General features: G+C 37.7%; 2 protein-coding genes across 3 annotated transcripts; one reads left to right on the top strand and one right to left on the bottom strand.

The window, feature by feature from the left end:
• Positions 1-1539: 1539 nt before the first annotated feature.
• On the top strand, positions 1540-60440 carry LOC124306163 (uncharacterized). Of its 2 annotated transcripts, none has more exons than XM_046766466.1 (16): positions 1540-1877; positions 24299-24476; positions 33601-33717; positions 34273-34546; positions 40197-40258; positions 41442-41593; positions 42089-42282; positions 42844-42896; positions 43434-43568; positions 44281-44319; positions 45097-45290; positions 46539-46764; positions 52959-53088; positions 54682-54989; positions 56525-56723; positions 57494-60440. In XM_046766466.1, the coding sequence occupies exons 1-16, from the start codon at positions 1814-1816 to the stop codon at positions 57656-57658; spliced, it is 2490 nt and encodes an 829-aa protein (XP_046622422.1). In that variant the 5' UTR covers positions 1540-1813; the 3' UTR covers positions 57659-60440. The 2 variants fall into 2 exon arrangements, with proteins under 2 accessions (XP_046622422.1, XP_046622421.1); XM_046766465.1 differs by lacking the exon at positions 46539-46764 and adding an exon at positions 47850-48075 and having other exon boundaries at positions 1547-1877.
• Positions 60441-78401: 17961 nt separating this feature from the next.
• LOC124305584 (uncharacterized) lies at positions 78402-80058 on the bottom strand. The gene is made up of 3 exons (XM_046765163.1): positions 79962-80058; positions 79266-79547; positions 78402-78554 (listed from the first exon to the last, which is right to left on the bottom strand). The coding sequence occupies exons 1-3, from the start codon at positions 80049-80051 to the stop codon at positions 78402-78404; spliced, it is 525 nt and encodes a 174-aa protein (XP_046621119.1). The 5' UTR covers positions 80052-80058.
• Positions 80059-121896: the final 41838 nt, after the last annotated feature.

The raw sequence follows: 121896 nt of genomic DNA, 5'->3' as shown, positions 1-121896 counted from the left end.
GCTACGAATCTCATTCTCATTTTGTAATCAGAACTATATTTTTTCGGTTGCGGTAAAAAACGAAAATAGTTCAAGACTGCACTGTAACCACAAGTGGAATTTTTCTGACGTTGTACACAGTAATATTCCAGTCAACAATTCATTTACAGCGAGCATATTATGCAAAAATAGATTGAACACCCAGGTAGCGACAATAATTCCGGGTTGTGAAAGATTAATCAGATACGTGGAAATCGGCTTTGTCCGTCTGGTCAAGAGTGAGTTTACAAGAACGGCCTTGCCTTAGGAATGAAGTGAGTGTTATGGACCGTACAGAAAGTAGATAAAACTCACAGGCTGAAGTCGGCAGCCATTTTAAAAAAAAATTGAAATTTGTCATCGATACTTTTTATTAATTCGATGACGAGATATTCGCACGTCGAGTATTCATCGGATTATTATATTTGTAAGTTGCGAAAACGTTTTCGAAATAAAACAGAAGTTACTGGGAGTATGAGAAAAAGTTTGAATATTGATGTTTCCTTTGAGACTTCACTCTATAATTTTTTATTTTATTTACAAGACTATTTTCAACAAATATACTGAAATACCTTTTTTATCGTGTTGGCGTCGTCAATTTTTTAATTTTACAACATCTCACTGATACTCATTATGATTAACGAACGTTAACATCGAATTGACTACTTACTGAAAAAAGGAAAACCTGTTTCAACGACTCGTCGAAAATAGTCTTATGAGTAAAATGAGTAGACCGAGATTGAACAAGTCTATTAGATATTCAATCACTTGTAAGTAATTCGAAACAATGCACCGCAGTCTAATTTATTGTTTGAAATTTCGGTAATTTTTATTTTGTGCTTTTGCAGCAATCTTCTTGACCTACGAGTACAGTAACTTGATCAACACTCCGAGATGAAAAAGTCTCAATTCCTTACGAATAATTCTCCTCAAATTAATACAGTCAATTTTTTCTACCGCGTAATAATTGAGTATTTGAATGAAATTTTTTTACTTCACATTCTTGTAGATTGGAAAAAAATATTTCGACGGATTTTTTATTTTTTCGATTGAATCAAAATTGCCATTAATATAACAGATTGAAAACTATAACATTGTGACGTCACCCATGTTAAGATATATCTATATATATTAAAATCAGTGTAATTCAATCACCTATAACATGAAAAATTATCATTTTTAACGAAAAAAAGTACGTCCTCATTATTTTGGCTTGCACTGGATTATGGACCCCTAAAAATGGAAAAGAAAATTTAATTCAAATACTCAATTATCCAAACATGCTGGTTAACTCTGCGCGGCTACACTTGGATAGTTAAACGCATTCGGCAGCTGGCAGCCGGAGTTTCTAGGTAGAACGCTTGCCCGCGTCTTGTTTTATTTGCGCTACAATAATATTCGTTAGAAAGGTGCACCATGCCGCAGCTCGCTGTTAGGAAGCCTACGGTCCGATTCGAGGAGTTGACGACGGCCTCCATCCCGAGGCCCCCGTCTGGGTGCCTCGGAGAAACACGCCTTGCGTTTTCCGTGACCAGTTTAGTCGCCTTTCTCCTCTTGCGGCAGTAGCTTAAGTCCGAATCGGCAGTCGATGCGGTTCCTTCGCGCCGGATTGAACATCACAAGCAGCAGGAGCAGCAGCGGTAGCAGAAACGGCGGGAAATTTGAACCGCGTTCCTAAAACCCGGACGCCGCGCGAATTTTATCGCGTCGCGAAGTGTTCCGCGTTCCAGTGATACGTACATTTACTTCTTTTGGTTTCTTCGTATTCTAAGGATTCTTTCGAAACTTCGACACCATGCTGCTGTTCAACGGCGTTCTGATCTACTGCTTATTGGCTACGACATTCGTTTCCAGAACCGGTGAGTCTAATCGCAACGTGCTTTCACGTGTTCCACACTCGGTGATCGTGCCTCACTTGTTTCCCTTTTCGCGGTCCAGTCCAACGAATGAAAAGTATCACTACGCAATCTTCAATCTGCACATTATGCACGTCAATTTTTACCCTCGTACCCGATTTCCCGACTAATTTATTCGGAGTTTCACCTTGACGATGCAATAGCTACTCGGCAGACTCTCTGAGGATACTGTGTAATTCTAGGTCAAATTTGACGGTTTAACCGTGATGAGAATCGTTTCAGACTGATCATTAGCGTTTGTAAGGTGAAGGCATCGAAGAATGCTTCAATCCGATGTGCACAAATTCCAGTTGAAGACCATGAAGATGCTGTAATAAGTGTTATCAAATGGTATTTTGGCTTGCTTCCGTTCCGTATTCTTCACTCTCTCTGGTACTTGCAGAATTTATACACCTTATGCTGTGTGCTGCTGAGAAGTATCAACTCACACGGAGAATATCAGACCTAGGAATTACGTGTTTTGTTGGAACTTCGAAGGTTGTTTCTTAGGCCCATAATATGGGGCTTCTGACGCGCGGTTTTATCTACTGGCCTTTTCTTTGCGCGATTTACAACAGATCAGTTTACCTAAAATTCACATTTTATACCATAATAATATATTCGCTCACACTTGAATCTATAACGAAGGCAAAAATACGCAACGGGTTGCATTTGCCATAGCATTCTACTCATCAAGTTGCTGATATTATCAATTTTACCCAGAGTGAAGAGAGGCCAATGAGGTGAAGCTACATATCACAGGCTTCATATCTTACGGTTAGGCCAAGGAAACGTTCAGTCCTAAGAGTTTGAGCAGAATCCATGATCCAGATACCCTTCTTTTCAGTCTCAATTTTTATATTCAACATGAGACGCTCGATTGATTTATATAGATTCGTCTACTGTTGTCGTCTGCACTAGTAATAGAGTAATTACCCTACGCAAAAAGAGTGGTTGGAATACTATTACGGATCGGAGGAGTCGCTGATGTCTTCGTGTACAAACACTTCATCAGATCAGCCTGAAATTCTTACACTGGTCACGTAGTGATACGCAAGTTACTTTTGACGAACAAAGAAAGTAAGTTGAGTTTGGTTATAGGTGGCGAATGCTTTTTGTTAAGAACGCTTTTTTTTAAACATTCAATCAATTCAGTCTTTGAAGTTTTTGAAAGGTTTTTGCCAAAAACTGTTCATCAATATTTCTGAATCCATCAATTGCTCACGGTTAATGAATAAAAATCCATTACCTCCTAACCAAATTCCTTATTCACTTTGTGAGTGATAAAGTATCTTTATGACTCCACATCGAGTTAGAACTATTTCTTCTAAACTAGATTCTTATCAATGTCGTTGGGCATCGAAAACATATTATAAGCTGACGTGATTTCCAAAAGATTTTCAAGGATATATCTTTTCATTCTAGTTTTACCCCAGTTGGTTCCGAAACGTTGCGATAAAGAATGAATTTTGCTTTTCAACATCTTTCACACGGTTCGTGCGGCGTGCATAAAATTAGCCTGTCAGTAAAACAAGCTTGACTTTTGAACGTCTTTGACATATGAACTTTAGACATTTCGTTTTGTCTGACGCGTCTACAACCTTGCATAAATATTGTACAGTAATGTTCATTAATATCTTGGGCTTCCGGCTAACTTGTTTGCGGTCCGAAATAAAACGCGAGTTCGATTCTATAAGAATTATGTGACAATGACTCCCAAACTCCGACGTTGGCTGCATCGCCGGTCATTGTCACGTAAATCGTATATAATCGAATTCGCATTTTGTTTCGGGCCGAAAACAAGGTAGCCGGAAAGGGAAGGCATTAATGAACATTATTGTACAGTACAGATCTTTCTGTGAACCCAATGAATACAATGTTTAATATTTCTTACACGAGAACAAATGAAATCTTAAAAATTACAATTATGGTTTCTTTGAATAAATTATGCATTTCGCACCACGGAGATAGTGACGATTTAAGCCGACATAACGTGACCTAACCAACGTGTAGATATCATTTCGAGAAAGTTACGCAGCGTTGACGTAGTGATATACATCACGTCCGGCGTTGCATAAGCTGGATCAGATAATGAGAACCGAAGTGGCCAGGTACCTGGGCGTTCCATCTCCCGTTTTTTGTTTTCTTCAACCTCCCGTGGCGCGAAATTTGAATCGGTTTAGTGCACGCGAGATTGAAAAACTGAAAACCTTCGCTCCCGATAATCACAATCTAGCGTAATAACGTTCAAAGTGAATCGTTCGAGTAGACGCTAAGTTTATCTGTCACAACAAAACCAATAAATGAAACGGTGAAACTTATTAGTCCGAGTAACCGACTGCGCATGCGAAAAATAATCTGTACTTTCGTCTGCTAGGCAGGGCAGCCAACCTACACGAAACGGGTCACGTGATGTAAAACTCTCCCGCGTTAAGTGGAGAATTGACATTATTGCGATGACTCGTAGCTGTCGGTAAATTGACAATGAAAGTTTGCCAAATCTTCTCGAATCACTACATCGACTAAGTGACATCAGCTCAACTGAAAAAAATTCGCATCGCTTACTCAACCTCCGTGAGCCGAGTTTCACTGTTGAAGTTTAAAATAGGCTAGCCTGAATGAAAATTGGATAAATCTTGCGCATGCGCAGACGGACATTCAACTTGATAAGTCTTACCGTTTTCCCTCGGTATTTTATATATTACATCTACGTTCAGTTTCACTTCCATCGTTGTGTATAATAGTGTGTACACGATCGGCACGTGATCAATTATACCAGAATCACTGTGCCGTCGTCACCGCTATACCAACACTTTTGCTTTTTGCTCGAGATGTTGACTTGCTGCCGCGACAGGTTGTGTCGTTGTTGAAACGCTCGCACGCATTCCGTATCAGCACATGATTGAAACACTCCAGGCCAGATCGCATAACGGGTCCCGCGGTAGATCGAAGATTTTGCGATTACGTCAACTCGAAATAAGCTCTCTTACACCGTTTGACTTTAAATCACCGTAGCAGATTCAAATCTCCCCGGCTGACAAACGCGTTTGGGTGATGATTATAATTACAGCACGTCATAATTTTTATGCAAAATTATTATTCAATATAGGCTGTGCAAAAAATTAAGTAAATTTCTTAATATATCGTAACGTATAATTATTAATAATCTATCGAAGAATCCTAACTCATTTTTAATTTTCCTCTAAGTGTGTCAAGAATTATCTGAGAATTTTGTGTTTCTACGTCACATGAAGTAAGATAGAAACAAGGATAGAAATACTTAGAAAAAATATTCCATTATAAATCGTCGATTATTTTCAGATTAAGGAAGATTGAGAAAAAAATTGGAACACTTTCAATGATGTTTGAAGAACTTTTAGAATACTTTTGAAAATCTCGAATGCGTATATTATAGTGGTCAAAAAACTTGATGACCTATAATAATTTTTAACTTTGAAAATTCATAATAAATGGACTGTTCATTAAGTCTTCATGTCCATACACATTTTAATTTTAATTTTCCTCTTCGACATCGTTTATGCAGATGAAGAAGAAAATTCATGGATACCTTTCCTTGTTACGCAAAATTTAGTCTAATTTTGAAACACCAATGAAATTTCCTGAGTCTATTTTAACCACGATCAACAATACAGTTTCATGCAGATATGGCTTTTCAAAAATATTTCCTGATTTATAAATTGACAAAAAATATATATATATACATATATATAGGTACGTACAATTAAAGAAACGATACCGAAATTTTAGCGAGTTTTTTTAGAACCTTTTGAACACTTGAACTGTCAACACCGCAATATATGTAACGCTAAACTGAGTCATTAGAGAATTTGGCCAAGTAAAGTTACAGCATTCGAGTTTTAACACAGTTGTGAAATTCCCTTCAAGACAGCGAAAGTTTTTCTTTGCCTGAATGTGTAAACACTTGATAGTTTGCAGCTGGGTGAACCAGTTTTTTTTTTTTTTTTTTTTTTTGTTTCACATCATTTTTTCTTCCAAATCCATGTGTGTATTCACGGTTATACAACAAATGTATCGAAAGTGTAATAACGTATCTCTACGTACATAATAAATATATCATAAATCAATTTATCAAACAGTTCCGCTACCTTTTTTTTTTTTGTTTTTACATTACATACAGTTTTTCACTACACTTGTATCTTTTTAGTCTTTTAACGATAGTCAAGTTGGTGAAAATTGTACGGGTACAATTTTATTTGCACTTTCGGCTTTCGGTGCCAAGATCCCAAAGTTTTATCGAAAGTTCATTTTCAAACTCGAAGATTGCATAACACGCAGTAGATTCTCTCGATTTCGTCTGGCATTAATTGCGGCGAGAAAAAAAAAATAAACAAATAAATAAATAAATATGGAATTAAAAAAGACACCTTCTTTTTAGAATTTACTGCAACATAAACTTGCGTCGTTACATATGCAACTTATGCGCTTGTATGCCAGTCGGGCTGGGCTGATCGCCGACAATCGGTGAATGTTATTGCCCGTTGCGATCTAGGCGGCCGGTTTTGTCCCAGGCCTGTTCACTCAGCCTTGGCTCGCCTTTCCATATAAAACCGATCAAGTAGGCACGGCTCCAATTACCGCAATCTCCAAATTGACCCTTATTCCAATGCAAACCTGATCCTCGTAGACTCTGCAAGAGGGTTGTGCATCACGCCTATACATGACACTACGTGTACATAGGTGACATATTTACACCTAACACCTGTGTACAATTTACGTATATATATTTTCACACACACACACATACACACACATGTATATATAATAATCTCGTGTACATACGGACATGCGTAATAAGTCGCGCAGTCATTTCGCAACCGAGTAATTCATCGTGAGAATACATATCTTGTTACGTGTAACATATACACAAGCACGAGTATTATACATACGTATGTATGTGTATGAATGAGTATAGTTGTGACAATAACAATTAGTTGAATAACAATAATTGAGGCACAATTGTTGTATGGGTGGTTAGACCGCAGAGTTGAGTCGAGTTATAACTATGTAATATCACAGAAGGAAAAAAACACAAGTCTGCGTTAAAGTTCGTAATTAAATTCTCTAAACAATTGCGTAGGTGTGTACGTATATATATAGATAGATGGTTAGATGATACACAAGCATAATGATTTGAAGATGTAATTTCGGGCGAAACTTATACTCGATTTGAGAAATAATTGTGGAGAATTAAAAGAGTAGTATTCGGGGTGACCGCTAGGTGGTGCATGATTCTCGAAAATCCAGTCAATCCTTGATGGATATGACACAAGACTTGTGATTCACATTACATGTGTTAAATTATTCCTCAAATTGTCGATTCTTTGGCTATCCGATCATTTCGGCACGATTTGGAAGGTTGAATCCGGACACAACGTATGAGAGAATTTTATAACAACAAAAAATAACCTTGCTAAAGAAATGAGAACAGAAGAAATAATAGTTCTGGCGGAATTTTATTCAAAGGCGATGAAAAAATATCGCACCATATTGGGTTTCACATTGTGTGGTGGAGAATAAGTAGCTTGAAACGTGACGGAATACGGTTAAACACACCCTTCATTTATATCCTTCGAATGTGAAGTGTAGGTTGGCGCAAGTATACGTTAATAATGCGATGTATGTGTGGAATCGTGTTTAAGTAAAGGCGTACAATTCCCACCGATCTAGTGACCTTATGACCAGTTTGAAATGGAAAAAAATAACCAACGCTGCAACTGCAGAGAGAGAATGTATGTAGTAAAACAATGCAATGCAAGCGATCATACTCCTGCGATTACGTATATTTAATATTTACCCATACGTTTAAGTATTATATACACGACCGCACCATGATACATAGTGTTTGAAAATTAAAGCTGTGTATCGCATAATGGATCTATCGTAAACATCGATTAAGCGTTTCATGACAATTTCTATGAATCGTTCTTCTGAATAGTCCGTTAGTAATTGGTTTTTCCAATCAGCCGTTTTCCGATTATTTCGTCAAAAGGGTATTTCAATTATTTGCTTTTTCGATCAGTCGATTCATCGCACATCCCCGTTGTTCCTAAGGATATCTACCAACAGACTGCTGAAAGCATGGGTGAATTTTGGAAATTCGTATTTCCACCGAATAAAAAGTTCATTTTGATACAGGTTCGTTTTATTCAAAAGTAACGATATCAAGCCTTATGTCCAAGTGTTTTTGACATTAGAATCAATCAATAGAAAGCATCTTTATTGACAATAACGTCAGCTACTTCGTCTGGTGGCCTGTTTTGCGGTGGTCACAATACGTCAAAAACGTCTGGATAGATTTAAAAATATCTTGAAATTAAAAAAAAATATTTATAACTTTAAATCTAGAGACAGTCATCTTGGATAGTTAAGCTTCTCGGTATCAATTTCCATTTACAATTAAATTGTCATGTTCTTTTGTAAATTGAATGAAATATTCGGTAATTCCGAATTAAAAATCGAATTTCAACTTCAAACAACTTTTATGAATAAGTGAAAAAACAAAATAAACTCGAATTGTGGAAAAGGGGATAGACTGTCTAAGAATACTGTCTCCAATTTCGCAGTAAATTAGTTCAATCGTTTTAAATATATGTATCTTAGGCACTGCAAGACATGTCACAGAGCAAAATGGTTGATGTTATTGTCAATAAACAATAACTGTGCTTCCTTTGAATTTATCCGCATAAAAAAAAATATCTGAACGAAGTTCGATCCACATACTTCCGAAGGAAACAAACCCCAGTCGAATCAAACAATTCTTCATCCGGTTTAAAATTCCTGAAATTCTCCCAAATTGTTAGTCGTTCATTCGTATATGCCTCGCAAAATAGCCAACAGACTATACATTTATCAGTCCTTTCCGTATCCTGCAACGCTGAATCTCGATAAACTTGCGTACATAATAAGGGCATGGACAGTTAGTACTCCCCTCCACTTGTTATTCGTAAGATTTAGACCAAAGCGAAACCACAACAATGGGAAAAATGCTAAGAAGATAAAAAAATTTTCGTTGCATTCTTGATTCCACAGAGATCGGCACAAATACTGTAGTACCAACTACTTCAGTGATAATATAAAATATTCTATAATATCTTTAATGGAAATCATTGTTATGTGTTGGCTAAAATTTGGTCCAAGCCACGAATAATTCGTCCGTGAAACAGTAGAGTATCCATACCGTAGGCATAACCCGTAGACGATCGTTGCGGTAACATATATTGGGCGATTGAAAGTATCGTTCGATAATGAATTATAGCCTGTCTCCGCCCACCTCACACTTTTCGAGTATTTAATGCCAAACGTGAATTAATCGCCGACTGTCCCAATGCAGGCGCAAATTGGCGCCTCGCGCATGCGCGCGAATCAACAACTCATCGGCAAAAAGCCTTCAGCAGCAGACAGTAAATTGACAATCGAATTTATTCGCGATGTATCGAAATGCGCGGAACGCCGAAGAAACAACTGCGCGGGCGAACCACGTGACTGTTTAGAACGGTCCGAAACTACGTCTGGAAATCTGATGGCGGCCTTGAATCCGTTAGGTTTAGTCGAATACAGTTACTTATATTATACAGCTCGAATATTGTGGGTGTATAATATAATAAGTAACCGTCGCGCCGTTGATCGTTGTTTTTATTTTTTTTTCTTTTTCTTATCAATCTTCTTCCATTTTGATTAATTCTTTAGTCTTTTATATCTCGACTGTTTCTGTAATTTTTTTTCTTTGTTTCTTTCGCAGACGGCAAATTAATTTCATCACGTTCTTCTCGCCAAACTGAAAAACCATTTTAAATTAGATCACAGCCATTGTGATCCTTACGGTGTTTTTCAATCGCCGACATCTACGCTTTCAAAATACGTTACAAACTGTCGAACCCTGACAACGTAACCTCGAAATAATTTGTAGGTGTACCGGATATCCTCTGATAAGAAGCATACTCGATACTGCATTCTTTCCGCTTTCCATTGCAATAAATAAAAAAAGAAAATAAATAAATAAATAAACAAAAATAAAAAAAAAATGCCTTAACCAAATCAAAGGTCACGGTGCTTGCATCTTTTTCGAGGTTATAATATCAACCGCTCCGCTAGTACGGACAGTGTTTTGAAAGTTTAGATGTCTGAGCTGGAAAACCACAAAAGCACGGTTCTCAAAATCGACTAAAGAGGAAGCAAAAAGTGAACTCGTACACTTGATAGCTATTAGCTTGTGCTTCCGCCGAATATGTGAGCTGCGCTTATTATCCCTGGGCGAGACCCTGCAAGTGTCCGATATTATGCAAGCCGCCGCGCTCTAGTTTTCGAGCTCCGGTATGCCGGCTCACTTTCACTCATTCAGTGGGCCCCCGACAACTCTTTTATACACGCTGCTCTCTCCCTCGTCTCTCTCTCTCTCTCTCTCTCTTTCTGTCTTATTCGTATGACTTTCACTTCTCTCGGTTTCATAAAACCGTTTGTTTTTCTCTTCCTTACGTCCTTTGAGCGCGTGCATGCGCCGGCTTTTAACCTGGAGTGTAAATTGGTCCTCGGATGTATTATGAAAATATATTATGAGATATTTAATTATTGTGGGTAAAACAGCTGTTTGCATCGATTAATTCAGCCTAGGATTTGACGCAAAATTCCAATTTTTTTTTTTTTTTTTTGTCCTAAACGTCAGGGGTAAAGTTAAATATTACAATAACTTCCTCCCCCGTTAACGATTTTTGTTGATTACACGAAATTTTACAACAAACTTGGAACTTTTGTTTGAAATATGAAATCTATCTAACTGACACTAAAATAACGTGCTTTTGATATCTATTTTTTTCGGTCCTTGTCACTGTTGTAATAAATAAATCAGTATCACCATAGATTCCCGAAAACTTGCAATGCAAAATAATTTTGTGGATCTAAAGCCCGTTGAAGAGAAAAAAAACCTAAACTAACAAAAAACAATCTCATTTTCAGATTGTGACGCCAAGTTTTGTTTATTCATTTCAATTTATTTCGTAAGAGAAAAAACCATCGTTCTATAACGAAATATTATGCTTGAATTTCGTTGACTACAAGAAAAAAGTTGTGAATTTTTTTTTACCCTTTTTGGAGGAATTGTTGTCAAATCTTTGAATGTTTTTTTTCCATATTGTTATTATTTTCATACATCAGATCATACTAGCAAAGATCTTTCCAAATTGAATAATGCAACTGAAGTTTTTTATTAATTGAATTCGCGGTTCTTAATATAATCTTACGCACTAAGAAACGATTATGTTTATGATATCCGGGCCAATAAACTTGCGTTTCACTCTTTAAACTCTGATCAAATCATTTTTCTTTTTATAATGATTTTTTTAAAATTACTATTCAGCGTATTGCAGACAAAGAGAAAGGATTTATCGAGTCTGTAGAATATTTTTCGCATTGACGAAAATGTAATTTGAGTCAACAAAAATTGGCCAGAACCTAGTTCGTTATCAAATCGGAACTAAATTTATTCGAATTGGCAAAAAATTTCTGTCGCGATATTCAATTTTCACTTCTGGCAAATTCTACAATTCTTATTTTTATTTTTTTTTTTTGACTTGCAGCGAATCGAGTAGAATTGATAGAAGCTGATCGATCGGTTGCGAATCAAGACGCGATAGTCACGCTCGCATAATTCCGCGTCGCGAATCCGGATTCGATGCATGAATAGAATGATAGGAAAATCAACGTAAGCAATTCCCACATCTTTCCTGTCGGCAAACGTGATCGGGAATTACAGCCACTCCCTACCGCTATCGACACACCGATTATACGGACTTGTTTTGTTCCTTTTTCACACCCCGAGGCTAATTGTCCTCGCGTATTAAATCTCTGACTATTGCACGCAGTTTGAACGGATTTAAAACTGACTTATATGTACGTGTATATTCGCTAAATTACCCACATAATACATATATTGCGCCGCATGGCATAATACAATATGTATTACATATATGTATAATATGTATATTTAGAATGTTATGTAATTTAACTGCTCTGCTTGCATAAATTAAAGTCGGTTCTGCAGGGTAATGATGTGAAATATTGTATACACTTTATGGATTAGAATTTCATAGATTACTATTTTTAGTATTATTATTATTATTTTTTTTTTGCGCTTTCAGTATTCAAAAGTTTTGAAATAAATGTGAAAATGTAAATTCCTGCGAAAAAATCTGCAGAGTGGAACAATCTGAGTAAAACAATCAAATCTGCGGCTTGATTATGCTTGTGTTTTTTTTTTTAAATACGAATCTCGTATCTCATCATAATTTAAAAAAGCTAAAAAAATCTTAGATGTTGAATAAAAACCGACGAATTCTTACAATAACTTGAGATGAAAATCGTGCTACTAATTGTAATTCTGCAGATATAGAAGCTTCAAGTTTGGAGCTGAAATTATTCATAGAGAACCGAACATTTTGATATCCGTCTGGGATGGTAAAGTATCAATAAAATTTATCCATTAGTTTTACTCAGGAATTTATTCATCGGTTTCTTGTTAAATAAATGAAACGATTCGTTCGGAGGATGAATTTTATTCAAATTTTCCCCAAAGTTCCATAATAACAGTAATTCAAAATCGAGTTAAAGTAAATGAGCGTTTTTTATTTCCTTTCCGGTAGTTTCCAAAATTTTAGAAACTCGATTAATTTCATCTACGAAGTAACGAGAATAATGAAAGTGACGTTAAATGTAAAAACAAAAAAAACTCGGTACATTAAAGCATATAATTTCACAAAAGATACGTATTATATTATACATATATATTAAAAAGTGAAGGTGTCAAATAAAGTGAAAAAATAGGTAAATATAATATAAATTCGTATCATCTGACAAACGGTGACAGGTACTAGGAATCTCGCTGGGAACTGTTTTGAATTATAAAACGAGAAAAAAAAAATTAGTAGGTATGCAAATTGAAAGATAACTCGACCGCCAGAAGTTCGGTACAACATACGACTCGCCCCAGGCGTTGGAATTGTCGTCCTTGGGATATTGTTGTACCAGGAAGTTGCTGGTGAAGTGAATTCTTTATTAAAAAAAAAAAAAAAAAAAAAAAAAAATACACGAGTATAATTAGTTATGTGCGGATCATTACACGATTCGTGGGCGAAATTTTCAACAGCGTCAAGAGCCGAATTGCCGAAAGTTACGTGACGGAGAGCGATATATTGGGATATATTTTGGTATCGGCATCTTTTTTAAGAAAAAAAGAGAAAAAGTAAAGTTAACAATAAAGCTGAAGACATTTTGAAGCGAGATGCCGATCCTACGATCGGTAAAACCTGCGAGAGATATTCTGTCTGCTGTTTTTAGAATTGGAGAATAAGGTCAATTCCATAGGTCAGCGCTTATCCCGAAGAATAATTAAAACGTGATGCGAATCCGTGTTTTCCTAATTTGACGAGTTTCGATGCCTCGAAATATTTCAATTACGTCATCTGCGAACCGGAATATCTTGTGAATCGTGTTGACTACAGTGATTACAGAGGAAGACAGGCTCGCATAATCGGTTATCACTACAAATTAAGGTAAAGAATGTCGCACAGAAATGAAAAAAGAATTCGTCAGATATGAAAGTTCAAATCACAGATTACGAACCAGAGAGAGAAATGAAATAAACAAAAAAAAAAATAAAAAATAAAAAAATACACGATGCGCAGAATTTGATACAGAAAATGTCAGATCAAGTTTCCAAGAACATGACATAGTATGACTAAAAAATATTTTTTCTTTTGAATACAACATCTGTTCTGTTCTCTTTTTTTTTTTTAAGAATCGGAACGAAATGAAAAATACCCACTAATTAATGCGTGATAATAATAAAAACTTATGGTAATTACGATTATTGCTAATCTGATCATCTTTATAATCAAATATTAGCTGATTATATATATATATTATTTATATAGATTCTTTTTCTGACCTTTTCCATAATTTCAGATACAGAATATCACTCGTTACTCGAGAGAATTTAAGCACGGAATTCGATGCAAAACCACGTATAACCGCAACTTTCTAGCTGATACTCGTATTCTTTAATTACGTAATAATAAATGTATTTTATGTTATAAATTCCTGGCAGGTGAAAAGATTTTGTCGCAGATTTTTTTGGGCAAAAAAATCCTCTAAGATTCTAGTAACTCGGTAAAACTGACTTGATTGGTTTCCTTTATTAGAATCGATTTTTGAGTTATTCAAACACTTCTAGATATTCAATGAAGATTTTGTACCCCATTTTCAGACATTGAAAACTTCATGAAAATTTTAGAAGGATATGTTTTTTTTTTTTTTTTTTTGTTTTACCGTCGCGTCATTAAGAATTTTTTCTAAAAATTCGGCGTGCAAAGTCTCTGTAATACTTTTAATCGCCTACTTGCTTTATACAATGAAATTTGGACTGCAATTCAACTCCAAAATTCAACTTCAATTTCGATCTTCAATTGTTAAAATATCTGAAAACTTCCTGCTAAATCTTTGTGAAAGCTTTGAAAGTATCCGATTTGCGTGAAAGTAGTAAAAAAAAAAAAAACATTGAAGATAGAATTGAGTAGAAATTTTTGCAAAAATAATTGAAAATTTTTATTAACCACGCGTAATGAGTTGAAAATATTCAATTTCGGGAATAAAAATAATCTGAAATCTCATAGGCGAAAATTTACGTATACTTGGCATCACCGCGAATTGAAAAAAAAAAAAAAAATGAATAACAATTTCGAGGCATTGGCACGTTCGAATTTTGCGTGAAATGCGTTCGAGGGTTGCATGCAAGTCACGTTCGGCATATGTCGAGTTTACCTTGAAATCATTGCGTGCACCGCGGATTTTACGGTTACACATATTACACAAAACGATCCGAATGTTCTATTTCCCAACAATATTGGCATCAGTAGACAAGAAACAATTCGAAATCATGTGAACGTTGTTATAATCAAATATCGCCCAACCTTGATTGGAGTGCAATAAATCAATCGTCCACCAATTTGTTTCAGATGAATTTTTCGATATCGGATTGAAGCGGACACGCGCGTTTTGTTTATATACGCCCATAATTTTGTTCGGCTACTTTTTTCCCTTGGGAAAAAAACGACCGATCAGCGAATAAATAAGAAACTCCTTAACCGTGCCGTTTGACAAAAAACGGCGAAACTAATGCCGCAACTTTTGCACTCATTGGGCTAAAAATCGCCTGGCGTAAGTTTCAAATCTGTTGAGGTTATAGACATGATATCTCGAATCTGCAGTGTTGATGGTGTCGGGCTTCGTGCCGTTTTTTTCTTCGTGCTTTTTGCCGCGAGCAGCTCAACGAATTGGACAACATCAACTCGCTTGTCTTCGAAACTCCAGACAGATATATATATATATATATATATATATAGAGAGAGAGAGAGAGAGAGAAGTTCACGTGGTTTACGAAATGCTTCGCGTGCCTGTCACAGCAACCCAGATAATTAACTGGCGTACTTTTAGCGAAAACAGAATTTTTAACCGGGAATTCAAAAATGCACTCTGATTCCGAAGACCGAGTCCATTTTACGCAATCACTTGGAGACGCGTCAACTGCAAGGCTGTGGACATTTTATTTTTTCTTCAAAAAAAGCAATGAACAGTCGCATTTCTCACCGCTGAAAAAAAAGATTTCATTTTTAGTAGTCATAGTTTAAATTGTAGTAAAATCGGTATCGTTGTAGTAACGGTTTAATTCTGTTCGAATCACTAGGAAATATGGCGCAGGTAAGTTATTTAGCGTCGATAGTGAATTTTCCGAACATTTCAACTAGGTCTGTTTGGTTAATTGGCTACATTTTTTCAGTTAAAAAATGCCTCTGGAACAGTTTGTTCTGGCAACAGCATTAAGTCATCGCAATAGTTACAAGAAAATATCATGTAGTTGCGGTTGGAAAACTAATTTTTATTTTTTAACCAGTTATAGTAATCAGTGAAAATAGTTAGACTTCGCAGTAACCACGGGTTGAAATTTTTCTCGGCACGTAGGTTGCGCTTCTTTTCCACTTTCAGTTACGGTGAGGCACCAGTAGAACAACTTCCAGTAAAATGTCACATGCCAATACAACATCATCTGGGTATTTATACAGTTGGATGTTTCAACCGATGTTGATTCGAAAAACTAGATGCCCAATAATGTTCATTTCTTGTAGCACAAGCTCGCTGTTTGAACATAATATCATCACACTTGACGTTGAATCGAATATCGACATGACGTATCAACTGATTACATACAAACATGCCTCTGCGTTTTTCTTCTTGATATTGAGAACAGGTTCTGTGCCAATGGAATGTTGTCGTGATGTTGAATCTTGTGAAGTGGTAGTTTCTAGTTGTAGCGGATTGAATATATTATCTATTTTGAAGACTTTCGAAGTGTTTTCTAGTTTTTTAAAGTAGTTTAAAGTCAGTTTTGAACCATTTAAAGTGTATTCAAGTGTTTCAAAGTTGTTTGAAATGGTTCAAAGTCGTTCCAAAATTAGTTTGAAGTTCTTGGAAGCATATTCATGTCTAGAAGTTTGCTTCAAGCCATTTGAAGCCATTTCGAGGTTATTCGAACTGTATTCCAGTGTTTGGAAGTTTTTTTTTAAAGTGGTTTAAAGATGTTTTTAAACTGTTTCAAGTAAATTCCAAATTTTCTGGAGTAGTTTAATGTCGTTTCAAACTTATTGTCAAAACATATTAAAGTATTCCAAAGTTTTTTCAAGATGTTTCAAGTCATGTTGAAGTTAAATAAAGTACATTAAAGTCCTACGGAGTTCTTTGAATTGGTTTAATGTAATTTTAAACTCGTTCGGAGTAAGTCTAAGCCTTTAAAAGTTTTTCTAAACCTCGTTAAAGGATTTTTTCAAGCCGTCCTTGGTAAGTCGATTTGTAAAGTCCTTCGTAAACTATCGAAGACCTTATTAATCTTTTGATAATACAAAAATTCAATTGAACTTCATTTGATCTGATCAAAAAGTCTCTTAATTCAAAGCATTGACCCGTGAAGACACAAGAACTCGATCACCGTCGGTCTAAATATTTCTTCACATCGCGACATTGGACGCGTTATGCGTTCGCACACGTCACCGTCACGATGACAAGTATCACATTAATCCACATCACAAAAACACTCAACATTCTATTATTCAGCCCTATCGGCTCATACTCAGTAAGTATAGAGAGAAAGTAATAACAGGGTCAAAACAAGGCGCCTAATTGCCGATCTATTTAGGCATAGCCTTATCGCCACGCCCATTTTTGCCTATTCATATGGCACATCGTATATTATACGTGCAGTAACGCAAAGTAATTGGGAAATAACACCGACAATATATAATATCCTTTCATTTCAATCGTAGATATAAGTGTACAAGTATTTCGCCGATCCGTTCGCCTTGGTTCCCAAGCCTCGAGACCGATCTCGAGTCCGGGCTCTTTTACTTTCACGGTTGTCAGTCGCTGCACCCAGAGTACACATGTAACAATATAATAATATAGTTAACGTACATACACGCATACCTATACACACAATATCCGAGTAAAGGAGTGTCAGTCAGAATTGTCTTTTATTAAACACAAGACTCTGCGTGTGATCCGAATATGGCGATCCGCGAAGGTCGAATTCGAACCTATTCCCGCAGTATTGTAAAATTGGAGCGGTGTACACGATACTTTTTCTATTTTTTTTATTTATTTTTATTTCTTGCGAGCCTTAACGCGAGTCCGGGTGTGCGAATAGCGAACGCCGTTATCATAGGTTCTCACTTATTTCGACGTTGGTACATGGGTGTAACTACCAGCTGGAATCCGGGACTCCGGTGACCATGAAAATGAGGTTTTTGCCACCGCGGTGGCGGTTCGACTTTTGCTTCTCGTTTTCACCTCGGACGTAGCCAATCTCGCACATGGGCTGCAATTTATATCCCACACTCGTTACCTGATCTTTAGAGCAACCCACGCCCTCCGTAAACTCGCGTTAATGGAGATAAGATCGCTGGTTCTCCGCGCGTTCCGAACAGCGTAGGTACTCTGCAATTTGTATACCGCCGACTTATTGCAGGCATCCCGGATCTTTCCGAGATCGTAATCGTAATGTCATAATTTTCTTTTTTTTTCTGGGTTTTGCTTCTTGAACGGCAAATTTTTTTCAAAGGATTTACCTTATTTAAGGGAAATGAGTACTCGAATCAAGAAAAAACATTTTGTTGGAGTCCATTCGCTTCAATCTAGTATCCCTTATTTGTTTGAGATACGATGACTTCAAATCAACAGTTTCAATTCAGTTAGTTTGACGGGATATTTTAGTCAAGCGAATTCCTCGATTCAACAAAAGCTTTTTTTGTCGCGATCGAGTCAAGTATTGATTCGAGTGAACCTTTTGACGTATTTCCGAAATTGAATCAAGCAAGTATCATTTCATTTGAATTTTTATGTATTGTCACTCCGTGACGCATTATTGTTGACGGAAAAAAATAGGTACCCCAAGTAAACAAAGCGCATGACTCCAGCCGACAATAAAATTTACATGAATTGAATGCCGTACTTTGTTGATGAACACTTCATGCTTTGAAACAAGTAGAGAACATATCTGTCGTAAACATTGGTACATAAGTACTATAAACCGCCACTAGGCGGCGAACTCTCTCGCTAAGGAAACAGCGTAACAAATAGTTATAAAGCTGGGTAGGCAGGTGAAGCCAGTTACGGACAACGTAATATAAATTTGACGTAAGACCTATTACAAACCAAGAAAGCATAAATACCAAGTTTCGAGTCTTAGAAATTGATACTGACGTCGAATAAATGGAAAATGTACAACGAAAAGTTTTCGAATTTTACTCATCAAACATCGAGTAAATCCCGCGAAATTTCGAGTTAACATAAATGATATCTTTCGACGAATACATTTGGACGCTTGGATAATTCTAATGTTTCAGTCAATGCAAAAGATTTTTGTAACGACAAATTTCATTACCTGCTTCAACCATTGAACTCTCTTGACTCAACGAAATATGAGTTGAAACAAGTTTAATTTGCTTTGATAGAAAAATTTCGCATATTTGAAAGAAAACGATTGACGTGCGTTCAATCAATTTTTTTTGTCATTTCGATATTTGGAGAGATTTACGTCAGCGTCGAAATCGACCAGAGCATCTTCTTAAATAATTTATCTAGTTTTCTTCTTCACAATCCAGTGATTCGACGCTTGGTAAAAAACGTTGCGTTGGCCAATTCAGAGAAACACATTATTCGTCTACATATGTATAAATGTGTCTGCAGAAATGAGATTAATGCGCGTTATTCGGGTTACACGGTATTATTTTAATTCACGTATTTTTTCTTGGGTAAAGAAATTCGCCGAACTTTATGATTTATTCTTTCTTTGCTGTTCTTTTCGCGGTGTGATTTTGCAACAATGAATTATGACCTGGTAGGTTTAATTGGCTCTAATCATCCGGTGACGAGAACTCCACTGCAGTGCACCATGGCTGCTCAGAGTGTTGCGAAGAGACTTAGTTAGTTGGAGAACCGTGTGAAATTAAACGACGAAATTTCACAACTGCCTTAACCAAATTTACCTAGCATTCAACCCGCGATGCTAATCTTGTTTTACTTTCCATTTCCCACTGCAGCTGTTGTTGCTCTTATGTATGTATATTGTACCGATGTACATGTAAGGCACCTACATCTGTAATTTTATGCCTCGACTTGGTTTCCGTTTGTTTTCACGCATTTCTGCAGGTATTTCATTGACGAGGGATTTCCCATAAGCACAATGGCCAGATAACGGAATAGCGTGGTTATCGCGATATCGAATCTTCGAAGATGGGGAAACTGCATTTGTTGCAGAATTCAGGATTCAAATATAGAATAAATTCAAAATATAGAAAGGTAAAAATGTATAAAACCAAAATACAGAAGCTCCGGGAGGTTTCGTAGAAATTTGAAATTTGTAGTAAACGAAATTATAGAATCATTGGAATAAACCTAGAAATATGCAAGAAGACAGATATTCAATTGAAAATGTACGGGGAGCAAAAATATGAAATCGTCAGATTAATGCACGAATGCAGACAAATGTAAAAATTCGAGCAAGAAAGTATAAAAAGTCGTGAGTTATCGAATCGTTGGAACAAATGCAGAAATACAGAAAAAGTAATTCTGACGATGCTATGAATTTAGTATTCTATGTTATGTTTTCATCTCAATTTTCATATTCTTGACCATTTCTGCCGATTCTGTAATTCTGGCCTTCTACGTGCTAATCTCTCCACATTTTGATATTTGTTTTTTTTTTATTTAGATGTTTTATTACCAAACGGTTCCGAATGAATTCGAAAATCTAAAGTCGCGAGGTGAACCGTTATTTAAACCAAGGTTAAGGCCGCTGGAAATTTGAACAATTATATCGTCCTCAAGTAGAGTTTTGAATTTATTTACACGATACTTTTCACTTTTGGTGTAAAAAATTAATTTGCCACAGGGTTCATAATTATGCGATACTTTAGAGAGAAAAAAAAAAAAAAAAATTGCAAGCCGATTTACAAGTATTGCAGAGTTTCGTAACTTTTGTACTTTTGTATTCTTGCAACGTGACGCGGTGAAAAATTTACTCGGTAAAAAAGTAAAATTAAATTCAATCAAACTTCTGAAAATCGGACAAATTTTCAAAATTTTCACTTGTATTTGAGTCTAAGAATTATGTTTTGAAACGTACTAAATTCTTTGTAGAAGTAAAGTTGAATCACTTTTAACGTGTCAAAACGCTGTTTCCTTTGCGTTTTGTGAAATGAAACAAAATTTTTATCACTAATTCAAACGAACATACAATTTTCGCCTCTGGTTAACAGAAGCGATTTGAGATGTGACGTTAATTTTTTTATAGCAGAAACATTTTTCCTCCGAGTGATAATTTCCTACCTCGAGTTCCTGGATCAGTTTACGTATCGGGAAAATTATGCACTCGTTAAGTGAGCCTGCGAGACGGGTTTTTTTTTTCATGAATATTTACCGCCCCTCGAAGGAGATTTTCAGGTCGGAAACACGGCGCGCGCGCGTTTCAAACTTCATTCAACTTTCTAAAAGCAGATTCACGATGATAAATCTGACGTGTAAATTATACAGTCACTAACACGCGTTAGAATCCTCGCCGAGGCTTATAATCTCGACGTTTATACATCTGTACATATATATATATATATATGTGTGTGTGCGTATGTATCTGGAGGCGTATCGCGATGATTAGCTTTAAAAGACTTCTTGTCGCCTGTTTTTATTTTCTTCTCGTTTTTTTCCTCGTTTGTTCGTATACTCGCAGGGAAAGGTCGTTTGCCTCGTATTATAATTACGCAAGGGGGCGCCTAATTCTTCGGTGTTATTACAAATATAAGGTTAAATTGTCTGACCTCATAACTCGAATTCTTGCGTAAAAATTATCGTATTATGTAGCGGGTTTCTCGAGTCTTGACCCCGTTTTTAACCTATTCTGTAGGATTTAAAACAAGTTCGCGTCAAACGTTTTTTTTTTTTTTTTTACTTGTCTTTTGTCCCGTTGTAATTTTTTAAATTCTTGCGATTAATTCTTTTGAGAGACTAAATTTTTTTCCAGCGGAGAAATTCGACCTGGTTGTCTTTTGAATTTCGTCGCACACGCAAAAATACATTTCGCGATACGAAAAATAATTTCGACCGATTGATATGCGTTTTAATTTATCAACAAGGTTCCGTTATCGCAAAATTTTTATTTACAGTAAAAATCGCAATCACAGTGACGTTTAAAATCTTTTGCGAGAACTGAGATCGATATTCTAATAACACGATATTAAAGTTATCCTTTTTGTACAATTGGAGAAGAAATTCGATAATTTTTATATATCTAAACAATCTTTAAGCAAATTTGGAAAAATAAAATTGCAAAGAGACACTCTTGAAGAAAAACAAACGCTTTCACTGCTATGTAAAAAAAAAAAAAAACAAGGAATAAAAAGAAATGACGAAGAAATTGATAAATAACTGGAACTATGAAATTCGTGTTCAGTTGAAAACAAAAAATTGAGCATTTTCCGAACGGATGGTCTCAGGAATCTGAAGTAAAGGCTAGAAACTATTTTCAACTATTATTGCCAGCTTTGAAAATTTGAAAGATATTGGTGCAGTTGAAGAAAATGAGCGGCTAAATTGACGGAGAATAATTCATACATTGATTCCGGCGATTCTGCAACGCCCGGAATGATTAATGTTTATGGCTTCATCTTCGGGACACCGATACGCATGTTCGCATTTACCGGTGCTTAATTCTCTTTCCGCGATAACTTTCGACGACACCTCACAGACACACGCTGACTCAACATTTTTACAGCCTCACGCTGCTGGGCTCGTTCCGGTTTGTAATTGAGAAAGTGTAATGTCAAACTCGGCTTGGCCGAAATTGTGTCAAAGCTCGTAATAACAGTTATCGGTGTATCGAAACCGGCGTATTTTTCAACATTTGCTGATACATGAACTGCCGTTTTTGATACTCGTCCTTGTGAAAGTTTGAAAATCGTTAAATGATAACGATGCAAATAGAAAGTAGGGATGAAAAGAAAAGAAACCGTTCGAAAAATCTCCAACAATATTATTTTCACCAAACACGGTGAGGACGGATGAAACAAACTTTTTACTATCCGATAAAATATAATCCCAGCAAATTCGTACGCAACAAAAATTGAATTGTGAAAAATTTGAGAAGAGGTTTTACAATTGCAACGATCGAAATGATTGAATTCTGTTGTTTGCAATCCGACTTTGATGTTTTTAGGCTCGTTTTTACACGGTAAGACCGATTTGTCCTTAAATCGCAAGGGACATTTAACTCTTCAGACGAATCTTACATGGTATATAATGTACACACGTGATACATAGCGATCATCCGATCTTTTCTATGCCTTGGCATTGCGTCACGAGAAGGATCAGGGATCGTCCGCTTGTAGTTGGAATCAATTTTCTAATTCCCAGCTATAATCACGCTTCTATTACGAAACAAACGACACGCGGGGTCGGAGATTTGAACTTTAACGAAGGAGTTTCTATAATCTCCGAAAGATATTACGGAATTGAACATTTTTACCGTATTCGATGAAATCTATAACCAGGTATATTGTACGCTCGTGACGACAAAAAAAGATTCGTGTTATTGGGTCACCTCGTTCAACTTTTCATTTTAACGCCCTTGGGCAGAAAAGAAATTCACTAGTCTAAAGTGAATCTTATTTTTGTCGGATTGCAACACTATTTGTGTATAATGTATGTGATATTCAAAGAATGATGGAGTGGTAAAAGAAGAAAAAAAAATATGGAAAACCACAAACAAAACGTGACGTTTGATGTAAATATTCATCGATTTTTTTCATCACGATTGAATTATCGAATTCCTGTAAAGATCGATAGAATATTTTAATAATTCTCGACAGAATAATGGGCAGTAATTTCCAAAAATGGAATGACGATGTAAATTTGTTCTTGTTTCTGGAACTTGAGATGTATACCTTCAGCGTATTGAAGAAATTCGGTCGTTCGTCTATTCTTGATTCCTCAGCACCTCATATTCGACGACATTTTTCGTTGAATCGGTGATATTGATTCGATTTCTTTTCGTTTGTTTTTTTAAAACAAAGGCAGCTTAACGCTGTTTGAGAATTTTTGAATGGCTCCAAAATGGGCGACGAAGTGGTAAAAAAATTTGTCTTCCTTAAAAACTACTTTCCACAATTTTCAATTTTCCGACGTAATACTTCGAGTCTTGATCAAACAAAATTCTTTGACCAAATCGGATTGCTACAATTACAAGAAACGAGTTTGGAGAATTCAGTTTTGTGTGTGTTTCTAGGTTCTTGAATTTTCATATGCAGTTTTAAGAAAACGTTGAACTATTGCAAAAAGTTAAGCTCGACAAAACTGTCAGTTTTAATTCGGGTTGGGGTAAAAGTGTAAAAAACTATTCGTAGAATTTTTAAATTCAGAAGGCAGTCGAAATACAGACAAATCAAAATGTATATGTGTCAATGGTAGAAAACGAAAGTGATAAAATCTTCAAAATTCTAACAATTTTGATGTTTTTTATGATTTTTTATTTTGGCTGTCTTCACTTCGACTTTTCCACGTTTTGACTGTTTTATATATTTTGACTCTTTCATGCCTCTGAAAATTCAATGAAACAGATTTTCACCTCTGAAAATTCGATATTACGTGACCCTTCGATTTTTTTTTTTTTTTTTTTTTTACCCACTCAACCCTCCCAATTTAGACAAATCAATTCAGAGTGTTTCAACGGCAACTGATCCGGGAAATTTTTCTGCTTCTAGAATCCCAGCGAACATCGCAAAGAAGGAACTCTCGGCAAAGCCGCACTGAAGGAGGCCTCGACTTTGAGTGTCCAGAGGAGTTCGGTTACTATCCTCATCCCCACGACTGTACTCAATACTACGTCTGCGTTTTTGGCGGTGCACTTCTGGAATCGTGTACCGGTGGATTAATGTACAGGTGAGGGATACGTGTTCTAAAACCAAATTCTAAAAGTTCCGAATCTCAATATTATTTCGAGGTCTCATCTCTCATTCTCAAACGTTAGATTAATACAGAAATACGGAACAATAATAAAGAAATTGAATGGATTTTTATTTATTTATTTTTTTTTGTTTCTGTTCATTTTTCGATTTTACATTTTAGTAGCTTGGGGGAGAATAAATCGGTAGTTGGATTTATTTTTTCTGTCCCAAGCAAAGCCAGAGGACATTGTTTTTATTATCTGCGGAGTTCAATTGCATGTTATCATAACTTTTGTACAACTGTCGTTTCGAGTAAACGGAAATGAAAAATGCGACGTGATTCTTTCAAAACGTTTTATGATTATACGCGTGCATATAAAAAGGAGGAATTTTTAACTCATTGAACTTCGACATTACTGAATATACTTTTTTCTTGACAACTTTACTTTTTGATTAATTAATCTTACCATTTGAATTAATCTCGTTTAAACTCTTTCAAGTGATAATAACACGTGCTTCTGGTTTTTCATGCAACCGTTTTTGAGCTATGAGCATTTAAACATTTCATTACAGTTTTAAATACCTCATAAAAATACTTTCGTTTTTGGTTACGAATATTTTAAGACGATCCCATAATGGATCTGTCGTTTTTTTTTTTTTTTTTGTTTCATATATGCAGTATTTTAAAAGTCTTTTGTGGGTAAATGCCAATTTGCAAGACCTTTGAAAAACTTTGAAAGAATTTGCAAATAGCATTATCGATCTTGTGAGAAATGTGTTAAAATTCCACAAAAGGTCAATTTGACGTTTTTACTATTTTTAACCCTGCATCTGAAAAATTTGATCAAAAATCTCTTTCATTCACTGCATATAATTTTGATTGTATTTGTCGCAGAGCCATAATTTTTCCAGAATAATCCTTTCAAATTTTCAAATCATCGACCAAACATTTCAAACAGCATCTGAAATTTCGAACATGCTAAAAACGAAACGGAAGTAAAAATGACTCCGGCGTGAAATCAATTTTATGAAAATTTCGGAACAAAGTATTGAAAGTTCCAACGAGTTTGTAACCAACTCCAGTTCATCAATCAAGTTTAATTGATCAAACACATTCATATTCAAAACTCGAGTGGCTTGGGGGAAAGAAAAATATGAATGGAAAATAAAAACTCAATGGAAAGGTCAATTCGCGGTAGATTTTGACACGGAATTGTTTTTGTCATTGCTTCCAGCATATGATAATAACTTATGCCGTTTAAAAGTCCCAAATACCGAGACTAACACGCTTCAATACCTGAAGTCACGGAGTAGTAGGAAGGAGACAACACTCGAGCAGCATTTGGCTCAAAAGCTGGCCCAGTTTTTTGGGCAACGTAAGAAGAATTGTCAAGGTGCGATTTAAGCGCCTCTGGCGGTGTAAGCCCGTATAGCGCACTCACCCCCTTCCCCATATGACCTTACGATTCGCCGTTTGCAAACCTTTTCCTCGGATTTAATGTCGGTGGAGATTAGAAAAGCAATCACTCGGTTTTTACTATTTTTCAGTCACTTCAGACGTGTATTTTACAAATTTACGGAGTATGTTTATAAAACGAAGGCTTATAGGTTACGATTGCTGCCCTTTCTTTTACATTTTATAGCGAAAATTTCACTTTTTTCCGTAGGAGGCGCTCAAATCGCATTTAGACAATTCCTCTTCCGTTACCTCAAAACTGGGGACAAGTTTTATCGCCGAGTGTTGTCTCCTTTCTACTATTTCGTGCCTGAAAAACTAACGGATCACGTGGTGGGTGACAAGAAACAGATTTAGTCACGTGGTAAAGCGTGGGAAAGTTCAAACGCATGTGCCTCGTGAGCAAAATTACGATGTATGTACTTGCTTGAAGAAATGCACTGATAAATATATATTCTCTACTCTCTTCCAAAAACAACAAAACCCCACAAGTCACATATATTTCAACTCGATATTTGGCTCTGAATTTTGTCACTCGGGGATTCTTCGGGTCGCTGATCACGAATCTGAAGTCACAATTCGGTAATTTCTAAATCCAAGATGGCGGATCCAAGATGGTGGATCCAATATGGCGGATCCAATATGGCGGATGTAAAATCGATAAAACTATGAAAATTCGATGATTCCGGCCGAAACCTGTTACTCGAGGTTTTTTTTTTTTGGAATCATACGAAGTAAAAAAAATCTTTATTGGAGTTGTAAATAAACTCTGATAAGGATAAGGAGATGGCAATTTTTTCGGTGGGACGTTGAGCGTTTCACTGTGACTGAAAGGGTTGAACTATTCAAGCGCTGGTTTCGATTTCGTTTGCTCATAATCGATTCAGGCCGAGGACGCCAGTCAGGCATCCAGTTAGTATAGAGATTAGTGGAAATTGTTGTATGCAATTGTATACAGCTTGGATTCGTAAGGTTGGTCAACTCGAAGTATGTTTTTGAAATTTACACAGGTGTGACCTCTGACGCGAATTTTTATTAACGACTTGGTGTTTCGTTTGTTAGACATATTACTTTTAATCTGTTAGGATAGCGTATGTTAAATATGAAAAAAAAACTCATCTTTCTTATTTTTGCACGGAATGTCCTATGCGCATTAAATATAAAAAAAAAGGAACACAGAACACAGAGAAGGAAAAAAAGGACTGATGAATTATACTGTGGATAAAATTACGTCGGGTAAGTCATCCAAAGTGAAAAAACTAACCGTTACCAGTTTTGCATTTTGCGTAACTTCGCGCCTCGGTATTAATAAAAAGAAACTTGTATATAAATGGCGTAACTTGTCGGGAATGGCACTGTCTTATTTCAACGGAAAAAATGCTTCTTTCACTTTCGGTGAAGTTTCGTTGAACGTTGGAATTTTTGGTTACTCATCGGAAACACTCATGGCCGCTGTCAAATTCAATTTCCGTTCTAACGTTCGTCTTCTGAACTTTTACAATGCTTTTAAAATCAAATTCCCTTTGTTCCATTTTTGGTTGTGCATCTTTTTTTCTTTTTTTTACCGTTCTCTTTTTACACATGTCGAATTGAATAACATACGCATAAATTTCTCGTCAGTTACGGTGATTTTATAATATTAAACGCCAAACAGTGAAAGAGAATCTTGTGAACCAAGGTCTCTGAAAAAAACACGATTTGTGCAAATGGAAACACAGGCATTTCAATTTATTACATCCGAGAGTGATTCGCCGAATTCATATTCTACACCTTCGGATAAATCAATTAATTAAACAAATTGCACAGACTACAATGTGTATAAATGCGCAGTTTTTTTTTTCTTGTCTCTTTCTTGAATTCCTCTTCAGTCGGTGAATAATTTTATATGAGAATGAGCCAATCGTTGCAGTTGCGTCATCGTGAGGTAACGGATTTTTGTGACGATTGGGGAGAATGGGTACCTATATGTGTGTGTGTGTGTGTATATATATATATATATATGTATATGCGTTAACACGCAGAATCTTTTTTGAGCAGGCATAAACAGCTTCAACGTGTGTCGAATTCAAGATTCATAGGCACGCCTTATACTGAACTTATTATCATGCGAACTGACTTCCTGTTTTAACCCTTTCAGAACTAAATCAAATCTGGTGGTGAAAAATTTCTTTTTCCAACGTATTTCGATTCCGTATCGTTCAACTAATATATCTGATATTTTTCAGAATTTTTTTAAACCTATATAAAATTTTGTACGCATGTCCGTTACAGTGGAATCGTAATATTTTTTGCTTTTCTTAAGTTTACCAATTTACGTTAATAGGAGCCGGCCTAATATATTTTTTTCGATAACATATGAAACTGTCCTAGAGACATACGTACTTATTTATCGGTTGAAAAATTTATTTTAAATAGCCTATAAAATTAGAAGTAAGAACGAAAGTCTGACGAGTGAACAAACGGTTGAACAAAATAACGTTCTAAATTCAGAAGGAAAGTCGAATTTAAACCTCGAACGACCGCCATTTTGTTGAAAAAACAAAATTGAAAATTGCTTCTCTTTTGTGCCCAGAAATCTGTTGCGGCAGAATTCGCCGACTAACAATTTCAATTCTTGGAATTCGAAAAATCGGTCGAATGGATAATCAAAATGAGTAAGTTTTTCACGGTCGATATTTTTTTCTCAAATTTTTTCGAACGATATTATTCTACAAATCATTTTCATAGTTAACCATAGTATATTTACTATGTAATAATTCTTTTCTTTCATCAGTTTCTGATACTCTTCGGTTCATCTATTTTATAGTATTTGATCGATAAAATATAACATGTTTGAACTAATGAAAAAATTGACCTTCGCATTAAAATAATTCCATACATTGCAAGCCTGTTGAATATTTTTTAGCGATATTTTTCTGTGTTATTGAGCGAGATTCGATGTAATAACAATTCTAATCAATCATTCCACTTTTTTCATAGACATTTGTACGAATTTGATTTCCTTCTCGCCTTTTTGATTACTGTTTGAATTTTATTTAATTTGTAAAAGAGAATCGTCGAGCAAAAATAAATAGAAACAAAATTTGTACAACTAATTGGATGGAAATGAAATTTCGCTGAAATGCATAAACGAAAGAAAAAGGAAGTAGACGAAATTTCCAATCCCAATCCAATTTAAAACAAAAAACGATTGGTTCGGACTAACGGAAATAAAAATGAATCGAAAAAATATAAACAAAATTTGTACAACTAATTGGATGGAAATAAAGTTGCGCTGAAATGCGTAAACGAAAAAAAAAGGAAGTAGACGAAATTTCCAATCCCAATCCAATTTAAAACAAAAAACGATTGGTTCGGACTAACGGAAATAAAAATGAATCGAAAAAATATAAACAAAATTTGTACAACTAATTGGATGGAAATAAAGTTGCGCTGAAATGCGTAAACGAAAAAAAAAGGAAGTAGACGAAATTTCCAATCCCAATCCAATTTAAAACAAAAAACGATTGGTTCGGACTAACGGAAATAAAAATGAATCGAAAAAATATAAACAAAATTTGTACAACAAATTGAATGGAAATGAAATTGCGCTGAAATGCGTAAATGAAAGAAAAAGGAAGTAGACGAAATTCCCAATCATACTCCAATTTAAAACAATAAAACGCTTGGTTTAAACTAACGGAAATAAAAATGAATCGAAATAATATAAACAAAATTTGTACAACAAATTGGATGGAAATGAAGTTGCGCTGAAATGCGTAAACGAAAGAAAAAGGAAGTAGACAAAATTTCCAATCCCAATCCAATTTAAAACAAAAAACGACTGGTTCGGACTAACGGAAATAAAAATGAATCGAAAAAATACAAACAAAATTTGTACAACAAATTGGATGGAAATGAAATTGCGCTGAAAGGCGTAAACGAAAAGAAAAGGAAGTAGACGAAATTTCCAATCCCAATCCAATTTAAAACAAAAAACGACTGGTTCGGACTAACGGAAGTAAAAACGAATCTGTTTCAATAAGTTTCAATCTTTCTTCTTTCTTGAAAAGAGCCTGCGCCTGTGAATTGAGGCTGTTGTAAGCGGTTACGCGACGCATAAATGAATGATAATTCCAAGGTTCGGTTCTACGGCATCGACGACGATCAGTTGACACCGGATTCCGGTGGGCAATCCAACGTTTAGCGATGCGGTTATACAATGAGAATAATGGGAATGAATAGTCGGTTAAGGATTCCCAAATATCTCGTCGTCCGTGAAACCGCACGAGCTTCGCGAGGCGGAGTTTCCAATTATTAGCACCGCACTGATGGAATATATATGCGCGTATAAACATTTTTACAACTAAATTCTATCGACCATCAATGATAGTATAATTTTTCCAACATCGAAAAAGAAGAAATATACACTTCTAGAATTTTTCAGCGCGGGTTCGACGCGATTTTCGAATCACGTTTAACGGTTCTAAAATCTTGGACGTTAAATTTCACTGCACACTTTGTAAGATTTGATTAAATTTTTTTTTTTTTCAATGCCGTAAAACGGTGCTCCGATAATATATAAAATGGGATTTACACTTCGAAACGCAATTCCATCTTCTTATCGAGTCATTCGCGTACGTCATTGATTATCTTTCAAATTGATAAATAAAAATTTTTGCACGTCTTATAACGAACTGTTCGAGATCGAAAGCAAGTGTCATCAATCATCGATATTGCCGTGTGATGAAAATGATGACAAATATCTTCCGGAGTGAAACACATGATTGTTTAATTTCTCGAGGCTAGTAGAAAAAAAAAAATCGTTTCACTGTATTACAAAGAATCCCGTGACTTAAGGGGATATTCTTCTTCAAATTATTGTAATAAAAAACATGACCTTTCTAATACACAATGACGATGACGAATTGTGAGAGAAAAGTCCACTGACCCGAAATCTGACCTCTGAAAGTCGCGAAACCTTTGTCCAAACACTGGTCAGGGTCTCCAAAGACACCGGAAATAATCGACCTTGTAAAACTTGAATCAAGATTGAGAAAGTTTGATCCCAAGTAATTTTGTTTTTGTCTCCCCTTTACTCGAGTGTTATCAGTATCTCTAAGCTTGGCCTGCGGAATGTGTAATTGTTCGAATTACAAGGGATCCGATAGAATATTTCCCCGGCTTGTTTGTTGATTCTATTTTCTTTTCGCAACGCGATGATAATCTCCTTTGTTTCGAGGATCTGAAGCTTCCGCCGTTTGTTTCGCGCATTTATTGCGCTTTGGCAAGATCTGAACTGTGCGATGCGGATAAAGCGCTTACACTTCGCAGACTCGATCAGGCCTCGACCCATATCCGCCATTTCCACGGATCTTTCGCCACCTTCGATGATGCCGCATCATCACGGTCATCGGTCCGTGCTCTCACCTGCAGCATCGCTGAAGGATACATCTAATGTGAAATATATACGCACGCCTCGAGTCGAGTCAGGGACATGATTTGTTAACAGGAAGTTAAGTCTCCGAATAATTAACTGTATTCAGAAGTTACGATGATCCCCGTCATTTTAAGTACCGTGAAAATGTCGTCCGAGATTATTCGATGTCCGCTTGGAGACGATAAAAATCATCAACAACTTCGACGAAGTTGCGTAGCCGATCCTCTGTCGAAAGCTCGCATCAATGATTTCGTCCTCAAATTTGAGAAGAAGCTGTCGAAATTCGAGTGCAACTGTTTTAAAACAATTTTCAGAACAACGTTCGAGTCATCGTCGTGCAACAAAGAATTTCATTCTAGTTTTTGTTTTTACAGTTTCCTCAGACTTCTGGCCAAATACTTTTAAACAGAATTTTCATAGTCTGTTAAAATATTTGCAATATTGAAAATCTTTAATAATTCTACCGGACAAAATGTTTGATTTTTAATGGATCTGATCCTTAATCTGCTTAAATAATTTTGCCACCGTCATAGAAGCTTATTACACTAAAAATTCGCGAGCAAAATTCGACATCAATAACCCGAAAAATCTAGAGTACATTTTTTTTTTCACGCAGAAATCACCCGAATATCGTTTGATATATTTTTAGAATTATTTTCGAATTTCAACGAGTTGTTTCTTTCTCAAATTGGAGTAAAAAATGCCCGATCCTGCGCTAGAATTCGTTGACTCAAACCATGACAAAAGGTTTTCACAACTGCATTAGAGTTGACAATAATTTTTCTTCTTTAATATCGAAAAAAGTTTAACAGTATCGAATAATCTTTGCAAGGTATAATAACGTGAAATATTCCGTCTCCCGATAGTCGAGGACGGTGAAAATTGACCATTCAGATGCGGTAAGCCCAGCAATGAAAGACGTGGTTATCATTCCGAAGGCACTAATGTGAATAGCACGATCCTCAATGAATTGTGCTAACATATGTAAACGCATATTTCGTGTTGCGTATGTAGACGCACGTTGTTATCGTATTTAGTACACAGATGGTAAAATAAACGTGAGCAACATTTCGAATTTGGTGTTATTCGAAAAATGTGATCCATTTTCTACATCAGTTAATACGCCACTGTCATGTATTATGCAACGATAACATGGGAATCGTCTTTCGTCATCAACTTAAAAACGTTTAACGTCTTTAACATGTGTCGTAAATATGCATATTTACCAGACGATGCAACAATTTGTGGTTCCGAATTTTTTATAGTCAAGTAAGAAGTTGAATTTTACTTCTGGGAATATATTATTTGACACCTATCAGACCTGAAAGTACGAATTTAATCCTTGATCAGGAAGTTTTGAAAGCGCATGTTTGTACACAAAATTGGACATTTTATTAATTGATTGAAATTGAGGGAGAAAACTGATTAGTTAGCAGATAAAAGTTCAATCAATTTCGTCTGAAATTGATATCCACAGATTCTTGGAGTCATTATTTGGGAACTGAACTTCGACCTCTGCAAATTTCAAATCACGTATTCGACGTGTGCGAGAAAAAACTAAAGGTTGTTTCCTAATTTTTAAGTCATTCGATGTCTGAAGAATGTCGAGGTCATCGATCATGAATTCAATCTGGTCAAAATTCAAGAATCTAACATGAAAGATTCGGCATAAAATCCAGAATTGACGATTCGTATGTTGATTTGTAAAACAATTCAGCAAAGTGCGATCGGCTTATTTTCACTTCAACTCAGATAACTGTAATTCTTGTGTGGCAAATAAACGCTGTAAACATATTTTGTTTTTCACGAACAATTCGCAATCCGTTCCGGAGTGTTCAATATATGCCGAAAATACCTCAAATCGACAAATTTTACAGAGAACTGATTTGCCTGTAGAAGGTATCGACAATTTTTTATAATACAATGAACAATTTGGAAGCCAGCACGGCTAGAAGTCCAAAGAGTTTCGGTTCAACTTTCAACACATGAGAAAATCTTTCGTATATTTCAAGACGGTCGGTTTCCAAGTTTTTGAAACGATATTTAATGCTCTGCCAGAAGTCGAATATTACATTATTGCGTTTCTCATTTTCAAAACGCAGAAACGTTGCTTTGTGGTTCGACGATCAAAATAGTGAGCTTCACCACGCGTTTCTTTACAACGATCATCGTTTCATCAAACGATTATCCCCAGTTTCAAAAAATCGTGATGTGCCTCAAATCGCAATATTGTCATTGTTTCAGTAACGAACTGCAAACCTGTGACTGGCCCAGGAATGTTGGCTGCGTTTCGCAAGACGGAGAGAGAGACGCTGCCGTGAAAGACGTAGAGAGGATTGAAGAAGAGCCTCAGCTGGTGAGGTGAGTAAAACTATAAAAGAGTCCACAAGCAGAGTCTGGTTAATGGAGGTTCGCCCTTTTTTATCCTGTCAAAATGAAAGTTCCATAAACGTTTGTGTTCTTTCTTACTTGCGGGTCTTCCAATAAGAAAAGTACTCGTGACGCACTTCACAGATTTTCATTAACTCGTGATATATCATGGGACATCAAAGTACACGAGACATATATTTTCTATCGATGTACCAATTCAACCGTTTAAAGAGCAAAAACGATGTCTCAAAAACGAATAGCGTTTAATGGGTTTTGTAAAAAAGTTCTACGTGACCGACTAGGTATTCCCAAAAAATCGATTCTTGAGGGTGAAATTCAGGAGTGATTTCGACCTCCAAAACGGCCGAATTGGCACGTCAAAAAAATACTCGCGTAATGTCTTTTGCTGCACTACAACATATCGCAGATTGAATAAAATCGGTGGATTGCATCTCGGGTACGTTTCTTGTAAATGGAACCGATCGTCCGAGTGTGGCGAGGCTGGACGGTAAATTCACGTTGACAGGACATTCGTCTGATCCTCAGGGCTTCGAAGGTCGAATCTGTGCCGCATCAACGCCACTCACGACCGACTCAAAGGCAGCAGGTCGCCACGTCAAAGACGTCTTCGGTATCGCCACCGGTTACCGAGAGGCAGCTTCGCCAGAAGCCGCAGCCTCAGCCAACCTACAGCGAAGAGGAATACGAGCCGGCATCCGAAGTCGAGAGCGACAGACAGCAGAGAGTTTACAGAGGGCAACCCTCGACCATCGGTCAAGTGCAACGGGACAGAGATGGACTCCGAAGGAACGTCATTTCTGTGAGTAAAGTTCGTTGTCAGGACGAATGGGACCCACGGTCTTGATCAAAAGTAAGGAAAAGAGGGAGCCGATGACAGTGAACACGAATGAACAACATCCATGCTCGTGTGATGTAAGAATGTATCCGACCAAATTCGAATGGCACAAGTTGCAAGACGTCAAATGTAAACAGTTTGAGACAAGGTTTGGTAATGGTATCGATGATCAAACTTTGGTGTTCATGATCCAATTCCGACGTATTTCATTTCCAATTTCTTAACTTTTGATTCGCACTGCGGAACCCATTCTCCTTGACTCTCACCCTTTCAGGAACTCAATGATGAGTGCTTCGCGTATTTGCCTTGAAAAGAACTGTTAAGAACTCTTCGCGATTATTTGCAGTACCTAATGATTCGCTTTGTCATATGGGGGTAACGTACCGATACTGAGCACCTTATAGTTAGTATTGGTTGTCGACATATTCAGCACGTTTTATCAAAGGTTTTGGTCACAAATGGTACCCAAAGTTCCTTTGATCTACGTAAACAGTGATTTTGAAACAAGCAATCGATACGTCTGTCTGACAACTTGCTAAACGCAGGATTTCGCCAATGGATTGAGTAATTAAAAGCACAGCAGGTCACGTTAACGGACAGAGAATCTTTCAAAATTGGCTACGAATGGCACAGTGACCACAAGTAATGCATCTGACATATTGATGACTCTTCGGTGCGTTCCAGAAACGAAGCTTTCGTTTTCTCTGCCTTTTATTTTTCTCTTAGATCGAGTGACTGCCGAAAGTCATTGACTCCGGTTTCAACTGAGTCATATTATTTACTGGTTCTCAATTCCTCAGATCGGTCATCAGGCACCATTAACAATCGTTTTGATCGTCTTTTCTCTCACCATTTGGACTACTTTAGTTCGTTTTGACAGCACAAAATTTTCAGATATCATCTTCAATCGAATCATGGATTAGTTATAATACTTCAGTTGAAAATTGATGATCCTTTAGACAGCCTTATACCGCTGACCTGCCAAATTTTAACGTTTTAAATGTTTTGGTTCAACCTTGACCATCTAAACCTCTCAATCAATGCCAGCGATCTTCGAAAGTTGATTAGCGAATTACGCGCCGAAATGTGCCTCATAATCTTTTGTTTTTTACCATCCGCATCATTGTCAAGAATAGTGAATGTTTTTTTGCGTTTGTAAATATATCTAATGTATTCTACAATGCATTTTTAAAATTACTAAGTTCTTATCGAGGTAAATTCAAGTCGCGTCTGGCTGTTTTGCCAGAAGAGAATCGATGGATGGTCGAAAACTAGTGATTTCTAATCTGCGCACTCCGTGGTCTGTTTGCGCAATAAATTCTTTTTACGATCGTTCACGAAACTCGATTGCTTTTATTTTTTCCATTTGCATTTCTCCAACCTTGTTCCAACCGGCCGGAGAATCGTAAATCTCGTTTCGACGAACGTTGCCGTTGATCGATTTCAGTGAAAGATCAAACGCCTGATTCGAAAATCAACGACTTTATCTATATAGGTATATCAACAAAAATTTACCAGTTGTCGAAAATTTCCTTGCGATTTGCTTTTCTGTTATATTTTCAATCGTTGCAGAGTATTTAATTGCTATCATTCGCCAATTTCATACACGGTTATAGTTGGTATTTCGTTTGTTTAAACAGTTTCAGGTGATTCCATTACAGCGACGCCGGAAACTTTTCAATTCTCATGCCTCGTTCTTTATTTGTGAGATCTGTGAGATCCTAATTGATCCTTAGAAAATTTTGCCATTTGATTTTTGCTAGACTGCATTCATCGTGTCGAACGAAAAACAGAACTTTTTGCTTCTTCAATTGGGTGAAATTTGGGAATTTATGCTTCGTATCCACTTATTTGATTCGATTGGAGTTTATTTTATTCAAAACTATGTAAATCGAGCTTCGTTCAAGTATCCTTAATTAAAATTGATTTACAGGACGCACTGTTATTGGCAATCACGTCAACGATTTCACTCGGTAACATCTTTTCCCATGTCCACGATACCTGAATAATGGTTCGACCAATTTACTTCAAGCTTGGAGACGGTATTTTTGAATATTCTATCATTCTCGCTAGGATCCGAAATCATTTTCTATTCCAATTCAAATTGGCGACCCACGATAAAATGTTTCGATGCCCAAATTAACAAGCTTATGGAATCTTTCCCAACCTTCTTTTTCTTCTTCTCGCGGTTATTTATCCTCATTTTCAACAAATTGAATGTTTCAAAAAATACTTGTCTCGCACTCGAAATGGTTGTTCACTTCAGAACTAGGCTCTAAATCGAAGCTCTGGTCATTACGGACAGTAAAAGCTGTCGATGAAGTGGTTCGGCATTCCTTACAAGGTCAACGCAAAGCTTCAGCGCGTATTCAGCATGCGATAAAAAGAGAAAAATAATAATGAAAATGAAATGGAGAGTGTGTGTCTCACGTATGAGTGAGAGTTCCAATGGCCTGTAGGACACGCACGTAATAATATAACACGTGGTTCCAGAGGCTCTTCGAATCACTATTTAAAACACGTTGCCACCCAGTTTGCTGCACTCGCTGTCGTTTTTCTTTTCTCGGTCAGTCGGTACGTGCGTTTGCGCACATGGAAATCTACGAAGAAAATTATGAGCGCTAATCGGTGCCAGACTAGGTCTCTTAAGGATGCGTCAGGCGTACAGTCCGGGACAAAAAGTGTCGAATCAGAAAAATTGGGAAACTGCAAGTACAAGTTATCATGAGTTTTGTCGGGAAAAATATTGAAGATCTTTAATTTCGACGAAAATAATTCAGCGTGATCGATAATTCTCAGACCGGTCACGCGATTGTCGAGTAACTTCTTATTTCTTATTTATTTATTTATTTATTTTTTTGCTACACTCGTGTGCATGAAGTAGTTTCGCAATTTGAACGAACGAGAATCACCTCAAATGGATTTTTAATAACTCATGTATATATTTTAAAACAAAGCACAAACTTCTTACAATTAATGTGTGTTCATTTTACAAAACATATTTTTTTCGGTCACTCGTAAATGTTAATAAAAAATCAAGTCCTCGGATTTATAGGCATAACAGATAATTCAATCACACACAAAATTGGCCGCCATCTATCGAATTTGGGTACACGGATACGTTTGATTACAAAAAAAAAGCAGAACAGTGAATCGTGTCCAAAGAATTGTTGATACCTGAACTCTTTCGATACAAATCCATTTTTTTTTTTTTTTTTTGGATCTGCCCTTGCTCGATCAAATTTGACTCGATTAGCATCAGCTGCACTACGAGTTGAATATTTAATCCTTGATTCTTTCGTTGTTAAATTTTTTTCAACCGGACTGTACACCCGATACATCCTTAATTTATAGGTCCGTAACTTTACCCACGTCTCGATCAGTTACGAAAGACTTTCTTTTCTTTTCAAACGCTGCACCCGTCTAGTATAATTCTACGTATATCGTATTATACGCACGTGTATACTGTGTATGTACAAATATCGATAACTTGTAACCAGTGTATTGTTCACCACGTGGCTGTCACCTTTCTCTGTTTTTTTCAATGCACACAAACCTACGCGCGTATCCGTTATTATGTACTCAATATTATACGCGCAATTATCGCTCAGTGTAAATATGATGTGCGCAGGATACTTAGCGCGTGATTTCACTGGCAATTCTTACTCACGGTCCATTTCGATCATTCATTCACGGTAAAAAAAGCACATTTTTTGAGGTTATCAAAAAATTTCAACCCACCTGAAAGCCCAAAATAATTGTCAATATTGGGTGAAATTATTCCTCTGGGAGTTTAATACAGACAGACGTCAAGTTTAATTTTATTTTTTACCTGTAATTTTGCCGGAATGTTAATAAATTTATATTTTCAACAGGCGAATTCGAATCTCTGTTCAGATCGATGTAAATTAGCGTGGGTGTGTTTTTTTTTTTTAGCATGACAATTCAAGATTGTGCGTTGAAAACGTGGTTTGGCTTTTACGCAAAAAAATTTCCCAACACTTTTAATGTATCATTACTTTTTACTGTACTAATTAATATCATATTTCAAGAAATTTTCAGTCAATTGATGTGCAATGTTAGGATTATAAATATGGACGTGAAATTTCGAGTCAATCAAACTAATAGTACTTGTGATTTGAATATAATGCAGACTGTTCAGGAACATTTCGGAGAGTAATTCAGATTATATAATACTTATTCGTTTTGCATTGCATGAAATATGACTTTTTTCATCATATAAACAATAATCATCAATTCTCGAGGAATAAAATTAACTTTCTACTTCTACTGTGCGGATATTCTGTCACTTCGCCGATCAGTTTTTGTGCCTCTTCGGTAAATCGTAACAGACTTGAATGTTCGCAATTTATATGCAGATTCGAATGTCCTTCTCATAAACTTATTGTATAAATCATTCCAACTAAAATCACGAATATTTCCAACGTCTAGAACTTTATAAAAATTCGGTAGACTTTTTTCTACTCTCAAACTGATTTGTAAACAAGTCCAAAAGTGTTCAAAAGGAAAAAAACCAAACACTGATTTTACAACTATTTTCGCTGAAATAAAAATGGCACAGTAAGTACATAAAAAAAAAAAAAAAAAATGCCAGTTCACGTATATTGACATCGTGATATTTTTCAAATTCGACAAATTTTAACAAGAAAATAATGATTTGCAGTATTTCCGAAAAACGGTGAAAATATTCAAGATAACACAACAATCGGAAGACTCAAATTTTTTTTTTTTTAATTCTTCTCAACTTTCAAATCATTTCAATCATTCATTTCAGGTTTCAGTGTTCTGTAATACGTTTTCAAAAATTAGATACAAATATTCGATAAAGTCTAGTTGGGAAGTAAAATAAATTATTTTGACATATTATTGTCGATAACGCGTCGACAGAATTGCGAATAATTTCTCCAGGCGAGTAAGAAAACGATTGAATAAACGTTGAAAAATATTCCAGCAAAAAGGAAAAACTCCTAGGTTAAAGCTTAAGCCGCGTTTCACGCGTAGCAAGATCGTGTAATCCAAGAGATAAAGCGGTTAATAAATTTTGAATTCAAACAGAAATTCAAAGTAAATTGGCGAAGAGTTCAGAGAGTGTCAACCCCTCAAATTTTATAACAATATACGATTGGAAAGAAATGCCAATGTAGCTTTTTATCATCTTTCGCTCATCTTTTACTGCGCGTAAGAAACGTTCACGGATATACTCAACACGCGGTTAATTTCGTTTGTACACACATGTGTACAATACTCGTACACTTGACGTTGAATCGCCGATAATCAAATGACACACGTTTACAACCATGAAAGAATTCGTTTTATTTCTCTCTCTCTCTTTTATAAAGGCGCGGTGAAAGCGCGCGTTTAGCTAAAATCTTGCGCAAGATGATCGCACATGTTCTACAAGAATTCGCAAATTTATTCATGCGATTTCTGTCAATTATTATATCGAACGAAAACATTACGTTTAATACGTATCATCAATTTTTTTCCCCTCCGTTATTTTGAAAAACTGTAAAGCTTATCTTAAAAAATTGACAAGTCGATGAGAAGTTTGCTGAAATTGAAAATGAAAGTGATTTCTTGCCTCTTTTTTCAGAACATGGAAAGGGAAAAGGACATTCTTTTGGACTCGCGTAATCAACCGGAAACATTTTTCAGGTTGGTAAAAAGTATCTGACCATGTATACTAAATATAAATGGTTTATATCCGGCTTTCCAGGATATTTATATTTATACCTGTATGTGTATGTGCATGTGTATATTTGTAGGATAAAAGGTGCCGCAGTTTTGCGTCTCGAGTTTCCGAATTGCGAAAGGTATTATATATCGATGACGTGAGCAGCAAAAAGATATTTCCCAACACCGAGAATCCTAGTCGTTTGATCCGCAGGCTTATAATACGCGAATTTTTGTCTCTGCATTTGTTATAACATAACTTACATAACGATGATGTAGAAGTATATAAATGTACATAAACAAGTCATGGCATGTATTATAAATTGTCTGAGTTACATCTTTGTGACTCTCCCGTTTCCCGAAGATTAATAAATTACCGATCGAGTATGTTCATTTTGGAATGGCAAACGTTAGGTAGTCAGAAAAAAAAAAACAAGTGCAATCTGGATAAATTTTAACGCAAATGCATATTATGCAAATACATTATGTACGGAGTGAATTCCAAACGACTGCGTGGTCCGTCGTCTGCTAAAATTTAATGCGCATGCGCTGCAATCCGAGAGCGATTGTTTGACAGGGCTACCAACCGTCTCTAACCTCAAAATTATGCACAGTTGCGAATGGAGCACAACTGCCAAAATTTTTGAGGTTACATACATCGCAGCGAACCGTTGTGCAAATTTAGGACGGTTGCTCGACCTGACAAACAGCCGCTCTCGGTTTGTTAGCGCATGCGCGTTAAATTTTAGTAGACAACGGACGATGCAATCGTTAGGAATTCACGCTGCTGTTCTTTGTTTCATTGAAGAAGAGCCGAGAATTTTATTCAAAATCATCGTTGATCTCCCTTTGGTAGTCAATAATTCCGTTACAAACGTTTCAAATTGCTTTCGTTTGAAAATAATATTGACAAAAATTGAATCCAATTTGACTGAGTTAAATAACTTTTTATTTCGTTTCCAAGATACATATTTCTTCAAGGCATGCAATGATGTGTTCATAACATTTTTCTAAGCAGAAACGTTTTAAATTTCATAAAAATTTCAGATTGGGATACGAAATTGAATTTTGTGCAATGATCTTGAAGCAATTATTAAGGTCACATTTCAGCCTTTCAATAATTTTTCCCCTATCCAATGTTCTAAATTTTGATTTTCATCTTCAGGCCCATTCAAACCGAGCCACCAAGGATCGTACAAAAAATTCTGACGACCCCAGTACCGATTATCTCAAAGTCTCCCTACTTCAGTGAGCCAGATCAGAGCTATCACTACTACCCAATTTACGATGACGATGTTTCGCTTTACAAAGATGATGGTGAGTCTGAAGAAATGTAAAAAAGGTTAGGTTAGGTTAGATTTTATTCGGCTAAATATCTGGATAAACTTTTTTGATCACCGTTGCAAAGTTCATTGCAATGTCAGGACAATATTCTTTCAGAAGCTAGTAGTCTTGAAAATTGCTTGGCTGCAGCAATTTCACTGCCCAATTAGTTCCATGTAAACTTTCCCAGGTGTCGCACACTTGTTACGAATAGAAACTACTCTTGTAATTCAGTCATAAACTCAACAAGGTTAGTTTTTCGCATCGATGAGAAAACCTCTTTATGATTCAACCATCTATTTTAACAAACCATCGAAGTATCAAAAGTTGCATGTGACATTCGATAATTTTTTCAAATCACCGAAACAGATTCCAATTTAAATTCCACGATTTTTAATCATCAACAGCAATATCAAATCTGCATTTAGGAAATATTTTGGACATTTTGTCTACCACTTTCTCATATCTTGTTTTTCTTTTCTTCATCAGTCGACTACAATCAATACTCCCTCAATCAGAGTGATCACATTGTTTCCCCAACCCCGAACATCAGAGTGACAGAAGTGTCGGTTAGCCCTAAAAGCTACACTCAACGGCCGAAGAAGGTCGATGTTAATGACGCGGATAAGTACAGCGTCAATCAGGACGTCACGGTCCAGGATTACGACATCTACGATACTCAGGTCAGCCACCCGTACTAATAAAATTGGAAACGGGGTCGTTAAATCATTCTCCCGCCTTTTTTTTGAAATCGTTTCGTTCTTGTCTTTGGGACAGGAATGCAGAATAGATTTTTCTCAAATCCCTAGCCAAATTTTCATTGTACTCTGAGTAAAGAAGGTAATCAAACAAAATCCTCCATAATTCTAATCGTCATCGTTGATTAAAGTCAGATTCCGAACAGACTTTCATTGTCAATGACACTGTGAACCCTAACCGGCGGTCTGACAAATGGCGCCACGTGAAAGCGTGACGTCAGAAATGCAGTCGCCAATTACAGTCGGTTCATGAAAGCGCAGGAAGTTTGAACAAGGCAATTTCAAAGTTTTCATATTTCCGGCAAGTGAAGTTCGGTTTTAATCGCGGTCACGTTGACCGGACGATTTGAGAAAGAAAAGTAGGCGTGATTTAATTTCGACCGAATCATGCAGCAATGCGACGACCTCATTTCGTCGAACGATTACGAAATAACTATTACCCGTAAATTGGCGTGGAATTTAACGCAATCTCTGTTCGCGTTTCAGGCCGATCTCAATAGAAACAAGTTCCGCATTTCCGACGGACAGCAAGTCATCAGGTGAGTCAAACCGTATAACTACATTTCTCAATGAAATTTTTACTTGTGTATAAATGTATGTTATTTTTCTTGACCGTGGAATTAATGAAGAAAATACACTGCGTGGGTATAAACGGTCAAACTATTTACTCAAATTGGCTGACGTTCGGTCAAAGCAAAGGTCGACCTTCATCGAAGCCTAGAAAAAATGTGTACATACTTTTTATGTCTTAAGGTGAACCTAATATTAAATATAACAACAGAAAATCACAATGTTTATAATTTTAACTTATTTTACCGATTGCACGTGTCTGCAACAAAATCTTTTTTTCAAAAAAAAAAAAATAAAAAAATAAAAAAAAAGTATTCTTCAACCGAAACGTCAGCCAATTTGAATAAACAGATTGACCATTTATATCCACGAGGTGTATTTTCTTCATTGTATAAATGTAGTATAATAAACTGATGGTTTATGTATATGTGAAAGCGTGGTGATAATAATAATGGTGATGAAAACTGGAGTATATATATATGATCATTTTCATCTTTTTCTTCAAGAAATAACGTGATCAGTCACTCTGCCGGAATCATTACGACGCCGAACGTCGTTATTGAGACTCACACGCCAACTCTCACCACCACCACTACGCCTATACCAACTACCGAACGTCCAGTTTCCGTCACGGTGCCGACGTATGTAATAAACTTACCAATTTTCAATCATTGCAAACCGTTTTTTCGAAATTTTTATTTCGATTTCGTTTACCGACACGTCTTACAAAGTATTCACTTGGCAACGTCAGAGAACTTCATCAAAAATCGCCATTACGCTACTCGAATTCTGTGATCCCTGTAGTTTTTCGGGCTTCCAGTTAATCCTTCAAGAATTTCTTTACGTCCGGAAATTTACCGAAATTAAATACATTCGGAAATAGTTTTGAATAGTACAATGATTCAGTTTTGAGAAAAAAATCGAACGTGTTTGAGGTAAATTGGGTTATGAATAGATCCGATTTAAAAAAATTCCGACTTTCGACGATTAGATCGGAAATTACATCAGCTTTAGTTTATTGCGATTTGTTCGAGCAACATATTAAGAAGAGAAAGAAAGAAAACACAAGTCATGAGGATTGTCTGATTACACGTTTTTGTTTAAATTCTGAGATTTTCTTTCAAGTATATTCTTAATCGCCGGTTTTTGATATTTTTTATATACCTTCAAAGAAATCCTGAGGTCTTTTTTCGAAACTCGCATGATCGTTTCATCAAAGTTTCGTGGTATTGGAAACGGTTTTTATGATGCTAATATAAAGACTATTCCCTCAAGACTCGTATTTCCGGATAACGTTTCGAGCGATATTAATTACCAGCTAACGATGTTCTTTTTTTTTTATTTATTGCTCAGCCGGTCACGATCGCAGGTTAACCGAGGAACAGCACCACCGTGAGTATTTCGACAACGCATAATACATATTCATTTGGATTTTGGCTAGTTATAGCTAATTTGTATTCGATTATCGGCCTATCCGAAATTGACCGGGCATTGATCTCGACGAAATCAAATCGTCAATCTCATCTCGATCGTCTGACAGACACGTTTAATGGACAAAAATATAATATCGGTTAACGAGTGGTGAAAAGTACGAAAATTATTTTTTTCTGAAACACCCTAATATATATATATATATATTCGTTTTGTACCCTAGTTACTAATTACGTTTTTTTCATCTTGACGCCGAGAAAAATGGAGAAAAGTTACCTATATTTTTATCAAACTTTGCTATTGTGACCAGAACGTAGACATTATGCTGATGATAAAGAAAATGAATTGAGTCTATGATCGTAAAACATAGAAAAAAATAATTAGTTTCAACTTTCAACCTAGGGTAACTGATCTTTTGGAAAATTGGTTAAAACGAACCTGTCGAATAGTTGAAAAGGCTCGTCTTGGTCTATAGAATCATTTATTAAACTTCAAAATAATGCTCTCCTAGTCATTGAACTTGAAAAAGTTTCTCTTCACTTTTGAGGTGAAAGAAATTAAATTACACTATGCATTTATACTCTGACGAAAAAATTTTGTCGAACGGTGTAACAGATGCGTATCAGCGATTCGTTAATCACGAAATTACAACGTCAGGGATTTAAATTACACTTCGCTTCACTCTATAATCGTAAGATCGATTTTAATTTTGCAACTAAAATTTTTTTCGTCTCAAAGTCGTTCTCGGCCAACGCTGAAACCGTCGACGCAGTTCGTATCGAAGGCCCAAGAGTTTGTTGACATATACAAGAACCTGCCGACCAGACCCGAACCCGTCTATCCAACACCTCAGGTTGACAAACCTGCCGCCAAATGCAGGAAGGACGTCTGTCTTCTTCCTGATTGCAACTGCGGAGGCCCCGACATTCCGGGTGAGTCTTTTAACCTGTTGGTAAATTTTTTTTTTTTTTTTGCAATTATATCCAAGGCGATGCACGTGAGAATGACAGATCATTCGACGAAGGGTGAAATCTCTCGGTGAAAAATTTCGTTTCGAATATTATTTCGTCTCGTTTCAAAGATCTTCCCGAAAAATCGTTAATTTTTATTTAAACGGGCTTAAACGTTTCTGTGAACACATTTCAGTCGAGAGTTCAGTACGAATGTTGTGAATTTTGTTTAAAGATGAAAGTTTACAGAAATTTGAGATGATTCTGTTGGAATCTTTTTTCACTGTCGAAGGAAATCAATTTGAAATCATTTTTGAGTGAAATGAACATCACGGATATGTTTGGTCGACATTTGCGACATCATTTTATTTTTTTTTTTGTTGTTTTAAATTCGTGAATAACTGCAAAAAAATATATATATATATATGTATATAAAAATAAAATTGTGCAAGATCACATCCTCAAGCTTTACGTATTTTCTATTCCCAAAGCTTGGACGGTGAAATAAGTGTTAGGTATACTTTTTATCGAACGAACGTCAAAAAATTCTTGACATTCTCTATCGTCGAATAATCTGATATTCTTCATGCATCGTACGAATCTACACCGTACAATAATTATCGTAAGTTTATTCCGTTGGTAGTATTGTTTCATCAGAATTACACCCGCGACGAACAAACGAACAAATAATATTTGCAGACACAGCGTGCGACGCAACCAGCTTCAAAATTATTACTACTCAAAATCATCACAAACTTAAAATCGAATCAGGAGAGTTACCGGCTCGAAAATTTTTTACAAATTTGTATTTTTCGCTGGAATTTGAAAACAGAGTGCGATTGACGTGTGTGTATGAAAAAAAACTATAATTCAATCTGTAAATCATACAATTCAAAAAAGTCTTTTTCACGAATTACTAGACAAAATTTTTTTTCAAATCATCTGTTCAATTTCATAAAAATTTTCGTCTAGCGTGCTTCATTTTCAAATCGTCAAATTTCTGAATTCTCGATCCTGTAACTTCTCTGCAACATTTGCCAGGAAATTTTCTAGCACACGATTATTTACAGTTGACGTAAGAAAAATTTCAGAATCACAACAGAAATTTCCAACGCATTTTGAATATCTGAAAGTGGATTCGGAGAACAGAGAGAACTGACATATTTTGATAATCGATCGTGGCACTTTAGCTGACGATGAATTATGTAAAACGGATTAATATATCTGTAGGTGGTTTGCTGCCTGAAGAGATTCCTCAGCTAGTAATTTTAACGTTCGACGACGCAGTAAACGAACTAAACAAACAGTTGTACACCGATTTGTTCGAAAATGATCGGCTAAATCCAAACGGCTGCCCAATAGCGGCAACTTTCTATGTGTCCCACGAATGGACAGATTATAGCCAGGTACAAAATCTTTACGCTGCCGGTCACGAGATGGCTTCGCATACCGTTTCGTAAGTTCACGTACCAATTCCGATCAAAATCCATCAGAATTACACACACATTTGTATCTCACGTCATCCGCTACCCGGATTGCGGATCGAAAACGAAAAATGGGCAACGAAACTTGCACGACCTGTCCGGAATCGGTATCAAAAGACTCCGGAAAAGGCTGAATCAAACACATTGCTCAAACCATAATTTCAATTTTCCAGCAAAAAGTTCGCAGAATTTTTAACAGATTCAACAGGTTTCGTAATTTGACCGTCATCATTTTTTGTTTTCGAATCACGGTTGGGTGAAAATCGCGTATAATATTCTTCGAAGGCTTGAAGCTTGGACGAGGGCAACTTGACTTGATAATTTCAAAACTGATTTTGAATTTGTCATAAATTTTGGGATTCTCAATCATGATGATTTTGTCACGGACAATTTACCCGTACAAACTATAACGCAGAAACTGATCCTGAAAAATTTGAGTCAACCGGTTTTTAACGATTTTTTATATTTTTGCTCAGGCCTTTTACGGAATAATATATGTGTAATACGCGCGTCTAGGCGAAGCTGGTTGTCTAATTGCTCTCATTCCCTCTGTCTATCTCTGTTTCTTTCTGTGTTTTCTCAAGCATTACATATTAATACTCGAGCCGATTTTCTCACGCTCTTTTAGCTTTCGCTCCGCGGTGTTCACGACTAGTATTTACCGATTATATCATAATCGTCGTGAGCATTTTACACACATTACAACGGTCACTTCAAAACACATAAATTGGAAAAATAAAATGAAAATCGGCAAGAAATCGGCAAGAAAATCGGCAAAAAAATCGGTACTTCGATGTATTTTCTGCGAGGCAACTAACACTGAATGGTGATCGCTAACATGTTTTTTTCTTTGTGTTCTCTTTCACTCCTGAATTCCTAACACTTCCGACCTGATCTTCTACGCCTAACCTGAAAACTGTCTGTGATCTTCACCACTCTCTCTTTCTTTCTCTCTTCCTCTTTCTGTGACTTCGATCGCTTGTTACTCGACGAAAATCCGATCCCTCCGATATCCCGAATTCCCGGTCGATCAAAACCGATTCCGGCAACGATTCAGGGGGTTACACGCCAGAAGAAATACCGCAGATGGTCCTCCTGACTTTTGACGACTCTGTAAACGACCTCAACAAAGGTTTGTACGCGGACCTGTTCGAAAAAGATCGAAAAAATCCAAATGGATGTCCAATCTCAGCAACATTCTACGTTTCCCACGAGTGGACTGACTACAGTCAGGTGCAAAACCTTTACGTTAATGGTCACGAAATTGCGTCCCACACAGTTTCGTAAGTACAAATAATTGTTAACCTTTTACGTGCACCAATCCGTAATTTTTATTTTCCTTTGTTTTTTTTTTTTTGTTTTTTTTTGGCTCGAGAATTTTCAGCAGTTTCCCTAAATTGATTTTTTCAATCAGCTTCCAATCTTAACGCACCCGATCGCTTTGTTGAACCCCATGAATTACGTTTTTTTATGTTGAAAATAAGGCACACTTTCAAAATTGAACCGCAATTCTCTCGAGAACATACAGAAATTTGATTTTTGAAGATCCGAAACAATTTCTCGGCTTTCGACTTGCGTAACTTTTAATTGCGTACATTCAATGTTTTTGAATTACAAACGAACACTGAATTTTTTGTACATCGATAATATTGTACCTGCTGGGAATATAATTAAATTTCAAAAATTCAAGTCATCGTCTGATAAAATTTTATGCTACGTACTCTGAAGTTTTTACGCAAGAGAAAGAAGAAAAAGTCAGCCATTATAATTATATTGTTTTCACTCAGGCAATTAACCAAATATTCCCAAATCCGTAAGGTTTACAGTCGGTTTTTTTTTTCCACCACGCTATTCGAAAACAAGGTTATAATTGGATCGCATCCGCATGATAACATAATAACATTACACCAACTTCCTCAATATATTTATATATAAGGAAGATAATTCTCTGGGATAAAGTCTTTAATTGCCAATTATTGTTGTTATTATTATTAATATAGCTATTACGTAGGAGATTTCGCGTCTCGATCGAAGCAAAGCTCTCACATTGTTAAAACTGCGTTGCCTATAATTAGCTGAAATAACATTACGCAACATTGATTATTATAGTCAAGTTATTGTACAACGTACTCATTTATTATTATTATTATTATTATTATCATCACCGTATCATTCGCACAGAATTATTGAGAAGAAAGAAGACACAAAATAAAATGATAATAATCATTATTAGTAGCGCAGTGAATGTCTTGAAAGAATATTTTATTTGATGGATGTAATCTCAGTTACAATACAGTCGATAAACATTGAACACTACATTTTACACAGCAACATTCTTCGTAGAAACCGCGTTCCTTTACACTGCGTGATGCAGTGTATAAATAGTTTCGCAGTCAGTAAAAGGATAGTTCAACTTACCAAGACTCGGCAGTCGACCTTCTGACCTTATAATTCCTGGTGAAAAGCGTGACGTACGAACACGCAAATGCCTAGATATAAATTCCCACTTTGTTACGTTCAGTAAAATATTCAGAGATAATTTTTAAAAAAATTTCGTTTACGAACAATTCTTTCGTGAGTGGCTCAAAAGAGAGAATCAAAACGCAGAAATTCCCATACCAAATTATACTAATACGGTTTTGCATAGAAACCTGCAAAAATTTCGACGCTTCAAAACTCGGAATAGCAAAAAAATTCACGCTCTTTAAACGTACTGAGAATTAACGTCCGCTGAAGCATAATTACTTGAAATTTATATTTCTATTCACGAATATTTGATTGAATAAAGTTAATCGAATACCTCTGCATTTTTTTTTTTTTCATTTGCCATCTTTTCAATTACCGCGTGTATATTTAATATAATTTTTTGTAATCACAAGAGCGGAGGGAAAAATCTTTCGTCGAGAAAATTTCGTCACGATGTCGTAATTATGTATAGTTGCATATTTTTGTCACGATGAGGTAATAAATAGTATGTACATTATAACGTAACTATACCTCGTCCAAATCGGTAGAAATTGACGCGAGAGAAACGAAAGACAGGAATAAGAACTAAAAAAAACAACTAAACATAAATCTATTTTATCCGTTCTACTCGAAGGCTATTTGAAGCTGAATCGCGCTCAGAGAGATAATTATCGTGCAATAGAATTGCACACGACTAACAATAAGCTCAAGATTCTTTGTGCGTGGAATTAGCGGATAATCTCTCATTGTCAGCAACTTTACAAGGCTTTCCCATCATCAAGGCTCGGTTTTTTTTTTTTTTTTTCTCGTACTTCTTTCTTCTCAACTAAACTTTGCAATATACAGCCTATAGCCATACATTGTAGTTCAGAACAAGGTGACGCAACTTGAACAGTTTATTTCACACATACACACAGATTTGTCTTGTGCCAGTTATTATTGCATTGCATCGCATCGCATCGCATCGTGTTGCGTTTTGCATGGACAAAGTCGTCTAAAATGGTAACAACTCGACTCTGCAAACTCGGACAATGACGTCCAGGATCGGCGTGGGTTAGTGTGGGAAAAGTAATAAGCCGAGAACCAGAACGCGGTAGTTTATTTATATTGTAGCCTCTGGTTCTCCTCTCAAGCAGAACATTGCAGTTGATAATCCCACGTAACTTGATAACTCGTTTATCTTCTGTAAGTATTTTACAACTCGATGCGGTTCTCGGTGTTGACCTTTTATGACGCTAGTCGGGCGATACTTACAAAGATGCTGCTTGGCCAATTAATTATCGATAATTTTTAATTATATTATTAGGTTAGATTTTAATCTACGAAGTCTAATTTCATTCTTGAAAAATCGTTAAGGCTACGAACTGACTGAAAAGCTTTTTTTTCACGATATTGACGGCGATGAATATTTGATTTTACAACATTGACAACTGATGATACCAAATGGCAATATTGAATTGACTACTCAGAAAAAGAAATCTGTTTCAGCAACCTTGTGGTAAATAATTGGTCAAGTGAAATGAGCCATCGTAGAATGAAATTCAACAAACATATCAGATTTTCAATGATTCTTAAGTAATTTGAAACAAAGCATCGATATCTAAGCGTTTATTCGTAACAATTATGTGACAAATACTCAATCTACGAATATCTCGTCAAATGATTCTCGTCAAACGTATGTATTTTTGACGAGACAATTTTCTTAATTTAACTTGGCGGCTATCTTCAGTTGCACTTTTGAATCCTTTGTTGCATTACGCTTTTATTTCAATGCTTTTTTGACCTAACTCGATTCTCAGTGTCAGATATGAATTTCGATACATTATTTCTAACGCTTCATGGATAATTTAATACAAAATAATAACTTACCAATTATCAATTTTCTAGAAAAATGGTCTTTTTTTGACAGATGAAATAGAAATTCTGAACGGTATCACAGTAATTATCTCGCTTCTTTTTCATCTATAAAAGATGAGATTGAAATTAGTAACATTATCGTAACGAAAGATTAGGGATAAAATCATGATTTTCTTAATTTTACACTGATTCTAAAGAAGATAAGATTTCGAAACATGGCTGCGTTTTGTCTTATTACGTCAAATGATGGTTTTTTCCCAGCATGAATCGTTACGAAATAACGTCACTAACTTCAATATGATGAAAAAAAGGAGGAACGAAAACATCAAAAACTTTTCACCCACGTCGTACGAAAGGCTTACGAATAAGGAACTGCATGTTTTTAATTGTCGAACGTAATATACTTTGATACAAACCTTGGAAAAAATTCCTTACCGCTCTGCAGTCTCTGAAACCTTTAATATTTATATTGGCTGCCATATGTGAACTATTGAAAATCCTCGCTGTAATGCTCGTACCTCTGTAATAACCGCGTTCTAAGTTGTATAAGCCGATGCATGCTGCAGCCTTCCTTCAGGCGTGGGAAGCGGGCTTTGCTCTTCAATTACGGATTACGTGCAAATATTAGCTATGAAACGCAGCCTGCATTTTGCCATTTTCGCTCCCTCTTGCGGTGATCTCAAGCTATTTCTTCTTTTCATTTCTGGAAAATTGATCACGTACTTTTCTCTTCGTGAATTTTTCGCAAAGGTTTTTATTTCACATTTTAATGTTTGACCTGTGATAACATTTTACGCCTTATGTTTGTCGGTTTCTATATTAATGTTATTCCGTTTTTTATTAAGAACGTTTTCTTGGGTGTCTGGATTTTTCATTTTCCTGTTTTTACTGTTTTATCTTTTATCGAAATTTAATTGAACATAGGTTTGATCACTCGTTCACCTAGCTTTTCAATTAGTCGGGTAAATTTTATTAAAATTTACATCCTTTCATACTCAACATTCTTTCGATTTTCAATGGTCTAAACTCAATTCCACATACCGAATTTATTATCAGTTTTTAAATATTCAGGTTTGTCAAGGCTCAAATAAATTAGTTGTAGAAAAAATCTTTTTGATCAAATATTTTCTCAAACTTTCTGGTAATTCTTTTTTTTTATTCGAACAAACCGAGACTGCGAACACATTTGATGAATTTTTTCGATTCAACCTTCTTAATCATACATATTTACAATGTATTCCCTTTTACTCAATTTTTGTGTTGTTTCAAACTGAAAAACCACCCAGTTATATTTTTGAAGTAATTCATCCATGGACTACAATTTCAGGATTCAAGTTTGACAATTCAGTACATTATTTTCTTACCAATGTTATTATTATTTTTATCAATATTATTAGGTGTGTATTTTGCAAATCTATTTAGTGTCACATTTTTCTACCTAATTTTGTTTGTTCCAATATCAAATAGCTATTAAAAAATGCATTGTTTCCGGATTATGTTACTAATAACGAAAAGTTGTCATGCGATTATAGGGAAATTCGTTATTCATTATACCGTTGATTAATTTAACAACATAAGTATTTTTGTAGATGAAATAGTAATGATCACAGTTAACGGTTAGTCATTCGTTCGGTGTGAAATAATTATAGATATGTATATTTTCTTCCTTTACGAATTGTTTAATTATAACAATTGAGCTTTCTTCAGTGCTACACGGTTTCTAATATCCATTCACATCATTTCAAAACTAACAAAAATGTATCATACATCATTTTTTTATAATCTAGTTCGAAAAGTTGCGGCAATTGAAGAATCACGTTGTTCACTGATAATCCAATTCCAGGCACAGTTTTGGAGAACAATTCTCTCACCGAAAATGGGCTCGCGAAGTGGCGGGACAGCGAGAAATTCTCGCTGCATATGGAGGAGTGCGTTTGGATGACATCAAGGGAATGCGAGCGCCATTTTTGTCGGTAATTATAGTTTCATCTCGATCCAAAGAATTAAACTTCCAAGTCTAATTCTAAGCAATCAGACTTCATTCGAACTTGGAAACCCATACTTTTGGATCCTTTATGGCGGATAAAATGTTGAATAATCAGTCGGTTTTATTCTAATTTAATATCGTCAAATCAATTCATTCAAGAAATTATGTTGTATGCACTGTGATTTTCACGAATACGAAAATGCGCATGCGCCAAATCACGTGGTTCCAATGATATAATATTTCATCGACGCGCTGAGGATTTTAGCAAATTATCAGGTTGACCAACTCGGAATCAGTTGCGACCGAACGCTAGCTCGAAAAATTCGCCGAAAAAGGAATATGTTGCGTTGAGAATTTGAGGCAGCGAAAATTTGACACAACTGCATTTAGGTAAACATAACCTCGAAACACTCCCGCGTATTAACGATTGGCGCCGGGTTGACGCCAAAGTTCGAAAGCTTGAAACATTCGCAGGAGGTTATGTTGAGAACTTGAATCAACGAAAATTTGTCACGACTGCGTTTAGGTAAACATAACCTCCAAACGCTCCCGCGTATTAACAAAGTTCATAAGCTCGAAAAATTCGCAGGAGGTTATGTTGAGAACTTGAGTCAACGAAAATTTGTCACGACTGCATTTAAGTAAACATAACCTCGAAACACTCCCGCGTATTAACGATTGGCGCCGGGGTGACGCCAAAGTTCGAAAGCTTGAAACATTCGCAGGAGGTTATGTTGAGAACTTGAATCAACGAAAATTTGTCACGACTGCGTTTAGGTAAACATAACCTCCAAACGCTCCCGCGTATTAACAAAGTTCAAAAGCTCGAAAAATTCGCAGGAGGTTATGTTGAGAACTTGAGTCAACGAAAATTTGTCACGACTGCATTTAGGTAAACATAACCTCGAAACACTCCCGCGTATTAACGATTGGCGCCGGGGTGACGCCAAAGTTCGAAAGCTTGAAACATTCGCAGGAGGTTATGTTGAGAACTTGAATCAACGAAAATTTGTCACGACTGCGTTTAAGTAAACATAACCTCCAAACGCTCCCGCGTATTAACAAAGTTCAAAAGCTCGAAAAATTCGCAGGAGGTTATGTTGAGAACTTGAGTCAACGAAAATTTGTCACGACTGCATTTAGGTAAACATAACCTCGAAACACTCCCGCGTATTAACGATTGGCGCCGGGGTGACGCCAAAGTTCGAAAGCTTGAAACATTCGCAGGAGGTTATGTTGAGAACTTGAATCAACGAAAATTTGTCACGACTGCGTTTAAGTAAACATAACCTCCAAACGCTCCCGCGTATTAACAAAGTTCATAAGCTCGAAAAATTCGCAGGAGGTTATGTTGAGAACTTGAGTCAACGAAAATTTGTCACGACTGCATTTAGGTAAACATAACCTCGAAACGCTCCCGCGTATTAACGATTGGCGCCGGGGCGAAGCCAAAGTTGGTCAACCTGTCTACAGACGAAACCTTGTCGTATGCGCACTTGGGTGTTCAGTTTCGCGAAAATGTGACAGTACGCACCACAATGCAGATGTGAATTTTTTATCTCACATGATTACCATCCAGGTTGGCGGCAACAACATGTTCAAAATGTTATGGGACATGAACTTCACCTACGATTCGTCTATGCCGATATACGAGAACCGTCCACCCAGCTGGCCGTACACCCTGGACTACAAACTCTTCCACGACTGCATGATACCGCCGTGTCCGACCAGGTCATACCCGGGTCTCTGGGAGGTGCCAATGGTCATGTGGCAGGACTTGAACGGCGGAAGGTGCTCGATGGGCGACGCTTGCAGCAACCCTCCGACAGCCGACGGCGTCTACAAAATGCTGATAAAGAACTTTGAACGACATTACACGACGAACAGGTGAGCTGAAAGATAAAGGAATTCATTCCAGTTCGGGGTAAGATTTCGTTCTCGGATTATGGTAATTGCAATCGTTGAATTAGTGAACTAATAAGAAAATCAACTTTCGGTCAGTTTGATTGTTGCGTAAAAAATTTTATCCATCTGCAATTCGACACGTCATAGGTTACAGTAAGATATGAAAATTTTTGAATTTTTAGACCTTTGGCCTATACCGTTTATAGAAACACTTTGAGAAATTTTATCACGATTTTGAATTGAACTTTTAATTGTCTTCGATTTCGTAACACTTCCTGTCGTTAGAAAAAATTTGATCTGATGTGTTTTTCAAGTTAAAAGGTTCTGGTCATTTCGAATATGAAATTGATATTGAGGTAGATCCTGAAGAACTGCCAAAGAATGCGTCTTTAAAAACAATTTCAACTTTTTAACGGAGAAGCCGAGAAAAAAATGCAGTTTTGAATATTATTATTATTTTTTATTGTTTTTTTTTCTTTTTTTATCTTGCGAAACAGTGGACAATATGAAGTATGTCTCAATAATTTTACAGTCAGATGAATATGGAATGATTAATAAATCAGTATAGTTGTTTCAGGGATCTCGAATTTTATAGATACATCATATATATATGAAATAGTTCCAACACTTGGAACACTTTTAAATGATCACAGGGAAATTACCTACTAAACATTTTGACAGTAATTGACGGATACCGATTTACTAATGGTATAGTGATATGTAATATAACAGTAATACTTTACGCTAATGAAATTAATTAATGAGGCATAATCGTAACTGCTTTAATAAGAGTTATAATAGTAATTTATGAAATGTTTGTCGCTGACACGTTATGCGACGGATATTAATAATGGTAACTCTAGCTATTTATGTAAATAAAAGAAGTCGAAGTCAATGATTATAATGGCACTAATTATAGTAGAGGGAAATTACTGACTGTTAGTAATTACATTTACAGTAACGAAAATAATTGACAATGACATAGCGATAAAAAAAAAGTCACCGGAAAGAGTTGTCGACTTTGTTAATTGTAGTAATTCACGATAGCAATTTTTTTAACAATATATAGATATAAAATCATCGATGATTGTGATAATTAGATTAAGTAATTGCTCACAGGTCGGTGACACATTGCAACTTTTCATGAATTAAATTGTTACACTAACCAAAATATTTACAACGATGTTTATGTACACTAATAAATCAAAATATTTTGGATAATCTATTGTTTAACGAACAAAACATACAGTAATTCTGTTTCTATAATTAGTTGATTATAGTGAGCAAGGTAACAAGATTATGACCACTTTAATATTATGGTTGATTAATTACAGTGACAGTTGTTGACAGTGAAAAAATCATTGATTATACCGGGGCTGAAATAGTTGAAAATTGAAGTGCCTAGTGCCATCGATGATTGATGATGACAATGATGATGATGATGACAAGGGTGATGATAAAATGATCGGAATAAAAAGTTTATTCAACTTTTTGATTATCTTCTCGTCGTGTTCCAGGGCACCTTTCGGTCTGTTTTATCACGCCGCTTGGTTTACGCAAGCTCATCACAAGGAAGGATTCATCTCGTTCTTGGACACTATTGTGGCGATGGACGACGTTTGGCTTGTGACAAACACGCAAGCGATTGAATGGGTCAGGAACCCGACGCCAACTACGCAATTGGCGAACTTTGAACCCTTCCAGTGCAATTACCAGGTACGCAATCACATGTGACGCATCTTAAACGTGTCATTTAAATAAAGTTTGTAATTTTTCGCCAAAAAAACTAACTGATTAAAAATGCAATAAAGACTAAACGAGTGCAATGGAGATTATTCGAATTGAATTAGATTGAATCAATGCCCGCTAACTATGGAGGAACAAAAAAAAAACAACATTTGAAAAACAAACGTTTGACATAAAATACTATTCTATATTTTGTTTTTTTTTTTTTTTTTTTTTTTTTTTACCAAAACAGTACCGCGTATCCAGTTTTGATAAACCATACGTTATATGGTTTGTGAGTGAATTATCGACGAAATCCTTGAGCTTGAATTTTTATTTAGCTTTTGAACTGACTGGAATAACAAACTATGCAAAATCATGGTACAGGGTCATGCATGCATATATTTGTGTTCTTATTTATACGTTTACGAACAAATTTAGCTGTTATTAATTTAAATCAGACAATTTATACGGATTTGGCATTGACTAGAGTTCTTTAATACAATGTAACCAATCTTAGATTATTAATCACTGTAATTCCTGCAAAACTCACGGTGTTCGGTTTTTTTAGATTCCCACGCGGATAGTTTTCTGATCTCAGAACTCAAAACTCGTCAGAATTTGATTCAGTTATCGATTCAGAGTCTTGTATAATTTTCTGACTTTCCATTTTTGATAGATCCTTAGTTGAACTTCTAGCCTAAACCGAGTTTCACAGAGACTTAATCTTTTACTATTGTTTTTTTTTTGTTTTTTTTCAGGGACGACCGAAGAAGTGCAACAACCCAAAGGTCTGCAATCTGTGGCATAAAAGCGGCGTAAGATACATGAAGACGTGCCAGCCTTGTCCGGACATTTATCCGTGGACCGGAAAGTCCGGAATACGAAGCAGCCGCATAGACAACGAAGTCGAAACCCATGAATGAGCCGGAAATCGCATAATGACAACGAACATTCGTAATTCTGATAGTAAAAATGAGGGTCCAATATCAATTTGAGGTTGAATTCCCAAGCTTTCAGTGCGGTATATTAATATAATAGTATATACGTATACGTATACATTGAATTTACGTCGAGTGCTCCAATTAGCACGCGTATAATAACTGTCAGATTTATGATATTGCGTGTGTTCAATATATATAATAAATAATCCGCATATACTCATTAGGATTTATGTAATTATATTAAATAGCGAGAGTAAACGGTAAAACTTGACAGATTTTCAGTCCGATTGCGCATGCGCGAGATCCGTCGTATTTTCACGCAAGCTAGCCAACGCAAACTTCAGAGTCAGGCTCGGCGTTTGAAGGTTATGCGGGCCATGCGAACGTTAATCGGTCGGGCAGGTCTCGAATAACGAATCTAACGATTCGGGAAGGCATGGAAAACTTCTATTAACAACTGACTGATGACTGATTACTGTTACGAGTCATCGTAACAACATACTTTCAATTCGCCATCTGACAAAGGGAATTTCACATTTCGTGCTCCGTGCCGCGGAGTTGGCTCCCCTGCTTAGCAGACAAAAATCTTCCCGCCGCACGATCTCGCCAGCGAATGGAGATCGAATCTTCTGCACACGCGCAGTCGGTCACTCAGCGTGTCGAGTTTCACTGTTTTATTTTAGACGTATTAGTCACGTTAAAATTCACGCCCAAGTGACGATGATAGGTGTAATTAATGACAAAAAAACTGACCGATTTTCTGTCGTTGAGAGAAAAATTTACTCGAAACAAGTTTACGCATATTTCAGTTTTATGATATTCTATGTGGATAGGATTTATGCAATTTCAGAGTGAAAGTTTGACCAAATCAAACTAATAGTTACTAAATTTTACCTAATTATACTTTGAGCGAAAAAAATAATTTCTTCTGAATATCAAACAAATTTCTACTCAATCAAAATACAAACCTTGGCTATACGGAATAGAAATTCGACTATGCGTTGCCTTGATTTCGATTGCACTGTTTCTTCTCAGTGTGAATAAATTTATATTGTATACATATATTACAATACGCGTAGCACGTATGTACATTAATCGCTGCAATATTTTATTTTTGCGTGTATGATATACATCATCGTTTTAATACTTAGATGTAATTTCAAACAAAAACTGCGCTGATAATAACTTACATAAAATATGTAATATTATAAGGCTAGTTACATAAATTATATCGTATATATATATATAAATAACTAAATTACGATTATCGTGTTATCAGCGTACTCTATTATATTATCTCTTATTATACGACATTATGTAAATATATTATAAGAGAAGTGCCCACGCTTAGGTGTAGAATAATCTACCTTATGCGTAACATACATACGTACTTTTTTCCAAACTATACTAGAAATATCTACCTACATTACCATTTTTTCAAGTAGATTTTTACCAATTGAATTGTCATTTTAATTAATATACGAAACCGAGAAAACGTGGCGAAAACAATCCTCATATAAACGCAGACATAATTTATCAACTCAGTGACGTCCAGCGGAAGAAAAAATTTGGATTTCAAATTCACATTTGATTGTCAAATTTTAAAAAATCTTCTGCATCAGGCAAAAAAATTTTCAACAGTTTTATCGACTCAATTATCTATTATCTAATTTATTTTGTGTTATTTACCGAGCTTGAAGTCTTTGGACCTTCGTTTGCACGAATTCTTTTACTTTTCAACCCAAGAATTGCTCAATCGTTATATTTCTTGATACTTCTCTTTTTCAAACTTTGGGACAAAATATTCTACGCTTGTGTTAGAATTGCTATTTTTGGCATGATTCTAGAAAAACGTCGAATTATATACGCATATATGTATATTCTTATTATTCGTGTGCTTATTACGATGGGTATTTTTTCACAGGGGGTTCTTCTGAGCGTTGAGAATCACCACCGAAATACTGATTTCAATCTGTTTCTTCCTATATTCCGTAATCTCGCATTATTATTTCTGTGATTCTTATAAATATGCGTTTTTTGTTTTTAATAATTCTTATTCATCGGTGCCTAATTTTCAATTGATGCATTTTCAAATAACGTTCTGTGATAATAATCAAATTATCATTGCACAAAAAATGTATTATCCCCACGTATCGATTCGCAGCTGTTTTAAGTCTCGGTGATAAACCGAACGGTGAATTTTTTTCAGATGATGTTCGACGATAATCGATGGGAAAACAATTCGAAAACCTATAATTAATAAGCTTTGAACCACCTTGTCGAACCACCTTGCCTTTCGTATTACAATTGACAAATAGTTAGCATTACATACATTAAACGTTACTCACTACGATTAATAATCATCATTTATTGCAGACAGTTTGAGTAAATACAATATATAGATTATACGTTATGTAATAAGATAATTATTATATATATAGATAATTGGCGCACTCGGTGGCGATACGTATGTGGATATTATAAATTTTAGGTACGCAATGCGCTATGTGTGTAACTATCGAAATTATAGAATTGTGCGAACCATTTTGAGACGCGTAGAAGTTTCGCAGAAACATGTTCCGCAATTCATTTATTGCGTAAACTTATCCAAACCTGCGATTCTCTGTAATTACCATTAGAACATAACTTATGATACGTATACGAGTGTATGATATTCTTACGCAGACACCGAAATTTTCGGCGATTTCGGGTATGCAGAATATCATGTATAAATATTTGAATAGAAAAATTCGACACAACTGAATCGACCCGAGCGCGATTATTTTTATCCCGTTCAACCTCCGAGTCCTTCTCATCATCTTCGATCATCAACGTGATTTGTTTCTCGTTTCGAGTAATTTTACTCAATTCGGAATTTCTTTCTCTCGCTTGCCATCGCTATGATTATTAAATTTTCCAAGTGGAACATCTATTCGGTAAATATTATGCAAGACACAATTACTATCCTCGTTAGTTGTAAACATCTCGGTAGACATTTGAGATACCGAAATTTGCGTGGAGATAATTCTCATTTGAGCCTTGATAAGATTCATCATTTGACACGAGTCTTAAGTTTTTACAGGATGCTTGATTATTCATTTGATTCTGACTGTTGATTTTTTGTCATTAGAGTTATGGTTCAGCTTTTTTACCATCACAAGATATTGCGAAATACGAGGAAATTCACACACTAGGTGATATGTCGGAATCTTTGAGATTACGTGTCGCAGTGAAAAGGTTACCTTACAATCAGTGACCCGTGATTTTATACAGTCCAGATGAATTTCTACACGAAGTGTAGTTGTTTACATGATTCGCATCATTCAATTTTCGAATTCTTGGAACATGTTGCGAAATGCTGTAAAATCTACGAGCCACGTCACATTACGTAATTTTTTGAATAACAAGTCCCGGTAAAAAGTTTATCTTCGTGACCGTTCATTTGATACAGTCCAGTTTTCCTGTTGATTAGCACTTCGAAGAGAGTCAGTCGAAATCGGTAGCTCGAATCGAAAACAGCAAAGATTCCATCTATTTCTACCTTGCAGAAAAATATTGCGTGCAAGTCGGCTCAAGGCAAGAAGAAACTTGATGCGGGAATCTCCAGAGAATTACGTGAGTCAATAACGATGAGTATTCGGTAATATATTGTCTAACAAGGAGGAAAACTTGGTCTTTTCCGGCCAAGCGTAAGTTTGCAATATGAATCGCACGTGAGCCGAAGATGAATATTACAAATATGCGAGGTGACAAAAACCGTTGCCTCCTTTTTGCACACGATTCTTTATGGTATCTATAACAAGCTCGAGTATGTTACGCGTTTTTCCACCAAGCACTAAATTCAAGTTGGAGTCGCGTGATGTCAGATTTGTTAGCGACAGCGCATGCGCCGAGTACTGAAAAGACCGCTTTCAACTCCGAGTAGGTACTTAACCCTTCTTTACGGCACAGTGTTTGATGTATGAGACACCTTTTTCGAATCGGTCATTCAAGATGTACTGAATTACATTCAATTTTTAAGATATTGCTGTCATTTTTTTGAAGTTATACTTCTTTAGGCGCGTTATGAAAAACTGATGAGAGTGAAATTTCAAGATGCGCGCGCATCACTGTAACACAAAATGCATGCAAAATTCTGAGGAAACACAAACCGCAACTGCCATCTGTCCTCGTTTAGCGTACCACGTAAGACGATAGATGATCCAGAGATGGGTTTTGCTAATTCTTACGATTACAGACGTGAATTGAATGAAATAACGATTGACAACTATTCAATATTTAAATTGAATATTTGCAAAATACAAGTAAAGCCTCGAGTTCATGACGGTTCATTAATGGGTCGAATTTTAGACAATGCTTAATGTTGCAAAATAACGAATTTCACTTGAAAATGTACATTGTCCGGTTATAGTTGTGGTTATAGGAACAAGATGTGAAGAAGAACATAAATAATGTTAAAAACAAATAACAAATGAGATTTAAAGAAACTATCTATTCTTTACCAAACTGTCTAAAATTGCAGCGTATAACGAAACACACGATTCGTAAAGGAATTTTTTTTTCTTCTGCTGAACTTTTTGCGCCATTTCAAATCTTGTAATAGGATTTCTCATTGGTTTTTTCGACTGAAATGATTTTCTTTTGCATTCTACAAACTAAACGCACACTTATCTCAGATTTATATATTATGCTCAAAATTTGTATTAGTTAGGGCAAAGACAGCGCAGATTTCGCAAATCAAACGATATTATCTAAAGTGTACTCGTAAAAAACGACGGTCCAAGATTTTTCGATAACGACCTAAATTCTTTTAATAAAATCAATCGGTTATTATTCACTACAAACAGACGATAATATCGGCAGTGTTTTCATTCTCAGCGGTTGCATCCCTTACTTTCTGTAGGTGACCTTTCGGGGTGGTTTTGGCCGCTTAAACACTAAATTGGCGCGTAAAAAACACGAGTCTGATATTTATTGACGTACAAAAATTTATTACAGTACGTCAGAAAACCTTGAGGTATAACCTCGAGTGAGAACTTTTCTTGTCAGAGTAAGAATTCGTGATGACAACTACGAAGTGCTTCAAACGAAAACCTCGAGTCCAGAGGATTGGATAAGACGTGTGGCTTCTCTGTACAATTTGACAGCAGTGACGGGAAAATACTTCAAAAGGTAAATCCAGTCGGGCCGATTCAGGTAAACGATGTGCGTCGTCGTTTGAGCGGTGTAAGTCGCGTTGTGAGGCATTTTTTCGTAAAGACCTTGAAGAATTCCGAAGGAATCGCCGGCTCTAAGGGTCTTTGTCAACCGGGTGTCTTCCTCGTCGACGAGTGATTCCTGGACAGTGACGTTGACGGTTCCCTTGTGAACGAAATAAATGGTCTCGTCGACTTCGCCGACGTGCACGATAGTATCGCCCGGAAAAAAGAGGCTGTCCTTGAAGTGGAAGGTCAGCTGTTTTATGAAGTCCTCGTGTAACTCGCCGAAAACGCTGCTTCGCCGAAGATGGCGTCCGTACATTTGGTACGAAACCGCGTATTGAAGATAAACCGGCAACTCGCTCATCAAAACCGGCGTTTGCTGACCGCTCCGCATGTCCCAGAGCTTTGATCCGTAGTTCCAAGCGCTCAGCTGAAGGATTAAACATTTTTGTAAAGCGATACGTTTTTGAAAACAGATCGTTGAGGTGGTTGACTGACCAAACAGCGGTGCTCTTTTGTTGGCGACGCATACCAATACATAGACAGAAATCAACGACTAAAATTAGTCCTTTATGACCTATAATTTCGTAATTGGCCGTTGCCACAGATCATTATTGCAACGTGTGATTATTAAGTTATAATCCGATGTTTAACGCGATCTCAACCTGAGAATGTGTGAAAAATTAAGAAGCGTACACAATGGCACTACAGTTTGGATGAGCATTACTTGAAACCATACGTAATAACAGAAAGGTATGTAAAGGCGAGGGGGTGAACGACCGCTATAGATCAGCTAGAGATTTGTAAAGGGACAAAATGTATTGAATCGAAGTACGCTAATCTCACGCACACTACAATGAGTGGTCAACATGACAATACGGTCCAAAGTTCACAAAATCCCCGCGAGAGCAAGCGAGAAGAGAATATGGAGAAGAATCCAAAACCAGGTCAGTATTAGTCGAAACTCGGAAGGAATAACACGTGAGTCTCGTTGAAAGTAGCTCGTTATGTGTGCGAGAGTGATACAGTGAACTGTGTGAACATGGGGCTATCAACTCAACGAATCGAGGCTCATAATGATCGATTTGATTATTAAATGGCATTGGGATCGTGTTTCGATTATACTTGTGATCGAGTAATTAGAAGCGAGAGCAGAACTGGGTAAAGCCGGTTGGGGACTTCCCGGGGCCTCATGGGTGAGGTTTTGACCCGGGGTGGTTGACACGTTGGGAAACCAACATGGTGATTACAGTCCACGGATCACGAACACTTGAAAATAAGTAACAAGTTCACACAAAATTGGTGTAGCCGCGTGGGGTGGCCTTGTCAGGGTAGCTGAGCTACCCTGGGGTGGTTTCCGTGTCGGGTAGCCGGCAACGGCTTGCAGCCCCCGGTTAAAACAGTACAGGTACTGACCGATGATTTCGGGTGAGATGGTACCTGTACACGTCGTCCTGGGGCCTACTCCGGTTCTGCTCGCGACGAGAGCCGTGTCGAACGGATAACTGTTAGAAAGTCTCCCAAGTTGACACAAGCGTTGAATAATTACTGATTGAATGAATGTAAAGCCTGTCCAATAAACCGTGAGGTACAGTTTCATATCTGGTGGCCATGTTATTGATCCTTACATCGACCCCGAACCCACTATTATTGTTTTGAGTCTCTCGAGAAGGGTGACGGTGAGACCTATAGCTAGTACAAAAGGAAATTTGGGTACTTGTAGTACCTGGCTGTGAGGTTTGTCACTAACATCTTCATCTAATGAATTATTATACTCGTCGGCTAAGAAGACCTCTTTAAAAATAGAGAAATACAAATTATTGGATTTATAAAGAAAAACAAAAAAAATTGGTAAAAATCTAGCAGATTCCTTCGATTTTCGACCAACCAACCTCTTTAAAGTTGCTTAACTTGGCTTAAACTCTCAGATTTTGTTAATCGTTGAGAATTTTTTCGCCACCTTATTATAAATAGTGATTTTAGCTTCCAAAGAAAATCCAGTTTGAGATCTTTTTTTTTTCTCGCTTTTGCCCGTGAGGAATTGATTTTTATACATCGGAGAAGCCTTATTAGAAATCGAAGAGATGGTCAAACCGGAATTTTCTCAGATACATTGATACACGCTCTAACGTCTCAAAACATGTGATCAGTGAAAAGGCGAGAACAAAATTCAAAATCGTCTACTTAATTATACATAGTCATCAGAACGAAAAAGTGATTCAATATTCACGAAAATCACTATATTGAAGATAGTATCGTTAACGTCACGAAATATGGAAAGAAAAATCATTATATTGCAACTTTAGTATGATTTTGAAATACTCGGCTTTCCAAAATTTGATGATTTTTCTTTTCCTACAGTTCTTTGAATCCCAGGTTGCAGTACCAAAGTTGCGAAATATTGGTTTTTCTCAATATGCAACGTTATTTCAACATTGCGAATTTCGAAACTCTAATTCCGAAAAAATTTAATACTCCAAATGGCGGATCCGATGTTTTTGGAATGATCCTCTTACCTTGAGGGCGTAAGTCAGATCCATGCAGTTCATGCGATCCCGGAAGAAGTTTATCCGGCGCTCGTACTCGTTCATGATGAACTGATTGATGCCAACTATGGCGCAAATTTCGCCGAGCAAAACGGCGTAGGCGACATAAAATATGAGGAATAAAACGATGAAGTAGCAAGCCTCGAGCGAGTTTTTGGCGATGATTCGCGAGGATATGACCGCGAAGGTTGCGGAAACCGCGTAAAAATTATTGACGTAAATTTCGAGCCCTTCGAGGGCTGTCATATCGTCGAATGCCGCCTTCTGTGCGATTATCAGAAAGCAAGTTGCCGCGTGAAGAAGACTGCCAAGCAAAACCATCAAGTAGCAAATACGCATTCCGGATATGTTCACGTTCAGCCGGTTACAGACGGTCCGGAAATAATTCGACACCAGTATCTGAAAAGTTTATTAAAAGAAATTATCAAGGAAGGAAAAAGTGCGCTGCAAAAAGACAAATTTCACTAGTTACAGTCGCAAAAAATTTTAGGCGACTCGATTTCATTGCGACAACGGTTCCAATATCAGTGAAATTATAATGAGAAAAACAAAATGGTATAAAGAGCTATTCAGAGTTGGTTAGTTGGAAAAAGTTAAAATCGGGCCACTCTTGGATCATAAAAAAACTTGACCTAGATTACGAAAAATCAAGCTGCCTTGGTTACTTTAATATATATGTTGGTCACTACAATGTTTTCTTGTTAATGCAACATTAAGCCTGTTTCTTTGGTTTAAAACATTTTTCCATTTCAACGTCTCGACATCAATTCAATATTGCAAAAAAATCGAATCATCGCAACATGTTACAGGAAAACATAGAACGAATAATGGTAAAAAATGGTAATTTTTAAGGACCGTGAAGCAGCCGCAACAGGAAATATTTTTCGCTGTATTCGGAAGACTTGCGAGGCTCATAAAACTAAAAAACTAACCAGTCTTAGCACCCGGTTCATCCTGTACCAAGGCAACGCGTGCCATCTTGCATGAATGTCCGCGATAAAGATGCACCCAATTTCGAAGGGGATTAACGTTAATATGTGAAGATAGAGTCCAATTTTCGAACGGTGAAACCTGAAAAATGGTGTCAATAATAACAGTGAATAATATTTTACATGGAAAAACTAGTAAGTTTCTGAATTATTTGAAAAAACATAGATGTCAAGCATTTTTATGACACTTCAAAACCATCCGGGACATTATCGATGTGATTATTTCAATAATTTACACAAATAACAACGTTTGCAAATTCCGATTTATTAAGTCTTTTGATAATTCGTACGTTTTTTCAGCTGACAAAATGGTCGATCTATTTTTTTGCAAGTAAAACTTGTGAATTTTCAGTAACGCTTTTTAAATTTTGATAATTCAGGCTTGAATTGTAGATTTAATGGGGGGTTTTGAAAAATGCGTACGGTAAATTGACAGATTATGGACCCAAAACAGAAAAAGATCTTTCAAATATAACATTCATTTTCTGAATGTTATTTCAGTTAGTAATTCTAATTTTGAAGTCAAGGTTATCAAAATTAGACATTTAAAACTGAAAAATCTAAAAATCAAACGTCTCATACGTATCATTCAAAAACTTTCAATTTTAAAGTTATTTCAATAGTGCTCAATAACCGAGAAAAGCACAGGAAATTCAATTTATAAAAATCATGTATTGATTTGTAGAAATTTTTTGCGATGATTCTCCGTGTCAGGCCAGTAAGTCATGCCAGATTTTGTGGTTACAGTTACAAAACTCATTTTCATTTTACAAAAAGAAAAAAAAAAAAAACTATTTTTTTCGGTAGTAATGAAAATACGAGAATATTTAAGGACTGTACAATAACCACAACTTGAAAATTATCTCGGTGCAATGTCGATTCAACTTGGCAGATCGAAGAGCATTGGTTAAAATTAGCGCCAAGAGAGGTCTGAAAGGGCTTATAAAGTTTTTTAGACCCCATGTAGTCAAGAACCGATCTTCTCACCTGCGAGCAATTTCAGCTTTATCAACTACGAAATCACCGAGGTCGTCTTCGAAGGCGGTGAAGAAGACCAGCACGATTTTCACAAGGAAAATGAGATCGGTGACATAGAGGATGATCAGCGAGTATCTACTTTTGAAGTGGTTGATAGCTATGTGGTAAAGACAGACGCTGAAGGCGAAGTGGCAGCTGAAGAGTACCGCAAAAATCTCCCAGGCTCGTACAAGTTTTGAGTTAGGCAGTAGGATGAACACTGAGGATTTTGTCCGAAACTGGTCTCCAGTGTCTTTCGTTGTTTCCGTCTCGCATTCTGTCTCCAGAAAGTCAGTGTTTAACGCCACAGCGCTTAAAAATCTCTTCTTCATTCCCGGATGGCTCATCATAAGGTTGAAGAAATCGGTCGAATCGATCACTATCGCTTCGACGTGAGTTCGGGTCACGATGCTGCAAGTTTGTCGCATCGTTGAAGAGCCAGTAAAGTTTCCAAAAATGCTGTAAAAGGACTTGTCAAACAATTGTTTTGTATCTTCTCGTATGTCCTAGCAAGAAAAGTCCCCGAGTTGTACGTCACCGATTCTCTTCAATCTGAGATACCTTGTTCTATACCAAAAAACATTCGGCATGTACTTTCTTCAAGCACCAATTTGGTCGCTCAAAGGATAAAAACTATCCCTAAAAATCAATTGCCCAGGATTTCTCGATAATAAGAACATTTTTTGCTTGTTTCAATGAACTAGACGTTATTCGCTATTAACAGGCGATAACATGGCGGTGTTTTTACATTTAGGGGTTGCATCCCTTATTTTTTCGAGGTAAACCTTGGGAGTTGATTTTACTTCATGAACGGCCGAATTCGTTGGTAAAAATAGGATTGAAGGTGATGTCGAATACTAAAAGATAACAAAACTGCAGAAAAATCGATGCCTTGACCCTGGACTGTTTACAGATAATTGATGGACCCACCCGGAAGTCACATCACCGATGTTTGATCGGGCTTTTGTCAAGATGACAAACGTTTCAAACAAATCATAGAACGTTCTATGATTGTCTGAGGGTTAGATTACAACTTTTTCCTCTGAGAAGTCTTCATGGCTTACCTTCCACAGCCAAGAACTGCGATAAGAGTCCCGTCTGGACCAAAAGCTTCGGCCAATCCCCGATGAATGAAGTAGACTGAACGGTGAACTAGATTTACTGTCATGATCTCCGACCTTTTGGAATAAAACTTGACTTCCATGTTGCGAAAGAGGGATCGGAAGAAGGATTCATTTTTCTGCGAGAATCCGGGACTCTGGAGGAATGAAATGACTCTGTAAGTAATTTCGTGACAAATCCTTTCAATGTTTGTGGAAAATTGCTCTTAGCATCAAAACTTTTTCACAAGTAAATTGAACTTAGATTCGTTCATCTGAATTTCATTATATAAATTAATTATGAACGTTGACAGGCTGAAAAAGAATTTTCTTAATATACCAAACAGATCTGGTACACCAAAAAATCATTCGACCTGATATTATAAACTTAGAAAAAATGACTTATCCCAAACCACTGACATCTAGTTGGTAAATTATTTATTATTTGCAAAACTAGCAGCCATTTAAACTCGAAACGAAAAATAAGATATGAAATCAACAGTAGACACAAAAATTCTTGAACTCATGACACTTGACAATTTGAACAACTATCTAGCGCAAGCTTTTCGGTTAGACAAAGATTTCATTTATTTAATTCGTCAACTCCATCGATATGTTGTAGTTTCCAAATGCAAAGACCTTATCTCTAATCACTTGTGTTAGCATGTTCAGTTTTACGTCACAAAAGTGATTGAATTTCAGGAGAAAAATTGGATTGAATTAGATTGAAAAGTGATCCAAATTCGGTAGAATACTTACTTTCATCAGTGACGGCCCATAGACACACCATAGAACGTCGTCCTTCAATGCAGGAGGAAAGAGCTGCATTTGTTTGATGATCGAAGTTCCTCGCCTGAGGATCCAGAAGTTCTCAAAGTAGTTTACGACTTCACTGCAAATCAGGAAATAAGGATACAAGTCACAAGCTACGATATTTGCCAATTTAGTTGACAGGAATCGCACATTGATGATATAAACACACTGTCGAAGTTCCGTGGAAACTTTGTTTTCCTTCAGATATGACATCAGGATCATCATTTGCTGCTGGTAAGCGGTAAGCTTTGCGTCTTTCTGCGATATCGTTGATATTGTGTGCGTCACGACGATCATCAGAAGCAGAAAACTCATTGAAGTCATTACGAGAATGTAGACCACCGAGCTGTACCTCATAGGTTTCAAATTCACGTCTCCGATTCTCGTCAAAGTTGCACATACGTAAAGCAACGAATAAATGTACATCTTCAAGGGTGTTATCGGATCTCGTTCTTCTGAAATGATCAACCAAAGAGCAAAAATGAAAGAGGTAAATTGAAGGGCCCAGGATAATAAGCTCATCAGTCCATTTTCAATCGAAAACGAGTTAGCGATACCATCGTTGTGGCATTAGAGACTACTTTCAGAAAATACCACTCTCAAATAAGAAAACCAGCATCAGTCTAAGAAAAACCTGCCAGAAGAATTGGTTTCGAATGTACTCGTAGGAGAAAATAAATCTTAACTTGCACTTTATTTGAAGTCAGTCCGAGTGGACTAAAGTGGTTTTTACTCAGGACCCTTCAATTTTTTATGTCACCGGATTTTTCGCAGTTCGTTTTCAAATTTCAAAGTTCAAATTTCACCCACCGTGTTTCAGCTGAACGTTTTCGAGACTGCAAGATATCCCAGGAGCAAAGTCTTCGTTCTTTTTAACGTGACTTCCCAAGTCGCATAACTCGTGGAGAAGAGCGCAGGCAAAAACGTGTCCGATCAGGATGATCAGCGGGAGAAATATCACGCAGCTCATATACTTGAGGGTGTATGGCCAGGAGTAGTAGTGCATCAGATCGGCGATCATTCGGTGCGTCATCAGGATTCTGTTGAGTCTGTAGAACCAGAGCGTCTTGGCGCTGAAATGGGAACATGTGGAAGTGTCAGAAGTCACCGATGAACACCCATTTTGATGGTCGACGCTTTTGTTTGCTGATACTCACTTTCGGGAGGCTGGTGAGAGGAAGAAGTATTCGAAAGGAAACACTGCGATCAGGTCAACGATCATTCCGCTGAATACGTAGTTTTTAGCGGTTGATAATGGATGTGTTACCAGGATTCTGTGATTGTTATAAAACTGGACGTGGAGTTGCACGTAAAAGTCAATCACCATCATCAAATTCAGAGTTGATATCGCTGTCTGGAATTATGTGAGCGGGATTTCGTCAATATATGGACCTCGTGCACGTGATTAATGAAATGCGATTGTCACTGTTGAATGGTGAAAGAGAGATCCAGAGTTTGTAATAACGCTTGAAACCGATGACCAAGTATTTCTGTCTTTTTTACACCCTCGAACACGTATCTTTGGTTCATTTTTAATGAATTTCATTTGCAATTTAACTCTCCACACATTCCCTGAGACGGATCTGGTCTTGAGCAATTGCGCCGATAGCAATGGTGGTCGTAAGTTATCAATTACATGCTTAAGATGGATTAATGCTATCACAAATGTATTTAAAGCTACTCATATAACATTAATTTACGGAGAAAATAAGATATAACTGATCAAAATGAGCTTAATGATATGCGTTTCATGATGAAACAATGTAATACTCAAATGTTCGTTTACTTCAAATTCATGGTTTCCAATTTTTTTTTCACCTTGTAAGAAGCAACCGTTTTCATCCAGTTAAATTGACAAGCTATATTTTTCATTTTTACACCAACGTTTTATTACGTTTTCGATCAGACCATAATAGATCAACTGAATCCTAACTACGATCCAATTGTGTAACTATAAGAACCAAATGTACCTACGATTCGAAAAAAATCAGGCATAAGTTGAGAGAAGATAGCATCTCCTGAATAAAGTGTGATAAGTAGATAAGCGCAGGTGAACCGAACACCTTCCCAGATTTTAATGAATCTTCCGTCGGGATTGATAGTGGACTTGAATAAGAATAACCTAGAGAAATAACAGTTTAGTCACTGAACTTGCAGCATATCTAATTTTGCGAATGTTTATATATCGGAATCTCTAAAGCCTTATATAGAAAATTTATTATCAGCTTGGGCTTGTTCGGTCTCACATCTTCACTGCGCAATACGACTTACATCATCAATGTGTGCCTCCAAGATCGCTCCCCAGAGACATTGCCAATCGCATGATCTGACGAAGTATCCTTTTCCAAACTTTGAATTTTCGGGCTTTTCTGTCGTCGCGCGAGGTCCTCGATTTCTCGCCACTTTTTCTCAATCTCCGCCATCTCGTTTGGCATCATACGATTGGACTGAATGCTGACGAGCTTCGTAAACTGTGCCAACGAAACAGGAATCAAAAGACTATCGTAAGAAATATCCGATCCTCATACCTCCGCTGAGTTCCTAAACTTAGCCAACACCCGAGTGAGGCAACTTTTCTCTAACAGGAATTTGGACAGCACTTGCATCAAGTCCTGGAGTCGAATCTGGACGACGGAAGCGTGAGTTACGGTCGTCACAGTGTGAACCTTGTTCATGCTGCAGCACATCTCAAGAACGTAGAGTTCCGTTCCCTTCGTCAAATCGATCGGCGTCCAGTCAACATTCCTCCATATTTGACAGTGTCCCTTTTCTATTATGTACATCTCCTGGCACTCGCTGCCTCTGTAGCCCAACACCTCGTGCGGCGGAAGAAGCATCAGTCGACAGACAGAGCATATTTCGTTTATACACTCTTCGCTCATGCCACCAAAGAACTCAACCTTTCTTATCAGCGATGCGAAACGCTCAATGTCCAGCTCCTGTCTCAGCTTCGCGGTCATCGTGTCGAAGATCTGCCGCTCAAAGGTCAAAACGTGGGCCTTGTTGGCGAACCACTCCATCTCGAGGTAGCAGAACACTCGGTTCTGAATCGACTTGGTGACCATATTTATATCCATCATCAATGCGATGTTTGCGGTATTAAATCTGTTGCGATCCATAATCCCTTCATATTGTTATATTTTCAAAATATCTCTATTCTAAAACTTGGGGGGTCAGAACTAACTTCAAGCGTGAGTGGGATTGAATTCCATAACTTCTGACTTATATTAAAAAATTATCTGATGCAGGTGCGAATGAAGTGAAATAAACCTGAGCCAAGTCTTGGTGAATCCGTCGAGTATTTGGCAGGCGGTGGCAGATGAAATGAAGTAGACGAACACAGCGGCTCCAATAACGATGAGTGAAATGCTGACAAGGTACTCGGTCACTAATACAGGGACTATGAGGTCTATACCCACGCCAATGAGAATCTGAGAAGCATAAAAGAGGCTGGAAGCCAGGAACCTTCCGGTCATATCCTCGTTGGAAGTTGCTAAGAATATTTGCAGCCATCCCGACGAATCGCACTGGGAATATGGGCAGGTTGCGAGCAATATGTAAGCTCCGGACAAGTAAATCAGTGTCATCATGTAGAACGCGTACTTTATCATGAGGATCTTTTTCGAGGATAGGATCATCTCGTTTTCGAGAAACGAAAAGAGCTCGCTGAACTGAAATATGGGAAGGTCAATTATTTTCACACAGGCAAACAATTTCCGAACATGTCACTGATTCATTTCAATGATACATTTCATACCTATTGTTTCTGGAAATAGTGAATATCGTTCAGGACAATAGATACTACGCCATGAAATATACAATATTTGATGATTTGATATGTATAGTCAACCGATGGATACTGACCTTGTAAATCTTCACTAATCTATTCAGCTTGCAGTAGGCAAGAACCTGCGCATCTCTGGATCCGAACATTTCTAATATCCAATCGGCAGGGAAGGCAGCCATGAAGTCAGCCCAGTAACTCATGTAATGCATCCTCCTGGAGATAATGTCAAGAATGTCCGTGTACACCACTGTTCCAAAAATGAGCAAGATGAATGGAAAAAGTTAAATAAGGTAAATCGAGCTGTTCCTGAACAAGATTTATTAAATGCAACTAACAGACTGTACCTATATATTCTCATATCTCTTGTTGTAGAAACGAAAGATAGGAGAAATATTTCTAAAAAGTTTACTACCGATGCGACTGTATGATTACTAACATGTATGTTGCGACTTACTGTCGTTCTCGTGAATCACGGTTGACGAAATGATGAGAAAATCAAAAAGATAGACCAGAGAAAGTACGTGGAGACCGAAGATGAGATCGATAACCTGGAAACTCGGTAGGGTGACATGGAGAGGAATAATTGCAGTCAGAACGAGACAACAGGCCATTACGAAAGCTCTCCAGTATTTGAGAATCATCGTATCAGGGCAGAATATCCATGGTAATTTACCATTGTTGAGACAAACCTGTTCCGTCATGGTGGCGATGTCCTGAAAACCAGGATTTAATCAAAGCTTCTTTGAATAAATTATTTACACATGTGAAAAAAATTCAATACACACGTCCGATATGACAAGCATATCCAAAAATGCGAATGTATATCTGAAATCTGTGGATGTGAAAACTGTGTCCGTCTGCACGCCTCTCTTTTCTCTTCGAGTTATACGATTTGTCCGATTTTGCAACACTGTCAGGGTCTGCTTGAGCCAAGCTATGTCAGTGCAGGCGGGCACGTTTCTGAAAAGAGGTAATCCTAGGGAAAATTTTCTGGCATTTCAACCGAGAAAAATCGTGGAAGGATGTCGCTTGGAACACTGTTTCATTTCCTTCCATTTGTAATGAAATTGCTTACACAATGTGGGACTTGTTCTTCTGAAGAGCAGCGCCGATGGCTACCATCCTGACTGCTTTCCAGTACCTGAGTCTGACCCTGGACTGAATGACCCTGTGAATTCCATGGTACCTGGATGACATCAATTCGACGAATTTGTGCCGATGCAGCACGTTCAGTTCCACCTCCGTGCAGGCGATCACGTTGCAGAGCGATCTGTGACTAAGGATCAAGGTGCTTTCGCCGAGAACTGTTCCCCCGGAAAAACTCAGGATCGGCGACTGGTCGTCCTCCTCCGACAGAAGTTGGATGACACCTTTTACGACGTAGATCAATTTCGTCTTCCACTCGTACTTGCGGAATATCACTTCGCCGGGACGGTAATATTCATGCTCGAAAAGTATTGCCAAATTCCGAAGGAATGGGATCGGTTGATCGCGGAAGAGGTGCGACTGCAAATCATTTCTACCGTGTGAGTATAATTTGTACTCATCTTGTCTGACAATATTATACCCTCTAAACTGACAAGATAGTTTTGATTTCAGGGGTCAGACACGTGTTTCTTCGATAATAATGAATCTGGATCATAACAGAATTGTCAGCTTGAAATAGGTTTAATCAGTACCCTTTTAATTTATCGTTTCCTTTCCACCTTGTTAAAATTCACTCACATGCTTGTAAGCATCCCAGGCCAATTCCAAAGCGCATTCCTTCAGGAATATCGTTGGATAAAGAGTGAATTTCATTATATTGAACTCGGAGTTACCTTGCTTCTTCCAAAAATAAGTAAAGTACTTTTCCACCTTGTATCGCATCTCTTTCGGGGCTGTTATCTCATCCTGTTCAAATCGCGACACAGAAATCAGACTATACTAAATTAAGAGTGAGAAAGGACCTCATCCATTAAAACCAGAATCATAAAATGGTTTCAGGTGATATTTTTTTAGACCTAGAACACATTTTTAATGCATGTTAAAACCAAAATCATCGTAACCGAGAGATTGCCTAAAATAATTGACTGTTCGGTGCGATGAACACTTGACTAAAAAACAAAACAAAAAAAAAAAAAAATGGAAGTTGGTAAAATTTCGATAAGAGATTTCTTTAATTCCATAATTTTTCTACAGCTTCAAGGGTATCGTATACTTTCTTTCATAACTTGTAATATTGTGACTCACCATATATGAAGTGATCAGATGCATCTCACGATGAAAAAGTGAGCGATTGTAATCCCTTTGCACGAGTATATCCGTCATGTGAGCGATTTCAAAGGCCTGAACCATCCACAGAGCAGCAAGTACGATCACGATAAAAACGAAACTATAGTTTGCTGGATAGACTTCGGGAAAACTGAAATAATTTGTACACTCAGCTTTTTATGTCATTTCACTTCGGGTTTCATTTAATTTTACATCACAAACGACTTTTCTTCTAAAAATCTTTGTTCATATTCTTCGGGAGAAATCGGATAAGCTGCAAGGTATCGGAAAGTTGAAAAGGAAACTTACAGAATTTTTCATCATGGACTCTTTTCAACTTTAACATTGAAGAATTTTGAAAAATCTATCAAGAACCTCAGCGCAATCCAATAACGAAAGTACAAAATCCCAGTTTCGTAATAGAAAGCAAAATGCTAATAATTCAAAAACGTCGAATCATGTTTGGGACACGTTTTATGTTTTGAGCGCGAATTGAAAAAAAAAAATTTAAATACTTTTGCTGTTGAGAAGATCTTTGTAGAGTCTTTGGAAACAGTTCAAGCGTTTTTGAGTGGACATGCAAACTCGTATACATTGTTTCTACAGTTTCTCGATTTAAAAACACGATCGAATCTACCAATAATTACATTTAAAAAAAGAAATTGAAATAGAGTCGAATAACTGCACGATCAGTGATTAATTTCTTTATTTGTTCGACACTCACCCATGGCCAGATACTTGTGTCATTATAACGTAGTAGCAGATGACACACCATTCAAACTCGCTCTTGGGATTTGTAGATCGTTCCTCGATTATCGCTAACCATTTTAAATCAAGCTTAACCATGTCAACGGTGCGAATCATCACCGCGATTGCGACACCCGTCATTGAAAAAAGCAGGACAAGCAGTTCTATAATCCTTATGGAAACTGTTCTCTGACCCACGCTGCGTCGAATTACACCTACGAGTGTTAGGTTGAAGAAGTGATTTTTACACCAAAAATACGACATAACCTAACAATTATTTACGCATTTCTAAGAAAAATCACCAATTCGAGCTTTCTGATTTTTTTTTCAACTTCACTGAACCTTAATAAAAGAGAACATTCTTGTATTTTTGAAACTCGAGTCATGGTAAGATTATAAAATAGTGAATTTATCTGCAAACCTGTTACTAAAAACAAATTGAAAGAACTGCAGTTCACGATATATTATGGAACCATTTAAAAAACTGAAATAGTACAAGACGAGTATGAAAAGTGTTTCGACTTGTGACTAGCATTATGCAGTTTTGTCAAACTTCGATAGTTATTTTTTCCACAAGTTTGTATCAAGTTCAAGTTTCGTACGGAAAAAGTTGAAGAGCCGATGTATTCTGAGGAGACGATTGATGCTCAGAAGGTAGTAGACTTCCAGATTCCATTTGTTTATTACCAAACGGTAAAACCAACTGAGCGGGAAAAGTGATATGATGTCCGCGACGAGGAGAAACACCGGCCTAGTTGGGTGACCGTAAATTAAAGAGAAACTTGTCCATTTCTTGTACATTGTTGCAGCCAGTACATCAAAGACGTACACGATATCCATCGCCATTTTTTCACTTGCCAAATCGTCTACAGGAAAAGCGTATTGGAATTTTTCATTATTTGTTGCGTATGAACAATAATAATGAAAGACGTTACTTAAAGTCCGTCACTGTAAGATCTAAAATCGAAAAACGAAAACAAAAAAAAAACACGGGGAAACTTATCAGGCTTATCAGGCAATTGAACTATATTTACAGGCGAAAATTGTTTTCGATAAAAGTAAGAATCAAATAAGTACGGTCAGAAGCAAGAAACAATAAAAAAAAAAAAATCGATGATCATTATCAGAGAAAATTTGAAATGAAAATATACAAAACAGAGTGATTACTTGTAGACTGATTATTTATTATAACCACTTAATTGCGTATCGCGGAACGGTAAACTTTTAACAGGTTCATACTATACTTAAAAAAAAAAAATCACCACAGACTTCTGATACGATATAAAATTTGTATGATTTTAAAGAAATCGAGTATGCATGTACAAATTACTGGTCTGTGGTGGAAATGACGTTCGTCCTCTGAAAGATACGTCGTACAGGACCAATTGGAACTCAATGAAGACCATCAATGCGATTAAATTATTCCAAGCGCTTTTCGTGTGTATTAAAATCAGCTGTTTCCACATCGAATAGTCAGTCTCGTCGTTGACGTACGAATTACCCGCTTCTTTGGCATTTCCCGACTCCAGCGCGCCTCCTTCCTGCTGTTTCTGTTCTAGCATCGGCATAATTCACATTCAACTCTAACGCAATATTTCACGATTTTAATGACGTTTTTATGACCGATGAAAAAATGTCTGCCACCGTTTAAAAAATGAATTTCGTGCTGATTCGTTTGTTTTTTTAACGCATCGGTAACGGTCAGTCGATGAAAACAAGTGAAATTGAATGGAAGCGTAGGAATTTTCTTTTTGTTACCATTCATTGGTATACCGGGTTTTTTCGTGGACAAGCAGTATCACCGAAATCAGTTTCGGAATATCACAACTCTTGGTTGATACATTCGTTACCAAATGAACATAGTGAGGTTCAACACTCGTTGTTAGTAGAATGTTTATTCTATACCCTTGTAACTACATTTCTAATACCTCCATTACTTACACGCTGCGTAATATCTGTAGATTTTCTAAAATAAATATTTCAAATCATTTCGAAAATCGTGCTTTGTATTGATCGATTCGCCTCGGGTGGAATGTCCCATAGATATCAAAGAATAAATGTTGAAACGATTTTCTACGTCGAATACCAACTGTAGAAATTTATTTTACTCTCAACAAGTGAAAAATTATAATACATAAATTATACATGTAAGTAATACTGATTTTCCATCAAACATCATAAATTAATCAGCCAATTAGACATCATAAATCTGTCAATGCTTATTTTACTGCGATCTGCTCGAGAAATGTTCGGATACAGCTATCCGACGCAATCAAAGGTGATTTTCTGGTTTTGGAAGGCAATACATAATCGACATGTAATCAACGTTTGACAAATTGCAAACGTCGTGCCAATCGACGCGTTCTTCTTGATTGGCAAGTTCTATCCAGTGTATATTCGTCGCTGAATAATTATCGAACCAGGCCTAAAATAAAAAGAAAATACAACGTTTAGAAAGTGTGCAATTTGTTACACAATCTCGAAAAGATTTTGTGAACCAAAAATATCTATTCGTATAAAACGAAACATTATTTTCAATCTTGCTTCCAAAGCTTTTTAGGCGGAAATTTATTCAAATCGTAATCCGTTAAACGAGTTAAATTTTTTTAGATACATTCATTTTTTCGCATATATTTTTATGAATCTTACCGTCCAGTTTCAAAATTACGTGATATTAATTCGGATAAATATGAAAGGAAAACAGTTCAAACTTTTTATGGGTATAAAAACGGTCGTCACATTTTAACTCATTATCGACGAAAAATACAGTTTGCCAAAATATTCGAAAACGTCTGCATTCTGAGTAAAAGGATTTTTAAACGATTCTTGAAAGCTTTACGATTGTCGAGAACAATTTTTTTATACGATAAATTGAATAGTGAGTTAAGATGAATAAAAAACATTAGAAGTATGGCATGAAATTATTTCGAGAACACTTCGACGATTAGTCATAATATCTTTTTCAGACCTATAAACTGCGATAAGAAATAAAGGCTTGTATTTTTCAGTTTACAAGATATGTAGTTCAAATTTTTTACAACAGATTTGTATCTAATTGAAAATTTCAAAAGTGTGCTAAAAAATCGCTCAACTCTTTTGTTTTTTTACTAATTTTAAACCATATAACTGCAGTCACCTTTCTATGAAGTTCGATGGAGGCTTGCATGAGGAGATTTTCTTGGTCGTGAGCATTTCTCAGAGCCACACCAACAAGTTTTTTCGCCTTGTTCATGCGCCCTCGAATAACGTTCATGTACGCTTTCAATAAAAACAGTCGCGGCTTTACGAAGCCGGAAATTTTTGAAGCTTTCGTCAGATGCTCGAGGAACTCGGTTACGTCGTTCCTAACGTCTGGCAAAGTGTTGGCCTTTTTGTAGTTCAAGAAATACGTTATCTTCAATACCCGGCATTCCACAGCCTGCGAAAATAAATTATCAACAAGACGGTACGACGTTAAAACTAAGTTTGCGAAATGATCAATACAAAAACAATGGTTACATCAATTCCTTTGACTTTTTTACGTACACAAAAGCTGATTTTATATATCCCAAAGACATGAGTATATTTAAAAAAGTATAGAGATTATATCTTTTCCCTTTGTTTTTTGTTATTAAAAAAAATTTTGGAGGAAACTGCTATGTTTAATTAACATTATCGCCAATTTTTGCGAAGGCTATGATGTAAAAGTGTTTTCAACTAGCCTGAAAATGACAGATAAATGTGTGCAAACTCACAAATCAGTGACCTATGTTCGATTTGTTGAAAATTCAGTTTGAAGCAGTGAAAAGAATTGATTCACCTTGAAAGTTGAAAAGTCTAAGCATGGACGAACCTTTAAAATTGTCCACAAATCAGAATAACTGCTGTGCTTAGTTTCAGCCAAATAAATGTCACGCGGAAGCTCATATTTTGCAGAATCCATTCCCCTGTAAGCGTGCTTTAAATTTATTATAATTATATTATATATAGAACATATTTCATACATTAGATCCTGATAAAATTTTGCACCATGAAACAAAATAATCAGAAAATTCTAGTATGCTTCTACGAAGATTATTTGATTCTTTTTACCAATTATCTGAGAATAATAGAGTTTTAATATTAGAAATTTGTTCTCACCGTTTTAATGAAATTCGGTTAGCCCCGAATTTGTTATCAAACAAATTTCGTTCGTGTTTAAAATTAGAAACGAGTACAAAAATTTTCCTGAACAATTCCTGAACAATTTTTATTGAAAGCTTAGAGTACCTACAAACTGGTTTTTAAAAAAATATTAGCTCCAAGCAAATTAACTAGAAAATTGATGGAATAATCTACTTTTCAGTAAATCTGTTGCTTTTTAGTTGTTATGATTTAATTATTGCAACTGTTTTCATCCAAGTTAATATGTTCCAATTACTATTACTTGATTATTAGCGTTTCCGTTTTAGTTATTGTCATTGCTTTGTCTCGAATATCGGATTTCATTTGTTGTCATATGAAAATAAAAATTAAATTCAAGTTATGAAAATGATGCGTAAGGCATTTATACTTGAGTTTTCGCTATTGATGTTTTCCTTTGGTGGAAATAATTCGATATGTAGAAACGTGAACTGATTGATCGTCACGACCTGATTTTCACAAAACAAACAATCAATAAATTCCGATCGCGGTATCGCAGGAAATCTGTTGCGCGCAGAAGGTCTTGTTCAGAATTTGTTTGCCTTTCCGAATGAAATGTCCCTGGGTGAGAGTTTTAAAATTGTTTTATTCAGAGAGAACGATCAATCATAAATGCGATAAGCTTCGGACGATGTGGTTTTTCATTGAGAATGAAAATTTGTGAACGGTTGCGCAGGAATAATAAAATAATATTTGACTGCAAAGAATATGAATCTCTCTCTCTCGTCGCCTAGAAATCTCGAAAGGTACGGGGAGACATGGGATCCCTAAACCGATAAGCCATACGGCCCAGGGCGTCCTTTGGAATAGCCCTGGGTGTGCGTTAGATCTCTCGCGGAAGTTGCTTCCGAGATTTGTTGGATCATTCACTCGTGCACAGGTAAACCGTGTGTTAATCTGAGGCCGATTTTGGGGTCGCGAGCATGGGAATGAGAGAGAGAGAAAGAGAGAGAGAGAGGGAGAGAAACAGAGAATTAAAAGTACTACAATCAGAGGAGGGTTTCTTCTCTCTGAGATTCGAAGTAAAAATCGGAGTCGTAATGACGCATGAAATGAGGATATTTATTCGATCCTGCGGAACCTTGATCCAAAAATATCACATTTTGGGTTATTTACCGTAGCGCTAAATAATATATAAGTAATAAATGACAAATAAATGAGTATAGATTTAATTTATACTGAAATGAAGATTCTCGGGATGTCGAGCATTGTCAGTTGCGTGCGCACCCCTCCCCTCTCCGCGCTTGGCGATGGAAGGGGGGGAGGGGGTTCTGACCGTATAAATTATCGCGCTGGAGCCAGAGCGTCTGTATACAGAGAACTTCGGTACTAAACATATCGTGACGATAAACGAATTTAGAGACGGACCTTTCCTTGTTATACATATAACCTCTTTCCTTAATCTAACATGAACAAAATCAATACTATTTTTTATCGCAAAAGTTTGTTTTATAGTCTCGAAAAGTTACCCCGGGATTCAAGAGTGAATAAAAATCTGTATTCTCATAAAAAAAGTTCTACACTTTCCTAAGTCTCGAATTAAGTTTCTCATAAGCAGATTTTAAATCACCTTCAGTTTTCAGACTATTCAGAATGTTACCTTTACCAAAGAAAATGAAGAAAATTCGGGGTTTAAAAAAAATATTAACAAAATAAAAATTCAATGCATATAATTTTAACCAGGGTGCACATAGTTAATAGAAAAACGGACTAAACTCTTTGAACTTACATCCTAGTTAGCAGGAGCCAAATGTTAGTGATCAATCGTTTTGATCCATCAGAATCTCTGATCACGGTGAGATTTGCCCCATTCGCTGCTGTAAAAAATGTAAAAAAAAAAAAAACACAGAACAAGCGATTGCAGCTGTGCTTTAAATCGCATAAGTGATAATCGCGAAGCCAAATTTGGAAAGAAAGTCAAGAATAAAATTGGATGATTGCTAGATTCGAATAAGTGAACTGAAAAATTTACCCAAAAATCTGTTCGTGAATTCTTGACAAGATTCAAGCGATTCCACGGATACCCCTACTTCAAGAATCAAGTCCAGGCAAAGAGCGTAGTACCAAATAGTAGCGGACATGTCAACGTCTTCCTGAGCCAGGTAAGAAAGCTCCTGAAGCAGGTCGACGGCTTCCGGAATTCGTTTCGCCTGCACCTGAAAGGAAGTTTGAGAAAAGTTGTAAACCAGCTTCATTATACGACTATTTTGAAATGCCTGCGCAGAGTAAAACGTAAGTTGTTGTATTAAACCAGAAAAAAGCTTGCATGCGTTTAATGTGTAACAGATTTTTTTCAGGAATCTTGTCCACAAACCTGGCTCATTTAACTAATCAAAATTATTCGGGTTTTGAGCAAAATCAGTCGCGCCATTAATTCCTAGGGAATTATTTGTACAAGTAAAATTTTTCTCTTCTTAACTCGAGGACTGTTCTTTTCAGACACAATTTGATTTTTTTTGTAATACTTTTGTCAATCGCACGTGAGCTATGTTTTTTTTTTTTTACTTGAGGATTCTGAAATTCTTTCTGTGATATAATAAATTGTAGTATAACCTCCTTGAAATCATTATTACTCAATTGATTCAACGATGCGCGTTTTTTTTATTTCTCGAAAGCAGTATTATTAAAAAAAAAATTAGCTGCTACATGGAGTAATTGACTATTTGCGATGTGGACAAAAATCACAGACATCGAGTTGAACGGCATAATAGTCTAGAAACACATTTATTGAATCAAAATTGTATAATTCTTGACCTCAATTTTGATCAAAATCATCTACTTCAACCGATGTTACATTTTTTGAATGAATTATTCTTCTGAAGTTCAGTTTATTTCAACATGTTTATCGAATACATTCAAATCTTACTTTGCTGCGCTACAACCCTCATTATTTTTACTATATTTCTTCTGTCCTCACCTGAAATTTAGAGGGCAGCGACAAAAAAATTATTAATCGACTACCTTCAAACAGCCTGCAAATGTGAATTGCGTAACTTTGAGTGTGAAGAGTCTTTACCATAGCCTGAATAAGGATCGGTATAATATCAAGTCGAATATTGATGGAGTGGAACTTCCCAGCGATCTGTAGAGCCTGAAATCCGTACTCGATTGCTGTTTGAAGTTCGCCTCTGATCAATCTAAACACGAAAAGAAAGCAGTAATAAAGTAAGAACAGCTTACTCGACATTTCACTTGAACATTAATTTAAAAAAAAATTAAACGAGCAATTGCTAGTGTTTAATTAATTGTTTAACACGTTAAGGATTTCCGGAAAGCTTTTTGAATTTAATTTTAATCCCAATTTATGTATAATGCGATACTTGCAATAGCTTGCAATCTTTTTAATCGGTTTTTTTTTCGTATCCCCTCTGAAGTTTTCATGCCGTCTTTTTATCCGTGAAATCTTTATAAGTTTTGTAATCCTTTTTTACTGTTCATATTATATTCTTTGCAAGCGTTCAAATCCCGAAAGTTTTTGCAATTTCATTGTCATTCCTGTTACGTCTAATCAATTCATACGTTTTGCAATCGTAAACAGTATATGCCATTTCAAATGAACCCTTTCAGAACTGATTTAAATCTAACGGTAGAAAAAATTTGTTTTGAATGTAATTCGATTCTTTATCTTTCAACAAAAATATCAGATTTTTTCAGAAATCTTCCTAGCCTACAACAAAAGGTGTAGACATGTTTATTAGAGTGGACACGTAATTTCTTTAAAGATTATAACATTGCACACTATTCTACCAATGTAAATAATTTTTTTCAGGTAAAAAATCAATTTTAAATATCCCATAAAATTAGAAACGAGAACGATAATTAAACGCATTTTTTCGGTTACTTTAGCTGTTCTCTTTTAACTGTAAGACATACCTAAATTAAGGGACAGTCTTTAATATATTTTATGTAACGCGAGCATGTTTTACGCGTTTTTCTATGCGTAGTTTCAGTACACGAAATACCCGTTTCTATGACGGTAAAGTGAGTCTGCGAATGCGCATGCGTTGTCACAAGCAAATTTGACATTGCGCGACCCTAACCTCAATTTCGTGTTTCGTGAAAAAACGCTTAACGCAGTCTTGTTATATCGGGGCAGTATCTTGAAACTTAAAAATCAACTGCGCATGCGCGAGTTTTATCGTCTGTTCGTGCAGGTTGGTCATCGCCAGTTTCAGCTGTCAAACTGTGTCTGGCAGCGATGTAGTTGATACGTATTTTCGAGGTTAGAATCTCAAATAATTGCGGTAGTGACTCGGAAAGGTTTGGGAAGCATTTGTTATTGGGCCGGAAAGTTGATTCTTCAAAGAACGGTCGGAACTTAATGCTTATGCGCTTTGATAATTCAAACGTACACATTTTGTCGTACGTTGGCCCGCCTGCATCGCAGACAAAAATATCGCTGCGGTAATATTTCACCGACCAATGAGATTGAATTATTTGGCGCATGCGCGGTTGATTTTCAAGTTTCAAGAGATTGTCCCGGTATAAAGAATCGTATCCAACAAGGAAGCAGCGGTCTTTTCGCCTCGCGTATTTGCAATGTTCGTCTTCGGCTCACCTACGGCTCACATCGCAAAAGACCGACTTTGCATCCTTGTTATAGAATATACTATTTTCCGGGAAATGCATGAAAAAGTCACTTAATGATGCCTGTTTTCGATCCGCAAAGTGTCAATTTATATGGCTAATTTCAGAACTGCCTAATAATGTTTTTATACGGCAGTTTCGAGGCGCAGTTTTTTATAAAGATAGGTTACGCGAAAGCTTTGACTTCTGTTGCGCGGGCCGACGCCCGGATCTCAACTGGCGTCAAAATCACGTCTCATGCTTTACCGTAAAAATGTAATATGAGACTCACCCGTAAACAGTTTTATTCCCGACTCAACCGTAATGCTAACTTTATTGACCTGAAAAGCGGGACGAAAGCAGCATATTATTCCGTCTTAACTAGCTCAAGTCTAGCCAAATTTTAACTTCGTACTGAAGCCTTTTGCGGACTGCGGATAGCCATCGGATTGTAGATATTTACCTCATGTCTGGGTGTTTTCAAGTCAATAATATGGCCATAGTTGAGTCGGAAATAAAGTCCTATATGTAACACAGGAACAAAAGTCGACTATTCCCTTGGGTATAATCACCGACTTTAATCCCTTGTTGCACAATGTACTATTTGACTCAAATAATAATTTCAGTACTCGCTTTCGGTTCGCCTTGAGCTGGTACGTAAAATTATTATCTCCGCCTAAAAATACCTAATTTGCGGCATAGCGCATAATATTGAAACTTTTGACAAAACCCATCCCTTGGAAAAAAAATTTGATGAGTCAAGCGTTTGTTATAATTTTTTTAAATGTATATGTACTGAAATAGACGATCCTTCTGAAAAAATTAGTAAGGCTTAAGTGGAATGATTTGTACTTTGCGTAGAATATCGACTCGTATACTCGGGCAATTATAAGCACGCTCTCGAGATTGGCCCACACATATCGATCGGCTATTATCCTGAGCGCCGATTTTTCAAGGCGTTGACAAAACCTAACATCTCCTGTCTGCTGGTAATATAACATCGCCAGTCTGTACGAACACAACTCGGTTATCGGCTGGTCTTTGCACTTCGCCGAGATATTCAAGCTCGCCGTGATTGTTAATTTGGCTAGCTTGGGTTCATCGTTCGTCTGAAAATTTGAAAATTGGGAAAATTACAAGGAATGCACTTCCAAAATTGAACTATACGCCTTTATAAATATTTTTTTTCGTGGGGTAGCCGTATCTTAATCGAATACTTTACTAGAGTCCAATTCAATGCATTAGATAATGTGGAATTCTATAAATGAAATTATAACAATAAAATTGTAATGACGTTTCGAAATCTAGTGTAAATGTTCTATAGTTATATAATTTCGACGTACAGTAACGACATTCAAACTTCTTAGGCATTTAATACCAGATTTGATATTTTTTAAACAAAATTTTCGAAATTTTTGTGTAAAACAAATAATTTTATATTAATAATCATATAAAAACGATTCGTGTTTCAAAATATTCATTAATTCATTTGTGAGTAAGTTCAAAATCAGCATTTTTTTTTTATTGGAGTACGAGATAATCAAAGATTGAAAATTTTTCAAATGAATGCTTTTTCAAACTATGACGGTTTTCTTAAAAATGCTATAAAAACATGCCAGAGTTATGAACGAAAACTAGGGTGTACATTTTTTGGTTCAAACTACTTCAAAATAGTCCAAAACCTAATGGATTCAGTCGATTTTGTTCCACGCGGGCTTATTTTGTTTTGAAAACTATTACCAATTCACTATAACAGATTTTTCCTATCAACAGTCTGACTAATGTTGAATATTTAATGATACTAACGCCATAATATAAAAAGTGCTGAAGTGAAATTGCGGAGTCAGATTAATCTTCTGAATATAATAAATCGTTGCTGAGTAAAATAAAATGAATATTCTAGGGTTTCTAGGATCATTTCGTTTCATTTCATTCTAGGGATCATTTTTAAGTTGCCAACCTCTTTGAACCGATGATTTACCATGAATATTGAGGATAGTCTGCATATGCATGCCGAAATTCTACTCTTCTCGACAGTTTCTTTGCCAGAAATCATTCGGATAGATAGACCAGGAAACCATTCACGTAACAATTGACTACGCTCGTTAGGAATAAGCTGATTGTAGGCAAACGTCTTCCTGGTTTGTAGCATGTAGCCGTAAATTGCCATCTCGTCGAGAGTGCAACGATGCGCCTTGTCGTAATATCCCAGTCGAAAATACGTTTCACCTGGAGAAACATATTTTCTCCATGATTGGAATTTATTCTTTGAAACTAAGTAGAATTGCACTTTGCTCACTTATCAAGGACAGTATCACTCCCTTGGTAACGATCTTGTTAGTGATGGACTTATCATCATCATCGCTGACGCCTTCATTCATCTGCAAGAAAAAAGTATAGTCATAAATTCTCCATCACAGCATAAAGGCGAGTGAAGAAAGTGTACTATTAGCAATTTTTATCCAGTCCCCAACTCGTGCGAACAATGATTTGAGAGAGGCAGAGAAAAAAACCACTTAGTTTTGTCGTATTTTCGCGGCTACTGACCCTAAGGTGTTCTGCGTGTCTTTTTGGATTCCTAAGTATCCAATTCAGGGAAAAAGGGTGCTGCGAAGTTTATTCTGCGACAAAAAGTGTTGGACTCGCAGGAAATCGCAAAAAAAGAAAAACTGACCTTTCGGACTTTGATAGCCCATTTTTTTGTGAATTTTTATTAATGCTGGAATTTATTTATTCTGCCGCTACATCGACGTAATTTTTCGAGACGAAGCGATTACATGTAGTCTCAAGTCGCTACAAGCAGCAGACTTGAAGTTACAGTTGAAAAACGAAAGATTTCTTTGTATTATTTGCGCAATTTCTTAAGTGTTGATCCTACGATGTTCTGCACTTTTTTTTGTACCGCTAAGGTTCCAAATAGCAGAAAAATGATCCTACAAATCGATTCGGTGACAAAAGCATCTCGGCTTCCAAAATCGCAATATTAGTATGGTTCTCTCTGTCAGTGGAAATACATCCCTAAAGATCGATTAGGTAACCAACATTTTTTTGCCGCAGCAAATCAGAAGAAAACCAATTGTTAGCCCCGTATAGCCTGAAATTTTAACTTTATTTCCTGCGAGGAATTTCGAGACTTCGAAAACCGCTGCAATGAATTATTCAAGATCCTATTTTATATTGTCGTTTTTTGAGAATACTCCTTGTGACTAGTCTCATTTATTTGCATGAAAAATTTGGTAATTGCGGGCAAAAATTCATCGCTTTTCCTCGGCACGACGGTTTGGTTGCCATGTCAAAATACGCCAAATATCAGTTAATGGACAAAGGATTTTGATCATTCAAATTTTCCAGTAAACCGAAAATTCATCAGTACTGTAGAGCACGTTCTATCAGTGTGTACTTTTAGTACAATACGCTTTTTGGGACACCATTTTACTAGACTATCCTGTATCGTAAATAACATAGCATAGCAGGGCTAATAAAGAAAGTATATCATTTCTCTGTGTTACTTTATGTCACGTGGTTCTACTCTGTAGTCATACCAATCACTCAAAATCAGTCTTTCAGAAACTCTTCAACAATTGACACACTCATAATTCGATAATTTGTCACGTCAAAATGTTGCGTCCTGGATCATGTATGATCTGAGGATGATCTCCTGGTAAACCGTGTTGCCTAATAATACTACAAACAGTAGAGGAAATACCTTATTCAATTCATCGGCTGTAGAAAGGATTTTCATCGCATGCTTGTACTGTGCAGTTTGGATCAATCCAGCACTATAATCGATCAAGTACTGGACATGGTTCGTCGTGTTACCTGAATGTTGTTTTGAATACAGAAAATCATTACAACAGAGATTAAGAATGACGTAGAATGAAATATAATGTGTAAAGTAATAATTGGAGAATTTCTGTTAATATCAATTTAGGTTCTTCTACAAGCATGGAGACTTAGATAGTGAATTTTCAATCGTTGTACAATTTAGAACAAAAATACGAATCATTGATTTTTCGGATTGATAGATACAGTTTACATCAATATTTAGTTTCAATCAATCAACTCAATGGATTATGAGGTATTTTTAAAAACGAATATGGAAACTGATCATTGAGAAAAATAGATCAATTGAAAATTTTTGTTTAAAAGAAGTTTGGCTCAAATAACGAAAATATGAAACTCGGATCTAAAATCCGAATAAATCGTAGTTAAATACCATTTATCATTATTTATTCTCAAATGTTTGTAATTTTGTCATTATTATCACTTCTCATTGTCGTTGCACGAGATTTTTCTTTAACATAAAAAATTGTAATCCAAAGTATAGTTAAATCAGAAGTTAAATCTCCAATAAATTTATTTTCGAAACAGCTATTGAAATCTGTGGACACTAAGAGTTAAAAAATTATTCACCTTATACCTATTACAGAATGATTCATTTTTATATTCTTCAAATTTTTGAATCTATTAAAATTGCATGGCAAGAAGAAATAATTCGACAAATGCTAGATGCGAGTAAACTAACCAGTACTTCTGCTGTGATACAAAAGTCTTTTGTAAATATTGTTCAGGGTGAGGCTGCACTGACAGTTTCTAAAATCAACACCACGAAACTGGTTCAATCGCGGTATTTTAACAAACTTTCGATCGTAATTCGTCTCGGACGATGGTTCGACAGCTGACTTTGAAAATTGATTCTTCATCCAATCGCAACATTTCACGCCTCGATCTGTGCGACGACTTTTCACCTCCCCTGACGCCTCTAAAAAGCTGTCTGACGAAGCTGTAAAAATAATATCTATAGTAGTGAAAATGATGTAACCATATTACCGTAATTTCATTTCGTTACAGTTGATTATCATCTAATCAAAGTCAAATAAAGTCCACATTCTCTTTACCCCAATAAAATAATTAAATTAATGCAGGATTTAATATTTTTGCGATACTGATTTCATTCTGAGTCTCTTTTACGGATTGATCAGTATTACACTTTTTCCCCTGATTTAAGTTCTCAAATAAACTTGTGCGACATTGTAATAATTTATTTATGCAAATGAAGCTACAGATGCCTGAAAAGTTCATTCAAAAATTTGGGTAGTTGTAAAAAAGTCGTGAAAAAGTAACCACAGACAAGTGTGCAGTAAGTCACGTTTTCTGAAATTTAAATAATCCTACAATCAAAACTTTACTTAAAATTTCATAGAATTTTTGGAGTAAGGTAAAAATGTAGAAAGATCAGAAAGTAAAGTAGTTATAATGTTGAATTTGAAAAGTAGTGACCGCCAGTTTTACACGATTTCGCAATGTTGTAAACTAAAATGTCGAATCATCAAGTTGATACATAAATATATCAAGACAAAACAAATTTATGGATTTTATCGATACTTTATTTTAGTTTTCTATAATTTACGTTTCAAACTTTCAACTAAAATTCTATACTTCTATTTTTTGCAGTTTAAGATTCCTTCCCGTTCCTGAAAATTCGACATTATAAACTTTTATTTTCTAACCTTTGAACATTTCTACCCCCACTCAACTTTGGTGAAAATTTTTATTCCATGTAACTCTGCAAGCATGTCGAGTCACACGAAATTCCGTATTGTAATATTTCATGTATCATTAGTATGCTCGTATTTTTTTGTTTTCTTTTTACATTCCTTATTGCTCACTTACCCAACATCTGATCGTTCGATTCCGTGTAAAATGGTAAAATAGAGACTTTCCTGCGGCTATCAGAGCCCCGCAAGATTACTTTGGAATATAGAAGTTCTCCTTGCGCCTGATAATTGCCAATGGATCCTTTAGGAGTTGGCTTACTCTCCATACCATATTGGCTCGATTTACTTTGAGTTGAAATTCTGTAAGCATCTAAGCTCGGTGAATCTGTGCTTGTGGTTATGACGTCGTTTTGCTGGCTCAGAGTTCTCCGATTTTTCGAAAGCTTCGCCCCGGCAATACGCTTGTTTACCTACCAAAATAAATTTTTATCCTCAGGGTATTACGTAATAGTCTCACTTTTACCAACCGAGCTATTTTTTTAACCATTCAGCTGATGAGCTTCCTCTACAATTTTTCAAATAATACCGAGTGAAATGGTACATCACAAGATTGTTTTTATCCAAAAGTTTCATTAAGAAACGTAAACTGCTGGAAATCTAATGGTGTCGACAGATATTGCAAGAAAATAGTGCTGTGAGATATCAATCTATTGACCTCTTGTTATTTCTCGAATCCCGGTGAATCCCTCAGCTAACAGATCTGAATTCTATTGCTCGGTCGGTAAGGGTCCCACACGGAACGCTTACATCTTACATGAATCCATGCATACGAAACGACGGATCACGGACAAACGGAACAAAATAAACAAAAGTTGCTAGATTCCGAACTCCGTTGAGAGCGTTCAGTCAGGTTTTGTCCGAAGCAGCATTCAGTCGCACTTCGTTAAGACTCTGTTGAGTACAATTTTTTTTGAAGCCTAATCGCAAAGTTTCTAGCATCTGCTAGTAATTTCAACATTGATAATACGCGAATTATCTGATGAGTGAAGCGGTATACCGAAAATTTGTATTTATTTCATTCCGGCGTTCCGTTCGAAATTTGCCATAGAGGTCATAAGGCCGAATAACGTAGGGAACGGGAATCTCAAATTAACTAGATTTCATTCCGTCGTTCCGTGATCGGTCGATCTGTCACTGACATGGGAGACCTTAGTTTAGACCTTTTTTTGTGACGAGAGAGGGAAGCGGTCGTTCGCCGCATAGTGGTTATCTATAGTACTTCCACTCAAATGCATGGATAGTCATAGACATCCAATAGATATCCACGACCGGCTTTAATCAAACCGTACATATTGTGGATTTCTGTAGATGACGATCAGAGATCCACCACGGATATAGATCTTTTATGGAGCTGTGAATCCTGTATGGACCTCTAATAGACAGAGTGTTCCGTGTAGGCTTGATGGGACAATACAGCATCGAAAGTGGGTAATAAGACTGATAAGCTAAGTGCAAATCATTAGACTCACATTTTATGACGCCAAGTGAAAATAGAGGAAAATGTGAAAATGAAATATAACCTAAACAAGGTGTATGAACTGCTATACTTTGAGTTATTCTACAGATATTTTTTCCTGATTATAAAACTGGTTCCATTTCATTCTGCACAAATTTGTCACTTTCCTGGAAAACTGCCTTTGCTGTAGATTATCTTGATATTTTTTTTTTTTTGAAAATAATTCGTATATTCTAGAACGAGCAAGTTAACATATTGTTAAAATTATTTCTCAATGATTTCTCGGATATAAATTATTCGGAATGAACTTTTTTACACAGGGTATGGCTAAGGACTAACCTTGGGCTTCACTGGAACATTCAAGAAGCTACCGCCGCCGCAAGCTGTGCACTTGTGAGCCTCATCTTTATAAATGTTTATGGCTTTGAAGTGATAATCCATTTTTTCGTCGTCGGGTACAAGGTCGTATATCAATTGCTGAAACCGTGGCATTTTAAAGGCGAGAAACCTGCACCTCGAGTACCAAGGGAGCTCTTCTGACGGCGTGCCGCTTATTCGCTGAACGTTGTAGATGTCACCGATATGGGTCTCGGAGCAGTGGCAGTAAAGGAGATGTTGGGAATCAGCAAACGTACTTTTTCTTCTAGCCACGCAGAACTGGACCGGCTGCATTTGACTTACACTCGGAATAAGCAGTGAAGCGCAGCAGAGGATTCGGATATTAAAAAGGCTCATTACGGCTGAAAACGGTAGAAAGTAGTTCAAACGCAAAATTTACTTGAATCAAAAGTTAAGGCGAGTACTGACTGTTTAAAAATCCCTTACAAATGTTTGTTTTCATCCATACTGAGGATGATTATTTATAAATCTTTGCTCTGGCGATTTCTGGACATCTCTATGATTAATAAGCTTTTTTTCAAAATTTGGATGCTGATTAAAAACGCAATTACGATATTAAAATTACATAACAGATATGACCCGAAAACTCGAGTATTAAGGAAGAGGATCTTGTAGAAATTTAAAAATATAGCGGGAAAAATGGCGTGCTAGGGACGGATGGAAAACGGTGTAAGTGCCAAAATAAGAATAATTTGCTAAAAAAAATTGTGAAATTTTAACTAACGAAAAACAATAGAATAGTCTCTATAGTAACTTAGTTTCATTGAAGTAAATCCTAATCGTCGGTCTGGCCTGCGGATGCACGAAGCGAAGCATTCGGTGAGGTCCTTTTTTTCAGTCGTAACGTTACGCGATTTTGCGAATTTTGAACTGACTAGGATACACGGAAGATTAAGGTTAATCGCTGAGAAAGACAGTTTGAGTTTAAATTAATCAATAAAATTATCGGACAGTTTTTTTCTCTCCTGAAAACCATAATAATGGCACTTACACCCTTTTGCAGTGCCAACTTTTTATAACTTCATGAATAAATTTTTGTCAGTCTTATTTTGTTAAGTTTTTTAAGATAAAAACGTATATTGGACATTTTGGCACTTGCACAGTTTTGCCGTGCCACCCTTTAATTGAGATCCACATGATAGAGCCGATTCATCTTTAACAAATAATTATAACGCCAGTTAGTCGTTTGAAAATAGTATTTTTTATAGCTTTTTAAGTCACGTAATAAAAATGTTCGTGTGATATTAAATTTGCAAATCTGTAAAGATTATTACATATATTTTCATTTGAATCAGAATTATTTTTCTGATATCGATCTATCGTTTTCAACTTGAATATTTTCACTCCAAGTACTAAATAATTTTGCTCTGTATGAAAAAGTTGCAGCCAGCAGAATCATTTTTTTTTTTTCTTTCGTTCAATTTGTTTCGATGAAATTTTGTTATTACTTCTGTAGGCATTTCTTCTATTACACGCGTGTAGGTTCGGAAATTAGTAATCGTAAGATTATAATGTACACTCGGGGACAATGAATCTGAGACGGCTAATTTTTTACACCAGACAGTTATGTTGGCAACACAGAGAAATCTACAGCGCCATAGTGGGCCGAGCGCGAAACAAACTCACTCTTAATAAACATAACATAAACTATGACCATCGAATCTAACCATAGAATACCGCGGAGATAATGACTTGTTGAATTGACACGTATTCTAGATTAGATTCGACGGTCATGGGTTATGTTATGTTTATTGAGAATGAATTTGTTTCGCACTCGGCCGACTGTGGCGCTGTAGGTTTCCCTGTGTTGCCAACATAACTGTCTAGTGTAAAAAACTAGTCGTCTCAGATCCATTGTCCCCAAGTGTACCTACTACGGGAATAACCTACCTCTCGTTGTATGGAAATTCGAATAATTTGGCATCATTTTCTGGAGCATCTGCCTTGTGAAAATTACTCCGAGGACAGCTGCACACTTCAGTAGTCCTTGCTCGTAAGGTAACAGTTTTAGGTAAGTGTTGAGTAGCATTTCTATCAGAGAAAAGGTATTGGTAAATCGTAATGGAGATTGGTCAATCCATCAGTGCATAACAAACCATTTCTAGCAATTTTAGAAACATAAAACGGAATTTCAGAGGTTTTTTAGTTACTGACTTCGAATTTGAAATAATATTTTTCAAATTATTATTCGAAATTACATTTTGAAACTTCAAGATATTAATTTTCTAGACATGCACATTATAACTGAATTTGTTCCACATGCAAGATCGTTTATTGATTTAACTACATTGTCAACCACTAGAAATTGTCCCTCTCGCTATTATTGAGTTCCACAATTAAATTTGAATTGACTAATTTTCAAATAATTTGCGTTTCAAATATACCTTTGGAGTTGGTTACTCTAGACCAAAACTTTAGATTCTCAAATTTAGAAAGCTCGTTGTAGTATGAAATGAATCAGTTGCTGCATTATAAATTATCTCAAGAATTTGTAATTTTTGTTTAGTAAAATTTTGATTAGTTTACTGATACTTTACAGTGGAGCACGGGTGTGAAACTGTCTGTCTTAATTTGAGATTAATTTAATTCCATTACACGTTCGTTGGAAAATACAGTTGTTGTTTCCATAGTTTCAGTGGTCGTGTTACATAAAATTGATAAAATATGAAAAACCCTGTATTTCCTGTGTTATACCTACCACAATGATTGTTTTCATGATCTGGCTGTTGTTTCACAAATACGGAAGACGAAATTATAGGTCGAATACAACTAATGAATGAGGGTAGATATAGGTATTGGAATTGAGTAATATATATTGAAATTAAATATCAAGTGAGTACAGAAAATATCAGTGCTTTAATAAAATGCAAAATTATGTGAGCTCATGCTTACATAAATGTCATGATTGTTGGATGATCATCATGAATGAAAAATAAGTGGGTAAGAACTTAACATAATGATTTAGTTTTTTTCCTGTCGAGTTGAACATAAAATATAAACGTGTATACATACATTCAAAATTACATGCCATCACTGAGTAAAAATATCTAGACAGATTTATAATTTTAAAAAACAAAATACTTTCATGAATCACAAATCATTTAACGATTTTTTAATATGTAGATAAAAAAATATATACTGAGGAGATAAGAACATATTTTGATAACAAGCTCATAAACTCTACTGTTATTATATACTTCAATTAACTTCGTTCTTATCTTAGATGTTCTGATAACAAGCTTATAAACTCTACTGTTATTATATACTTCAATTAACTTCGTTCTTATCTTAGATGTTCTGATGACAAGCTTATAAACTCTGCTGTTATTATATACTTCAACTTCGTATCTTATCTTACATATTCTGATAACAAACTCATGAACTCTAGTGTTATTATATACTTCAATGTAACTTTGTTCTTATCTGTCGATCCTATTATGTATAAGACAACATTTTACTTTATTTTAATCAATTGTAAAGACTTCAATAACTTGTAATATTAATTTGTTTCACATAATTTCTCTATGTCCGGACGGTAAGAAGTTGAAGAAATGGTTAATACATCATTTAAATATTTATCGGTTGCAGTTCGCGACCTCAGCGATGACTTGATGCGTTCCATGGAGGAAAATAGATTTCGAGACAACTGAGTAAAACCAAAGCAGGACATTAATCTTCTGAAAGTCTTTACAAGAGTTTGGTATTCATCCTGATTAATTGCAGACCAAAAATGCTCAATATTTTTACCATCTTGAGCTATTGAAAATAACATTCGTCGAGCGTTTTCGTCATGGGCGATGCTAACAACTTCCCTGGAAATGAGAAATGGGTCCGACAAATCAGGAAAGACATTGTAAATTTCGGAAGTAATTTCCTGCTCTACAGTGTCATCACAGTTAAAAATGGGACAACTGAAATATTTGACGATTTTCTCTACATATTTGAAGTCTTTGAATCTTGACTCGAACGATGCTTTAAGTATCTCCAAATGTCGAGCAAAGCGCTCTCCATTGAAAATTATCGCTGAGTCCATTTCATCCACGGTCTTGGTCAAGTGTTTAAAAATATTTGCAGACAGTTTATTTTTGTGCAAGTGTTCGGCATACAGCCCTGCTGTTTGTTGGAAGCACTTCACATACTCGTATAGATTGAAAATTTGCGGCTCAACCACACTTTTCCCTTCTAACTGCACCTTCAAGTTATGTAGATGCTGACTGATATCGACTGCAAATGCCAAATCCATCTGCCACTCCTTGATTTGGAGTTCAGGGTACTTCCAAAGTTCTCTCTTCGACTGTAAGAAAGCTCTCACCTGCGGCAGATCTTCCTGAAACCTTTTGATTAACAGTCTCCCTTTGAACAACATTGATTCTTCCTTAGAGCTCAAAGAATCTTTAGGAATTGCTTCGATCTCCGTCAACAATTCTGGCAAGATTCCCGTGGCCTTAAGGTGCACCGAGCCTCGAATAGTGTTCACAATGTTGACGATCGGGTTGAAAACCCACGACATCTGCAGAGCGCTGGCAGCCAAAACCAGCTCTTCGGTGATACAGTGAAATGTTAGCACGTGCGAAAAGTCTGAATCATCCTTGAAGCATTGAATAAACTCTTTACACGCTGTGGATGCAGTTACAGCGACCAATTTTTTCAACTGAATCTTCTTGCTAGTGAGAAAATTCTTCAGTTTTTCAAACCCATCCTGATCTTTTAGTTTCATCGCATTTAAGGGAATCACTTTGAGTAGTTCCTCGGTTATATTGAAATCTTGAAATACCATTCGTACATAGACACTGCACAGAGGCGGGCTTGCCGTGTTTATACTTTCATATTTGCTGAGCTGCAACGAGAACCATTCGCATCTTTCCAAATCGGCATCAATCTGCTTCAATATTTCAGCTCTGATCGCATGGACTCTGATTTGCATTGTCGGAACGGAGAGCTGAACATTGTGCAATTTTTTCATGAGTCCTGTTTTGACTTCATTGTCTTGGTTGCACGCGTAGTTAATAAACAGGTAGATCAGATCCTCGGCAAACTTTGATCCATCGTCGGGTGGTCTTTCAGATCGAGCCAGCAAGTAAGCGACTTTATAAGAGAATTCCAGAGCCGATTTGTCAGTTTCAGTAAACATATTGTCAAGCATTACCACCGTGCCGTATTGAGGTTTTGGAAGCATAGGGTAGCACTTAAGTAGACTACAAATTTTCGTCGAACGATCTCTGGAATCTTTCGGGAAGTCATTGTCGTATTCACTGTGACAAGCATTGAAGTGGTTTTTGATTTTTACTTGATCATTAAGTTGAAAAATTAAACCGCATAAAAGACACATGGAAGTGTCCTCATATTTAGCGACAAAAAAATCAGTCAACCACGCAGTGTCGTAATTCGGGTCTTTCTTCTGTTTTTTTGCGACGTGATCATCCATTGTCACTAATTTTCACTATTTTTCAATACCGCTCAAATCATCGACTTCGCGTCAAAACCGTGTTCTAAAGATGATGTCGGTTGTCACGTTGTGCGTCGTTTCAATGTTTACGATCAGTTACGTCACAATCTAGTGACTATGCGTGATACGGCGGGGAATTCTTTGCTTTTCGACTCTCGTGCAGAAACAGAGTCATCTAGCAATCACATAACAAAGTGCTATCACAGCGAAGAATCTTATTATTGCTATTATTGCGTTTCCATCTGTCGATAAATCTTGGATGACCTGAGAAAGAATTTTTACAACAGTACAAAGTCAGTCCCTACCGACTGCAACACGGACTTATGGACGGACAGTGTTCCCAACCCGTCCGTGGGGGGCTATGTGACCAGGGCCGTAGCATTATAGTACCGAACAAAAAATTATAGTACTTTTTTGAAAATGTTAATAATGCAATAAAATCACGGAATATTATTTTTATAAGTATATTATCCCTATCCATTACAATACGCGTGCGTACTTACATTTAATTGTACGAATGACCAGAAGGTACTTATTTGAATTATTTTTGTACACACTAGGAATGACGGCAGGAACTGGCGGGAAGCGGGAAACGGGGTCCTCAAATCAACACCAACGCGCCTGAGCCCGAACCGTGCATGTCAGCGCCCTCCGCAATAATGTGGTTAAAATTAAAAACCACATTATGGTGAATGGCGCTGACAATTTTTTGCCTAGCGCGAAAAGATTTCAATACGTTTCTTTTGAAAAGTATTAAAAATCTTTTTTTTTTCAAAAAGTATTAAAGAATTTTGTCCCGCCAGTTTTTGTATTACAAAAAAAAACTTCTTTTTATACAAATTTCCAAATTATAGTAGATTTCCGTCACATAATGAAAGTTCTATGTTACATAGTACGAAGTTCATATTTATGTGACATCTACTATAATTATGTGACGGTTGGGAACACTGTGGACGGAGCCTAAAGCATTATGGGCGCGTGGAGTGCGGCGAAAGACGGAAAGCGAATCTGCCATGGCAGCCATGTTGGTAGGGAGTGTTTGCGTGCCATATTCAAATTACAAACCATGCGGTAACTCGTTCTAAACAAATCGTTCGACCGAAAAATTGATCACATAGATACAGACGTACGTACGTGCATACATACGTACATACACACATAAAGCGTCCATCCGAGTTAAGAATTCACTCAGTTACAGAATCTATTATCGTTTTACCGGTGACTGAAGAATATAAAGACAGTTGCCCTAATGGGCTTTGGTGTGACAACCAAAAATTGTCGTACACTTGCGCCCTCTGAGATGTTCCAACGGTAGAGTTGAGAACTTATTGCACAACATCAGAGAGTTACTGATTTCGATATGATGCTGGCTGTATTCACCTTCCGAGTAACACAGTCTTCGCAATGGTAAGAAATAAGACCCAAGCCAGTCCTTAGCCTGTGTGCACTTACCGACTTGTCGGCGATACAAGAAATTAATAATGAAAATAAATTTCTTCCAAAGTTCGTAGAAAAAAAAATGATTTAATTAGAATATAGGTACCCGAGAGAAGAATGTATACATAGATCATGAATAATAATAGATCAGATGTAATAATGGTGCAGAGACCAAAAAGTATATATGTATATGCGGTCCACGTATATACAATACTAATATATGTGATCCATTTTCCAGGAGACAAACTAGATTATCTACAATAATATGAAAATGGAAGAATTATTAATCTCGAAATGGGATTCTATTCGACACGCGCTCGATGTATTCGATAACATTAATATTCATAATTATTCCAACAACTTTTCATTTGCATTCTTGATATTGAATTTTCGTAAACATAGAATCGAAACGCGGATTTGGCTAGTCGCGAGTGAAGTATCTACGTTGGGTAGAGAAGCAGAATTGTTTCAAAAAGTGTTCGTATGGAAAACAAGCGGATTTGGGCTGACTGTGAGGCAGCCTTTGAACTTCCCGTTATTTGTGCTCGAAACTAGTATATTTCGATACGAGAGACCAAACGAGCGTTTTGCGCACTGCGAGTCTAACGGCAGCACGAAGCCGAGGTAGAGCCTCGGCTTCATGCGGCCTTCAGACGAGTCGTGCGCAAGAAGCAGCGACCCCAAACACCTTCGGATACCAATTTTCATGCAAATCCGATCATCCGTTGCGAAGATAACACCATTTTTATTTTATTTTTGTGAATATGGTTTTTTAAATTATTCAAAAACTACTAAACCAATCACAGGCAAAATCTGACCAGGTCTAAGTCTGAAAGAGGTGCGTCGATTTAGACCAAGTTCATCAAAATCTAACTAATCGTTCTCGAGATATCGTCGGACAAAAAATTGATCACGCACGTACATACATATATACATTACACGCACGTACATACATACATAGATACATACATACATACATACATACATACATACATACATACATACATACATACATACATACATACATACATACATACATACATACATACATACATACATACATACATACATATGTCCATTTGAAAATGATTGGAGGTGATTCTCCGGACCTCAAAACGTGGAGATCTAGTGAGAACACAACTTTTCGTTTTTGGGGTGATCACAATAACTTCCTATTTTCTCTGAAATCAGAGAAACGGGAAGTTAAAAATTCAGAGTAACTGTAATACATCACGTATGCGCTAATTTTGATCGAGATGAATGGATGCTCCGTATATGAGACAGTATTTAACGCGGTGTCCTGATTTGAAGACCTAAAAAGGTGATTGTCGGCGATTTGATTTATGGGATAGGGAGAGAAAAAACGAAGCTTCTTAAAACTTCGAGTGTATTTTAACACACATTTGAAAGGTACGAGCAAAAATTTTTATCATCCAACTATCGCAGAACGGCCGCATTATAAGCAGACCCGTTAACTGAAGAATATATCTTTAGTCAAAGGCTGACCATCGAAGGGCCAAGCCGCTTGAGTCTGGAATCGGCAGGAAAGATAAAGTGCGTATTTCTTGTCTGTAATGTGTGAACTAAAATCATGAGACTTCTTGTCATATCATGCATCATACATCATACATCATACATAGTATTAAAGTTCAAAACCATAGTTTGGATGATTGGATTTTCAGAAAGTGACGTCACCCAAATTTTGTTTCTTTCGACGTCATCGATCTATAGTAATCAGCTACCCGAATTCCTCAGTCTGAAAACAACCGCGCAGTAGAGCGGACGTATGAAAATCGTGCTCCCCAGATTTCGGGTACCGGGGTCTCTTCCTTCTGGATCCTGCGCTTCGTACTTCCTACGCTCCAGGTCCGCTACCTGGTGGATCACGACTTTCAGGACAAGCGCTCCGTAGTTTCGGCGCTCCAGGTCCACTACCTGGTGAAACTCGACTTCAGGAATAAGCTCTCCATAGTTTCTGCGCTCCCGATCCGCTACCTGGTGCAACTCGACTTCAGGAACAAGCTCTCCGTAGTTTCTGCGATCCCGATCCGCTGCCTGGTGCAACTTGTCTTCAGGGACAAGCGCTCCGTAGTTTTTGAGATAAAGATCCACTACCTGCAGGAACTCGACTTCCTGGACAAACGCTCCGTAGTTTCTAAGCTCAAGGTCCGCTACCTGGTGGAACTTGACTTCCAGGACAAGCGCTCCGTGGTTCCTGCGCTCCAGCTCCGCTACTTGGTGAATCTCGACTCTCGGAGGACGAGGAAGACGAGGAGAACAAGGTGGACGAGGAGGACGAGGATTTCTGCACGGTGATTACAACATTTTTATAATATTTAATGGCAATTGTAATTGTATTTCATCTAAAATTCTTCAAAGTTGTCATGCTCACAATAAATTATTTCAATTCATTTTTCGCGCAGGCCCAAATTCAGAAGCTATCATTGTGCTAATAAAATTTCTATAACTTCTTATAATTATCTCATAATTTTCTTGGCTAAATGTGTAGATAGAAAAATAATATCAATCCTTACACAACATTTTTGATGTGTTCTGATACTGAAAATATTCATAAGTATTCCAGGTATAACCCGTGGTGATTATCGGTGGTCGTTGGAAGTGATTGACGGTGGTCGGAGATGGTTAGGGGTGGTTGCGGGTAATCGAGGTGGACGTGGAGCAGGGTGGGGAGGAGGAGGACGAGGAAGACGAGGAGAACAAGGTGGACGAGGAAGACGAGGATTTGTGCTCGGTGAGTGAAAAATTTTTATGATATTTAATGGCGATTGTAATTGTATTTATTACAAAATTTTTTAAACTTGTCATGTGTACAATAAATTATTTCAATTCATTTTTCGCGCAAGCAGAAATTCAGTCGCTATAAACGTGTTAATGAAATTCATTATATTATTAATTAATTAATCGATTATATTAATCCTTACAGAATATTTTTGATGTGTCCTTATACTGTAAATATTTATTACTATTCAAGGTGTAACCGGAGGTGGGTATCGATGGTCGTTGGAGGTGGTTGGTGGTGGTTGAGGGTGATCGAGGTGAACGACGAAAAGGCCTAAGAAAAGGAGGACGAGAATGACGAGGATTTGTGCACTGTGAGTATAAAATTTATATGATATTTAATAGAGTAGAAGTAGGAGCAGGATCAGGACTAGGATCAGGATCATGAGTGGGATGAGGATCCGAATGAGGAGTAGGATCAGGAGTAGAATCAGGAGTGGAATCAGGAGTAGAATCAGGAGTAGGATCGGGAATAGGTGTAGAAATAGGAGTAGAAGTAGTGGAAGTCGTAGGAGTTGGAGTAGGTCGTAGTAGTACCCTACCCTACCCTATTATATCCTACCTTACCCTTTTTTTTTTCAGCAGCGAAGGGGGAATCTTCAAAAAGACATCCAGATGTTCAAGTTGGTGTCTTCGGATAGTGCTGGATTTGTACCGGCTAAAACCCCTCCGCCGCTCATCACCCAGGACGAGGCGGAACCGCTTTCGCATTACTTCACGTCGTCCCTGTGGCCGGCTTGTTGTCATAGCCTCCCTCGCCTGTCCCGTGGTTGCATGCTCCTCGCCGGCCTGACGGCCCCACATCTCCGCTCCCGTCGCCCTTGCTCTACTGTCCTGTTTATCCTATAGTTATATGTCTAGTGAGTCCCCGGCAGTCCGTTAGTTAGTTTGTATGTCGTGTCCATTGTTACCATGTTATTTTATGACATGTCTGTTCTGTGAGTCCCCGTCAGTCAGTTCGTTTGTCACTTTGCCGTGTCGTTGTTACGGCTCGCGTCCTACTGCCGGCACGGAATTTGCTAACGCAGGGGTTCCGCGCCGGTCAGTCTACTCCTGTCCTACGGTTTAAAGGTCGTCGCTTAGATTGAATCTTACTCTATAGTGTTGGTACTATTTACTACTACTTGTTTTACATCTTTTATTTGCCTGCTAGAAGGCAAATACTACAAAATATATTACCTGTTATGTTATCAGTCACTTGCCGTAGTATTACGGCTCGTGACCCACTGCCGGCACGGAATTTGCTGACGCAAGGATTCCGCGGCGGTCAGTCTACTCCTATCCTACGGTTTAAAAGCCGTCGCTTAATTTTAATCGCAGCCTATTGGGACTGCGCCCAATCGTTTTCTCTCGCAAAATTACGTCGGACTAGTCCCAGAAAGAATTCATTCCACCATTTTTCAAAATGACAGAAATATTCGCCAAAAATACAAAGCGGTTGAACCTCCTTTTTTTTTTGACCAAAAAAATTTTTCGTCTCAGAATTGATTTGTATGACCCATTCCCGACCGATTGGACCCCAAGGAACTCAGAAAACGCAGCGAAAAGAACATGTGACCAACAGGATTGAAATGGCTAGCGAAAAAGCACCAGCTGAAAAATGTCAAAAACACAGGTTCTCGTTTTTTGGCTGTCACTTTTGATCCGTTGATCGCAGCCTATTGGGACTGCGCCCAATCGTTTTCTCTCGCAAAATTACGTCGGACTAGTGCCAGTAAGAATTTGTTCCAGAACTTTTAAGAATCGCGAAAATTTTCGCCAAAATACGAAGGGGTTAACCTTCCTTTTTTTTTGACCGTAAAGTCTTCCGTCTGAGAATTGATTTGTATGACCCTGTATCGACCAATTGGACCCCCAGGAACTCAGTAAACGCAGCGAAAAGAGCGTGGGACGAACAGGAGAGAAATGGCGAGCGAAAAAGCACCAGCTGAAAAATGTCAAAAACACAGGTTCTCGTTTTTTGGCTGTATTTTTTGATCCGTTGATCGCAGCCTATTGGGACTGCGCCCAATCGATTTCTCTCGCAAAATTACGTCGGACTAGTGCCAGAAAGAATTTATCTCAGCACTTTTCAAAATGGCAAAAATTTTAGCCAAAAATACAAAGGAGTTGGCCTTCCTTTTTTTTTTGACAAAAAAATCTTTCGTCTCAGAATTGATTTTTATGACCCTTTCCCGACCAATTGGACCCCCAGGAACTCAGAAAACCCAGCGAAAGGAGCGTGGGACCAACAGGAGAGAAATGGCGAGCAAAAAAGCACCAGCTGAAAAATGTCGGAAACGCAGGTTCTCGTTTTTCGGCTGTAACTTTTGATCCGTTGATCGCAGCCCATTGGGACTGCGCCCAATCGATTTTTTTCGCAAAATCACGTCGGACTAGTGCCAGATAGAATTTATTTCAGCATTTCTCGAAATTGCGAAAATTTTCGCGAAAAATACAAAGGGGTTAGCCTTCCTTTTTTTTTGACCGTAAAATCTTCCGTCTGAGAATTGATTTGTATGACCCTGTATCGACCAATTGGACCCCCAGGAACTCAGTAAACGCAGCGAAAAGAGCGGGGGACCAACAGGAGAGAAATGGCGAGCGAAAAAGCACCAGCTGAAAAATGTCAGAAACACAGGTTCTCGTTTTTTGGCTGTCACTTTTGATCCGTTGATCGCAGCCTATTGGGACTGCGCCCAATCGATTTCTCTCGCAAAATTACGTCGGACTAGTCCCAGAAAGAATTCATTCCACCATTTTTCAAAATGACAGAAATATTCGCCAAAAATACAAAGCGGTTGAACCTCCTTTTTTTTTTGACCAAAAAAATTTTTCGTCTCAGAATTGATTTGTATGACCCATTCCCGACCGATTGGACCCCAAGGAACTCAGAAAACGCAGCGAAAAGAACATGTGACCAACAGGATTGAAATGGCTAGCGAAAAAGCACCAGCTGAAAAATGTCAAAAACACAGGTTCTCGTTTTTTGGCTGTCACTTTTGATCCGTTGATCGCAGCCTATTGGGACTGCGCCCAATCGTTTTCTCTCGCAAAATTACGTCGGACTAGTGCCAGTAAGAATTTGTTCCAGAACTTTTAAGAATCGCGAAAATTTTCGCCAAAATACGAAGGGGTTAACCTTCCTTTTTTTTTGACCGTAAAGTCTTTCGTCTGAGAATTGATTTGTATGACCCTGTATCGACCAATTGGACCCCCAGGAACTCAGTAAACGCAGCGAAAAGAGCGTGGGACGAACAGGAGAGAAATGGCGAGCGAAAAAGCACCAGCTGAAAAATGTCAAAAACACAGGTTCTCGTTTTTTGGCTGTATTTTTTGATCCGTTGATCGCAGCCTATTGGGACTGCGCCCAATCGATTTCTCGCGCAAAATTACGTCGGACTAGTGCCAGAAAGAATTTATCTCAGCACTTTTCAAAATGGCAAAAATTTTAGCCAAAAATACAAAGGAGTTGGCCTTCCTTTTTTTTTTGACAAAAAAATCTTTCGTCTCAGAATTGATTTTTATGACCCTTTCCCGACCAATTGGACCCCCAGGAACTCAGAAAACCCAGCGAAAAGAGCGTGGGACCAACAGGAGAGAAATGGCGAGCAAAAAAGCACCAGCTGAAAAATGTCGGAAACGCAGGTTCTCGTTTTTCGGCTGTAACTTTTGATCCGTTGATCGCAGCCCATTGGGACTGCGCCCAATCGATTTTTTTCGCAGAATCACGTCGGACTAGTGCCAGATAGAATTTATTTCAGCATTTCTCGAAATTGCGAAAATTTTCGCGAAAAATACAAAGGGGTTAGCCTTCCTTTTTTTTTGACCAAGAAATCTTTTGTCTGAGAATTGATTTGTATGACCCTGTATCGACCAATTGGACCTTCAGGAACTTAGTAAACGCAGCAAAAAGAGCGTGGGACCAACAGGAGAGAAATGGCGAGCGAAAAAGCACCAGCTGAAAAGTGTCGAAAACACAGGTTCTCGTTTTTTGGCTTTAACTCTTGGTCCGTTGATCGCAGCCTATTGGGACTGCGCCTAATCGATTTCTCTCGCAAAATTACGTCGGACTAGTGCCAGTAAGAACTTATTCCAGCACTTCTCAAAATGGCGAAAATTTCCGCCAAAAATACAAAGGGGTTAGCCTTCCTTTTTTTTTTGACCAAAAAATCTTTTGTCCCAGAATTGATTTGTATGACCCGTTCCCGACCAATTGGACCCCCAGATACTCAGAAAACCCAGCGAAAAGAGCGTGGGACCAACAGGAGAGAAATAGCGAGCGAAAAAGCACCAGCTGTAAAATGTCGAAAACACAGGTTCTCGTTTTTTGGCTGTCACTTTTGATCCGTTGATCGCAGCCTATTGGGACTGCGCCCAATCGATTTCTCTCGCAAAATTACGTCGGACTAGTGCCAGTAAGAATTTATTCCAGCACTTTTCAAAATGGCGAAAATTTTCGCCAAAAATACAAAGGGGTTTACCTTCCTTTTTTTTTGACCGTAAAATCTTCCGTCTGAGAATTGATTTGTATGACCCTGTATCGACCAATTGGACCCCCAGGAACTCAGTAAACGCAGCGAAAAGAGCGGGGGACCAACAGGAGAGAAATGGCGAGCGAAAAAGCACCAGCTGAAAAATGTCAGAAACACAGGTTCTCGTTTTTTGGCTGTCACTTTTGATCCGTTGATCGCAGCCTATTGGGACTGCGCCCAATCGATTTCTCTCGCAAAATTACGTCGGACTGGTGCCAGTAAGAATTTATTCCAGCACTTTTCAAAATGGCGAAAATTTTCGCCAAAAATACAAAGGGGTTAGCCTTCCTTTTTTTTTGACCAAAAAATCTTTTGTCTCAGAATTGATTTGTATGACCCTTTCCCGACCGATTGGACCCCAAGGAACTCAGAAAACGCAACGAAAAAAGCGTAGGACCAACAGGAGAGAAATGGCGAGCGAAAAAGCACCAGCTGAAAAATGTCGAAAACACAGGTTCTCGTTTTTTGGCTGTATTCTTTGATTCGTTGATTGCAGCCGATTGGGACTGCGCCCAATCGATTTCTCTCGCAAAATTACGTCGGACTGGTGCCAGTAAGAATTTATTCCAGCACTTTTCAAAATGGCGAAAATTTTCGCCAAAAATACAAAGGGGTTAGCCTTCCTTTTTTTTTGACCAAAAAATCTTTTGTCTCAGAATTGATTTGTATGACCCTGTATCGACCAATTGGACCTTCAGGAACTTAGTAAACGCAGCAAAAAGAGCGTGGGACCAACAGGTGAGAAATGGCGAGCGAAAAAGCACCAGCTGAAAAATGTCGAAAACACAGGTTCTCGTTTTTTGGCTGTATTCTTTGATTCGTTGATTGCAGCCGATTGGGACTGCGCCCAATCGATTTCTCTCGCAAAATTACGTCGGACTAGTGCCAGTAAGAATTTATTCCAGCACCTTTCAATATGGCGAAAATTTTCGCCAAAAATACAAAGGGGTTAACCTTCCTTTTTTTTTGACCATATAATCTTCCGTCTGGGAATTGATTTGTATGACCCTGTATCGACCAATTGGACCCCAAGGAACTCAGAAAACGCAGCAAGAAGAGCGTGGGACCAACACGAGAGAAATGGCGAGCGAAAAAGCACCAGCTGAAAAATGTCGAAAACACAGGTTCTCGTTTTTTGGCTGTATTCTTTGATCCGTTGATTGCAGCCTATTGGGACTGCGCCTAATCAATTTCTCTCGCAAAATTACGTCGGACTAGTGCCAAAAAGAATTTATCTCAGCACTTTTCAAAATGGCAAAAATTTTAGCCAAAAATACAAAGGAGTTAGCCTGCCTTTTTTTTTGACAAAAAAATCTTTCGTCACAGAATTGATTTGTATGACCCTTTCCCGACCAATTGGACCCCTAGGAACTCAGAAATCGCAGCAAAAAGAGCGTGGGACCAACAGGAGACAAATGGCGAGCGAAAAAGCACCAGCTGAAAAATGTCAAAAACACAGGTTCTCGTTTTTCGGCTGTCACTTTTGATCCGTTGATCGCAGCCCATTGGGACTGCGCCCAATCGATTTCCCTCGCAAAATTACGTCGGACTGGTGCTTGTCAGAATTTATTTCAGCACTTTTCAAAATGGCGAAAATTTTCGCCAAAAATACAAAGGGGTTAGCCTTCCTTTTTTTTTGACCAAAAAATCTTTTGTCTGAGAATTGATTTGTATGACCCTGTATCGACCAATTGGACCCCAAGGAACTCAGAAAACGCAGCAAGAAGAGCGTGGGACCAACAGGAGAGAAATGGCGAGCGAAAAAGCACCAGCTGAAAAATGTCGAAAACACAGGTTCTCGTTTTTTGGCTGTATTCCTTGATCCGTTGATTGCAGCCTATTGGGACTGCGCCCAATCGATTTCTCTCGCAAAATTACGTCGGACTAGTGCCAGAAAGAATTTATCTCAGCACTTTTCAAAATGGCAAAAATTTTCGCCAAAAATACAAAGGGGTTAGCCTTCCTTTTTTTTTGACCAAAAAATCTTTTGTCTCAGAATTGATTTGTATGACCCTTTCCCGACCGATTGGACCCCAAGGAACTCAGAAAACGCAACGAAAAGAGCGTAGGACCAACAGGAAAGAAATGGCGAGCGAAAAAGCACCAGCTGAAAAATGTCGGAAGCACAGGTTCTCGTTTTTCGGCTGTTACTTTTGATCTGTTGATCGCAGCCTATTGGGACTGCGCCCAATCGATTTCTCCCGCGAAATTACGTCGGACCAGTGCCAGAAAGAATTTATCTCAGCACTTCTCAAAATGGCAGAAATTTTCGCCAAAAATACAAAGGGGTTAGCCTTCCTTATTTTTTGACCAAAAAATCTTTCGTCTCAGAATTGATTTTTATGACCCTTTCCCGACCAATTGGACCCCCAGGAACTCAGAAAACCCAGCGAAAAGAGCGTGGGACCAACAGGAGAGAAATGGCGAGCAAAAAAGCACCAGCTGAAAAATGTCGGAAACGCAGGTTCTCGTTTTTCGGCTGTAACTTTTGATCCGTTGATCGCAGCCCATTGGGACTGCGCCCAATCGATTTCTCCCGCGAAATTACGTCGGACTAGTGCCAGAAAGAATTTATCTCAGCACTTTTCAAAATGGCAGAAATTTTCGCCAAAAATACAAAGGGGTTAGCCTTCCTTATTTTTTGACCAAAAAATCTTTCGTCTCAGAATTGATTTGTATGACCCTTTCCCGACCAATTGGATCCCCAGGAACTCAGAAGACCCAGCGAAAAGAGCGTGGGACCTACGGGAGTAAAATGGCGAGCAAAAAAGCACCAGCTGAAAAATGTCGAAAACACAGGTTCTCGTTTTTTGGCTGTCACTTTTGATCCGTTCATTGCAGCCTATTGGGACTGCGCCCAATCGTTTTCTCTCGCAAAATTACGTCGGACTAGTGCCAGAAAGAATTTATTCCAGCACTTTTTAAAATGGCGAAAATTTTCGCCAAAAATACAAAGGGGTTAGCCTTCCTTTTTTTTTGACCAAAAAATCTTTTGTCTGAGAATTGATTTGTATGACCCTGTATCGACCAATTGGACCTTCAGGAACTTAGTAAACGCAGCAAAAAGAGCGTGGGACCAACAGGAGAGAAATGGCGAGCAAAAAAGCACCAGCTGAAAAATGTCGGAAACGCAGGTTCTCGTTTTTCGGCTGTAACTTTTGATCCGTTGATCGCAGCCCATTGGGACTGCGCCCAATCGATTTCTCCCGCGAAATTACGTCGGACTAGTGCCAGAAAGAATTTATCTCAGCACTTTTCAAAATGGCAGAAATTTTCGCCAAAAATACAAAGGGGTTAGCCTTCCTTATTTTTTGACCAAAAAATCTTTCGTCTCAGAATTGATTTGTATGACCCTTTCCCGACCAATTGGATCCCCAGGAACTCAGAAGACCCAGCGAAAAGAGCGTGGGACCTACGGGAGTAAAATGGCGAGCAAAAAAGCACCAGCTGAAAAATGTCGAAAACACAGGTTCTCGTTTTTTGGCTGTCACTTTTGATCCGTTCATTGCAGCCTATTGGGACTGCGCCCAATCGTTTTCTCTCGCAAAATTACGTCGGACTAGTGCCAGAAAGAATTTATTCCAGCACTTTTTAAAATGGCGAAAATTTTCGCCAAAAATACAAAGGGGTTAGCCTTCCTTTTTTTTTGACCAAAAAATCTTTTGTCTGAGAATTGATTTGTATGACCCTGTATCGACCAATTGGACCTTCAGGAACTTAGTAAACGCAGCAAAAAGAGCGTGGGACCAACAGGAGAGAAATGGCGAGCGAAAAAGCACCAGCTGAAAAATGTCGAAAACACAGGTTCTCGTTTTTTGGCTGTATTCTTTGATTCGTTGATTGCAGCCTATTGGGACTGCGCCCAATCGATTTCTCTCGCAAAATTACGTCGGACTAGTGCCAGTAAGAATTTATTCCAGCACCTTTCAATATGGCGAAAATTTTCGCCAAAAATACAAAGGGGTTAACCTTCCTTTTTTTTTGACCATAAAATCTTCCGTCTGGGAATTGATTTGTATGACCCTGTATCGACCAATTGGACCCCAAGGAACTCAGAAAACGCAGCAAGAAGAGCGTGGGACCAACACGAGAGAAATGGCGAGCGAAAAAGCACCAGCTGAAAAATGTCGAAAACACAGGTTCTCGTTTTTTGGCTGTATTCTTTGATCCGTTGATTGCAGCCTATTGGGACTGCGCCCAATCAATTTCTCTCGCAAAATTACGTCGGACTAGTGCCAGAAAGAATTTATCTCAGCACTTTTCAAAATGGCAAAAATTTTAGCCAAAAATACAAAGGAGTTAGCCTTCCTTTTTTTTTGACAAAAAAATCTTTCGTCTTAGAATTGATTTGTATGACCCTTTCCCGACCAATTGGACCCCCAGGAACTCAGAAAACCCAGCGAAAAGAGCGTGGGACCTACGGGAGTAAAATGGCGAGCAAAAAAGCACCAGCTGAAAAATGTCGGAAACGCAGGTTCTCGGTTTTCGGCTGTAACTTTTGATCCGTTGATCGCAGCCCATTGGGACTGCGCCCAATCGATTTTTTTCGCAAAATCACGTCGGACTGGTGCTTGTAAGAATTTATTCCAGCACTTTTCAAAATGGCGAAAATTTTCGCCAAAAATACAAAGGGGTTAGCCTTCCTTATTTTTTGACCAAAAAATCTTTCGTCTCAGAATTGATTTGTATGACCCTTTCCCGACCAATTGGATCCCCAGGAACTCAGAAGACCCAGCGAAAAGAGCGTGGGACCTACGGGAGTAAAATGGCGAGCAAAAAAGCACCAGCTGAAAAATGTCGAAAACACTGGTTCTCGTTTTTTGGCTGTCACTTTTGATCCGTTCATTGCAGCCTATTGGGACTGCGCCCAATCGTTTTCTCTCGCAAAATTACGTCGGACTAGTGCCAGAAAGAATTTATTCCAGCACTTTTTAAAATGGCGAAAATTTTCGCCAAAAATACAAAGGGGTTAGCCTTCCTTTTTTTTTGACCAAAAAATCTTTTGTCTGAGAACTGATTTGTATGACCCTGTGTCGACCAATTGGACCCCCGGGAACTCAGTAAACGCAGCGAAAAGAGCGTGGGACCAACAGGAGAGAAATGGCGAGCGAAAAAGCACCAGCTGAAAAATGTCGAAAACTCAGGTTCTCGTTTTTTGGCTGTATTCTTTGATTCGTTGATTGCAGCCTGTTGGGACTGCGCCTAATCGATTTCTCTCGCAAAATTACGTCGGACTGGTGCCGGTAAGAATTTATTCCAGCACTTTTCAAAATGGCGAAAATTTTCGCCAAAAATACAAAGGGGTTAACCTTCCTTTTTTTTTTGACCGTAAAATCTTCCGTCTGGGAATTGATTTGTATGACCCTTTCCCGACCGATTGGACCCCAAGGAACTCAGAAAACGCAACGAAAAGAGCGTAGGACCAACAGGAAAGAAATGGCGAGCGAAAAAGCACCAGCTGAAAAATGTCGGAAGCCCAGGTTCTCGTTTTTCGGCTGTAACCTTTGATCCGTTGATCGCAGCCTATTGGGACTGCGCCCAATCGATTTCTCCCGCGAAATTACGTCGGACTAGTGCCAGATAGAATTTATCTCAGCACTTTTCAAAATGGCAAGAATTTTAGCCAAATATACAAAGGAGTTAGCCTTCCTTTTTTTTTTGACAAAAAAATCTTTCGTCTCAGAATTGATTTGTATGACCCTTTCCCGACCAATTGGACCCCAAGGAACTCAGAAAACGCCGCAAGAAGAGCGTGGGACCAACAGGAGAGAAATGGCGAGCGAAAAAGCACCAGCTGAAAAATGTCGGAAACACAGGTTCTCGTTTTTCGGCTGTAACTTTTGATCCGTTGATCGCAGCCTATTGGGACTGCGCCCAATCGATTTTTTTCGCAAAATTACGTCGGACTAGTGCCAGATAGAATTTATTTCAGCATTTCTCGAAATTGCGAAAATTTTCGCAAAAAATACAAAGGGGTTAACCTGCCTTTTTTTTTTTACCACAAAATCTTTCGTCTCAGAATTGATTTGTATGACCCATTCCCGACCAATTGGACCCCAAGGAACTCAGAAAACGCAGCAGAAAGAGCGTAGGACCAACAGGAGAGAAATGGCGAGCGAAAAAGCACCAGCTGAAAAATGTCGAAAACACAGGTTCTCGTTTTTTGGGTTTATTTTTTGATCCGTTGATCGCAGCCTATTGGGACTGCGCCCAATCGATTTCTCTCGCAAAATTACGTCGGACTAGTGCCAGAAAGAATTTATCCCAGCACTTTTCAAAATGGCAAAAATTTTCGCTAAAAATACAAAGGGGTTAGCCTTCCTTATTTTTTGACCAAAAAATCTTTCGTCTCAGAATTGATTTGTATGACCCTTTTTCGACCAATTGGACTCCCAGGAACTCAGAAAACCTAGCGAAAAGAGCGTGGGACCAACAGAAAAGAAATGGCGAGCGAAAAACCACCAGCTGAAAAATGTCGGAAACACAGGTTCTCGTTTTTCGGCTGTAACTTTTGATCCGTTGATCGCAGCCTATTGGGACTGCGCCCAATCGATTTTTTTCGCAAAATTACGTCGGACTAGTGCCAGACAGAATTTATTTCAGCATTTCTCGAAATTGCGAAAATTTTCGCAAAAAATACAAAGGGGTTAACCTGCCTTTTTTTTTTACCACAAAATCTTTCGTCTCAGAATTGATTTGTATGACCCATTCCCGACCAATTGGACCCCTAGGAACTCAGAAAACGCAGCAGAAAGAGCGTGGGACCAACAGGAGACAAATGGCGGGCGAAAAAGCACCAGCTGAAAAATGTCGAAAACACGGGTTCTCGTTTTTTGGCTTTAACTCTTGATTCGTTGATCGCAGCCTATTGGGACTGCGCCTGATCGATTTATCTCGCAAAATTACGTCGGACTAGTGCCAGTAAGAATTTATTCCAGCACTTCTCAAAATGGCGAAAATTTTCGCCAAAAATACAAAGGGGTTAGCCTTCCTTTTTTTTTTGACCTAAAAATCTTTTGTCCCAGAATTGATTTGTATGACCCGTTCCCGACCAATTGGACCCCCAGATACTCAGAAAACCCAGCGAAAAGAGCGTGGGACCAACAGGAGAGAAATGGCGAGCGAAAAAGCACCAGCTGAAAAATGTCGAAAACTCAGGTTCTCGTTTTTTGGCTGTATTCTTTGATTCGTTGATTGCAGCCTGTTGGGACTGCGCCTAATCGATTTCTCTGGCAAAATTACGTCGGACTGGTGCCAGTAAGAATTTATTCCAGCACTTTTCGAAATGGCGAAAATTTTCGCCATAAATACGAAGGGGTTAACCGTCCTTTTTTTTTTGACCGTAAAATCTTCCGTCTGGGAATTGTTTTGTATGACCCTTTCCCGACCGATTGGACCCCAAGGAACTCAGAAAACGCAACGAAAAGAGCGTAGGACCAACAGGAAAGAAATGGCGAGCGAAAAAGCACCAGCTGAAAAATGTCGGAAGCACAGGTTCTCGTTTTTCGGCTGTAACTTTTGATCCGTTGATCGCAGCCTATTGGGACTGCGCCCAATCGATTTTTTTCGCAAAATTACGTCGGACTAGTGCCAGATAGAATTTATTTCAGCATTTCTCGAAATTGCGAAAATTTTCGCAAAAAATACAAAGGGGTTAACCTGCCTTTTTTTTGTTACCACAAAATCTTTCGTCTCAGAATTGATTTGTATGACCCATTTCCGACCAATTGGACCCCGAGGAACTCAGAAAACGCAACAAAAAGAGCGTGGGACCAACAGGAGAGAAATGGCGAGCGAAAAAGCACCAGCTGAGAAATGTCGAAAACACAGGTTCTCGTTTTTTGGGTTTATTTTTTGATCCGTTGATCGCAGCCTATTGGGACTGCGCCCAATCGATTTCTCTCGCAAAATTACGTCGGACTAGTGCCAGAAAGAATTTATCCCAGCACTTTTCAAAATGGCAAAAATTTTCGCCAAAAATACAAAGGGGTTAGCCTTCCTTTTTTTTTGACCAAAAAATCTTTCGTCTGAGAATTGATTTGTATGACCCTGTATCGACCAATTGGACCCCAAGGAACTCAGAAAACGCAGCAAGAAGAGCGTGGGACCAACAGGAGAGAAATGGCGAGCGAAAAAGCACCAGCTGAAAAATGTCGAAAACTCAGGTTCTCGTTTTTTGGCTGTATTCTTTGATTCGTTGATTGCAGCCTGTTGGGACTGCGCCTAATCGATTTCTCTCGCAAAGTTACGTCGGACCGGTGCCAGTAAGAATTTATTCCAGCACTTTTCAAAATGGCGAAAATTTTCGCCAAAAATACAAAGGGGTTAACCTTCCTTTTTTTTTTGACCGTAAAATCTGCCGTCTGGGAATTGTTTTGTATGACCCTTTCCCGACCGATTGGACCCCAAGGAACTCAGATAACGCAACGAAAAGAGCGTAGGACCAACAGGAAAGAAATGGCGAGCGAAAAAGCACCAGCTGAAAAATGTCGGAAGCACAGGTTCTCGTTTTTCGGCTGTAACCTTTGATCCGTTGATCGCAGCCTATTGGGACTGCGCCCAATCGATTTTTCCCGCGAAATTACGTCGGACTAGTGCCAGATAGAATTTATCTCAGCACTTTTCAAAATGGCAAAAATTTTAGCCAAAAATACAAAGGAGTTAGCCTTCCTTTTTTTTTTGACAGAAAAATCTTTCGTCTCAGAATTGATTTGTATGACCCTTTCCCGACCAATTGGACCCCAAGGAACTCAGATAACGCAGCAAGAAGAGCGTGGGACCAACAGGAAAGAAATGGCGAGCGAAAAAGCACCAGCTGAAAAATGTCGGAAACACAGGTTCTCGTTTTTCGGCCGTAACTTTTGATCCGTTGATCGCAGCCTATTGGGACTGCGCCCAATCGATTTTTTTCGCAAAATTACGTCGGACTCGTGCCAGATAGAATTTATTTCAGCATTTCTCGAAATTGCGAAAATTTTCGCAAAAAATACAAAGGGGTTAACCTGCCTTTTTTTTTTACCACAAAATCTTTCGTCTCAGAATTGATTTGTATGACCCATTCCCGACCAATTGGACTCCGAGGAACTCAGAAAACGCAGCAAAAAGAGCGTGGGACCAACAGGAGAGAAATGGCGAGCGAAAAAGCACCAGCTGAGAAATGTCGAAAACACAGGTTCTCGTTTTTTGGGTTTATTTTTTGATCCGTTGATCGCAGCCTATTGGGACTGCGCCCAATCGATTGCTCTCGCAAAATTACGTCGGACTAGTGCCAGAAAGAATTTATCCCAGCACTTTTCACAATGGCAAAAATTTTCGCTAAAAATACAAAGGGGTTAGCCTTCCTTATTTTTTGACCAAAAAATCTTTCGTCTCAGAATTGATTTGTATGACCCTCTTTCGACCAATTGGACCCCCAGGAACTCAGAAAACCTAGCGAAAAGAGCGTGGGACCAACAGGAAAGAAATGGCGAGCGAAAAACCACCAGCTGAAAAATGTCGGAAACACAGGTTCTCGTTTTTCGGCTGTAACTTTTGATCCGTTGATCGCAGCCTATTGGGACTGCGCCCAATCGATTTTTTTCGCAAAATTACGTCGGAATAGTGCGAGACAGAATTTATTTCAGCATTTCTCGAAATTGCGAAAATTTTCGCAAAAAATACAAAGGGGTTAACCTGCCTTTTTTTTTACCACAAAATCTTTCGTCTCAGAATTGATTTGTATGACCCATTCCCGACCAATTGGACCCCTAGGAACTCAGAAAACGCAGCTAAAAAAGCGTGGGACCAACAGGAGACAAATGGCGAGCGAAAAAGCACCAGCTGAAAAAAGTCGAAAACACAGGTTCTCGTTTTTTGGCTTTAACTCTTGATTCGTTGATCGCAGCCTATTGGGACTGCGCCCAATCGATTTCTCTCGCAAAATTACGTCGGACTAGTGCCAGTAAGAATTTATTTCAGCACTTCTCAAAATGGCGAAAGTTTTCGCCAAAAATACAAAGGGGTTAGCCTTCCTTTTTTTTTTGACAGAAAAATCTTTTGTCCCAGAATTGATTTGTATGACCCGTTCCCGACCAATTGGACCCCCAGATACTCAGAAAACCCAGCGAAAAGAGCGTGGGACCAACAGGAGAGAAATGGCGAGCGAAAAAGCACCAGCTGAGAAATGTCGAAAACACAGGTTCTCGTTTTTTGGCTGTCACTTTTGATCCGTTGATCGCAGCCTATTGGGACTGCGCCCAATCGATTTCTCTCGCGAAATTACGTCGGACTGGTGCCAGTAAGAATTTATTCCAGCACTTTTCGAAATGGCGAAAATTTTCGCCAAAAATACAAAGGGGTTAGCCTTCCTTTTTTTTTGACCAAAAAATCTCTTGTCTGAGAATTGATTTGTATGACCCTGTATCGACCAATTGGACCCCAAGGAACTCAGAAAAAGCAGCAAGAAGAGCGTGGGACCAACAGAAGAGAAATGGCGAGCGAAAAAGCACCAGCTGAAAAATGTCGAAAACACAGGTTCTCGTTTTTCGGCTGTATCTTTTGATCCGTTGATCGCAGCCTATTGGGACTGCGCCCAATCGATTTTTTTCGCAAAATTACGTCGGACTAGTGCCAGATAGAACTTATTTCAGCATTTCTCGAAATTGCGAAAATTTTCGCAAAAAATACAAAGGGGTTATTCTGCCTTTTTTTTTTACCACAAAATCTTTCGTCTCAGAATTGATTTGTATGACCCATTCCCGACCAATTGGACCCCAAGGAACTTAGAAAACGCAGCAAAAAGAGCGTGGGACCAACAGGAGAGAAATGGCGAGCGAAAAAGCACCAGCTGAGAAATGTCGAAAACACAGGTTCTCGTTTTTTGGGTTTATTTTTTGATCCGTTGATCGCAGCCTATTGGGACTGCGCCCAATCGATTTCTCTCGCAAAATTACGTCGGACTAGTGCCAGAAAGAATTTATCCCAGCACTTTTCAAAATGGCAAAAATTTTCGCTAAAAATACAAAGGGGTTAGCCTTCCTTATTTTTTGACCAAAAAATCTTTCGTCTCAGAATTGATTTGTATGACTCTTTCCCGACTAATTGGACCCCCAGGAACTCAGAAATATCAGCGAAAAGAGCGTGGGACCTACAGGAGTAAAATGGCGAGCAAAAAAGCACCAGCTGAAAAATGTCGAAAACACAGGTTCTCGTTTTTTGGCTGTCACTTTTGATCCGTTCATTGCAGCCTATTGGGACTGCGCCCAATCGTTTTCTCTCGCAAAATTACGTCGGACTAGTGCCAGAAAGAATTTATTCCAGAACTTTTAAAAATCGCGAAAATTTTCGCCAAAATACGAAGGGGTTAACCTTCCTTTTTTTTTGACCGTAAAATCTTCCGTCTGAGAATTGATTTGTATGACCCTGTATCGACCAATTGGACCCCCAGAAACTCAGAAAACGCAACGAAAAGAGCGTGGGACCAACAGGAGAGAAATGGCAATCGAAAAAGCACCAGCTGAAAAATGTCGAAAACACAGGTTCTCGTTTTTTGGCTGTATTTTTTGATCCGTTGATCGCAGCCTATTGGGACTGCGCCCAATCGATTTTTCTCGCAAAATTACGTCGGACTAGTGCCAGAAAGAATTTATCCCAGCACTTTTTAAAATGGCAAAAATTTTCGCCAAAATTCAAAAAATACAAAGCCTTCCTTTTTTTTGGACCAAAAAATCTTTTGTCTGAGAATTGATTTGTATGACCCTGTATCGACCAATTGGACCCCAAGGAACTCAGAAAACGCAGCAAGAAGAGCGTGGGACCAACAGGAGAGAAATGGCGAGCGAAAAAGCACCAGCTGAAAAATGTCGAAAACTCAGGTTCTCGTTTTTTGGCTGTATTCTTTGATTCGTTGATTGCAGCCTGTTGGGACTGCGCCTAATCGATTTCTCTCGCAAAATTACGTCGGACTGGTGCCAGTAAGAATTTATTCTAGCACTTTTCAAAATGGCGAAAATTTTCGCCAAAAATACAAAGGGGTTAACCTTACTTTTTTTTTTGACCGTAAAATCTTCCGTCTGGGAATTGATTTGTATGACCCTTTCCCGACCGATTGGACCCCAAGGAACTCAGAAAACGCAACGAAAAGAGCGTAGGACCAACAGGAAAGAAATGGCGAGCGAAAAAGCACCAGCTGAAAAATGTCGGAAGCACAGGTTCTCGTTTTTCGGCTGTAACCTTTGATCCGTTGATCGCAGCCTATTGGGACTGCGCCCAATCGATTTCTCCCGCGAAATTACGTCGGACTAGTGCCAGATAGAATTTATCTCAGCACTTTTCAAAATGGCAAAAATTTTAGCCAAAAATACAAAGGGGTTAGCCTTCCTTTTTTTTTGACCAAAAAATCTCTTGTCTGAGAATTGATTTGTATGACCCTGTATCGACCAATTGGACCCCAAGGAACTCAGAAAACGCAGCAAGAAGAGCGTGGGACCAACAGGAGAGAAATGGCGAGCGAAAAAGCACCAGCTGAAAAATGTCGAAAACACAGGTTCTCGTTTTTCGGCTGTAACTTTTGATCCGTTGATCGCAGCCTATTGGGACTGCGCCCAACCGATTTTTTTCGCAAAATTACGTCGGACTAGTGCCAGATAGAATTTATTTCAGCATTTCTCGAAATTGCGAAAATTTTCGCAAAAAATACAAAGGGGTTAACCTGCCTTTTTTTTTTACCACAAAATCTTTCGTCTCAGAATTGATTTGTATGACCCATTCCCGACCAATTGGACCCCTAGGAACTCAGAAAACGCAGCAAAAAGAGCGTGGGACCAACAGGAGAGAAATGGCGAGCGAAAAAGCACCAGCTGAAAAATGTCGAAAACACATGTTCTCGTTTTTTGGGTTTATTTTTTGATCCGTTGATCGCAGCCTATTGGGACTGCGCCCAATCGATTTTCCTCCCAAAATTACGTCGGAATAGTGCTCGAAGTAATTCCAGAATTTTTCAAACTTGTCATGTTCTGAATGAATGATTTCAATCTATTTTCGGCGGAAGCAGTAATTCAGTAGCTATAAATGCGCTAATGAACTTTATTATATTATCAATTGATTAATTGATTATATCAATCTTCACACAACATTATTCATGTGTTCTAATACTGAAAATATTTATTAGGATGCGAGGTATAACCCGTGGTGGTTAGCGGTGGTCGTTGGAGGTGGTTGGCGGTGATCGAAGGTGATTGGAGAAGGACGAGAAGGCGCAGGAAGAGGACGACAAGGATGAGGACAACGACGACGCGGAGGACTAGGCAAACGAGAACGACGGTCGTGGCCGAAGGTCGTAGGAGGTGGCAGGGGGTGGTAGGCAGGAGTAGGAGTAGAAATTGTAGGAGTAGTAGGATTAGGAGTTGTAGGAGTTAGAGTAGTAGAAGTAGGAGTAGTAGGATTAAGAGTTGTAGGAGTGAGGGTAGCAGAAGTAGGAGTCGGAGTTGTGGAGTCAGAATAGGAGTAGGAGTTGTAGAAGTTGGAGTAGGAATAGGAGTAGGTGGAGTAGTAGGAGTAGTGGGAGCGGGGCGGGGCGGGGAGCGGCGGGGCGTAGGGTAGGGTAGGGTGGGGTAGGGTAGGGTAGCGTAAAGTGCTGGGTGAGGTAGGGTACGATACGGTAGGGTAGGGTAGGGCAGGTCACTCTCTACCACCCTACTCCTGCTTCTACCCCTACTACTGCTACTACTACTCCAACTCTAACTTCTACTACTCCTAGTCCTACTACTCCTACTTCTACTACTCCTACTTACTCTTACTCTCACTCTAACTCCTACTCCTACTCCTGCCTACCACTCCCTACCACCTCCTACTACCTGCGACTACGTCTGTCGTTCTCGTTTACCTAGTCCTCCGCCTCGTCGTTGTCCTCATCCTTATCGTCCTCTTCCTCCGCCTTCTCCTCCTTCTCCAACCACCTTCAATCACCGACATCCACCTCCAACGACCACCGCTAACCACCACGGGTTATACCTCGAATCCTATTGAATATTTTCAGTATTAGACACATCAAAAATATTGTGTAAGGATTAATGTAATCGATTAATTAATTAATAATATAATGAATTTCATTAGCGCATATATAGCTACCGAATTTCTGCTTGCGCGAAAAATGAATTGAAATAATTTATTGTAAACATGACAAGTTTAAAAAATTCTGGAATAAAAATATTTACAATAGCCATTAAATATTATAAAAATGTCAAACTCACCAAGCAAAAATCCTCGTTCTCCTCGTCCACCTTGTACTCCTCGTCTTTCTCGTCCTCCTCCTCGCCCTGCTCCTCGTCCACCTCTATTACCCGTAACCACCCCTAACCACATCCGACAACCTCCAACCACCGTCAACCACCTCCAATGACAACCGCTAACCACCACGGGTTATACCTCGAATACTAATAAATATTTGCAGTATTAGAATACATCAAAAATATTGTGTAAGGATTAATATTATTTTTTTACTGACACATTTCACCAAGAAGATTGAGAAAATTATAAAAAATTATAGAAATATTATTAGCACAATGATAGCTACTGAATTTGGGCTTGTGCGAAAAATGAATTGAAACAATCTATTGTAAACATGAAAAGTTCAAAAAATTTTAGATAGAATATAATTGCCATTAAATATTATAAAAATGTTACACTTACCGTGTAGAAATTCTCGTCCTCCTTATCCACCTTGTTCTCCTCGTCTTCCTCGTCCTCCGAGAGTCGCGATTCACCAGGTAGCGGACCTGGAGCGCAGGAGCCACGGAGCGCTTGTCCTGGAAGTCGAGTTTCACCAGGTAGTGGACCTGGAGCGCCGAAAATACGGAGCGCTTGTCCTGAAAGTCGCGTTCTACCAGGTAGCGAACCTGGAGCGTAGAAACTTTGGAGCGCTTGTCCTGGAACTTGAGGTGCACCAGGAAGTGGACCTTGAGCGCCGATAATACGGAGCGCTTGTCCTAGAAGTCGAGTTTCACCAGGTAGCGGACGTGGAGCGCTGAAACTACGGAGCGCTTATCCCTGAAGTCGAGTTTCACTAGGAAGCGGATCTGGAGCGCAGAAGCTACGAAGCGCTTGTTCTTGGAGTCGAGTTTTACCAGGTAGCGTACCTGGAGTGCAGGAACCACGGAGCGCTTGTCCTGGAAGTCAAGTTTCACCAGGTAGTGGACCTGGAGCGCAGGAATCACGGAGCGCTTGTCCCTGAAGTCGAGTTTTTCCAGGTAGTGGACCTTGAGCGCAGAAACTACGGAGAGCTTGTCCTGAAAATCGAGTTTCACCAGGTAGCGGACTTGGGGCGTAGAAACTACGGAGCGCTTGTCCTGGAACTTGAGTTACACCAGGAAGCGGACCCGGAGCTCAGGATACAGGAGATAGAGAACCTGGTACTCGAAATCTGCGGAGCGCGATTTTCATACGTCCTCTCTACT

This window comes from Neodiprion virginianus, chromosome 5, assembly GCF_021901495.1.
Source record: "Neodiprion virginianus isolate iyNeoVirg1 chromosome 5, iyNeoVirg1.1, whole genome shotgun sequence".
In the NCBI taxonomy this organism is placed as follows: domain Eukaryota; kingdom Metazoa; phylum Arthropoda; class Insecta; order Hymenoptera; family Diprionidae; genus Neodiprion; species Neodiprion virginianus.
Note: the sequence above shows the minus strand (reverse complement) of the source record. Positions and strands in the feature narration are given on the sequence as shown.

Excerpts from the sequence above, each read along its gene's own strand:
- LOC124305584 (XM_046765163.1), bottom strand. The coding sequence starts at position 80,051 with ATGGATTCTGCAAAATATGAGCTTCCGCGTGACATTTATTTGGCTGAA. Across the intron at positions 79,548-79,961 it reads ATTTGTGGACAATTTTAAAG|GCTGTGGAATGCCGGGTATT; the intron begins GTTCGTCCATGC and ends TTATTTTCGCAG. Across the intron at positions 78,555-79,265 it reads CCATCGAACTTCATAGAAAG|GCCTGGTTCGATAATTATTC; the intron begins GTGACTGCAGTT and ends TTTTTATTTTAG.
- LOC124306163 (XM_046766466.1), top strand. The coding sequence starts at position 1,814 with ATGCTGCTGTTCAACGGCGTTCTGATCTACTGCTTATTGGCTACGACA. Across the intron at positions 42,283-42,843 it reads ACGACATCTACGATACTCAG|GCCGATCTCAATAGAAACAA; the intron begins GTCAGCCACCCG and ends TTCGCGTTTCAG. Across the intron at positions 45,291-46,538 it reads CGGAGGCCCCGACATTCCGG|GTGGTTTGCTGCCTGAAGAG; the intron begins GTGAGTCTTTTA and ends ATATATCTGTAG.